The following is a 144,179-nucleotide window of genomic DNA, read 5'->3' on the forward strand; positions in this document are numbered from 1 at the left end:
GGTCATCTATTCTTTGTTCATTCATTTAGCACATGTCCACTGAGTGTCCCACACATGCCTAGAACTCACTCATCAGGGGACACAGACCCAGGCTCCCCTATACTTGTTAGTCACCATTTTACTTCCTTCAATTCAAACACCTTTTGCTTCCAGCCCTGGAGTGAGAGCTGACTGTGTAGTCCCTGCCTGAGTGTCCTAAGACCATGAGGCAGGGCACTTGAGCCTGAGACTTGAACATCAAACCCGACACTTGATGGCAAGTACAAGAAAGGCTACATTTGGGAGCATCTTCAGAGAGAACTAGTCAGTTATGTGACCCCAGGCAAGGCACTTTACCTCTCTGAATCTCTTTTCTTTGTCTACAAAATGGTGAAAACATAGTGACCTACTCAGAGGGTTACTGTGAGATTAATAATATAACTCTGTAAAATATATACTGGACACAGTAGAATCTTTACCCAACAAATGCAATCCTTTTCCTCCTTCTCTTCTTCCTCTTACAATCTCTTGGCTGCTTCATCAATCTCCCACTTGGACCTTAAGCCACACCCTGAGACCTGGAGAGGCTTCCAGAAAAAAAAATCTTTCTGCTAGGGAGAGCACCCTTCCACCTGGGAAACACAGAAAATGAAAGTAGCTGGGTCTCTACCCCAGCAGCCTTGCGAAGTCAGTATGCCTTCACAAGCTCTAGGGCAGTGCTGCTCAAACTTTAGTGTTCACTCAAACTACTTGGAGACCTTTGTCAAATATAGCTTCTGCTTCAAATTGGTCTAGGGTGAAGCCCTGGATATTGTATTTTTACCAGGTGGTGCTGATCATGCCAGCTCATGAACTACACTTTAAATGGCTCCTTCCACCTCAGAGCATCCAGCCCCAACCTTCTTCCTATCTGGCATCCCCATTCATACCTCCTATTATACCCTCTCTTGCTTATCCTCCAAGAAGGAATGTTCTGAGGGTGGTTGTTTCTCTTTCTGGGCCCAGCCACACTTGGCATTTCATTCTTTCCCTCACCAAGCTCCAGATGCTGTGGAGGGAGCACAGCCAATCACCCTGAAGAATGAAGTCCTCAGCCTAGGAGCGCTAATGTACCAGTCCCCAGCAAAATTTTCACACAGCCTCCACTAACAACCACATTCTTAGACACAAAGGAAATCACAAACACTACTGATGCTACTTACAGTCAAAGAAAGTATATGAAGATTACGCTACTGCACACAATCAGAATCAAAGGCAAAGTATCCTACTCAACCAACATCACAGATAGGTCTTCAGGAAAAAGTCCTTGCCTACAAAAGCAAATCCAAAAAACTGGAAGAAGTGATTGTTATACCAGGTATAGATAGCAGTGTAAAAACTTAAGAAACATAAAAAAGCAAGAAAATGTAACACCTCTAAAGGGACGTTCTCTATTGCTGGAGAATAGGCTCATTGGAATCTAGCAATAGAGTCCAATGAAAAAGACATTTATGAACTCCTGGATAAAAAATCCAGAATATTGACATTCAAGAAGCTCAATGAAATAAATGATAACACAGAAAGATAATACCAAAAAAATCAGAAAACAATTCAAGATATGAAAGAGAAATTTACCAAAGAGGTAGATACCATAAAAAAGAACCAAACAGAAATTCTGGAGCTGAAGAATTCACTTACTACAAAACAAAATACATTTGAAAGCTTCAATAATAGACTAAATCAAGCAGGAGAAAGACTTTTAGAACTTAAAGACAGGTGTTTGGAAATAATTCAGTCAGACAAAAATAAAAAAGAATATAAAAGAACGATCAAAGCCTATGTAATATATAGAACACAATAGAGTGACCAAATGTGTTTAAATTTTTGGTGTTCCAGAAGGCAAAGAGAAAACAAAAGAGATAGAAAACCTATTTAGTGCATAATTGCTGAAAACTTTCCAACTCTAGCAAGAGATTTATACATCTAGATACAGGAAGCTCAGAGATTTCCAAACTGATAAAATTCAAGAAGTTCCTCTCCATGGTGTATTATAGCTAAACTGTCAAAAGTCAAACACAGAGAGGGAATTCTAAAAACAAGAGAAAAGCATTTACTCACATATAAGTGAACTCCTATCAGATTTATAGCAGATTTCTCAGCAGAAACCTTACAGGCCAGGAGAGAATAGATGAATAGAATGATATATTTAAAGTGCTAAAAGGAAAAAAAACACCCTGGCAGCTAAGAATACCATACCCAGCAAAGTTCTTTCATAAATAAAGGAAAAATTACATCTTTGGCAGACAAGCAAAAGCTGAAGGAATTCATCACCACTAGACAAGTTCTATAAGAAATGTTTAAGGGAGTCCTACACCTGGAAGTGAATGAATGGTATCTACCATCATGAAAATACATGAGAGTATAAAACACACTGGTAGAGAAAACAAACAAATAAGTAGGAGAAAGAATTCAAATGTTACCACTACAGAAAACCACCAAACTCCAATGACAAACAATAAAAGAGAAAGAAAGAATATATTAAATATTTAGAAATTAGTTAATAAAGTGACAGGAAAAAACCCTCACATATCAATAATAACTTTGAATGTAAATGGTCTAAACTTTCCACTTAAAAGATATAGACTAGCTGAATGGATTAAAAAACATGATCAAACTATTCCTGCCTGTAAGAGCTCACCTCACCTATAAAGACATATAGATTGTAAACGAGTGGAAAAGGATATTCTAACGAAACAGAAACCAAAAGTGAGCAGGAGAAGCTATACTTATATCAGATAAAACAGAGTTTAAGTAAAAAAAAAGATAATGATAATTTCATTAACTATCATTATAATTGATAATTGATATAAATTGATATATCATATCAATTATATATTATATTATAGATCAATTACTGATAATAATTGATAATGATAGTTGACAATGATAATCTTTTGATTAGGAATTAATATCCAGAATATACAAGGAATTCAAACGACTCAATAGTACAATGACAAATATTCCCATAAAAAAATGGGCAAAGGACATGAATAGACATTTCTCAAAAGACATACAAATGGCCAACATGTATATGCAAAAATCTCAACATCACTGATCACCAGGAAAATGCAAAGCAAAAGCACAATGTGATATGTAAATCAGCATAGCCACTATGGAAGACAGTACAAAGATTTCTCCAAAAACTAATAATAGAACTTCTATATGATTCAGCAATCCCACTACTGGGCATTTATCCAAAAGAAATCAGTATATCAAAGGGATACCTGCACCCCCATATTTACTGCAGCACTATTTACAATAGCAAAGATAAGGAATCAACCTAAGTGTCCATCAACAAGTGAATAAAAACAGTGATATATTACACAATGGAATACTATTCAGCTATATAAAAGAAGGAAATCATGTCATTTGCAACAACATGGATGGAACTGGAGGATATTGTGTTATGTGCAATAAAACAGGCACAGAAAGACAAATGTCACATGTTCTCACTCATATGTGGGAGGTAAAAAAGTTGACCTCATGGATATAGAGAGTAGAATGATGAACACTAGAGGAAAGGATGGGTATGGGTGGGGGCAGTTGAACAGAGGTTGGTTAATGCGTACAAACATATAGTTAGATAAAAAATAAGTTCCAACGTTTGATAGCAGAGTAGGGTGACTATAGTTAACAACAGTGTATCATATATTTCAAAATAGCTAGAAGAAAAGACTCGAAATATTCCCAACACATAGAAATAATAAATACTCGAGGTAATAGATCTCTCAAATACTCCGATGTGATCATTATATAATACATTATGTGCATTAAAATATCACATGTACCCCCATAAATCTGTACAAATATATATCAATAAAAATTTTTAAAGAAAAAGGAGCTTAATTTTTTTGCAAATAGAAAAATTTTTCCTTTACAGAGTCCCACTGTTTCTCATTCACATAAAAGGAATCATCCAATCTACAGTCACAAATTGGGCATCACACTGTGCTTGGCAGTTTGAGAGATGATGATAGACAGAGCATGTGCAGGTTCTCACCAAATGCTGGGGAGCCAACAAGCTTAGTTACCTCCCTGATGCCTGATGGGAAGCCTGTGGCTTAGAGGATCACTTAGGGCCCAAAGGGGAACCCAAGAAGGGTCCTCTGGGCGAAGATCAGCCCCACTCTGGAAATTCCTTCTTGGGTTTCCAGGGAAATGCTTCCCTGTCTCTCTTTCTTATCTCTGGGAAGGCCCTGCAGAGTGCTCCCTGACCTGCTTTTCTTATTTATTTATTTATTTATTTATTTTTCAGATGGAGTCTCACGCTGTTGCCCAGGCTGGAGTGCAATGGTGTGATCTTGGCTCACAGCAACCTCCGCTTCCTGGGTTCAAATGATTCTCCTGCCTCAGTCTCCCAAGTAGCTGGGATTACAGGCACCAGCCACCACGCCCAGCTGTATTTTTATTAGAGACAAGGTTTCACCATTTTGGCCAGGCTGGTCTCGACACTTGACCTCGTGATCCACTCACCTCGGCCTCCCAAAGTGCTGGGATTACAGGTACAAGCCACCCCACCCAGTCTGACCAGCCTTTCTTAAAAGAAGCCTTACCCTAGCAAATGAACAGTGAGGAAGAACACCAATTTAGTCAGTCTACCGGGAATTATATTCGGGAGGGTAGAGGAAAGTTATAAAAAATACCTTAAAAAATTTGCGAGTCTAGCTGTATTATGTGAAATCCTTTCCCCTGGAAACCAAATCTCACAATAGCTATCTTATAGAAAGGGGCACCCAACAACATTGTTTCATATTCTGGGTTATGGTTACTAATTAGGCCAAGGGCAGTGGTTCATGCCTGTAATACCAGCACTTTGGGACGCCGAGATGGGCAGATCACGAGGTCAAGAAATCGAGACCATCCTGGCCAACATGGTGAAACCCTGTTTCTACTAAAAGTACAAAAATTAGCTGGCCTTGGTGGCATGCGCCTGTAGTCCCAGCTACTCGGGAGGCTGCAGCAGGAGAATCGCTTGAACCTAGGAGCCGGAGGTTGCAGTGAGCCAAGCTGGGGCCATTGCACTCCAGCCTGGCGATACAGCGAGACTCCATCTCAAAAAAATAAAATAAAATAAAATAATAATAATGACATAAATTAAATGAAGTTGTTACATTAAAGTGGAGTTTAGTGGATTCTACTCTTCCACACATATGGTTAATTCATCACTACAGAGATTCATCCAGATTAAAATTGTCATCAAAATAACATAGCACTGGAATTCTTTAGTTTAACTCATGCAAGAGGCTTCACAACAATAATTTCCTTGTGACACACACATCATTTCTTTCAACCTTCAAATTAATGCTTTCAGTACTGTCCTGCTTTCCCCATCCCACAGCCATAAAAGCAGATCCTGACCATCTCCCAGACCTGCCTGTTACTTCTCCTTCTCTCCCTCTTCTCTCTGGAAGCACATTAGTTTTGCTGCTGCAGTTTCCTATCTTTTCTTCACCCCTACTTACAACCTCATTCTTAGAACTTCTTTAAAAATATGGAAAAACTACAAAAAAAGTCCATTGGAAAGCACTCATGTATCTCCTTTCAAATTCTGAGTTGAACATGAAATTCTCAGTGTGTACCAGCCCCTCCCCTAAATGGAAAACTGACTACTATCTGCAGCACCAAAGACTTCAGGCAACTCAGATGAGGCACCAAGGATGAAAACTGTGGACTTTCTCCTTAAAAATGTCACCACTGTGCAGCCTGGGCTCCATACACACATTATCCTTGCCAAAATGACCAGTGAGTTGACTCATATGTAGCTTAGAGGTTGAATATCCATGTGATACCCTTATGAGAAGCCCCAAAATTACTAATCAACTCCAACCCCTGGAAGCAGGTTAAACCCACTCATGGGTGATTCTCACTGGAGCAATATGATAAGATGTAAAAAGTATGTGCTTTGAAATCATGGTAAACCTGGGTTTAAATTGAATCTTGCCACTCACCAGTTGTGCAAAGATGGATAAGTTACTTAACCTCTCTGAGTATGAGTTTCCTGAAATGTAAAATGGTGATATTATTTGCATCTATGTTTTTGTGTGGAGTATTTAGCATATTTCCCGAGACAGGGTAAGTGCTGAATAAATCTGACACTGATACTCAAGATCTGGGAGCTATTGCTGATGGCGAGTAGAATGAGAGTGGGAAGAATGCTTCTGTAAAAGGTGATTTAGAAGTAGAGAAAAGGCAAATGTTAAAGCATCTCACCTTTTCTGAAAATCTGCTTTCTCCTCCTTGTTTCTTGTCTCCTCCTCTAGTAGCTGGGACACAGCATCCTCTAAAGCCTTGAATTTCCTCCTTGGAATGCCCTTTCTGATACTGCTTAGCAGCCACCATTACATTTTTAAATAGCCATATTGATTTTTCCTTGTCTTTACCAGCAAAATCCTCCAGGCTCTGTTGACAGAGCAAAGCACTCGCTCTGCCTCTTTCAAGCTCTCTTCAAATGCAAGTGCACTGCGTTAGCTCTTTATGCCTTCGTTTGGGAAGAAATCAACTCAAGAATGCCGCAGTATCTCTGCAGAGTACCTGTCCATGCTTGGCCAATGTGTGTAAATCAGAATTGTGCAAGTTAGGGGCAGTTGGAATGGACCTGGGATTAGGCCTTGGAGAGATTTATAGACTGTCTTTTTTATGTTCAAGAAAGGAAGATAGATAAAATTCCAGGGCTCTGGTTCATTTGTCTTTGCCCTTCAGACATGCGTTGTCTTTCCCACACTTACCCTGGCTGGGAGGGAAGGTGGCTGTTTCCAGCTCTTGCTAAAACAATGCTTAGGAGGCCAGATGTGGAATTCTACCTTTAGTGCTTGTAGCCTCACCAGAGTCCAGATGCGCAGAAGGTGGCAACACAGCCCAGCAATGACATATTGTAAGGAACGACCCTGGGGGTCTGGCCTGATATTTCCCTCTGCATGTTTTCTAGAAACATATGCCCATTAAATAATGCCCCAGTGGGAGTGATGGAAAGAAAGAGGCCACCCTCTAGTGACCTCATACCCTGAGCGAGTTATTTCCCAGAGCCTCTGGTCAGTAGCCCCTGGGAAGGCCAGAATGGAAGTTCTCCAACTACCTGAGATAGAAGAGGGGAGGTAAGGAATGGTATGACACAGGGAGAAGCAAGGCATCTTGTGAAGAGACTCTCTGCTGGCCTTTCCTTGCTGACAGCCTCTTTTTTATATGGTGGCAACTGAGAAAAGCCCTGGGCCTTCCTTTCTGCCTTGCTGTCTTCCTTCCTGCACCAAGCAGGTTCTCATTGCTTCTAGGAGAAAATGTCATTTCCCCAACTTGGCAGGTGAGGAAGAACACATGCCCAGTTAATAGTAGAACAGGTGTAGAAAAGGGGGAAAGAATGGGTAATGAAGAGGGGAGGAAATGTTTAGTTATTGAAAGCTTCCAGTGTGTCTTTCTCTTTCCTCCCTCCTTCCCTCCTTCCCTCCTTCCCTCCTTCCTTCCTTCCTCTCTCTTTCTTTCTTTCTCTCTCTCCTCCTCTCTCTCTCTCCTTCTCTCTTTCTTTCTTTCTTCCTTTCTTTCGACAGTCTTGCTCTTGTCGCCTAGGCTGGAGTGCAGTGGCACGATCTTGGCTCATTTCAACCTCCGCCTCCCAGGTTTAAGCGATTCTCCTGTCTCAGCCTCCAGAGTAGCTGAGATTACAGGTGCCCGCCACCATGCCCGGCTAATTTTTTGTACTTTTAGTAAAGACGGGGTTTCACCATGTTGGTCAGTTTGGCTGGTCTCGAACTCCTGGCTTCGGGTGATCCACCCACCTTGGCCTCCCAAAGTGCTGGGATTACAGGCATGAGTCACCGTGCCCAGACTTTCCAGTGTGTCTTTATAATCACCTTTTACATATGTTATTTGGTTAATTGTTATCTAAACCCTGTAAAGTAAATAATGCACAGGGAGGACAGAGGCTCAGAAAGTTAAGTAGCATGCCCAAAATAACCAAGCTGATTTTGTAGAGTAAGAGCAGTCATGACAGAAGTCCTCAAAAAAACTGAAAATAGAATTACCACATGACCCAGCAATCCTACTTCTGGGTATATATCCAAAAGGGTTCAAAGCAGGACCTCAAAGAGATATTTGTATACCCATGTTCATCACAGTGCTACTCACAATAACCAAGAAGTGAAAGCAGTCCAAATGTCCACTGACAAATGAATGGATAAAGAAAATGTGGTATATACATGCAATAGAATATTATGCAGCCTTAAAAAGGAAGAAATCTTGTCATGTTTTACAACATGGATGAAATTTGCTGAATACGCCAGTAACAAAAGGACACATACTATATGATTCCATGTATATGAAGTATCTAAAGTAGTCCAAATCACACCAACAGAAAGTAGAAAGGCGAGTGTCAAATACTGGGGAGGGAAGAGGGGGAATAAATATTTAGTGGATATAGAGCTTCATTTTTGCAAGACAAAAAAGTTCTAGAGATCTGTTTCACAACAATGTGAATGTATTTAATTGAACCATACATTTAAAAATGGTTGAGATGGTAAATTTTATGCTATGTGTTTTCTTACCACAATAAACCAGACTTTTTCTTTAAAGTCACAGATTGTTTGCTACTCTTTGAGAATTGCCTTCTAATTCCACTGGAAGCATCCCAGTGACTTGCTTTGGTGACTTGTTTGACCAGTGAAAGGCAGAATAAGTGATATTCCGGGATTAGATCATAAGAAGACTTGCAGCTTCCAAGAGTCATTAGCTACCATTGAAGAAGTCTGACTACCCTGAATGTGCCATGCGGGAGAGGCCATGTGCAGGTGCTCTGGCTGATGGTCTTAGCTGAGCCAAGCTTTCCATCTATTCCTCTCAGGCACAGGATGTAGAATGAAGCAATCTGGGACCCTCCATACCAGCTATCCACTGGCTGATTACCACTGAGTGATCTCTGTTAACAGCATCTGGAGCAGAATTGTTTTTAATGGCCAGCATGGGGCCTCCATGCAGCCTGTCCAATTTTTGTATCTGTGCCACTTTGAAAAAGTATAAATGAATATTCTTTAGAACCTAAGTAGGGAGTTCCCTACTTAGGTTCTAAAGAATATTCATTTATACTTTTTCAAAGTGGCACATGAACAGACACTTCTCAAAAGAAGACATTTATGCAGCCAAAAAACACATGAAAAAATGCTCATCATCACTGGCCATCAGAGAAATGCAAATCAAAACCACTATGAGATATCATCTCACACCAGTTAGAATGGCAATCATTAAAAAGTCAGGAAACAACAGGTGCTGGAGAGGATGTGGAGAAATAGGAACACTTTTACACTGTTGGTGGGACTGTAAACTAGTTCAACCATTGTGGAAGTCAGTGTGGCGATTCCTCAGGGATCTAGAACTAGAAATACCATTTGACCCAGCCATCCCATTACTGGGTATATACCCAAAGGACTATAAATCATGCTGCTATAAAGACACATGCACACGTATGTTTATTGCGGCATTATTCACAATAGCAAAGACTTGGAACCAACCCAAATGTCCAACAATGATAGACTGGATTAAGAAAATGTGGCACATATACACCATGGAATACTATGCAGCCATAAAAAATGATGAGTTCATGTCCTTTGTAGGGACATGGATGAAATTGGAAACCATCATTCTCAGTAAACTATCGCAAGAACAAAAAACCAAACACCGCATATTCTCACTCATAGGTGGGAATTGAACAATGAGATCACATGGACACAGGAAGGGGAATATCACACTCTGGGGACTGTTGTGGGGTGGGGGGAGGGGGGAGGGATAGCATTGGGAGATATACCTAATGCTAGATGACGAGTTAGTGGGTGCAGCGCACCAGCATGGCACATGTATACATATGTAACTAACCTGCACAATGTGCACATGTACCCTAAAACTTAAAGTATAATAAAAAAATTAAAAAAATAAAAAAATAAAAAAAAAAAGAACCTAAGTAGGGAGTTCCAACTGTCCTTATTATTGTATGTATGTATGTATACATAGATGTACTTGTTCTCCTTTTTATATTTGGTAATAAAATTAAATCTTGTCAATGGGATAGGTTCAAAGTGATGGGACCAGTTTCCTTTTGGCCAGCAAATGCCATCTAGCCTTCTGAACAGCTCCTGTGGCCCTAGCTGGGTTGTGATTGATATGAAGGAGCATCCCAGTGACCTGAAAATTTGAGCCTTCAAGGAGGGCTGGGAGAAAAATACACTTTTGTAGGTGCAGAGCAGGTATTGATAAAGGTCATATCTAGTGGGAATGTGCAATGGGCATCCCAGCATACCTGTGAGTAAAGGCCCTGGGAAAGCCTGGCTCACCCCACCTGTCAATGAGTGGATGCCTATGATCCACCATTAGTCAACTTCTCCTTAATGTTGAAGAGTTTTTACACCTGCTATTTCCTTATCTGGAAGAAGTAATATCTCAGTGCCTCAATTCCTTAATGTGAATGAGTTAATTAGGTGACTTTCAAGGGAATGGATGTTTGAAGGCCTTTGACAATAAAGAAATAATGTGCCGGGCATGGTGGCTCACATCTGTAATCCCAGCACTTTGGGAGGCCGAGACAGGTGAATCACTTGAGGTCAGGAGTTTGAGACCAGCCTGGCCAACATGGCAAAACCCCATCTCTACTAAAAATACAAAAAGTAGCCGGGTGTGGTGGAACATGCTTGTAATCCCAGCTACTCGGGAGGCTGAGGCAGGAGAATCGCTTGAACTTGGGAGGCAGAGGTTCCAGTGAGCCAAGATCATGCCACTACACTCCAGCCTGAGCAACGGAGTGAGACTCCGTCTCAAAACAAAACAAAAGAAAGAAAGAACCAAAGGAGAATGTGGAAGCACTACTAATGACTCTCCTCTTTCCCATTTTCATGAGGCCACCATGCATGGGACAACAAAGGACCCGATAACTCCACAGCACATCAGATCTTGGTTTTCCATCTTGTCTTGCACACCCAAACAATTCTGTCTTCATTATGATGAGTTATAAAATAAATGCAAACACTCAGAAGATCAGCCATCACTATTCTGCCCAGGCAAAGCTCCCTATTCATGTTCGTCTCATTCCAGGCTTCCCAGAGAAATAGAACTGTGCATGATGCTGGTGATTTCAGGTCCTCTGGGTTAATACCAGAAGGGTCATGATATGGTGGGCTGTGTCCCCACCTAAATCTCATATTGAATTGTAGCTCCCATAATCCCTGCACGTCATAAGAGGGACCCAGTGGGAGGTAATTGAATCATGGGGACAGGTTTTCCTGTGCTGTTTTCATGATAGTGACTAAGTCTCATGAGATCTGATGGTTTTATAAAGGGCAGTTCCCCTGCACGTGCTCTTACCTGCAGCCATGTAAGATGTGCCTTTGCTCCTCCTTCACTTTCTGCCATGATTGTGAGGCCTCCCCAGCCATGTGGAACTATAACTCAACTAAACCTCTTTTTCTTTATAAATTACCCAGTCTCGGGTATTTCTTCATAGCAGTATGGAAATGGACTAATACAGGCCACTTCCCAGATCTGTAATTTCTGGTCTTTTAGAAAGGACTGGGGGAATGGGGCTGGTACTATGAATAGAAGAAGAGAAAAAGAGGCTAAGGGGCATCTTTCTCAGCAGGTGGAGTCATCCCTTGCTCCCTGCTTCCTCCACGTGGGGGACCCAGTCAGAGAAGCCCCATGTTTGGCTCCCAGATCTGCTGCACCTGTGCAAGCTGGCATTGGTTTTCTATTTGAAATAACAGTATCACAGCCTGTGGTCATTACTCTCTGGAGTAATTACCCTTCCACTACAAAGCTATAAAGTTCCACGCAGAGGAGGAGGAAGCAGGAAAGCCACACAGCCAGCCAGCTATAACCACTTAGAAACACTTTTATCCTTATGAAGTCAAGAGGCTCCAGCTGATAGAGCAAAGTGATGTCTCAATCTTTTCTCAAAGAGTACATTGGGACCAGGCTTTTATATGTCACCCTTTTGTGGCCCATGTACTTGGATTCACATATTCCTCAGTATGTTCATGCCACTCAGCTGCTTCCCCAAATGTTTTCTCAGCTCAGACCTTCCAGAGCTGAAGACAGCATCTCACATTTGAAAATCCCAAAGTCTTGCCTAAATATAACAAACTAGAATGATGGCTCAGACCATGCAGGGCAAATAAAGACAAAAAATATGTAATAGGTAGGCACTGATATTCTTGGCTGGGCGAGGTGGCTCATGCCTGTATCCCAGCATGTTGGGAGGCAGAGTGGGTGGACTGCTTGAGCTCAGGAGTTTGAGACCAGCCTGGGCAACATAGTGAAACCCATTGTCTATACAAAATACAAAAATTAGCTGGGTATGGTGGGGTGAACCTGTAAACCCAGCTACTCAGGAGGCTGAGGTGGGAGGATCACTTGATCCCCAGAGGTTGCAGTGAGTTATGATTGTACCACTGCACTCCAGCCTGGGCAACACTGCGAGACTTTGTCTCAAAAATAACATAAAATAATAAAACCCTAATTAGACCAATGTATATCTGGCTAGTCAAAGCATGTTGCCTCAAGATTACTTGCTATTAAATACTTGTAGGCAAAATCACTAATTTAACAAATATTAATTGAGGTCTAATTTCCTTCAAGGTCCTTTTCTAGGTGCTGAGGATACAGTGGGAATGAAATGAACAGTTTCTCTCCCCTAAATGGCTTTGCATTTTAGTGTGAAAGATATAAAATAAACAATGACCATCTCTGTCTGTTTGTCCCTCTCTCTTTCTGTCTAAATCTATCTATCATGTATCTATCTATCTATCTATCTATCTATCTATCTATCTATCTATCTATTTATCTATCATCTCACACAGTTAATAGGAATCATTAGTATAAAGTGGAGAAATTCTAAATTTGGGTTGTCCAGTATGGTAGCCACTGGTCATATGGGGCTATTTAAATACACATTTAAATTTATTAAAATAAAAATTTTTAAAATTCAGTTCCTTAGTCTCATTAGCTATTTCAGTTGTTTAATAGCCATATGTGGTTAGTGCTTACTATACTGGATAGTGCACTATAAAATAATTCTATCATCACAGAAAGTTCTGAACGGCACTGCCCCAGCTTAGCTGTCTGCATGGCTAATTTCATTCTCCTTTAATATTAAGCCATGCTGATTATATTAGCCAGGAATCTTCAGAGAAATAGATCCAATAGGGTGTGTGTGTGTGTGTGTGTGTGTGTGTGTGTATGTGTGTGTGTGTGTGTGTGTAAGATTTATTATAAAACTATTGGCTCAGGTAATTATACAGGCTGAAAAATCCCAAGATCCCAGGGTGAGTCCAGTCTGGAAACCCATGAGAACCAGTGTTGTAGTTCTAGTTGGATTCTGAAAGCCTGAGAACCATGAAACTCAATGGTGTGGTTCCAGTCTGAAGGCCAGAAGGGTTGAAGCCCATGAAGAGCCAATTTTTCAGTTTGAAAGCAGAAAAAAGCTGATGTCCCAGTATGACGGCTGTCAGGCAGGAAGGATTTTGTCTTACTTGGAGGATGGTCAGTCTTTTTGTTCATTTCAGGGCTTCAGCAGATTGGATGAGGCCCACCCACACTAGGGAGAGCAATCTGCTTTACTCTACTGCCCATCCCTGCCCCAAATCACACAAATACCTAGAATAAAGTCTGATCAAATCTCTGAGCACCGGATGACCCAGTCAAGTTGACACATAAAATTCACTATCACCCCAACCTTAGTTACTTAACTTAGTTAATACTTAGTTAATATTAACACTAGTGATTGTGACATTTGGAAGCAGCATAAGTACACACCCAATCAGTCTAGCTACTAAAATTTCACCTGTGATTTCATTTCCTCTCCAAAATGGTAAATTCTGAAGTCAGAGGGAAGGAGCAGCTTACACTTGAACTTGTATCAAATGAAATTTTAGAGCATTTTCTTGGGCCAATATTGAGTTTGTATTTGTGGTGATATGACATGAGTTCAAATCCCAGCCTTGACACTTGCTAGCTGTACCACATTGAGCACATGATTTAAGATCCCTGAATCTTACTTTTCTCACCTGTAAAACAGGATGACAACATCTCCCTCACTGTTGCTGTAAAATATAAATGAAAAAAATGTGAAAGAGTGTTTGAAAGATGTGAGTCATGCCAAGGCCTCTACAATGTGACTTCGAAATGAGAGATCATTTCATTGTGTGCCTCCAGAGGGCACAAGATGCACTTTCTTCATTTTGATTTCCTCCAGTGCACCTGCTACATTGACATTGAAGACACATTGAATGACGAAACATATGCATGAATTTGGGGCCCAACTAATTATGAGCTTTTAAAAAGTAGATAACATATTTTGTCTTCCTATGCTTAACATAATGCCATATTCACATATTAAGCTTCTCTGGGAAACATAATCTATACTCTCACACAACACTTCTGATATCAGATATCCAGCAATTCTCTAACTCTCCAAACACCAACTGAATATCCTACAATTTAACTCAATTCTTACACTATCTACCTGGAGTTAGGTTCAGATCCCACAAGTTAAGGGCTTAATCCTACAAGACTGCCCACTTCAGTTGCCAATCACGAGTCTGGGCCTCCAGTGCTTCTGACAGAGCAGCTATAAATCACACGTTCCCATGACCCTCTCCTTAGTTTTGATGATTTGTTAGAATGGCTCACGGAACTTGGGGAAACACATCACTTATGTTTCCTGGTTTATTATAAAGAAAACAAAAGAGCCAGATGGAAGAGGTGCATAGGGCAGGGTATTGAGGGGGGTGGAGTGGAGCTTCCACGCCTTATCTGAGTGTGCCACCCTCCCAGAACCTCCACCTATTCAGAAACCCAGAAGCTCATCAAATCTTGTTGTTCAAGAGTTTTGTTTTTTTTTTATAGAGTTTAATCTCCAGGCCTCCTTACCCCTTCCCAGAGGTAGGTGGGTGGGGCTGAAAGTTCCAACCCTTTAACTCTTAGTCTTTCTGGTATCCAGCCCCCATCTTGAGGCTATCTAGAGACCCCAACCTAAGTACCTCCATTAACATAAATTCGAGTGTGTGATCAAAAGGGGCTCCTTATGGATAACAAGACACTCTTATCACTCAGGAAATTCCAGGGGTTTTAGGATCTCTGTGACAGGAGCCTGGGATAAAGATGAACTATATTTTATATTATACTACAGTTTCCAAAAATGTTTTATAATATATTATCAAAGTTTGAAATTCAAAAAAAGCGTTTGTTCATAAGCAGCTTAACTCTAGGAGATTGACTACTTTATACAAATATAAAACCATTAGATGCTCAATTTTATGTCATTCCTCTTAGTGTGTCAGAGATTAAAATTACATTTAATAGCTTTTTGTTATTTTCACACCATCCAGCCACATTTTCAGTTCAATAATTCACCCACTACTGCAGTCATTACATCTCACTTGGGAGGAGAGAATAATCCTGTTTCACTCAAAAAGGGCACATTGGTCTATTTTATCTCCTCCAATATCACCTATAAAATAGTTTCTGATTTTCTATTTTTCAGCTTAATGTGACCTTTCTCTGTAATGAATAAAAATATATTCATCAACTGATCTCGGTGAATTTTCTTTCTGATAACAAATGCCATGACTCTATGAAGAGACTTCCTCATTATCTTAATAAAAGGAAAAGGGCTGAGTCACAGTGGTGTATGATTCATTGACTTAGCAGGCCAGTGAGTCAGTTGGGCCCTGACTAGAGATTGTAAGTATGACAAAGGGGGCAGGCAGATTTCTGCTTCATGAGTTGCCACTATGGAACAGGGGAGCAGGTCAATGAATAGGAACAGGGAATGGAAGCTCTGTTGGTTACAGAGATACTTGGACCTCTTCAGAGCAGCCAATGAAATCAAGAGGGCTTTCACCAGGATAGCCAAAAGGCTAAGAAGCAGGCGAGGGAAGTTTTGCAGAAACAGCAGAAGCATGAATCTGTCTGATGTGGGCTTGTTTGTGAAATCTGGAAATAAAAGCAGCACAATTTCTATTTTATTGGTACAATAGAATACTTATTAACAGTTTTTCAACAAAGTGTTTATAAAAATGAAAACACCTGTTTTTAAGAGATGGTAAGGCAAGAAATACAATTGGGTTCAAGAAAACTAGAGGGATGGAAAATATTAGTAAGCACTTACTATGTGGTGTACTGCATATATCATTCTATTTAATCTTCAACACTCATGAGAATTATGATGAAGCTTATGTGTTGGGCAGGAAGTGATAAAACGACATTGCCCTTCTTAATGATAGTGCTCAGGAAAGTGTCCTATAACTGTAGAAACATGGGACCCATTGCCAAGCAGAAAAGAGTTGTTATCTTACTTACACAGTTAGCCAGAGTGCAAATGAGCACAGCTTTCTTGGAGCACAATTCAATAATGTTCAAATTTGCCTTTGGTGTCTGCAAAATGTGGATGAGCACAAAAATATCACAACAAGGATATCCTTTATGACGCTGTTAATAACAGGAAAAATAGAAATGACTTGATTCTATAATAAGAGGAAATTAAATAAAGTAAAAGCAGCACAATAAATATAATAAAATGCTATTAAATCATTTAAAATGGTTATGTAGAAAAATAATGACATGGTGAAATAATGTTCACAATATATTGTTGGAAAAAAGTAACAAAATATGTGTGTAACATAACACAGCATAATAGGTAGAATCTCCTGATCATCTACGTAATTCTAAAGCCCATGGCTTTTAAAAATACTTCAAATAGAATGTTTTCAGAGTCTCACTCTGTCGCCTAGGTTGAATTGCAGTGGCATGATCTCAGCTCACTGCAACCTCCATCTCCCAAGTTCAAGTGATTCTCGTGCCTCAGCCTCCCAAGTAGCTGAGACTATAGGGTGCATGCCACCACACCCAGCTACTTTTTGAATTTTTAGCAGAGACAGGGTTTCCCCATGTTGGCCAGGCTGATCTCAAACTCCCGACCTCAAGTGATCCTCCCACCTCAGCCCCTCAAATTGCTGGGATTGATTACAGGTGTGAGCCACAGCACCTGGCATCAAATAGAATTTCCATTACAATTTCTTGTCTCATCTCCATTATCACCTTCTTCATGTAGATTTTGTAGACTCCTTTTGCTGCTTGAGATTTCTCTCTCCCTGCTCTGTCCCCCAGAGCACTTTGGTTAAGGAGTTTGGATATTTTACGAGCTTGCTTAGTTCAAGACCACATTCTTTGTTGACATGCTGAAGTACAGTTTCTTTAATGGTGGCTGCTTGGGGGAGGGGAAAAATAATTAGCTTCCTAATTTTATGAACTTTTTCTTTCTCTAAGACCCTTACATTCAAACTTGTGCCTCTGTCTTTTCATTTACCATGAAGATTCCAAAAGACATCTTACCTGTTGGTTGCTTCCTTATTCCCCAGAAGCAGTGCACTCTCAGATCATTTCCTTTCAATTTCCTTGTAACCACCCCAACCCCATCCATAGCCTGTGTTGTGGTTCACCAGGTTTTAGATGCTCTCATTTTGCTCCACGGAGGGTGAGGCCATTTCCCTCTGGTGTGCTTTATTTTGTTTTTCATCACAGCTAGGCTCCTGCTGTCCTCTTCTTTCCCACACAGTCTCTGCCCGATGCTCCATTTGGGTGTGAGTTCTGAAGCTGGCTCCGGCTTTGCTGTTTTGAATATTTATTCCCCTTCTTACATATGAGCTGATGATGTTAGTCATCTCTGTCTCCTAATTATGCTATAGCATGGTTGAGGGTGGTTTCCTTTGCTTTCTTTAATGGTCTGTACATTTTCTGGAGGATGTAGGAATTGATTCTAATTTAGACAGCTGCCATTATCCTCCAAAAACCTGTAAGCTCTATTCATGTAATTTTTGAGGGCATCAACATCTTTCAGAGAAGCCCAAGTGTTAATCAGATATAAAAGAGAACTACTGTAGCATAAAGTTGGGAGCATAGTATGTTAGGGGCCTCAAAACCTTGCCTGCTCAGTTTTTTCCCCTATTCTTGGGATGGCCCTTGAAGGGGATCAATAGAAAGTCTCCAGGGAGCATTATACAGATCCCTGGACTTGACATTCTCTATGATCCTTCCAAGTCCTGATATTCTATAATTAAATAAATCATGGGCATTCCATTAATGCTTAAATAACAAGAAGATTCAGTCAACTGGAACAGTATTATGTGCAATCTTGTCCATTGATAATTCTTGGATTTTCCTCATTTTCTTTGTACTCTAGATTTTTTGTAAGCAATCTTTTGAGACACAAGAAATGGGGTGTAGAGAGGAATTCATTACTGTGTATTGTGTACCCCTATTAGTGGGCTAAACTAAAATCCCTAATTGGCATGAGCAATTTTCATTCTGCTACATAAAATTCTTTTCCTGAAACAGCTTTATAATGCTTCCTGTTCATAATCTTTGCTTACTGAAGGTTCTGTGTCTAGATCTGCTAAAAATGACTCTACAGCACTCCCTCTTGCTTCTTACTACAGTAATTGGCTTCCATAAGCTTCTGTCTACATTAGCAAATTTTAAATGCCCTTCTGAATATCTGGTCTAGTGCTCTTTACACAAAAATAAGAAAACTTTTCTAATCATGATGCTTCTTAGCATAAATATAATGCTTTCACCTTTTTCCATAAACCCTTTCAAATCCATTTTCTTATCAGACCCATTTTTATTGAGCTAAGCTGGGTAGACATTCTTAAAAAAGTATTTTAGTTTTCACAGTATAAAACTAAGGCCAACAGCAGTGAAGTCACTTGTTGAAGATCTATCTGAGAAAACTAGACTTATAATTTGTTTCTTCATTCTCAGACAAATGCACATTGTCCATTAGATTTCTCAAAATCTGTAATTAAAGCAGATTAAGTTAATCTTCAATTCATTTTAACTCAATGATAATAGCACTGTGCTCATAAATATTAGGAATTATAGTTGCTTAATTATGGGAGGGGGCCTTTGCATCAAGCTCACGTCTGTCTTAGTGGTTACTGACACTTTCGAGTCACTGACCACAAGTTGTACAGTCTGTCATTCCTGACACATTTGGTGGGCTCATGAGGTAATTCATAAAACCATAGGATATAGGGAACAAGAAGGGAGAGGAATTAATTTAAAGATCTGGGGAACCGCATGTTTCCTCCAAGGCATTTAGAAAACAAACCTGACCCTCTGGTCTCCTGTAAAGGACAAAGGAAAATGACAGTACTCAAGTGACGAGTGGGTGATCATGTTATTGTGACTCTGCTGGGGACAAAACCTGATTATAAGTCTAAGAACTATATTTTTGTCTATATGCCAGAACATGGTATCAGGAAAGGGCAACCTGCTCCTCTACATACCCTAGAAACCATGGAAAGGCCAATCAAAGTCTTTCACCCAGAGAAGCTGTGGCAGAACACACTATTGACAATAAAGGTCGATCTACACTCATGGGAACACACTGGACTGAGCAAGTGGTGGTGTGCTGAAGAAGGGGAGCCAAGTGGGAACTGACAACCCATCATCTTCTTTGAGCCTCACACACCTTTTATATGGGTGTAATTATACCAGCCTTGTTGATAAGGAAACTGAGACTAAAAGAGGATAATAAATTATGCACCCTAAGAAGTCAAGTAGGTGTTGGAGCCCAGAAGGAACCTAAGTTTGTCTGAAACCACAGCCATGACTTAGCCAACATGTTAAACTGCCCTGGGATCCACCATTGGATTCAAAAGGCAGATGCTTCACTATTTGAACAGATGCTTTACCTGTTTCAACCTCACATGCTTCACCTGAAAGCAGAGATAATAGTATCTACTTTACGCAATGGCATGAAGATGGAGACTCTGGGACTAAGATGGCAGCAGAGGCCCGGCATGGCTGGGGAGCTGCGGCTGTTGCCGTGGGGCTGCGCAGGTGATTCTATCATTTGTTGAAGAATCTATACACCATTAAGAAACAGCCTCTGGGCTGGGCATGGTGGCTCACGCCTGTAATCCCAGCACTTTGGGAGGCCGAGGTGGGTGGATCACGAGGTCAGGAGTTCAAGACCAGCTTGGCCAAGATGGTGAAACCCCATCTCTACTAAAAATACGAAAATTAGCCAGGCGTGGTGGCAGTTGCCTGTAATCCCCGCTACTCGGGAGGCTGAGGCAGAGAATTGCTTGAACCCGGGAGGCAGAGGTTGCAGTGAGCCGAGATCGTGCCACTGCACTCCAGCCTAGGCAACAGAGTGAGACTCCGTCTCAAAAAAAAGAGAAACAGCCTCTGCATCAATTTGTAGAAAGATTACTCTTCCCACTACCTGCAGCCTTTTGTAACCCAGTGAGATACATGTTTATTCAAACACAAGATATCTCAAATCCTAACAGTTTAAAGTTTATACCATGAAAACCAGTTTTTGAGACAAGGCCCATGGATTTTCCCACCCCAGCTGCAGCATTTCGCTCCCCTTTGGCTAGGCAGTTATTTAGGATTGAAGGAGTAAAAAGTGTTTTCTTTGGGCCAGATTTCATCACTGCCACAAAGGAAAATGAAAAATTAGACTGGAATTTACTGAAACCAGATATTTACGCAACAACCATGGACTTCTTTGCATCTGGTTTACCCCTAGTTACTGAGGAAACATCTTCAAGGAGAAGCAGGATGTGAAGATGATGAAGTTGTGGCATTGATTAAGGAAGTGTTAGATACTAGAATGTGGCCAACTGTGCAAGAAGATGGAGGAGACGTAATCTACAAAGGCTTTGAAGATGGTATCGTATGACTGAAACTCCACGGTTCTTGTACCAGCTGCCCTAGTTCAATCATTACTCTGAAAAATGGAATTCAGAACATGCTACAGTTTTATATTCCAGAGGTAGAAGGTGTAGAACAGGGTATGGATGATGAATCAGATGAAAAGGAAGCAAACTCACCTTAAAATAATCTGGATATTCTTTGGGTACAATAGTCGGACTTATCGATAATATATACCAAGCTGTTATTATTAATATGCTGAGGAACTTGAAGATTAATAAAATATGCCATTTCTTCAGAGTCCAAAAAAAAAGATCGAATGAAGAACTTATGGAAATGTCTGGCACACTATAGCCAATCATTTTCCACTGACTGATTTTATTTGACCATCTGGTTTTTATACCATTAATTCAAAAAGCATGTATTGAGTCAATAATATCAGCTGTAACTTATTTGTTGATCACTGTCCATGTTCTAGGCACAATGCTTGATACTTTCTATTTATTATTTTATGTAATCCTTACAATAACCCTACAATGTAGGCATTCTTATTATCTTCATTTTACATTGAGGGAGCAGGTTCAGAAAGATTAAAAGAGTAAGAGGGTCAAGTCTCTGAAAATTCATTTTCCAAAATAATTTCACTAAAAGAGCAACTTGCTGAATATTTAAGAATTTTATTTTTACATTCAGTTTTGCATCAGCATCATCCCCGCTCTTGCCTTGGCTTTTACATTTTCCTGTCTATACATTTTATATAAGAAAAGATGACATTTCTCTTATGCACAAAATCCAGTGTTTCATGGTATTCTGTGCTTATGACTGCCCTGGCACTTGCACAGCCCCTTGCAGGAAGATCATGCAGTAAGCTGTCTTATTCTAGTTTATTTGTCCAAAAGTTTAGAGTGAATTGTTATTTAGTTAAAATATCATTGAGTGATCAGTAGATAATTGGATGAGCTAATTAAAAGCTATTCATTTATCACAAATTGAGCTTCAGCAAACTGACCCAGGGCCGAGGTGGTGGCCAGCTTTCTGCCATTGTTATTGTTGCTAGTGATCCTTTACCATGTGGCAGGTGACTGACATCAAGTACCCTGAATGATGCGAGTGCTCAGTATGTTTGGAATTTAAAACAAAACTTATTCTTCCTGCTCTTGGGGCTCTGTGTAGTGGGAGCAGAATGATCTCTGTGAAAGCTATATCTGGCAACTATATATTTATACACCCAACCTCATGTTTATAAAAAGGCCAATAATGCATGTTGTTTATTTTCATGCGTGTTGTTTATTTTTAGATTTGACTAGTCTCTGGCAAAACCCACCTCTTGTAATAGAAAGAAAAGGGCTGGCTTTGTTTTCCCTATCCCATGCACTTGTCTAAGCTATAAATATCAGAATCATTAAGCTCCTCTTTTTCCTCTCACTCCCCCTATATTTATGCACATCAATTTGTGCTTCTTAAATATCTCATGACAGTCGTCTTTGATACAACCTTTCACCATTACCCAAGAGAAGACACCATCATCTGTTATCTAATCACTAAAACAATCTTCCAAAAGCTCTCCAACCTCCATCTCTTCCTTATCCAATCCATTCTCCACACAACAAGCAGAATAATCAATCTGAAATGCAAATGCCATATGGTGTCACTCTGCAGCTCAGACCAACCATAGGCTCCTTGTCACCTTAAGAATAAAGTCCAAATGAAAATATATGGCAGCCAAACACTTCACAGCTAGGACCCAGCTTCTTCTGCACCTGGACTCTCTCCTCCTGCCAGCATGAATCAGGGCAGCTCTCCAAATGAAACAACCTCTTCTCAGCTCTAGAACTTTGCATATGCTTTCCCTCTGCTTGGAATGTTTTTCTCTTTTCTCTGTCCAACTGCTTCTTATTTATCTTCTTCCAAATCACTGAGGTGCAGTTTTAATGTATTCACATAGCTCTTCTATCAGAGAACTCATCACGCTAGACAGCAATTGATGGTTCCTTTTGTGCCTTCACCATAGGACTCTTGACTCATTAGGGGCAAGCACACAGGAAGGCCAAATAAATAGACGTTTAAGGAATGAATGAAATTTAAATATGAGGTAATTTGAATTGCACTCCTGCCCCCAACTGATGACAACTAGAAAACCTGAAAAAAAGAAAAAAATCTTGAAGGCACAGAAGAACTAGCAAGATATTGAAGAATGACTAGACCAAGAGCCAGCGGGCAGTGGAGGTCTAGACATATGAGCTCAGCTCATTTTAGGAGGTCACCATAACCTTGATACCAAAGTCTGGTATGGGTACTATAAGAAAGAAAATTTACAAGTAAATTTCATTCTTTAATAAAGATGGAAATAGCCTACATATTAGCAAATTCAGCAATATTTTAAAGTGGTAATACACATTGAACAAATGGTTTTGTTCTAGAAATACAGGGTTAATTTAACATTTGAAAATCAAACAATGAAATCCTCCACATTAACAGAATAAAGCCAAAAAAAAAAAAAACCATACATTCAACATTGTTTTGGAGGTCCTAATAATGGCTGTAGAACAAAGAAAAGTTAAGAAGATTGAATATGATTAAATAAAATTAGTATTATTCACAAGTAATATAATTTATGTAAAAATGTCTAACACTCTGCCGGGCATGGTGGTGCGTGCCTGTAATCCCAGCACTTTGGGAGGCCGAGGTGGGGGAATCACGAGGTCAAGAGATTGAGACCATCCTGGCCAACATGGTGAAAACCCGTCTCTATTAAAAATACAAAAATCATGCATGTGTCCCTGTAGTCCCAGCTACTCGGGAGGCTGAAGCAGGAGAATCGCTTGAACCTGGGAGGTGGAGGTTGCAGTGAGCTGAGATCGCACCACTGCACTCCAGCCTGGTGACAGAGTGAGACTCCATCTTAAAAAAAAAAAAAAAAAAAAGTCTAACACTCTAAGAATCTAAAATTTCTGTTAGTTTCCTCTTGCTGTGTAACAGATTATCACAAATCTACATTTGTGCTTAAACGACCTACATTTATTATCTCACAATTTCCTTTGGTCAGGAGTCCAGTTACAGCTCAGCTGGGTCCCCTGCTCCAGATCTTGAAAGGCTGCAGTAAAGGTATAATCTGGGGCTGGGCGCAGTGGCTCACATCTGTTATTCCAGCATTTTGGGAGGCCAAGGTGAGTGGATCACAAGGTCAGGAGTTTGAGACCAGCCTGGCCAATATAGTGAAACCCTGTCTCTACTAAAAAATATAAAAACAAGCCGGGCGTGGTGGTGCGTGCCTGTAGTCCCAGCTACTCAGGAGCCTGAGGCAGGAGAATCGCTTGAACCTGGGAGGTGGAGGTTGCAGTGAGCGGAGATCGTGCCATTGCACTCCGGCCTGGGTGACAGAGTGAGACTCTGTCTCAAAAAAAAGAAAAAAAGGAAAAAAAAGTGTCAGGTGGGCTGTGGTCTCATCTGAGGGCTTCTTCCATGCTCATGCACCATAATTCATTTCCTTGCAATTGTATAAGTAAACAGCAGATTGCTTATTTTTTGAGGCAAACAGGAGAATCTCTCTGAACTAAGGGAAGGCCACAATCCACCTAGTGAAGGGCTCCTTTGATCCCGGCCCACTAAGGATAAGCTTCCTTTAGATTAACTTAAAGTCAGTTAATCAGAGACTTGATGCACATATGCAAAATCCTTTCACAATAACAGAAAGATTAGCATTTGATTGAGGAACTGGGGACTATAGTTCAAACTAGGAGGGTGACAAAGGAAAAAGCCATCATAGTTTGACAACTTTATTAAATAAACATTAATAAGCAAAAATCAACTGTTTATCTGTGTCACAGCAACCATTCATAATGACACAAAAATATGAAATGGCTAGTAGCAATCTAATAAACAATGGGCAAGAAGTCAATGTTGAAAACAATACATTATTATTGAGATAAATTAAAGAATAGCTAAATAAATGAAAGAATAAACCATGTTTATGGATGAGGAGATTCAGTATTATAAAATTATCAGTTTTCTTAAAACTTGTCTATAAATGCAATGCAGTTCTAATAAAACCCCCACATTTTGTGAGAAATGACAAAGCAGTTCTAAAATTTATGTGGAAGTATAAAGAAACAAAAATAGACAAGAGTTTTGAAAAAGTAAGCAAGTTAGAAAAATTTGTCCAACAAAATATCAACATTTATTATAAACTAATAAATGGGTTATTTACACAAGGCAAACCCACATACATAAAGACCCTTGCTTTATAACAAATGGATCACTGCAGAATAGTGGAGGCAATGTTAATCTTTTCAAAACATTGTGCTGGACAATATAAAATTAGCCTTCTACATCATCCTATACCTAAAAATTAACTCCAGGAGAATTGTAGATCTAATTGTGAAACATGAATCAATAAACTTTTAGAAGGTAAGAGAAGATAGCTTTATGATTTCAGAAAAGAGATTAAAAACTTCATAAATAAAATATTGAAAGAACTAATAATAGGTAGAAGATAAATTACACTACAGTCAAACTGAAAACTTCTGTTCACCAAAAGATACCATTAAATAAGCAAAAAACAACTGTTTTTCTGTAATGACATAAAAATACAAAATATACTTCATAATGACATAAACATATAAAATACATAGGAATAAATCTAACAAAAGATGGGAAAAAGGCCTAAGTACAATCCAATACATTATTATTGATACGAATTAAAGAAGAGCTTAAGATAATTTAAAAGACATAAATTGCAGAAGAAATAATTTAAAAAGAAATTATCTCTAAAAAAATCAAATAAGAAATTACAGAAGATAAATAGAATAAGAATATAAAGAAGACAAAGGTACAGAAGTCAAGTCACAGAGTGAAAGGAGATTTTTGTAATACATAGCACTCATATCCAGCTCATATCATAACCTGCTCATATCCAGCATATTACAAAAAAAAACCTCTCGCAAATGAATAAGAAAAAGATAACCCAAAGAACAATGGGCAAGAGACCTGAACAGATTCTATCTCTCTATCATCTCTATCTCTATCTCTTTCTCTATCTCTATCTTTATCTCTCTCTATCTAGCTACATCTATATCTGTATGTAAACAAGTGCCCAAGAAAAAAAGAAAAAGTGTTTACCCTCATCAGTACTTAGGAAAATATTTGTTAAAAATAATGAACATGAGCCAGAATGGCCAAAAGTAAAGAGACTGACAATAGCCAATGTTGATGAGGATATGGAGTAACAGGAATTCTCATTCACTTTGTAATGTTTAAAATTGTCTGTAAAATTTAAAGATACACGTAGCTTAAGCTCAGTGATTCCAATCCTAAGTATAAACTTCTATAAATATGCCACGTGAATCAACAGACATAACACCAACGTTGATAATGGCACTATTCTTAGTAGACAAAAGCTGGAAAAAAACCCAAATGTCCATCAACAGTAAAATAGATAAGTAATTCATGGTATATTCATTTACTTAAATACAGTAGAAAAATGGCATTGGACAAACAACAGTTATGGGTAACATGATGATTCTTGTAAACATTATATTGAACCAAAGAAGCTGGAGACAAGAAGATACTTACATTCTAAAGTTTTTCCCACACCAGGAGATAGACAAAATTAAGAGAAACAAGAATAAATTGCCTCAAAGGTCAGTGTAGTAATTGCCTTTGGGAAGGAGGTAGAACAGAGATTGGAATGGAGCACTAAGGAAGCTTCTGGTCTGTTGATAATGTTGTTTGTTGGCCTTCGTGATGATTACATAGGTATTTACTACATGATAGAACATTGTTCTATATATCTTTGCTATATATCATAATATTAAACATTAAGCACACCAGAATTCAAGTGAATTCATGAACAAAAACCCAAAGTTCTTTCTAGTCCCTAGAAGGTTTCTCTAACCTTTCCCTAATCCCACACTTCTGGGGTGGAAAGTGAGGAAAGGTATTCAGATAAGAGGTCCTATCCTTCTCTCTTCGGGGCTTTCCCTACCACATACTTACTTTGCTGTGTCCTCCCATTCCCTGCCTCCCCACCTGTCTCAGAGAGTTGAAGAGCTGCCATGCTGGTCTGCCCAGGGGCTGCTGACCACAGAGGAAAAGTCCTTTCAGGTTGTGAGGGCACTGAAGTGTGACCCTTTCTTTCCATCACTCCTAGCAGGGCATTATTCAATGGGCAGGTGTTTCTAGGAAACACGAGGAACAAAGCATCAGTCCGGACCACTGGAGTCAGTCTTCATGAAATGTCATTGCTGGGCCATGTTGCCACTGTCTACATGTCTGGGCTCTGGCAGGGCTATAAGCACTGCAGGTAGGATTCAGCATCTGGCTTCCCAGGCATTGTCTTGATAAGAGCTGGCAGCCACCACCCACCCTCCCAGCCAAGATAAGTATGGGAGAAGCAACACATGTATGAAGGGCAAAGACAAGTGAACCAGATCCATGGAATTTTATCCATTTCCCTTTCTCTAGCATAAAAAAAAGAGCCTACAACTCTCTCAAGGGCCTGACTGACTCAATTCCAGCCTGTCCCTGACTTGCACGATTCTGATTTGCAGACATTGGCCAAGAACAGACAGGTAATCTGCAGAGATCCCATAGCTTTCTTGGGTTGATTTTTCCCCAGACTGATGCATGAAAAGCTGGTGCAGTGTACTGCATTTGAAAAGAGCTTGAAAGAGGCAGAGTGAGTGTTTTGCTCTGTCAACAGAGCCTGGAGGATTTTGCTGGTAAAGACAAGGAAAAATCAATATGGCTATTTAAAAATGTAATGGTGGCTGCTAAGCAGTATCAGAAAGGGCATTCCAAGGAGGACTTTCAAGGCTTTAGGAAAGGAGAAGGAAGAAATTTAGTGGAGTTTTAAAGCTTTATATTTCTGTTCTTATTCCACTTCCAAATAGCCTACTTCCAAGACATTTCTGCTGTCTAATCTTGCCTGACAATGTTAATAGCTGCTCTTTCTTGAGTACCTAACATACGCTTGGAGCTTTGCACACACAGTCAGTGGAAATATGAACCCTACTTAAAGATTTTGCTACCAATATTACTATTACTAGATTATCTCACTTTTTTTTTTTTTTTTTTTTTTTTTTTGCCAGGCTGGTCTTGAACTCCTAGTCTTAAGTGATCTGCCCACTCCACCTCCCAAAGTGCTGGGATTATAGGTGTGATCCTGTACGCTTGGAAAAGATTTCTAGAAATGAGGTTTTTGGGTTAAATAATGCTAGGATAGCCAGAAGAGAGGAGCTAACGCAGTGGCAGAGTTGTCTTGGCATTCCCGCATGCAACCGAAGACGTCAATGGACAGAGGCCCATGGAGGTACGGGGTGGGGTCATCGTGAAGGGGCTCATTTTCACTGGTTTGGGGAGATGTGTTTAATGCCACAGCCTAACCTCAAAATAAATATTTCTTATTATAAGAGAGGGTTGTGGGGAACACAAGTAGGGACGTGGGTTTTCCATATAGGATCTTTGGGCCATAATGGGCAGAATTGTTACAAGGAGGCAATTATCTAGACCCTAAGTTGTGGCCAATATATTAGTGTCATGAGGGGTTTTATCTTGCTTTGCAAAGATAAGGAAATCCAGCATCTGTAAGAGTTTTCATCTGTAGCGTTTATTCCAAAGCTAAGACTCCTCCATTTTCCGTGAGAACTGGAGCTCTAGGAAGCCTAATCTGACTTTGTTCTCCACAAAAGCCAGAATAGAACATCTTGACACCCAAATTTTGTGTAAATGTGTGTGTGGGGGCGTGTGTGGAGGGAGGGTTTAAAGGGAGTGGAGGCAGGAGGCTAGACTAGAGGAGCAATTACCTAAAATCATAGTCCTTCTTAAAGGACTTAGAGCTGCAGGTGGCAAGAACAGAACATAGACTAGTAACACCTTGCAGGTTGAAACCTTGAAAATTTAAACCAATCTGTTCAATAGCCTGGCTTCCCACTCGGGGAGGGTTTCTCTGCCCTGCTTTGCCTACTTGCCACACCAACCCCCTGGGAAAAGCTTCTTTCTTATGACTTTAAAGTCCCCTCACCCTATGAGACTAACATTATAGAAGAAACCCATCTAGGGAGGTGAGAGGAGATCATATCTCTGAGGGTAGGTGGGGAGGTGCCTTAGAAATACCTGCATTAGGACACCTTTTTAAAATTATTATTATTTTTTAGATAGAGTCTCACTGTGTTGCTCAGGCTGGAGTGCAGTGGCGTGATCTCAGCTCACTGCAATCTCTGCCTCCTGGTTCAAGCGATTCTTGTGCCTCAGCCTCCCGAGTAGCTAGGATTACAGGTGTGTGCCACCATGCCCAGCTAATTTCTGTGTTTTTAGTAGAGAAAGGGTTTCATCAGGTTGGCCAGGCTGGTCTGGAACTCCTAGTCTTAAGTGATCTGCCCACTTCTGCCTCCCAAAGTGCTGGGATTACAGGCATGAGCCACCTCACCACATTTTAATAAAACTGCTCGATTCGCACCCTTCCCCGAGTTCCGGCCAGGAGGATTCTTGCCCCTTTCAAATTATTAGAAAGTTCAACTAGAGAATTCCTTCTCCCTGTGGAGTTTTACCCCCTGCTCCTCTGGCCACCCTCCCAATGGATCCCTGTGGTGCCGGGCAGGAATGGGCTGCCTGGGGAACCAGCAAGCTCCCAGGGCCTTTCTGCTGCTTCCTCTATGCCTGTATTTCACTCAGCTCTCTAACTTGACTCAGCTTCAGGTAAAAGTCAGAAACTTCTCCCACAAACAGATCTTCAGCTTCTCCAGTGGGGGTGTGTGTTTGGGAGAGGAGGGTCTCCCTTTCTCACTTCCGCATTTGGGCACTCACAGTATTTGGGGTGTTTCCCAGGTCCTGCAGGAGCAGTCCACTTTTTTGAGAGGTCCTGTAGGTCCTCTTGGGATTGCTGGTTTGTTTTTGCAGTAGATCTGGAGCTAAAATTCACAATGCAAGCCTCTGCATGTTGCTCTGTCCAGAACTGCAATCTAGTCCTGCCTTCTGTCTGCCATGATCCCCCAGTCTCTCGAAAACGCATTTAATACACCAAACCTAATAAACATCATAGCTTAGCCTAGCCTACCTTAAACGTGCTCAGAACCCTACAATTGGGCAAAATCACCTAACACAAAGCTTATTTTATAGCAAAGTGTTGAATTTCTAATGTAATTTATTGAATACTATACTGAAAGTAAAAAACAGAGTGGTTGTATGGTACCTGAAGTATGTTTTCTACTGAATGAATGTCACTTACACAACATTGTAAAGTTCAAAAATCATTAAGTCAAACCATTGCAAGTTGGGGACCACCTGTTGTAAGTTGTGTTGAATAGCATAGCCTCAGACCAGGCCTTTTAAATTTATTTTGGGAAATGACCCTAGGGAACAGGAGTAGGCTGATTGAAAAAATGAAACCTCTCCCTCTCCCTCTCCCTCTCCCTCCTCCCGCTTTCCACGGTCTCCCTCTGTTGCCGAGGCTGGACTGTACTGCCGCGATCTCCGCCCACTGCAACCTCCCTGCCTGATTCTCCTGCCTCAGCCTGCCGAGTGCCTGGGATTGCAGGCGCGCGCTGCCACGCCTGACTGGTTTTTGTATTTTTTGGTGGAGATGGGGTTTTGCCGTGTTGGCCAGGCTGGTCTCCAGCTCCTGACCTCGAGTGATCTGCTCGCCTCGGCCTCCCGAGGTGCCGGGATTGCAGAGGGAGTCTCGCTCACTCAGCGCTCAATGTTGCCCAGGCTGGAGTGCAGTGGCCTGAACCTCCACCTCCCAGCCGCCTGCCTTGGCCTCCCAAAGTGCTGAGATTGCAGCCTCTGCCCGGCCGCCACCCCATCTAGGAAGTGAGGAGCGTCTCTGCCTGGCCGCCCATCATCTGGGATGTGAGGAGCCCCTCTGCCCCACCTTCATCCCCTCTAGGAAGTGAGGAGCGTCTCTTCCCAGCCACCCATCGTCTGGGATGTGGGAAGCGCCTCTGCCCAGCTGCCCCGTCTGGGATGTGAGGAGCGCCTCTGCCCCGCCGCCACCCCATCTGGGAGGTGAGGAGCGCCTCTGCCTGGCCGCCACCCTGTCTGAGAGGTGAGGAGTGCCTCTGCCTGGCCGTGACCCCGTCTGGGAACTGAGGAGCACCTCTGCCTGGCCACCCCATCTGGGAGGTGAGGAGTGCCTCTGCCTGGCCGCCACCCTGTCTGAGAACTGAGAAGTTCCCAGACCCCGTCTGGGAACTGAGAAGCACCTCTGCCCGGCCACCCCGTCTGAGAAGTGAGGAGCCCCTCTGCCTGGCCGCCACCCCATCTGGGAGGTGTACCCAACAGCTCATTGAGAACAGGCCATGATGACGATGGCGGTTTTGTCAAATAGAAAAGGGGGAAATGTGGGGAAAAGAAAGAGATCAGATTGTTACTGTGTCTGTGTAGAAAGTAGACATGGGAGACTCCATTTCGTTCTGTACTAAGAAAAGTTCTTCTGCCTTGGGATGCTGTTAATCTATAACCTTACCCCCAACCCTGTGCTCTCTGAAACATGTGCTGTGTCAACTCAGGGTTAAATGGATTAAGGGCGGTGCAAGATGTGCTTTGTTAAACAGATGCTTGAAGGCAGCATGCTCCTTAAGAGTCATCACCACTCCCTAATCTCAAGTACCCAGGGACACAAACACTGCGGAAGGCCGCAGGGTCCTCTGCCTAGGAAAACCAGAGACCTTTGTTCACTTGTTTATCTGCTGACCTTCTCTCCACTATTGTCCTATGACCCTGCCAAATCCCCCTCTCTGAGAAACACCCAAGAATGATCAATAAATACTAAAAAAATTAAAAAAAAAATGAACCAAGGAAGAATGGAAAGCAAATTCAAATGTACCTTATTAAGCTAATTGATACTATGAACAACTGGGGTTCTGCTCTGCTGATGATATTCTGAGAGAAGTAGACATTACCTCAGAATAGACCCCACAAGAAATGGAAGAGGAAAATAGTTATCTGCTGGCTTCCATCCCCCACTGGTTAAAAGTTGGTCCAGGGGAATTTAACTTTCTTGTACTTCTAGGTATGTGTTGGCGTCAGAATGGATAAGTAGTCTCATCTAAAATAAAAGAATGTTTCATTTTGGAAATTGATAAGTGTATTCCAAAAAGTGTATATCAAAATTCAAAAGAACATGAATATCTCAAAGAAGAACAAAGTTAGAGGAATCCCCACCTATCAGTTTTTATTAAAACACTACACTAATAAAGTAATATGGTATTTCTACAAAGATAGGCAAATAGATCAGTGGAACAAAGTAACAAGTCCAGGAACAGGCCTACTGTTTTAGTTGGTTTGAGTTGTTATGATAGAATACCATAGCCTGGGTAGTTTATAAATAACAGAAATTTATTTCTCACAGTTCTGGAGGCTGGGAAGTCTAAAACCAAGGTGCTGACAGATTCATTGTCTTGTGAGGGACCACTTCCTCATAAATGGCCATCTTTTTGCTGTAACCTCACATAGTGGAATGGCTGAGACATCTCTCTGGAATCTCTTTGATAACTGCACTAATCTCATTTATGAGGGCCTGTTTGCCAGACCTAGATGTCTCTACTATTAGGATCACTAGAACCTGTTAGTTACCCCCATTAAAGAATGTTGCATACTAGAATATAATTGCTTATTTATTTGTCTTCCTATTAAACTGTGAGTTCCTGGAGTCTTCTATTGTATCCCTGAGTATACTGTAACCCAGGCAGTCCTGAGTATACTGCCTGGCACATAGTCAAAATTTAGTAAATATACTCTGAACTGGATTGAATGGTAAAATAATATAGAATGTGGGCCTGAGTGATTTATTCTGTTTGTTTTACTCTCTTTTTTTTCTCTAGAAAATATAAGATGAGGGAAGTACTTTATTTGCTCATTTTATACCTAAGATGAGGTGTGCCTTCATATCACCTAGTCCAAATTCCCACTACCCTCTACATGAAACAATTCTTTCCTGATAAATCTAGCCTAGCAATCCATTTATGAATATCAACATCTAGGGAGGTCAACACTCGCTCTTACCTTGAAAATATGGATGTTCAATTTTCTTAGCAAATAGAAGTAAAAGTGAAACTAACTGACATAATATTTTTTATTGATAAAATTAACAAAGATTCAGGTGGGCAAAAAATGTGTTGAATCTACTATCTACATGCAAAGAAAAACATGGACACCCTACCTCACACCGTATTTTAAAGAAACACTCAAAATGGATCAAAGACCTAAACATAAGTGCTAAAACTTTGAAACTCTTGGAAGAAACAGCACAGGCAACAGAAAAAACAACAGGTAAATTAGACATCATCAAAATTTAAAACTTGTGCTTCAAAGGACACCATCAAGAAAGTGAAAAGACAGCCTAAAGAATAAGAGAAATTTTGTAAATCACGTATCAGATGTGGGACTTATATCTAGAATGTGTAATAAACCCTTGCAAATCAATAATAAAAAGACAAATTACCCAATTAAAATTGGGCAATACACTTGAATACACAGTTCTCCAAAGAAGATATACAAATGCCTAATAAGCACATGAAAATATGCTTAACAGTTAAAATAATATAGGGAAGAGATCTTACTGTGTGGACATCTCAGTGAGTATGATGTGAATGGCATACTCACTGCTAAAGGAGACTTGTGGCTGTCAGACAACCATTTACTTAAATATCAGGCTCTATTACTTGAAGGGCCAGTGCTGCGAATGCACACTTGTGCAACTCTTAACCCAGCCACAGTTCTTCCAGACAATGAAGAACAGATAGAACATAACTGTCAACAAGTAATTGCTCAAACCTATGCTGCTCAAGGGGATCTTTTAGAGGTTCCCTTGACTGATCCCGATCTCAACTTGTATACTGATGGAAGTTCCTTTGTAGAAAAAGGACTTCGAAAAGCAGGGTATGCAGTGGTCAGTGATAATGGAATACTTGAAAGTAATTCCCTCACTCCAGGAACTAGTGCTCAGCTGGCAGAACTAATAGCCCTCACTCGGGCACTAGAATTAGGAAAAGGAAAAAAGGTAAATATATATACAGACTCTAAGTATGCTTACCTAGTCCTCCATGCCCATGCAGCAATATGGAGAGAAAGGGAATTCCTAACTTCTGAGGGAACACCTATCAAACATCAGGAAGCCATTAGGAGATTACTATTGGCTGTACAGAAACCTAAAGAGGTGGCAGTCTTACACGGCCTGGGTCACCAGAAAGAAAAGGAAAGGGAAATAAAAAGGAACCACCAAGTGGATATTGAAGCCAAAAGAGCTGCAAGGCAGGACCCTCCATTAGAAATGCTTATAGAAGGACACCTACTATGGGGTAATCTCCTCCAGGAAACCAAGCCCCAGTACTCAGAAGAAGAAATAGAATGAGGAAACTCATGAAGACATAGTTTCTTCCCCTCAGGATGGCTAGCCACCGAAGAAGGAAAAATACTTTTGCCTGCAGCTAGCCAATGGAAATTACTTAAAACCCTTCACCAAACCTTTCATTTAGGCATTGATAGCACCCATCAGATGGCCAAATTATTATTTACTGGACCAGGCCTTTTCCAAACTATCAAGCAGATAGTCAGGGCCTGTAAAGTGTGCCAAAGAAGTAATCCCCTGCACTGCAGGCCATACATTTCAATCCCTGTATCTTTAACCTCCTTATTAAGTTTGTTTCTTCCAGAATCGAAGCTGTAAAACTATAAATCGTTCTTCAAATGGAGCCCCAGATGCAGTCCATGACTAAGATCCACCACAGACCCCTGGACTGGCCTGCTAGCCCATGCTTTGATGTTAATGACATCGAAGGCACCCCTCCCGAGGAAATCTCAACTGCACAACACCTACTACATCCCAATTCAGCAGGAAGCAGTTAGAGTGGTCATCGGCCAACCTCCCCAGCAGCACTTGGGTTTTCCTGTTGAGAGGGGGGATTGAGAGACAGGACTAGCTGGATTTCCTAGGCTGACTAAGAATCCCTAAGCCTAGCTGGGAAGGTGACCACATCCACCTTTAAACATGGGGCTTGCAACTTAGCTCACACCCGACCAGAGAGCTCACTAAAATGCTAATTAGGCAAAAACAGGAGGTAAAGAAATAGCCAATCATCTATTGCCTGAGAGCACAGTGGGAGGGACAAGGATCGGGATATAAACCCAGGCATTTGAACTGGCAACGGCACCCCCCTTTAGGTCCCCTCCCTTTGTATGGGAGCTCTGTTTTCACTCTATTTCACTCTATTAAATCTTGCAACTCCAAAAAAAAAAAAAAGAAAGAAAATATGCTTAAAATTATTAGCTCAAAGGGAAATACAAATCAAAGCCACAAAGAGACATTACCTCACACCTACTCAGATAATTATAACAAAAAAGTCAGATAATAACAAGTATTGACAAGAATATGGAGAAATTGAAACATTCTTACATTGCTGGTGGGAATGCAAAATGGTGCAGCCACTTTGGAAAACAGTCCGATAGTTCCTCAAATGGTTAAACATACAGTTAAAATGTGATCCAGAAATTTTACTCTTAGTTATATATCCAAGGGAAGTAAGAATATGTCTACACAAACACTTGTACACAAATATTCATGGCTGTATTATTCATAATAACAAGCAGAAGCATCCAAATGTCCATCAACTAATGAATGGATAAATAAAATGTGATATCCATACAATGGTATATTATTCAACAATAAAAAGAAATGAAATACTGATGCAGGCTAAAATATGGATGAATGTTGAAAACATTATACTAAGTGAAAAAAGCCAGTCACAAAGAACCATGATCACATTTATGCAAAATCTCCAGAAAAGGCAAATCAATAGAGACAGAAAACAGATTAGTGGTTGCCTAAGTCTGAGGAGTGTGGAAGCGGGATGTTGACAGCTAAGAAATATGAAGTTTTTTTTTGGAGGGAGAATAATGAAAATGTCCTAAAATCGAATGTGATAATGGATCCTATTTTATCAATTAGGAGTTACTGAACTGTACACCTTAAATGAGCGAATTACATGGTATGTGAATTATCTCAAAGAGCTGTTAAGAAAATTTTTAAGATGTAATATTGAAGCCAGTGCTCTACTCTTCTTGTATATTTTCAATGAAAATAAAATTTGATACAACTAACTTAGGTTCATCAAACTGTTGTATGTCTTTTGGTCCATTTATGAAGAAAGATGTATATCACTTTACTGTTAATAGTTAATATCATAAATAAATTTTCAAAAATTTGAAAATATTAGAATTATAGCTGTACTTGCCAAACTCATAAGGCACTATATAAAAAGGCAGTCAACATCATTAGTTATTAGGGAAATGCAAATTAAAACCATAATGAATACCAGTGCGTATTTATTAGAATGATTAAAATGGGGAAAATGACACTACCAAGTACTGATGAAGAAGCAGAGCAACTGGAACTCTCATACTTTGCAGGTGGGAATGCAAAATGATACACAATCACTTTGGAAACAGATTTGCAATTTCTTATAAACATATGCTTGTGGCCGGGCATGGTGGCTCACACCTGTAATCCGAGCACTTTGGGAGGCTGAGGTGGCAGATGACCTGAGGTCAGGAGTTTGAGACCATCCAGGCCAACATGATGAAACCCCATCTCTACTAAAAATACAAAAATTAGCCAGACGTGGTGGCACACACCTGTAATCCCAGCTACTCAGCAGGCTGAGGCAAGAGAATCGCTTGAACCTGGGAAGCGGAGGTTGCATTAAGCCGAGATTGCGCCACTGCACTCTAGCCTGGGCAACAGAGCAAGACTCTGTCTCAAAAAACAAAAACATATGCTTTCCATATGATGTGGGAGATATGAAAACTTATATTCACACAGAAACCTGTACATGAATGTTTATAGTAGCTTTATTCATAAGCTCCCCAAAGGAAACAACCTAAACGTCCTTCAGCTGGGGAATGGATAAACAAACTGTGGTACAGCCACACGATGGAATACTATTCAAAAATAAAAAGAGGAGAACATGAATACATGCAGCAACAGGGGTGAATCTTAAATTCCTTCAGTTAAGTAAAGGCAGCTAGACTCAAAAAGCTATATACTGTTTGATGCCCTCAACATGCCATTCTGGAATAGGCAAAACTACAGAGATAAAATACAGACTAATGGTTTCCAGAAGTTGGCATAGGGGAAAAGTTGACTATAAAAGGGCACAAGGTAATTTTTTTGGTGATAGATTATGTATTGATTATGGTGATGGTTGCATTTGCCATGCATTTGTCATATATGTACTTGTCAAAACTCAGAATTTTGACAATAGGGTGACTTTTTCTGTATGTAAATCTTACCTTAATAAAAAGTTTTAAAAATAAGTTTTGAAAAACTGCTCAATATGCTAAATTAATATAAAGTACCCTTATTATAAAGTGTGTTTACCAAAGCTGTAAAAGCATGGAGACATATTTATAACATGTGAAAAAAACAAGTGATTATGTTATGTATTTATAACTGTAGTAGAAATACAAATACTGTGTTTAAAAATCTTCACATATTAGCTCAAAAACATAGAAAAAAGTTAGCCAAAATGTCAAGAGTAATCCTTTATGATTGGGGGTGAGGACAGGGATGATTTTTTTTGCTTTTCATTTTCTATTTTTAAATTATATTAATAAGTATACTTTGTTTTTCACAAGAAAAATGACATATTACATTTAATAAAAGGAATATATGGGAGTCAGAATAATTCTTTTCAAATATAAAAATTTTCTCAAAGTGTATTGGTCTAAGTAAGACATTCATTTCGTAAATAAGTCATTAGGTTTTGTGGCTTTAGTTTGCTTTTCTGCAAAATGAGAGAAATCTGTTTAGTATTTTTGCTACTCACCCTGAAGCAAAATAAATAAATTCTCACACTGAAAACAAAATAAATAAATAGCAGCTAATTCAGAGTAGGTGGAAAAGGTGTGTTTGTAAAAACAAGAGTGTTTATTTTCATGTGTGGACTTTAATTCATATTCTCAATCAACTATTTTCTACAGCTTCACTTTTCCCTTCTTAATGAGAACAGTATAGTTCTCCTATTACTAGACAACATTTTTATGTGAGCCACACTGTCACTCACCATATCTATGACAACATGCCCAATAAAAAATCTCCACTAGCCCAAGTCTGTTTCCATAGCACTAGCCAACAGAAAACTATGCGGCAATCAGCCCTAGAAAGTAACCTCTTATTTGTTCTCATAGAGATCTATGAAGAATAATATATTTTAACTTTTCCTTGTCTAGTATCACCATGGCCCAGATTCAGTCTCAGTGCCTGTGCGGTTAAAGGATGGTTTGAACTGAGCAAGAAACAAGGATAACCTAAACTTTTCTGAAGGATAATTTTCTTTGAGTCAATACGTGTTCTGTGATCCAATGAGAGATAGAAAGCCCAAAACTTCTGACACCAACAAACTGTCAGAAGGCAGCAGGGCAGAGGGAGAGCATTTGGAGATATACCTAATGTTAAATGATGAGTTACTGGATTCAGCACACCAACATGGGACATGTATACATATGTAACTAACCTGCACGTTGTGCACATGTACCCTAAAACTTAAAGTATAATAAAAAAAAAAAAGAAGGCAGCAGGGCTATGAAATCAGATAAATCTGAGGTTGAATCCCACTTCTATCCAGAATTGGTGCTAACAAAAAGTTTAATTTCTTTGAGTCCCAATATCTTCATATGTAGCAAGGGAAATAATAAGACCTACCTTTGAAAATTATGGGGATTAACTGGGGTAAATGCAAAGTGCCTCTTATGTAATAGGCACTTAATGAAATGTTACTCTTTTCCACGGAGTTTCAGAAGTTGTTTTGCAAAAAAACATAAGGCAGCCTAGCCAACTGTTCTAGAGAGAACAACAGGGTTGTGAGTGTGTATGTGTGTGCCTGTAAGCATGACTGTATTAGGAGTAGTAATCAGAAAGAATCATGTGGGATGCTGTGGATATGTAATTAGAGGTGAAACTGAAGTCTATAAGATCTGGAAAAGAGGTTTCTAGACTCCAAGAGTAAAAGTTGTAAAAAAGAAAAACACCAACCCATTTTTAATGGGTCACTTGAACCTAATTATCGGGTCATAGTATATTCCACTTGAAATATATTTTCAAATTAATTGTGTCAAATTTTCTCATTTTTAAAGCAAAAAACAAAACAACACTAATGTTCAGAGAAGGGAAGGGAATTTCCCAAGGTCACACAACACATGGAAAGAAGTGGGACTAGAACATTCCCAGCCTCCTGTTTCTGAGAAAGTAGGGCCCTCTTTGCCCTTGGAGATACTGCTGATTCTTCTTTATGGAATGCCTATGTAAATAGATCCTGCGCTAGGTGCCAGGCAAAGCAAGGCATTGACCCAATCCTCAGTGCATTACTAGGACAGGAAGATAGAGACGGTGCCATAGACATGGCACAACCATGATGCGTACCCATTAGGAGCATGGAATGAAGCATGCACACAAACACACACACATTTACACACGAACATTTACATTACACAGGGTTGTAGCCTGTTGTTATCTGTCATGGAGGGCTCTATGGGAAAGAGGTGTTTGGTCGGCTTAGCAAGGAGAATATGTGTTTAGAAGATCACTGAAGAGGATGAGTGGTGATGCTGGATGGAAAAAAGAAACGGATATGTGAGGAGGTGCAAGGGTCTGGAAGGTTTTTATCTGCCCATGTGTCCTCAAGAAAGTCATTTGATTGATTCTCAGAATAGGGGAGTTACAAGAGAAAAAAAAGTCACTTGACAACCCCTTCTTCACTTTCATTTTTGATTATGTTGTCTGATCCCAAATCCTCACCAGCATGGGACTATAGTTGAGGTCATGGGAATTTTAATGGATAAATGATTTAGAGCTGCCAGTTGTATATCCAAGACTCCAATCCCTTTTCTAGATTATTCCCTCTCCTAAAACACTTCTGAATCTTCTTAAGAAAGATATCTGGGTGACTCACATAGAATTTGAAACCAGTGTCTCTGCTGTACTGGATGTTAGGTGCCATAATCCTGAAAGAATGGGACTGATAGGGAGAACTTCACATTACCCTGAGATCCTGGACTTTGAGCTGTCTTCATGGTCATATGGGATTTTGGTGGCTTCTCTTGAGTTAGAGGTTGAAAGGTGTTCTCTGTGTGGGAAGAAAAATCAATTGGGATTTGATAGAGTGCCAGACTGTAGTGGTGACAACTAAATATTCACCACAATCTCTTTCCTTTTTCTCCAAAGCACACAGTGAGACAACATTTCCCAGACTCGCTTGCAATTCGGCATGGTCACATGACTAGTTCTGGCCAACCAAAGGTAAGCAGAAATTATACATGTCTTAGCTGAATGGGGAGGGGTCTGAGGATCTGCATGAGGGTAGAGCTGCATCATGGAAAGAGCATAGACCATGAATCGCTGAATTACTGAGTTACATGAACAAGAAATAATCTACTGTGTTATGCTTCTGAGATTTGGAAGTTACCTGTTACGGGATTTAGCCTACCCTATCTATCATTATTTTGTCAATCTTAAGATGTACATATTTCCATATTTTAATACTCCATTTTAGACTTGACTTAGATAAAATACTGCAATACAGAAATATTAAGAGAGACATATCAACACACTCACATTCACACAGCTAGTGTGATACTGACACTCCAAGTCTCCTCAACACTAGACCAAATTTCTAAGTTCCATGAGGTACTGATAAGACAGACAAAGTTACCTAACCACAGAAGCTCCTACATTTGACTAACTTACCTACAGCTCATTGTCCTGGTGTGAGACCATGGTATGTTATCTCAGTATTTTGGATGCTAGCTCTCTGGATTCTGTAACTTAGGAGGAGATTAAAGATTGAACTCCAGCTAGGTTTGGGGGTGATGAAGAGAAGAGCTGATAAACCTGGTATGCCACTGGCAGTCCTATTGTGTCTAAGAAAGAGGAAGATTCTGCTTTGCAGAGCAGCTCAATTTAAAGTCTTGTTAAAGTATAAAAAAAGGTTCCTCTGCTTGCAGTGTTAGTATGTGTCCCCATCAAACAGACTTTGGATATTAGATCTGCCATCTGCACCATGGTATCTGTTGCTAGGGTTACAATGCTCTCCTTGAACAGAAAATCAAATAGCTGCCTGAAACCTGCAGGTAAAGGTCACAGTTGGCACAACATGCATCCTTTTGCGTATATAAAGAGAAAAGTATGGCTGTAGGGGAAGGAGGTTCTTTAGATTCTCCCTTTGAGGCCAACCTGGTAAAGATGATCTGGGTAGAAACTTCAGATATCAGCTGTATGTAAGAGGGCATCTTGATAATGCACAGAAAATTCATAAATGGGAATTGGAAATAAATGTTTAAAAACTAAATGCAAGATATCATTTTTTGAAGGGGATGGTCTCACATGAGTCACCCCACATTGTCCACTCTCAGCTAACCCCTTACCTTCCCAACTTTTAGAATGAATAATGTCCATATGTCTAAAGAATAGGAAATCTTTCAAAAGTAATGATACAGCATTGGAAGAAATACATTTCTCAAATTATATGGACAGTTTAAATAATAGTTTGATCTTTTCGGGGCTCAGACAGGCTTGGGGGATGCAGAGTTGAGAGGAGGAAGATATCCTCTGGCCAGGTTAACTTAGTTCTGTAGCCCAAGCTTGAAGATACAGAGCACTCTTGCCAAGAGGCTAGAGAAGTAACAGAGTTTTTCAAAACTCTTAGAGAACGGGGAAGAGAGCTACTAATTGCCTTGTGAGTATTGCTTTTTATACTTATAATTTTTACAAGTGTTGATGGTTGTAATGATATTACTGCTACTACTGCTTCTAATACTACTAGTATTTGTGGCCATTAGTTCTTTTTAAATAATTTCCAATGAATTATCATAAAAGCAGTATAAACAAGAGGTAAAAGTATAACTGTACAAAAGTGTGTAAAATGAAGTTTCCTTCCTCTTACCTTGGATACCCAAGAACCACTCCCCAGAAGTAACTAATCTAAAGTGTTACTTCAGAAATATTCTATGCTTATATGAAGATATATAAATATAGTTAACAGATGCAGGATTTAATATACATACTGTTCTGAAACATGTTTTTATCACTTAACACTGTGTCTTGAACATATTTCCTTATTAGCACCTATAGTGCTATATATATGTGAGATACAAATTTGGCAACATGGTACAGTGGAAAGAGCATGGGCTAAAATTAAGACTATGTGAAAGGATTTGACTAAAAGATGATAATAACTTCACTCTTTATAATAGCAGAATTGTTTTAACAACTCAAATGTCCATTAAAAGCAAATGCCATTATGGTATGTGTCATAGAAAACTATATAGCATGGTCGCGGTGGCTCACACCTGTAATCCCAGCACTTTGGGAGGCCAAGGCGGGTGGATCTTGAGGTCAGGAAATCGAGACCATCCTGGCCAACATGGTGAAACCACATCTCTACTAAAAATACAAAAATTAGCTGGGCGTGGTGGCGGGTGCCTGAAATCCCAGCTGCTCCGTAGGCTGAGGGAAGAGAATCGCTTGAACCAGGGAGTGGAGGTTGCAGTGAACGGATATCGTGCCACTGCACTCCAACCTGGGCGACAGAGCAAGACTCCATCTCAAAAAAAAATAATAAGAAAGAAAGAAAAAGAAAAATATATAGCAAAACTGTGTTTTATTTACATTAAATTATACTTAGGTGACTATTAGGTTTCACCTTTTATATGTATTATAATTATTGTTACTACGCTGTTATATTAGAACTTATTGTTGTTATCTTAATTTATACATGTTATTGATAAGTTTTCAATATTTTATATGTATTTATATTATCCTGACAGGGAGATATGTGCTTTCTCTAGCAAAGACAGGTTATTACTTATTCACAGCTGTAACCACCTCAATTTCATTTTTTCCCAGATTCTTCCCCTCAGGGTGATGTGGTAAGAGTTGGATGTCATTCTCTACATACTGGGATCTGTATATAAGTAAAGAACCCACAAAATATAAACCTTGGGTTTATATAGGAGAGAGACAGCTTTCCCCTCTTCTCTCTGAGAAGGAATTGATCTCAAATGTAAATAAAGGAAAGCATCCTCCAAAGTTGGGAGGAAAAGAAAATGTATCCAAAGAGTTTTTACTATTTGGAAGGTAAGTAAATGTTTTCAGGGGGAAGATAAGACAAGTATCTCTGAATTACAACCCCTGTGATATCTTCATGCTCCTGAGTTTCATCGCCTTTCTGAAATATAACACATACCTCCCAGGTTGTAAATCTCCACTTAATGATCATTTAAACTCCAAGGTTTTAACCCAGGTCTTAGTAAAAATTTCCCAGAAAGCCCTGACCATGCATAAAGATAAACATAATCACTTCTTGAAAAAATTTACTACACTTTATCTCAGTGTAATTTTAAATTTCCCCTCATCTACATTGGCTAGATATTACTTTCTTCTGGGAAGTAGGTATATAATTTTTAATTATTCTTAAGGTTACTATAATTTATTAAGACCCATATTCATGGTTTTTTCTACCAGTTTTTGAGGATTATCAATACCAAATCTCCCATCTGAACCAGATGAAACCTCAGCCTTCTCACTTTCTTCTTGTCTATTCTTTGATCTGCCATGTTGACATCACCTGTAGTTTTAACTCAAAATTTTTTGTGGCTATCCATTTGACATAGTATGTTAATATATTCTTTACTCTGTCTTAGCCTGGGTTTCTGGAAAGCACAGTCTGAGGCAGACGTTTGTGTTCTCTTTCTTCAGTACACCAGGGGGCAGTAGTGAATGTAAAGCATAGTGAGGCAGGAAAAGAGAGATGATACAATAAAGCATCACCGAATTGGCCGTTGCTTGGCACTAAACATGACTAATTATTCATCCTCATGTGCCTTTATTGTGATAATCCATATAAAAGCTATTTTAGGATAGTGTATCTGGAGAATGAAGGAAAAATTATTTATGCACTGGCTCCTATCTCCCACTGGTCCAAGATTTGTCTCAGTGGCCATAAATTTTCTGCACTTTTGAATTGGCATGTGTTGGTAATAAGCATGGCCTGTGATGTTTCATGCTTTAGTGTCAACACGAAAGTTTTGGGGCAGGAAGCAGCAAGTGATAGTGTGGGCATAAGCTAGGACTTTGTGGCTTGACTTTTGCCTGCAAGAAGTTTTAAAAGTCCACCTAAAGTTGATGTCTACAGAGGCAACAGGAACTGGAACAAGTGGCTAATTCCCCTGAAGACAGATGAGGCAAAGGGATTCTGAAGTGGTACATAGGAAGTATCTGATATAGTTTATCCTTCTCAGATATTTGGTAATCCCCCATTATATCTGGCCACCCTTAAATACAAGAGGAAAAAGATGTCCACACTGCCTTCCTTTGAGGGGAAGTAGAAGTCCAAACTTCAGAGAGTCCCCTTGAGATTGAAGCAAGTCGGAATCTCTGGAAAGATTTAAGGCAAGAGGGTTAGTGAAACAAGTTATCACTTCTGTTGTGGCAAGTGGTCCAGACGTCATGATTTATATTATTCATCACTCCCCTCCTCTACCACTCAGTTTAGACTTTCCTAGCAGACAGCATTTGGAGTGATCTCAGTTGCTTGTCTGATGGGGTTATTTCAACTTTTATCTCAGAAGAGTCTCAACCCTGAGCTGTTTTTCTATTGTCAGATCATGGTTGTGACACTTAGACTGTGCTTTTTCACAACTGCCCATTTGCTACTATCACCAGATAATAATGGAAACATCAAGAGATGTCCCAGTATTCCAGTTATCTATTGTTGTGTAACATACTATCCCAAAACTTAATGGTTTAAAACACCATTACCTTTATTTTGGCACATTTATCTGTGGATCAAAAATTTTGTCAGAGTTAAGCTCAGAAATTCTTCTTTTCTGTGTGATATCAACTAAAGTCACTTGGTGGTCTTCAGCTGGTGGCTGAGCTTGTTTTGAGGGTCTAAGACAGCCTCACTCATGAATGGTGCCTTGCTGGGGACATCTGAAATGCTCAGCTCCATTGGGCCATTCTTTTTCTCCATGTTGTTTCTGGGCCTCTTTATATGATCTCTAGCAGGGTAGTAGGGCTTCTTAGATGGAGGCTTAGGCTCTAAGAACCAGTGTTCCAAGAAGCCAACTCAGAAGCTACAAGGCTTTTTATGACCTACTCTTGAAAGTCATGCAGTGTTACTTCCGTTGCACTCTATATGTTACACAGTGCTGGTCCATGTTTAACATGGGAAGAGACTACACAAGGGTGTGAATATTGCAGGAAAAGGCTCTTCAAGGGGAGAGCATATTTGGACATGAGCTACCATACCCAGTGAATGCCCTAGGTTCCAGACATTCTACTGTGTATGCTTCTATTGTGTATTAGCTCCTTATGGTAATGAGAATTGATGAACCCTGTCAGCACAGAAACTTCGTTCTTTGTCTTCGGCTTCCAGTTTGGTGAAATTCTTACTATGTCTGTCCTTGTGAGAAAGCACTCTCTCTCTCGGAGCCAGGACATTTTACCAGGAAAGTCTAAGGTTGTGGGAATGGGAAGCATACATTTCATGACTGGGTAATAGTTAGAAGGACTAATTCTACTTCCATTCATTGGTTCCCAGATCCATATTTTCGGGCTATTAGGAAGACAGTATCATATATTTATTGATTCAATGCATATAACATATCCCAGAAGACATGGCTCTAACCTCCTAAGTTGTATCTTTACAGTGGCACCTTAGTTAAACTTTTTTCTTTTTTAAATGCAATCTGCTTCTCTGGATGGTGGTAAGAGCAGTGAACTCTCTTATCACATGCTCATGGTCTCTCTTTCAGTCAAATGGATGTCTTGATCACAGGTAATGTAGTGTGAGATACTAAGCCAGATCAAGCCTTCCATAAGTCTTAGACAGATAGTGGTGCTGATGAAGACTTTGGACACAAGGTGGCAAACCCATATCGAGTGAGGATGAATCACTATTTTCCCAGAAGATGCCTTAATCACATTCAAGTTTATACGCAAATTGTTTGAGCATTTTTTGGAGAATGCTAATTTCTCCCCAGAAGGAAATTTTTAACTATATTATACAAAGTAGTCTTGTCTTAGACCAGATTTGAGACAAGTTTTAAAATTCATCCTTATTTTTTCTAATTGATTCTTTTCTGTAACAGCTTATTTGAGCTTCTTGTTTCAAAAACTCTTTCTTATCACTCTGAGGATATGTATTAAACATACTTTAAATTTTATTCCACAGGGCCTTCAATTTGGCCTCCTTTAGTATAGTTCATTCAGCGTGTTTTTCTTTAGGAGTGCTTATATTTTTTTGACATTGGGTTATTTTGCCTTATGAATTAACATGGCTGATAATATGACCCAGGAGGATGATAGTAAGCCTAAATATTAATTTGAGCAACTCTAGCTGAGTTAAGAAATGGGTCAGGAGGGAGGAGCATCTCAAGATGAAGAGGAGAAGAATAGGTGTTGCAATCTGAGTTTGACTCACCCTTACTAGCATCTTTCCCAAGTTTCTCAGGCGACCATTACTGTTGAATTACCACTGCCCAGAGCTTTCACCTTCTCCTTGTAAGAGACACAAGCACTGCACTAGGGAGGGAGACATTTTGAATTATGAAGGAGGAGAATGCGTAGAGGCTTGCCATCTGCCAGCCACCATTGTTACTGGCTCCCTCACTCAACCAGGTTCAGCACTAGGGTGATCTTTGTCATATGCAAGTGAGATCATTAGCTCTCTAACTTGAAATTATACCACAGCTTGACGTTATATTACACTAAAACCCAAAGTCATTCTCATGGCCCACAAGGTCCTCCATGACTCCTGCCCATCTCCCCTCCCTTATCTGTTCTCCCTCCAGTAATCTAATCTCCAGGAAATCCCACTGGTCAAACCCAACTAAGGTAATCCACAGACGTCAGCCTCTTGGGAAAGAGAGCAAAATGTAGAGAGTGGTTCAGAAGGGGAATGAAAGAGATCCAGCATGATAATTACACAAAGTTAAGAAAGACTTATGGGGCTAGTGATGACTTAAATTGGCAATACAGCCCTTCTTTGAGGAGCTGCTTTGCATTGCCTCAAAGAATCATAATCACCTAGTGCAAGGAGAGTACATATGTAGAGAGGCTTTCAGGGATGCTGACATTCTCCCCAGAAGAAACTCGTTCCTCTGATTCTTTATGCTATTGGAGATCAGATAATGCCTAAATAAAGGGAGGGGGAGGTTTCTCTTCCTTCCAGGACAGATACCTTGGAAAATCTTAAGTCAATTAGTCTGTTTCATTCAAAGCAAACATTTTAGTCTATAAATGAAGTTTGGTCATAACATCCCTAAAACCTTAATCAAACAAGCTCTTGATCATTAAGATCCATGGTTTTTAAATATGGCATTATAAATTGAACAGTTTGCAAGGAATCCATGCATGCTCCTTTTTTTTTTTTTAAAGAATAGAATGTGGACTTTTTCCACCTAAGATGTGTAAATGATTGTGTTATATGCAGAAGGCAGCCAGCTGTGTCTTTCCCTGTTCCTCTTCCTTTTCCCTGGAAAAGGAAGCATCTCAGTAGCACCTGAGATAACAGATGGAAAATAGTAATAGAATATCTGATATGGCCCAAATTCACTGCAAGGACATAGACCTCAATCCTAAGACTTTACTCCAAGTTCATGCAGAGACTAGAATTCTGAATCTCTGAATACTCTGTCTAGACCTCTGTTAGGCACCCCCTCTGCCTCCTATATGGTCTTTGACATGACCACAAGCATGGCATCATTAAGCAGATCTAAAGCACCTTAGATCTGGGAAACACATCACATAGAGTGGTGAGTTAGAATAGGCAAAAAGAACATGTTTGGAGAGGATGTGTGGTGTATGTCAAAAGAAAAAGGGAGATATGGGGCAAATATTAAACCCAGAATGTTTGCTGTTGACTTTTTTCTCAAATATGCCAAATGTTTATGTTTACAGATGAAAAGTCTTAATGCCACCATTTTATTAATTCATTAATTAAGACAAAAGACTTCCAAAAACTCCTAGATGTTAAGGACGCATTATTCTCTAAGCATGCAGGTCATAGATGACAGGTACTCCATCAGCTCAAAGTATTTTTGAAGCAGTGGCAGCTAGTGAAAACTGACATGGTTACTGGTCATGCAAAGTTATTTTGATGGTTGCCACTGGAAGCACCTGCTAGACAAGAAATCATTGATCTATCTGTTAAAATAATTTAATAAAGAAGTGGCTGAATGGACTTAGTTATATCTCCATCAAGACCTTATTAAAGCTGTGCTGTGAATAAGGCCAACCGGTCTTTGAGATTCAAGGAATAAACCAAGTGTGCACACAATTACCTTTTGGGACATTCTCTCCTTGTTTCTCCAGGTCTCTGAATTTCCAAGTTTGGGCTCCATGCATACTCCTTCTGATGTGTATGCATTTTAGTTTCTGAGCAAGCTCTAAATATTTTCTGACATTTATTATCAAAAGTAAGTATCAAGAGAGGACAAGAAAGCAGAGGTTGGATTCCAGACACTTGATGGGTCCCGATTCTGCCTTAGTAGTTGGGAGAGCATAGGGCATCATTAACTGAAAGGTGTTCACTAACTCTTTCAAATCTAAACCATCTGCATCTGTCAACCAGTATCTGATTATACTTACCTCTTCTTGCTTCTCTTATAAAAACTTAATTTAAATTCCTGAGTCTGTCATCTTCCCACTCAGAGCCTATTTATCCTCTGTATTTTCAGATAAATTTAACAAGCCTGGCTCTGTGACTTCCTGGCCCACTCAGAAGCACATTAGAAATAGAGGATGTGGGCCAGGCATGGTGGTTCATGCCTGTAATCTCAGCACTTTGGAAGACCAAGGCAGGAGGATCATTGAGGCCAGGAGTTTGAGACCAGTCTGGGCAACATAGAAAGACATGGTCTCTACAGAAAAAAACAAACAACAAAACTAACTGGGCATAGTGGCATGCAACTGTAGTCCTAGCTACTTGGGAGCCTGAGGTGGGAGGCTGGTTTGAGTGCAAGAGTTCAAGGTTTCATGAGCTATGATTGTGCCATTGCACTCCAGCCTGATCAACAGAGCAAGACCCTATCTCCAAAAAAAGGAAAGAAAGAAGAAAGAAAGAAGAAAGAAAAGAAAAAGAAAGAGAGAGAGAAAGAAAGAAAGGAAGGAAGGAAGCGGTGGAATGATGGTAGTAGACAAGAAAACAGGGAAGAGGGGAGGGACAGACTTTTTTTTTTTTTTTTTTTCCAGTTTGCTAAGGCCACTATAACAAAGTACCACAAACTGAGTGGCCTAAACAACAGAAATTATCATCTTACAGTTCTGGACCTTACATGTCTGCTATCGAGGTTGGCCATGCTCACCTTGAGAATAAGAGAATAAGAAAGGATCCATGCCCCACTGGCTCTTAGCTTTTGGTAGTTCCTTAGCTTGTGGCAGCATAACATCAGATTTCACATGGCATTCTCTCTGTGTGCATACCTGGGTCCACATTTTCCTGGTCATACTGAATTAGGGACCTGCCCTACTTTAATATAATCACATCTTAGCTATTTGTCATCTGCAATGACAAATAAGGTCATATTCTGAGACACTGGGAATTAGGACTTCAACATATGAATTCTGGGGGGACATAATTCAACCCATAACAGACTTCAATAATCTCTGATGATGGAGTCACATTACAGAAAAATCCATAATAAACCTCAGGCAAGAAAATGCTATGTGAGAGGAAAGATGAACTTGCTGGGCCCCAAATCCCGATTTAGGTCTGTATTCTTTAGATCTATATTCTTTCTAACCATGTAGCTTGAGGCTCATTGCTTAATGGCTCTGAGCCATTTTCTAAAAAAAAAAAAAAAAAAAAACTCTGAAAAAGGGGATAATGAAGACTTTTCTTGACTCATGATGGTTGGAATCAAAATATTTGTAAAATCTCCCTAAAATTTTTAATTTTGTTCATGTAACATATAGCATATGTTCATAGCCTACTTAGAATTGGTATTAAAATAATTTATGTGAAACATAAAAACCTTACGATATAGTTTTAGTTATTTCCCATAATTTTTACACTGTATTTGTTAACCGTATTACATTTTCATACATTATAAATTGGCAAAGTGATGTTATAATTTTCGTTTTAAAGACATATGTATTTTAAATAACTTGAGGAAAAATGGCTGTTATCTACCCAAATATTTACTATTAAAAAAATTTATGTTTATTTTAATAGCTTTTGGGGTACAGGTGGTTTTTTGGTATTATAACATGGGTAAGTTCTTCAGTGGTGATTTCTGAGATTTAATGCACCTGCCACTGGAGCAGTGTACACTGTACTCAATATGTAGTCTTTTATCCCTCACCCTCTCCTAACCTTTCCCCCACACAAGTCCCCAAAGTCCAAGTACCATTCTTAGGCCTTTGCATCATCATAGTTTAGCTCCAACTTATACGTGAGAACATACAATATTTAGTTTTCCATTCCTGAGTTACTTCACTTAGAATAATGGCCTCTAGCTCCAGCCAAGTTGCTGCAAAAGACATTATTTCATTCCTTTTCATGGCTGAGTAGTATTCCATGGTGTATACATACCACATTTTCTTTATCCACTTGTTGGTTGATGGGCACATAGATTGGTTCCATATCTTTACAATTACAAATTGTGCTGCTATAAACATGCATGTGTATGTATCTTTTTCATAAAATAATTTCTTTTCCTTTGGATGGCTACTCAGTAGTGGGATTGCTGGATTGAATGGTAGATCTGCTTTTAGTTTTTAAGGAATCTCCATACTGTTTTCCATAGCGGTCGTACTAATTTACATTCTTACCAGCAATGTAAAAGTATTCCCTTTTCACCACATTCATGCCAGCATGTATTGTTTTTTTTTACTTTTTAATTATGACCGTTCTTGCAGGAGTAAGGTGACATCTCATTGTGGTTTTAATTTGCATTGCATTGTGGTTTTAATTTATTTTTCCGATAATTAGTGATGTTGAGCATTTTTTCTTTTTTTAATTTTTTAATTTAATTTAATTTAATTTTATTTTATTATTATTATACTTTAAGTTTTAGGGTACATGTGCACAATGTGCAGGTTAGTTACATATGTATACGTGTGCCATGCTGGTGTGCTGCACCCATTAACTTGTCATTTAGCATTAGGTATATCTCCTAAAGCTATCCCTCCCCCCTCCCCCCAACCCACAACAGTCCCCAGAGTGTGATGTTCCCCTTCCTGTGTCCATGTGTTCTCATTGTTCAATTCCCACCTATGACTGAGAATATGCGGTGTTTGGTTTTTTGTTCTTGTGATAGTTTATTGAGAATGATGATTTCCAATTTCATCCATGTCCCTACAAAGGACATGAACTCATCATTTTTTATGGCTGCATAGTATTCCATGGTGTATATGTTCCACATTTTCTTAATCCAGTCTATGATTGTTGGACATTTGGGTTAGTTCCAAGTCTTTGCTATTGTGAATAGTGCCGCAATAAACATACGTGTGCATGTGTTTTTATAGCAGCATGATTTATAGTCCTTTGGGTATATACCCAGTAATGGGATGGCTGGGTCAAATGGTATTTCTAGTTCTAGATCCCTGAGGAATCACCACACTGACTTCCACAATGGTTGAACTAGTTTACAGTCCCACCAACAGTGTAAAAGTGTTCCTATTTCTCCACATCCTCTCCAGCACCTGTTGTTTCCTAACTTTTTAATGGTTGCCATTCTAACTGGTGTGAGATGGTATCTCATTGTGGTTTAGATTAGCATTTCTCTGATGGCCAGTGATGGTGAGCATTTTTTCATGTGTTTTTCGGCTGCATAAATGTCTTCTTTTGAGAAGTGTCTGTTCATATCCTTCGCCCACTTGTTGATGGGGTTGTTTGTTTTTTTCTTGTAAATTTGTTTGAGTTCATTGTAGAGTCTGGATATAAGCCCTTTGTCAGATGAGTAGGTTGCGAAAATTTTCTCCCATTTTGTAGGTTGCCTGTTCACTCTGACGGTAGTTTCTTTTGCTGTGCAGAAGCTCTTTAGTTTAATTAGATCCCATTTGTCAATTTTGGCTTTTGTTGCCATTGCTTTTGGTGTTTTAGACATGAAGTCCTTGCCCATGCCTATGTCCTGAATGGTAATGCCTAGGTTTTCTTCCAGGGTTTTTATGGTTTTAGGTCTAACGTTTAAGTCTTTAATCCATCTTGAATTAATTTTTGTATAAGGTGTAAGGAAGGGATCCAGTTTCAGCTTTCTACATATGGCTAGCCAGTTTTCCCAGCACCATTTATTAAATAGGGAATCCTTTCCCCATTGCTTGTTTTTGTCAGGTTTGTCAAAGATCAGATAGTTGTAGATATGCGGCATTATTTCTGAGGGCTCTGTTCTGTTCCATTGATCTATATCTCTGTTTTGGTACCAGTACCATGCTGTTTTGGTTACTGTAGCCTTGTAGTATAGTTTGAAGTCAGGTAGTGTGATGCCTCCAGCTTTGTTCTTTTGGCTTAGGATTGACTTGGCGATGCAGACTCTTTTTTGGTTCCATATGAACTTTAAAGTAGATTTTTCCAATTCTGTGAAGAAAGTCATTGGTAGCTTGATGGGGATGGCATTGAATCTATAAATTACCTTGGGCAGTATGGCCATTTTTATGATATCGATTCTTCCTACCCATGAGCATGGAATGTTCTTCCATTTGTTTGTATCCTCTTTTATTTCCTTGAGCAGTGGTTTGTAGTTCTCCTTGAAGAGGTCCTTCATGTCCCTTGTAAGTTGGATTCCTAGGTATTTTATTCTCTTTGAAGCAATTGTGAATGGGAGTTCACTCATGATTTGGCTCTCTGTTTGTCTGTTATTGGTGTATAAGAATGCTTGTGATTGTTGTACATTGATTTTATATCCTGACACTTTGCTGAAGTTGCTTATCAGCTTAAGGAGATTTTGGGCTGAGACAATGGGGTTTTCTAGATATACAATCATGTCGTCTGCAAACAGGGACAATTTGCCTTCCTCTTTTCCTAATTGAATACCCTTTATTTCCTTCTCCTGCCTAATTGCCCTGGCCAGAACTTCCAACACTATGTTGAATAGGAGTGGTGAGAGAGGGCATCCCTGTCTTGTGCCAGTTTTCAAAGGGAATGCTTCCAGTTTTTGCCCATTCAGTATAATATTGGCTGTGGGTCTGTCATAGATAACTCTTATTATTTTGAGATACGTCCCATCAATACCTAATTTATTGAGAGTTTTTAGCATGAAGTGTTGAGCATTTTTTCATATGTTTGTTGGCCATTTGTGTATCTTTTGAGAATTGTCTATTCATGTCCTTTGCCAACTTTTTGATGGGATTATTTCTTTGTTTCTTGCTGATTTGTTTGAGTTCCTTGTAGACACTAGATATTAGTCCTTTGTCTGATGCATAGTTTGTGAATATTTTCTCCCACTGTGGGTTGTCTGTTTACTCTGCTGATTATTTCTTTTGCTGTGCAAAAGCTTTTTAGTTTAATTAGGTCCCATTTATTTATTTTTATTTTTGTTGCACTTGCTTTTGGGGTTGTAGTAATGAATTTACAATTTTTTAATGCTCTTCCTATGTCCTGAACATCTACATTTTCTTCTGGTATCATTTTTCTTCATTCTGAAGAACTTCCTTTAGCATTACCATTTCCTTTTTTAATTTTTCTTTTCTTTCTTTCTTTCTTTTTTTTTTTTTTTTGACGGAGTCTCACTCTGTTGCCCAGGCTGGAGTGCAGTGGCATGATCTCAGCTCACTGCCTTCTGGTTCAAGCAATTCTCCTATCTCAGCTTCCTGAGTAGCTGGGACTACAGATGCACACCATGATGCCTGGCTAATTTTTGTATTTTTAGTAGAGATGGGGTTTCACCATGCTGGCCAAGCTGGCCTCGAACTCCTGACTACAGGTGATTCACCTGCCTCAGCTTCCCAAAGTCCTGGGATTACAGGCATGAGCCACCATGCTCAGTTCCTTTAGTATTTTTTTGTAGAGAACATCTGTTAGTGGCAAATTTTCTTAATTTATTTTTATTTGAAAATATCTTTGTTTTGCTAGAATTCTTGAAGTATATTTTTCTAAATATAAAATTCTGGGATAACAATTTTTATCCCCATTCAGCACTTTAAAGATGTTTTCCACTGTCTTCTGGCCTCTATGGTTTCATAAGAGATGTATGCAGTATTTCAAATCATTCTCTTATATATAATGTGTCATTTTTCCTTGATTTCTCTCAAGATTTTTCCTTTATCTCTAATTTTCAGCAGTTTGACTATGACATGCCTGTGCATGGTTTTCTTCTTATCTTATTTGGAGTTTGCTGAATTCCTGAATCTTATTTTATTTTATTTATTTTTGGCATGAGACTGGAATTTTATTATTGCTCAAAGCAGTCTCCTTGAGCATCTGTGGATCAGAGTTTTTTTTTTTAATTTTAACTTTTATTTTAAGTTTAGGGGTATATGTGCAGGGTGTGCAGGTTTTTACATAGGTAAACGTGCGCCATGGTGGTTTGCTGCACAGATCATCCCATCACCTAGGCATTAAGCCCAGCATCCATTAGCTATTCTTCTTGATGCTCTCCTTCCTCCTCCCCACCGCATCCTCTGACAGGGCCCATTGTGTGTTTTTCCCCATGATGTGTCCATGTTTTCCTATCATTCAGCTCCCACTTATAGGTGAGAACATGCTGTATTTGATTTTCTGTTCCTGTGTTCATTTGCTGAGGATAGTGGCTTCCAGCTCCATCCATGTCCCTGCAAAGGACATGATCTCTTTCCTTTTTATGTCTGCATATATGTATATGTACCACATTTTCTTTTTTTTTTTTTTTTTTTTTTTTTTGATGGTATCTCGCTCATTCGCCAGGCTGGAGTGCAGTGGCACGATCTTGGCTCACTGCAACCTCTGTCTCCTGGGTTCAAGCGATTCTCCTGCCTCAGTCTCTCGAGTAGCTGGGACTACAGATACCCACCACCACGCCCAGCTAATTTTTTTGTATTTTTAGTAGAGACGGGGTTTCACCATGTTGGCCAGGCTGGTCTGGATCTCTTGACCTTGTGATCTGCCCACCTTGGCCTCCCAAAGTGCTGGGATTACAGGCATGAGCCACTGCGCCCGGCCCCACATTTTCTTTATCCAGTCTATCACTGATGGGTATTTAGGTTGATTCCATGTCTTTGCTATTGTGAGTAGTGCTGCAGTGAACATATGTGTGCATGTATTTTATAATAGAATGATTTATATTCCTTTGGGTATATATCCAGTAGTGGGATTGCTGGGTCAAGTTGAATTTCTGCCTCTAGGTCTTTGAGGAATTGCCACACTGTCTTCCACAATGGTTGAGCTAATTTACACTCCCACCAACAGTGTAAAAGTGTTCCTTTTTCTCCACAACCTTGCCAGCATCTGTTGTTTTTTGACTTTTTAGTAACAGCCATTCTGACTGGTGTGAGATGGTATCTCATTGTGGCTTTGATTTGCATTTCCCTCATAATTAGTAATGTTGAGCATTTTTTCCTATTTTTTTTTTTGGCCATTTATATATCTTGTTTTGAAAATTGTCTATTCATATTTTTAGCCCACTGTTTTTTTTTTTTTTTTTTTTTTTTGCTTGCTGCTTTCTTTGAGTTCCTTGTAGATTCTGGATATTAATCCTTTGTCAGATGCATAGTTTGCAAATATTTTCTCCCATTCTGTGGGTTGTCTGTTTACTTTGCTAATTGTTCCTTTTGCTGTGCAGAAGCTTTTTAGTTTAATTAAGTCCCATCTATTTATCTTTGTTTTTGTTGCATTTGCTTTTGGGTTCTTGGTCATGAACTTTTTGCCTAAGCAAAACTCTAGAAGAGTTTTTCCAATGTGATCTTCTAGAATGGTTATGATTTCAGGTTTTAGATTTAAGCCTTTGATCCATCTTGAACTGATGTTTGTATAAGGTGAGAGATGAGGATCTAGTTTTGTTCTTCTACATGTGGCTTGCCAATTATCCCAGAACCATTTGTTGAATATGGTGTCCTTTCCGCCACTTTATGTTTTTGTTTGCTTTGTCAAAGATCAGTTGGCTGTAAGCATTTGGCTTTATTTCTGGGTTCTCTATTCTGTTCCATTGGTCTATGTGCCTATTTTTATATGAGTACCATGCTGTTTTGGTGACTGTAGTCTTGTAGTATAGTTTGAAGTCAGGTAATATGATGCCTCTGCATTCCTGAATCTTTAAATGTATGTCTTTCATCAAATTTGGGAAATTTACCACCATTATGGGAGAGTTAGTGTGTTAGGAGGCTACTCCATCATACCTGAAGAAGAACTACAGTTATTCCCCAGTATCAGTGGGGGATTTTTTCCAGGATCCCTTTTGGATACCAAAACTTGTGGATGCTCGAGTCTCTGATATAAAACATTTGCATATAACTCATGCACATCCTCCTGTATACTTTAAACCATCTCTAAATTACTTAAAGCATCTAATATGTAAATGCTATGTAAATAGTTGTTATACTGTACTTTTATAATTTGTGTATTTCGGTTGTATTTTTATTGCTTTTTAAAAAAATATTTTGATACATGGTTGGTTGAATCCACAGATGCAGAGCCTCTAGATATGGAGGGCCAACTGCACTTCCAAACCATTTTGGTTCAGAAGTGAAAGACTGGCAGAGCTCTCTGGAAAAGTCATCCCATATGGCATGTGGAATCTAGCATCCCTGGGAGCTGAGCACAGATGTACCACGGTGTCTCAATTCAGACTCTGTGTAACTCTGCTCTGAAGGGGTGATCACAGGTACTTTTGTCAGCAAATATTAAAGGTATACTACAGGACTAAAAGTTTGCCTTATAGAGGAGGTCCTAGATAAACTTGTGGACATTCAGAAGTGCCAAGGAATATAAAATCATGTGAGGACATTTGCCTGAGAGCTTTTGTTTATCAGTTACAGCCAGCCTGGTGTTGCCCCCTTCTCTGCTTAGGGTACATAGTAGCTATGTTAGCTTGCAGGCATGCTGGACATGTGTCAGTGGGTGGCTCTGATTGTGGGCCATCTCTTTTTTTTTTTTTTTAGAAGCCTTGACTAGCACAGGTACAGCCTCAACATTCAGTGTCTGACTCATCTCAACCATGAACTACTGAAGAGAGGCTTTGATTCACTCTTACATTCCTCTGCTGCTGCTTCTCTCTCTTCTTTCTTCTGAGTTAATAAGTTGAACCCAATTGATTCTGTGAGAAGTTAAGAAGGCGTGACTTTTGGACACAAAGGTACTCTATCTGAGTAAATTATGATGGCTTTCCAAGTCAAAAGAACACTCATGCCCAAACAGATGATGAAATAAATATTTCAAAATGAAGACACTCATGCTCCCCGTGAGTTTTCCATGCTGATTGGAAAATCCAAAAAGTCTAGCAGGTTTCTGGTATTAAACTTAACCACTTGTCATAGAGTCACAGCTTGTCCTCTGCAAATTGTGTGATCCAGACTCTTTAGTTACGATTCATCAAGCATGAGTTTTAGTTAACAGATTAAATGCTATCCTGCCTTCAGAAAATTAGGACAGACAACCACGATTTTACTTAGAGTTGTATGGATTTTAATGCTGAAAACAGAACAATATTTTTGTTCATTGTCAAAATATCTAACAGGTCTAGGAAAGACTTTTTGTTAAAAAACACTGTAGTTAGCAAAGTCAGAATCTAAGGGCATTTGTGTCTATAACTAGACATATACCATCAGATTAGAGACTCATGATACCAGGAACTCTAATCAATTTTTTTTTTGTGAGACAAAGTTTCTGCTCTCAGAATTATTGGTTCTTGTAACAGTGCTTTAGTAATTTAGACCAGCATCTCACTAAGAACAAGAAAAACAGAATGAAGCATCATTGAAAAGTTTATCTGAGGCAACAGATAACTAACAAGAAAGGGAAGAACTTTAGGTCAAGCATCTAGGAGGAGAACAGAATGCAAAGAGGTGAACCCTGCATTTGGGGCCACTTTTCTGTGGGGTTAGCACCATGGGAGGATAAACTGTATTTTTTCAACTGATCTGAGAGCAATGAGTAAAAGCTGCTCACCCAGCAGCTTTCTCACACATTCCTCTTCTGGTTCCTTTAGGGGAACTTCTTATCCATTCCATGTAAGACTAGCAGAGATTTTAAATCACTAATGTCAATGGGGTAGGCATAAGACCCAAGCTGGGGGCAATAAAATGTGCCAAACAGGAGAACAGTGTTAAATAATAAGATTGAAAACTGAAATTGGAAAAAGTCCAACCCTTACAGGTGGTTAGGAGAAGGGTACTAGGAAAGGAGTCAGCCAAAGAAAGTACGCCCAGTAAGATTAGAAGTGGATGATGTCATGGGAACCAGGAGAAGAGAGTATTTTATGAAAAACAGAGAGGCCAACTACACCAGATGCTACTGAGAGGTCAAGATGACAACTGAAATGTATCTATTATATATGGCAACGTGGAGGTTTTTTGGTGATTTTTGACAAGAGAAATTTCAGGAAAGTGGTAGAGGAGAAGCCAGATTGAAGTGAGGAGAGAAGCCAAGTGGTGAGGAAGTGGAAATGCGATATAGACCATTATTGTGTGGTTGGTCTTTTAAAGGAGTAGAAAATGTGGCCCTATCTAGCAGTCCCTGAAGAGGGAAAGGTGTGTTTGTTTCATTTTTATTAAGGTGAAACATATTTAGGCATATTTGTATGATGTTCCTGAAGCCTAATTTTGACTATAATTGAAACCAACTTTGTTCCTAGTTTTAAGTTCCTCTCTATGCTGCCCTCTACCACCAACTTCTTGAGATCAGATGTTGACATCACATAAGTTAGCAGGTCCTGCATTTGGCCACATGTTTGGCAGCTTTAGAATTGTCATGAGATGAACCTTGGGTCATTTAGTCCAATCACAGCATGCTGTGCCAAAGGTCATGCAACTAGTTAATGACAGGCTCTCCTCCTCAAAGATTAGAATGCCAGACATGGAACTTTGTTTTACTGCTTAATCCAGTGACTTGCAAGGCTCACATTTACTCCCAGAGCTGTCATAATTGTATGCAGAGAGAAACCACCAAGAAGCCCCCTTTCACTAGTCTCCTGAGTGTGTACATATGAGTCTGTTCCATCGACCATACCCATCTTTGGAATATTGATTACACTGAATTTCTGGGATGAAAATCTGAGGCAAAATGTCTGATGCACACTATGATCCTTTAAGTTGGTCAGTCGGTTGGAATCCTCAGCGAGCATTTCTTTCTTTTTTTTTATTTTGAGACGGAGTCTCTCTCTGTTGCTAGGCTGGAGTGCAGTGGCGTGAACTCGGCTCACTGCAAACTCTGCCTCCCAGGTTCAAGCGATTCTCGTGCCTCAGCCTCCCAAGTAACTGGGATTACGGGCACCCGCCACCACGCCCAGCTAATTTTTGTATTTTTAGTAGAGACGGGGTTTCACCATGTTGGCCAGGATGGTTTCAATCTCCTGACCTCGTGATCTGCCCCTCGGATAGCATTTCTGTTTGGAGGAAGGAGAAAGCTCAACATTCAGCATTCAATACTCTTATTTCTTAATTAGACATTTGGCCCAAATGAGGCTCCTTCAGCTCTAAGCACCAACTCAGAATCTAGTCGTGGGCTAAGCAACCAGTATATAATGCTTCTTTAAGCGCCCTTCTTTAGCTGGCATGTGCCAAACAAACAAACTTCCAAAGATCAAGGATAAAGAAAAGGTCCTAAAAGCAGCAAGATAAAAGAAAAGAATAATAAACAATGAAGCTCCAATACACCTGACAGCAGGCCTTTCATTGGAAACCTTACAGACCAGGAGAGAGCGGCATGACATATTTAAAGTGCTGAAAGAAAAAAAAACAAAAAACAACTTTTACTCTAGAATAGTATATCCAATGAAAATATCCTTCAAACGTGAAGGAGAAATAAAGACTTTCCCAGGCAAACAAAAGTTGAAGGATTTCATGAACACCAGACTTGTACTACAACAAATGCTAAGAAGAGCACTTCAATCAGAAAGAAAGGAACGTTAATGAGCAATAAGAAATCATCCATAACAGTGAATTTTGTACACGGAAAAACACAGAATATTGTAACACTGTAACTACTTTTATCCTAAGTAGAAAAACTAAATGATGAACCAATAAAAAATAATAACTACAACAACTTTTCAAGACATAGTACAACAAGATACAAATAGAAACAACAAACAGTTAAAAAGTTGGGGAAGAAAGTTAAGGTATAGAGTTTTTATTAGTTTTCTTTTTGCTTGTTTGTGTATTTATATAAATAATGTTAAGTTATTAGGTTTAAATAACGGATTACAAAATAGTATTGGCAAGCCTTATGGTAACCTTAAACCAAAAATCATACAAAGGGTACACAAAAAATAAAAATCAAGAAAATCATATCACCAAAGAAAATGACCATCACTAGAGGAAGGCAGGAAGAAAAGAAAGAAGAAAGAGAAGACCACAAAACAACCAAAAAGCAAATAACAAAATAGCGGGAGTAAGTCTTTACTTATCAATAATATCATTGAGTGTAATTGGACTAAACTCTCCAATAAAAAGACATTGGCCGAATGGATGAAACAAGACCAACTGATCTGTTGCCTATAAGATGAACACTTTACCTACAAAGACACACATAGACTGAAAATAAAGGGATAGAAAGAGATATTTCATGCCAATGGAAACCACAAAAGAGCAGGAGTAGCTATACTTATATCAGACAAAATAAATTTTAAGACAAAAACTATAAGAACAGACTAAGAAGGTCACTATATAATGATAAAGGGGTCAATTCAGCAAGAGGATAGAACAATTTAAAATATATATGCACACAACACTGGAGTACCGAGATATATAAAGTAAATATTATTAGAGCTAAAGAGAAAGATATGCCCAAATACAATAATATCAGGAGACTTCAACACCTCACTTTCAGCATTGGACAGATCTTCCAGATGGAAAATCAACAAAGAAATATTGGATTTAATCAGCACTATACACCAAATGGTACTAATAGATATTTACAGAACATTTCACCCAATGGCTGCAGAGTACACATTCTTTTCCTCAGCACATGGATCATTTTCAACAGGGATCATATGTTAGGTCAAAAACTAGTCTTAAAACATTCAAAAAAATGCAATATTGTCAAGCATTTTCTTTGATCAAATGGAATAGAAATAGAAATTAATAAAAAGAGGAATTTTGGAAACTATACAATTAGCTGGAAATTATACAATATGCTCCTGAATGACCAGTGGGTCAATGAAGAAATTAAGAAGGAAATTTAAAAATTTCTTGGAACATATGATAATGGAAACACAACATACCAAAACCTATGGGATACAGCAGAAGTATTACTAAGAGGGAAATTTTTAGTTGTAAGTGCCTACATCATAAAGAGGGAAAATTTCAAATAAACAAGCTAACAATTCATCTTAAAGAACTAGTAAAGCAAGAGTGAAACAAACCCAAAATTAGTAGAAGGAAAGAAATAATAAAGATCAGAGCAGAAATAAATGAAATTGAAATAAAGAAAATATAAAAAAATCAATAAAACAAAAGTTGATTTTTTGAAAAGTTAATCAGAATTGACAAACCTTTAGCCAGACTAACCAAAAAAAGAGACAGAAGATCCAAATAAATAAAACCAGAAATGGAAAAGAAGAAATTACAACTAATACTGTAGAAATTCAAAGGATCATTAGTAGCTACAATGAGCAACTATATGACATTAAATTAAAAAATCTAGAAGAAATGGACAAATTCCTAGACTAGACACATACAACTTACCAAGATTGAACCAGGAAGAAATAAAAAACCTGAACAGATGAATAACAACAAGCTCAAAGCCATAATAAAAAGTCTCCCAGTTAAGAAAAGCCTGGAACCCAATGGCTTTACTGCTGAATTCTACCAAACATTTAAAGAAGAACTAAAACCAATCCTACTCAAACTACTCTGAAAAATAGAGGAGGAAGGAATATTTCCAAACTCATTCTATAAGGCCAGTATTACCTATCAGTGTCACCCTGATACCAAAACCAGAAAAAGACACAACATAAAAAGAAAACTAGAGGCCCAAATCCCTGATGGACATTGATGCAAAAATCCTCAATAAAACACTAGCAAACTGATTCAACAATACATTAGAAAGATTATTAATCATGACCAAGTGGGGTTTATCCCTGGGATGAAAAGATGGTTCAACATGTGCAAATCAATGTGATACATCATATCAATGGAATGAAGAACAAAAACCATATGATCATTTCAAATAATGCTGAAAAAGCATTCAATAAAATTCAACATCATTTCATGATAAAAACCTTCAAAAAACTGGGGATATGAGGAACATACCTCAACATATAAAAGCCATGTACAGCAGACCCACAGCTAGTATCAAACTGAATGTGGAAAAACGAAAAGCCTTTCCTCTAAGATATGGAACATGACAAGGATGCCCACTTTCACCACTGTTATTTAACATAGTACTGGAAGTCCTACCTAGAGCAATTAGACAAGAGAAAGATATAAAGGGCATCCAAATTGAAATGGAAGAAGTTAGTTATCTTTATTTGCTGATGATATGATCTTATATTTGGAAAAAAACTAAAGACTCCATAAGAAAACTATTAGAACTTTAAAACAAATTCAGTAAAGTTGCAGTATACAAAATCAGCATACAAGAATCAGTAGCATTTCTATATGCCAACAGTGAACAATCTGAAAAAGAAAACAAAAAAGTAATCCTGTTTACAATAGCCACAAATAAAATTAAATATCTAGGAATCAACCAAAGCAGTAAAAGAGCTCTATGATGAAAACTATAAAACAATTGAAGAGCACACCAAAAAATGAAAACAAATTTCATGTTCATGGATTAGAAGAATCAACATTGTTAAAGTGTCTATGTTATCCAAATCAATCTGCAGATTCATTGCAATCCCTATTAAATACCAATGTCATTCTTCACAGAAATAGAAAAAACAAAAACAACCCTAAAATTTATATGGATTCACAGAAGACCCAGAATAGCCAAAGCTATCCTAAGCAAAAAGAACAAAACTGGAGGAATCACATTACCTGACTTCAAGTTATACTAAAGAGCTATAATAACCAAAACAGCATAATACTGGCATAAAAAAGGACAGATAGACCAGTTGAAGAGAATGGAGAACCCAGAAACAAATCTACAAACCTACAGTGAACTCATTGTTGACAAATGTGCCAAGAACATACGCTTGGGAAAAGACAGTCTCTTCAATAAATGGTGCTGGGGAAACTGGATATCCATATGCAGAGGAATGAAATTAGAATCCTATCTCTCATCATATACAAAAATCAAATTGAAATAGATCAAAGACTTAAATCTAAGACCTCAAACTATGAAACTCTTACCAAAAACATTAGGGAAAATCTCCAGGACATTGGTTCGGGCACACATTTTTTGAGCACCTCACAAGCACAGGCAACCAAAATAAAAATGGAGAAATGGGAACACACAAAATTAAAAAGCTTCTGCACAAAGGATAAAATCAACAAAGTGAAGAGACAACTCACAGAATGGGAGAAAATATTTGCAAACTATCCACCCGACAAGGGATTAATGACCAGAATATATAAGGTGCTCAAACAACTGTATAGCAAAAATTCCAATAACCTAATAAAAAATGGGCAAAAGATTTCAATAGACATTTCTCAGAAGAAGACATACAAATGGAAAACAGGCACATGAAAAGGTGCTCAACATCATTGATCATCAGAAATGCAAATCAAAACTACAATGAGATATCATTTTACCCCAGTTAAAATGGCCTACATCCAAAAGACAGATAATAATAAAGGCTGGTGAGGATTTGTAGCAAAGGGAATCGTTGTACACTGTTGGTGAGGATGCAAATTAGTGTAACCACTATGGAGAACAGACTGGAGTTTCCTCAACAAACTAAAAATAGAGCTACCATATGATCCAACAATCCCACTGCTGGTATATACTAAAAAGAAAGGAAATTCGTATATCAAAGAGATAGCGGCACTTCCATGTTTATTGCAGCACTGTTCACAATAGCTCAGATTTGGAAGTAACCTAAGTATCTATCAACCAATAAATGGATAAAGAAAATGTGGTACATATACAAAATGGAGTACTATTCAGCCATAAAAATGAATGAGATTTTGTCATTTGCAATGACTCAGATGGAACCGGAGATCATTATGTTAAGTGAAATAAGGGAGACACAGAAAGACAAACATCCCATGGTCTCACTTATTTGTGGGATCTAAAATAGAAAAAATTGAACTTATAGACATGGAGAGTAGAAGGATGATTACCAGAGGCTGGGAAGTGCAATGGGAATCTGCAGGAGGTGGGATGGTTAATGGGTACAAAAAAGAGTTAGAAACAATAAAGAAGACCTAGTACTTGATAGCACAACAGGGTGGCTATAGTCAGGAATAACTTGATTATACATTTAAAAATAACTAAAAGATTATTGTTGGATTGTATGTAACACAAAGAATAAATGGTTGAGGGATGGATACCCCATTCTTTATGATGTGATTATTTCATATTGCATGCCTATATTAAAACATCTCATGTACCCCATAAATATATACACCTACCAGGTACCCACAAATATTAAAAATTTAAAAAACATAATAAAATAACAAAATTACTATATGCTTATTTTCATGGTAAAATTATACTTCTAGTCATATAAAATGGGTATAAATGTATTATATAAAGATTTATATCTATATAAATATAGACATATGTATTGATTATACAAAATACCTCAGTATGTCTATATCTCTATACAGCTAATTAAACACATAAACCAATATTATAAAGCTTATCTAAAACTAATGTAAGACCTGCAATAAATATTAATTGATAATTCAATAATTTTATTTGACTTCTTAGCATTTAGAAGCCATTTGGGACAGATATAATTTGGATACTTATAAACTGTCTCGAGAAGTATTAGTCATAAAGGTTTGAACTGACATACTGTTTTTTGTTGAAATTTTTCCATTTAATAAGCAGAAATATTCTCTACCTTCTTTAATATTGTTGCTTCCCTCAAGGATTGCAGAGGTGTCCAGTTCCTGTTCATTGTCCTTATTGTTTTGTTGTTGTTGATAATAATGATAATGATGATGATGGCATTAAAAGTAACTTGTTTTTTTCCTGTCAAAAAATAAAATCATAAGAAAACTTTCTAAACGTGAGAAAGATATAAATATCAAGGTACAGGAACATCAGAGAATGCCTAACAGCCTTGACCTAAATAAAATGACCTCAACGCATATAATAATCAAGTTCTCAAAGGTCAAGGACAAAAAGAGGATACTAAAAGCAGGAAAAGAAAAGAAGTAAATAATACTTAGAGGGCCTCTAATTCATCTGGCAACAAACTTCTCAATGGAAACAGTGCAGGCCAGGAAGGAGTGAGATGAGATTTTCAAAGTGCTGAAAGAAAAAGAAAACTCGCTATCCAAGAATATTGTATCTGGCAACATTGTCCTTCAAATGTGAAGCAGAGATAAATTCTTTCCAAGACAAACAAAAGCTGAGAGAATTCACCTCCACCAGACCCATTTTACAAAATTTCCAAAAAGGGTTATTCAGTCTGAAAGAAAAAAGCCCAGTAATATGCAAAACAAAACCATTTGAAAGTATAAAACCCACTGGTAAAATTAAGTACATGAACAAACACAGAATATTCTAATACCATATTGTGATTTGTAACCACTTGTAACTCCAGTATGATGCCAAAAAGACAAATCTATCCAAAACAATAATAGCTACAGCAACTTAAGAGGTAGGTAGTATAAATATATGTACATTGAGACACCATAAAGCCAAAATGTGGGGGAATGGAGTTAAAGTGTGAAGGTTTCTTTCCTCGTGTGTTTCTTTATTTATTTATATTCTGTTTTTGTAATCTAAAATAAGTTGTCATCTTTTAAAAATAACTTGTACCTATAAGTTTTTTTTCTGTAAGCCTCATGATGACTACAGTGCAAAAACCTATAATAGATGCACTAAAAATAAAAAACCAACAAATTAAAACATACTATCAGAGAAAACCATTTAACCACAAAGAGAAAGAAAGGAGTTATAAAACAACCAGAAAACAAGCAACAAAATGGCAGTAGTAACTCTTTGAACTCCAGACCTCAGGTGATCACCCGCCTCAGCCTCCCAAAGTGCTGGGATTACAGGTGCTAGCCACCACACCCAGCCTAGTAAGTCCTTACTAACCAATAATGTGAAATGTAAATAGACTCAATTCTTCAATTAAAAGACAGAGGGATGAATGGATAAAGAAACAAGACCCAATTCTATGCTATCTACAAGAAACCCACTTCATCTATAAAAACACACAAAGACTGAAAGTGAAGGAATGGAAAAAGGTATTCCACACCACAGAAAACCATAAAAAAGCAGGAATACCTATACTTATATCAGATAAAACAGACTATAAATCAAAGATTGTAAAAAGAGACACAGAAGGTCACTGTATAATGATAAGGGAATCAATTCAGCAAGAGGATGTAACAATTATTTTTTATATTTGTGCACCCAATACCAGAGCTCCCAAGCATATAAAGCAAAAATTAATAGACCTAAACTGAGAGGTAGACTACAATACAATAAAAGTAGAAGACTTCAATATTCCACTCTCAGTAATAGACTGATCATTCACAATGAAACATCAGAGTTGAATTATACACTAGATCAAATGACATTTACAGAACTTTTCATCGAATTGATGCAGATTACACATTCCGTTCATCAGCACATGAAACATTTTCCAGAATAGACCACATCACAGGCCACAAAACAATTTTGAACACATTTTAAAAAATGGAAATCATATCAAGTAACTTTTCTGACCACAATGGAATAAAATAAAAATCAATAACAAAAGGAGCCTAGGAAATTACACAAACACATGGAAATTAAACAATATGCCCCTGAATAACCAATGGGCCAATAAAGAAATTAAGAAATATATTTAATAATTTCTGGAAGCAAATGAAAATGGAAATACAACATACCTAAATCTATGGGATTCAGCAAGAGCAGCAGTAAGAGGGAAGTTTATAGCAATAAATGCCTACACCAAAAAAGTAGAAAGACTTGAAATAAACAACGTAATAATTCACCTCAAGGACCTAGAAAAATAAAGACAAACCAAACCCAAAATTAGTAGAAAAAAAGAAATAATAAAGTTCACAGCAAAAATAAATGAAATGGAGACTACAAAAAATACAGAAGTTCAGTAAAACAAAAATTTGGGGTTTTTTTTGAAGATAAAATTGACAAGGTTTTATCTAGACTAACTGAAAAAAAGAGGGAAGATGCAAATAAAACCAGAAACAAAAACGAGATATAACAACTGAGAACACAGAAACACAATGAATCATTCGAGACTATTATAAGTAACTATACTTCTACAAATTGGAAATCCTAGAAGAAATAAAGTCCTGGACACATACAACTTACCAAGATTGAACCATGAAGAAATAGAAAACCTCAAAAAACCAATAGCAAGCAACAAGATCAAAGCAATAATAAAAAGTCTCTCATCAAAGCAAAGCCCGAGACCTGATGGCTTCACTGCTAAATTCTACCAAACATTTAAAGACCTAATACCAATTCTACTCAAACTGTTCAGAAAAACTTGAAGAGAAGGGAATACTTCCCAATTCATTCTGCCAGACCAGCATTACGCTGATACCAAAACCAGATAAAGACACAACAAAAAGAAAAGTGCAAGCCAACGTCCTTGATGAACATAGATGCAAAAATTCCCAACAAGTAAACCAGATTCACCAACACATTTAAAAGATCGTTCATCATGATCAAGTGGGATTCATTTTAAAGGTGCAAGGATGGTTCAACATGTGCAAATCAACAAATGTGATACATCCCATTACCAGAAGCAGGAACAAAAACCATATGATTATGTCAATAGATGCTGGAAAAAATTTGATAAAATCCAATATCTCTTTATGATAAAAAATTTCAACACAGTGGGTATACAAGGAACATGCCTCAAAATAATATAGCCCATGTATGACAAACCCATAGCAAGCATTGCCCTGAAAAGAGTGAAAGCCTTTCCTCTAAGATCTGGAGCAAGATAAGGATGACTATTTTCACCATTTTTATTCAACATAATGCTGGAAGTCCTGGCCAGAGCAATTTGGCAAAAGAAAGAAACAAAGGGCATGCAAATTACAAAGGAGGAAGTCAAATTAGCCTTGTCTGCAGAAGACATAATCTTATACTCATAAAAACCTAAAGATTCCACTAAAAAACTGTTATAACCAATAAACAAATTCAGTAAAGTTGTAGAATACAAAATCAACATATAAAAATCTGAAGCATTTAGATATACTAAGAGCAAATAATCTGGAAAAGAAATCAAGAAAGCAATCTCATTTACAATAGCTACAAATATTAGAAAATACCTTGGAATCAATTTAGTCAAACAAATGAAATATCTATATGTGGAAAACCATAAAACATCAATATAAGAAATTGAAGATGTCCTAAAAAAGTGAAAGATTTTCCATGGTCATGGATTAAAAAAAATTGTTAAAATGGCAATATAACTCAAAGCACTTTATGGATTCAATGCAATTCCTATCAAAATACCAATGACACTCTCTAGACAATTAGAAAAAAAGTACTAAAATTTATATGGAACCCTAAGACCACAAATAGCCAAAGTAGTCCTAAGCAAAAAGAACAAATCTGAAGGCATCATACTATCTGCCTTCAAAATATTAATAGATTATAAAACCAGAGTAACCAAATCAGCATGATAATTGCATAAAAACAGACATACAGACAAATGGAACAGAATAAAGAACCTAGATATAAATCCAAGCATTTACAGCCAACTCATTTATCACAAAAGTGCCAGGAACATAACAATGAGGAAAGAACAATCTCTTCAATAAGTGGTGCTGGGAAAACTGGATAACTATATGAAGAACAATGAAATTAGATCCCATTACTCAATATACATAAAATCATCTCAAAATGCTTTAAAGACTTGAATCTAATACCTCAAACTATGAAGCTACTAGAAGAAAAAATTGCAGAAAATCTCCAGGACATCAGTCTGGGCACACATTTCTTGAGCAATACTCCACAAGTACAGGTGACCAAAGCACAAACTGACAAATGGGATTACATCAAACTAAATACCTTCTATAGAGCAGAAAAAAATATTCCACCAAGTGAACAGACAACCCACAGAATGAGAAAAAATATTTGGAAACTATCCATCTGAAAGTGGAGTAATACCCAGAATGTATAAAAAACTCAAATAACTCAAGAGCAAACATAAATAACCTGACTTTAAAATGAGCAAAAAAACTGAATAGATATTTCTCAAAAGAAGTCATACAAATGACCAATAGGTAAATGAAAAAGTGCCCACTGTCACTAATCATCAAAGAAATGCAAATCAAAACCACAGGAGACATCATCTAACCCCAGTTAAAATGTCTTTTACCAAAAATGTAGGCAACAACTATGCTGGTGAGGATATAGAGAAAGGGGAGCCCTCCTACACTGCTGGTGAGAATGTAAATTAGTACAGCCACTATGGAAAATTGTGGGGGAGTTACTTAAAAAACTAAAAATATTACTACCATATGATCCAGCAATTCCACTGCTGGGTATATAAAAGAAAGGAAATCAATATATCAGTGTTCCCTTTTGCTGTTAATTTACCAGGTAATCATAATATAAAAAATGTAAGTGTATAAATGCTATAGTATCTATATAAAATTATTTGTAGATTTTTAAAATTAATCTTGTGTGTCACTTTAAATAATATGAGAACTAAGTGTTTCTCAAACATTTTTATATAGTCAAAGGTGAGGCCTGAAGCCTTTTTTTTTTTGAGATGCAGTCTCACTCTGTTGCCCAGGCTGGAGTGCAGTGTCGCAATCTCGGCTCACTGCAACCTCCATCTCCCGGGTTCAAGTGATTCTCCTGCCTCAGCCTCCCAAGTAGCTGGGATTACAGGCGAGTGACACCACGCCTGGCTAATTTTTGTATTTTTAGTAGAGACGGGGTTTTGCCATGTTGGCCAGGCTGGTCTCAAACTCCTGATCTCAGGTGATCAGCTGCCTCAGCCTCCCCAAGTGCTGGGATTACAGGCATGAGCCACCACTCCCAGCCCTGAAGCCCTTATAAGTAGCTCTTTAACAAATTTTCCCTCCACAAATTTGTCTTGGTAGAATTTTAGGAATTATAATATTATGAGCAAATTCAACACTCTTGAGAAAAATTTAATGACTAATGCTAATAGTTAGGACTGTTTATGAAAAAAGTAACAGAAACTCAACTACAACAGGCTTTAAAAATGGAATTGTATAGTTCATGGAGGAAGTGAACAACTAAAACTCAGGATGACAAGCAAAACATTTGAAACTACAGGGATGCTGTCTTCATCTCTCAAATCTGCTTGTATCTGTTCTTGTTTATCCTTTTCACTGTAGGCCAACTTCTTTCACTTCATGTTGAATATGGATGCCAACACTATAATTTTCACATCTTGAGATGTCAGGCACCAGAGAGAAACTAAAGAAACTCATTGGCTTCAAGTTTTATATTCTTAGAAAAAGGACTCAGTGATATCTAGGTTGATCCAGGTGTCTGCATGAATTAACTATGCTCATCAGAATGAATGTATTTTGATCAATCCAGTTTAAGTTATAAACTCATCCATGTACTAATCAAATATGACCAGAGAGTGTAGCACAATGAAAAATAAGAGAGTTCCCAGAAATTCATACAAATGAGGGGTTCCCAGACAAGAGTTGCCGTCACTGTCATGTATCAATTTCTTCTAGATTTTCAACTTTATTACTACAGTAATGTCCTGTCATTAACAATCTATTTGTTATTTTATGATTGGTATTGTTTCTAATGCTGTATATTTAGTTGGGCTTTCTTCATAACAGTAGATAAAACAGATCAGTTATGGTCTGGCAGTGCATCTTGGCAGCCAAGAGGACAGACACTGGGGCAAAAAGAACTGGGTTAAAACACAGCCCCACCGCTTGCTATGTGACCTTGCTTAAGTTTTGTGAGCTGGAGTGAGTAATTCAAACCTGCTCTGCTTGTTTCTTCATCTGCAAAATGGGAATAATAAAAGTACTGACATTGTAAAACTGTTGTGGAGTACTTAGAAGAGTGTCGGTTTGTGATGTTAACTATTTAATTGCATAAAAACAATGCAATTAAAACATTAAAGGTAATGGCAAAGACTGCAATTACTTTTGCACCAACCTAATATTTTTTTTCTTTCTTTATAAACTGTAATAGAATTTAGTCCAAGGCAGGACCTTTTCAAGCCTGCAAGAGCCACAATATTACTGGGTTTATGCAGTCCCCTAGTGCAGATATAGCTGCAGTAACCAAAAACTTAGATCACAACACCCAGGTTCCTTTGAATACCCACAAATCCTTCCCAAGAAAGACAGGTACAAACAAGCTCAGATTGCAAAGACGACAATAAATGCCTAACTCTTCAATACCTAGACACCGAAGAACATCTACTAGCACCAACACCATTCAGAAAAATATGCCCTCTCCAAATGAACTAAATAGGACATCAGGGACCAATCCTGGAGAGACAGGAGTATGTAGCTTTATGCACAGAGAATTCAAAATAGCTGTTTTGAGGAAACTCAAAGAAATTCAAGATGACACACAAAGAAGGAACTTAGAATTCTATTAAATAAATTAATAGAAAGTTGAAATAATTAAAAAGAATCAAGAAAGGAAACCAAGATAATTAAAAAGAATCAAGCAGAAATTCTGGAGTTGAAAAATGCAATTGATGTACTGAAGAATGCATCACTCTCTTACTAGCAAATTCATGAAGCAGAAGAATTAGTGAGCTTGAAGACAGGCTACTTGAAAACACACAATCAGAGAAGATAAAAGAAAAAAGAATAAAACAGGCCTACAAGATCCAGAAAATTGCCTCAAAGGGGGAAATCTATGAGTTATTGGCCTTAAAATGGAAAAAAAGAGAGTGATAGGAGTAGAAAGTTTATTCAAAAAGATAAGAACAGAGAACTTTCCAAACCTAGAGAAAGATATCAATATTCAAGTACAAGAAGGGTATAGAACACCAGGCTGACTTAACCCAAATAGAACTCTCTCAAGATATTTAATGATGGAACTTCCAAAGGTCAAAGATAAAAAAATGATTCTAAAAGCAGCAAGAGAAAAGAAACAAATAGCATGCAATGGAGTTCCAATACATGCAGCAGCAGACTTCTCAGTGGAAACCTTACAGGTCAAGAGAGTAGCATGACATATTTAAAGTGCTGAAGGAAAAAAAAAATACTGGACGGTGAGAGGAACACACAGGCAGAAGAAGACAAGCAGCTAGACATCAAGAGGACGTCGAGGGGAGCACGCTGGCATAAGAGCACAATGACAGACACGAGCATGCCGGCAGGCCATCAACCAGCACATGAGATGGAGTTTGGCCAGGACAGTCAGCCCAACTCCAGGGACAAACCATCTCCCTTCTGGCTCCCCCATCGGCTGAGAGCTACTTCCACTCAATAAAACTTTGCACTCATTCTCCAAACCCATGTATGATCTGATTCTTCCGGTACACCAAGGCAAGAACCCGGGATACAGAAAGCCCTCTGTCCTTGCCACAAGGTAGAGGTCTAATTGAGCTGGTTAACACAAGCCGCCTATACATGGCAAACTAAAAGAGCACCTTGTAACACACACCCCCTGGGGCTTCAGGGGTAAACATTCACCCCTAGACACTGCCATGGGGTTGGAGCCACACAGCCTGCCCATCTGTAGCCTTCCCTAGAGGTCTGAGCAAGCCACACCCCATTGCATGTCCTTCGAGGGGGACAAGGGAACATTTTCCATTTCTCAAACACATGGAAATTAAACAATAAGCTCCTGAGTGACCAGTAGGTCAATGAAGAAATTAAGAAGGAAATCGAAAAATTTCTTAAAGCAAATGATAATGGAAACACAACATACCAAACCTATGGGATATAGCAAAAGCAGTACTCAAAGGAAAGTTTATAGCTATAAGTACCCACATTAAAAAAGTAGAAAGACTTCAAATAAACAACCTAATAATGCATCTTAAAAAACTAGAAAAGCAAGAACAATACAAACTCAAAATTAGTAGAAGAAAATACATAATAAAGAACAGAGCAGAAATAAAATTGAAATGAAGCAGACAATAATATAAATAAATAAAATAAAAAATTAAGTGTTTTGAAAAGATAGACAAAATTGACAAACCTTCAGCAAGACTGAGAACAAAAGTGAGAAAATCCAAATAAATAAAGTCAGAAATGAAAAGGGAGACTTTACAACTGATACTGCAGAAATTCAAAGGGTCACTAGAGGCTTTGAACAACTATATGCCAATAAATTGGAAAGTTTAGAAGAAATAGGTAAATTCCTAGACACATACAACATACCAAGATTGAACCATGAAGAAACCCAAAACCTGAACACACCAGTAACAAGTAATGACATAAAAACTGTAATAAAAAGTCTCCTAGTAAAGAAAAGTCTAGGATCTGATGGCTTCACTGTTGAATTCTACCAAACATTTAAAGAAGAACTAATACCAATCCTACTCAAACTATTCAGAAAAATAGAGGAGGAAAGAATACTTCCAAACTCATTCTACAAGGCCAGTATTACCTTGATATCAAAATAAGACAAAGACACATCAAAAAAAGAAAACAACAGGCCAATATCCCTGATAAACATTGAAGCAAACATCCTCAACAAAATACTAGCAAACTGAATTCAAAAGATCATTCATTATGACCAAGTAGGGTTTATCCCTGGGATGCAAGGATGGTTCAACATGTGCAAATCAATCTATGTCATACATCATATCAATGGAATGAAGGACAAAAACATATGATCATTTCAATTGATGCTGAAAAAGCATCTAATAAAATTCAACATACCTTTATGATAAAAATCCTCAAAAACATGGGTATAGAAGAAACATACCTCAACCCTATAAAATCTGGAGAACAAGGATGCCCACTTTTACCACCGTTATGCAATAGGATACTGGAAGTCCTAGTTAAAGGAAACAGACAAGAGACAGAAGTAAAGGGCATCCAAGTTGGAAAAGAAATAAATCAAATTATCCTTGTTTGCAGATGATATGACTTTATATTTGAAAAAATCTGAAGACTCTACCAAAAATCTATCAGAACTTATAAACAGAGTCAGTAAAGGACACAAAATCAACATACAAAAATCAGTAGCATTTCTATATGCCAAGAGTGAACACTCTGAAAAAAATCCAGAAAACAATTCAATTTACATTAGCTAGAAATATAATTTAATAATTAGGAATTAACTAACCCAAAGAAGTGAAAGATCTCTACAATAAAAACTCTAAAATCTTGATGAAGAAAATCAAAGAGGACACACAAAAAAGGAAAGATCTTTTATGTTCATGAATTGAAAGAATCAATATTGTTAAAATGTCCATACTACTCAAAGCAATCTGCAGGTTCAATTCAATCCCTATCAAAATACCAGTGACATTCTACATAGTAACAGAAAAAACAATCCTAAAATTTATACAGAACCATAAAGGATCCAGAATAGCCAAAGCTAAGCAAAAAGAACAAAACTGGAGGAATCACATTACACCTGACTTCAGATTATACTACAAAACTATTGTAACCAAAAAAAGCATGGCACTGGCATAAAAACAGACACATAGACCAATGGAACAGAATACAGAACCCAGAAACAAATCCACACACCTACAGCGAACTCATTTTTGCCAAAGGTGCCAAGAACATACATTGAAGGAAGGCAGTCTCTTTAATAAATGGTGCTGAGAAAACTGGACGTTCGTATTCAAGAGTGAAATTAGACCCCCTGTCTCACCATATACAAAAATAAAATCAAGGTGGATTAAAGACTTAAATCTAAGGCCTCAAACTATGAAACTACTGCAAGAAAATATTGGGGAAACTCTCTAGGACAATGGACTAGGCAAATATTTCTTGAGTAATATCCCACAAGCAAAGCGAACCAAAGCAAAAATAGACAAATGAGATCACATAAAGTTAAAAAGCTTCTGCACAGCAACAGAAACAATCAACAAAGTGAAGACACAATGCATAGAATGGAAGAAAATATTTGCAAACTATCCATCTGACAAGCAATTAATAACCAGAATATATAAGGTACTTAAACAACTCAATAGGAAAAAAAAAATCTAGTAATCTGATTTTTAAAAGGACAAAATATCTGAATACATACAAATGGCAAACAGGTATATGAAAGGGTGTTCAACATCTTTATCATCAAAAAAATGCAAATAAAAACTACAATGAGATATTATCTCACTCCAGTTTTAAAAATGGCTCTTATCCAAAAGACAGGCAATGGGGAGGATGTGGAGAAATGGGGGCCCTCGAACACCGTTGGTGAGAATGTAAATTAGTACAACAGCATGGAGAACAGTTTGGAGGTTCCTCAAAAAATTAAAAATAGAACTTCCATATGATCTAGCAATCCTACTGCTAGGTATATACCTCAAAGAAAGGAAATCAGTATATTGAAGAGATCTGCATTCTCATGTTTATTACAGCACTGTTCACAATGGCCAATATTTGGAAGCAGCTGAAGTGTCCATCAGCAGATGAGTAGATAAAGAAAATATGGGCCAGGCGCAGTGGCTCACACCTGTAATCCCAGCACTTTGGGAGGCCAAGGTGGGCAGATCATGAGGTCAGGAGATCGAGACCATCCTGGCTAACATGGTGAAACCCCATCTCTACTAAAAATACAAAAAATTAGCCAGGCGTAGTGGCGGGAGCCTGTAGTCCCAGCTACTCGGGAGGCTGAGGCAGGAGAATGGTGTGAACCCGGGAGGCAGAGCTTGCAGTGAGCCGAGATCGCTCCACTGCACTGCAGCCTGGATGACAGTGCAAGACTCCGTCTCAAAAAAAAAAAAAAAAAAAGAAAAAGAAAATACGGTACATACACACAGTGGAGCACTATACAGCCATAAAAAGAATGAGATCCTGTCATTTGCAACAACATGGATCAAACTGGAGGTCATTATGTTACGTGAAATAGGCCAGGCATAGAAAAACTTTAGATGTTCTCACTTATTTGTGGGAGCTAAAAACTAAAACAATTGAACTCGTGGAGGTAGAGGGTAGAATTATGGTTACCAGAGGCTGAGATCCATAGTTGGGAGTGGAGGATAGTGGGAATGGTTAATGGGTATGAAATTATAATGAGATAAAATGAACAAAATCTAGCATTTGATAGCACAACCGGGTGAATACAGTCAATAATAATTTATTGTGCATTTAAAAATAATGAAAAGATTATAATTTGATTATTTATAACACAAAGACAGGGTATATGCTTGAGTTGATGGATACCGCATTACCCTGATGTGAGTATTATGCATCGTATGCCTATATCAAAATATCTCATGTACCTGATACATATAAACACCTACTATGTTCCAACAAAAAATAAAAATTAAAAAATTTTAAAACGCAGCTTCACAAATGAGCCAGTTAGTAGCACTTTAAAATTGTGTAAATAATATGTTGAAGAAAAGAGAATTTCACAAAAAACTGGAATGCATAAAGAAGATTCAAATATAAATTCTAGAATTAAAAATTACTGAAATTGTCCTATGACCCACGAATGCTACTCCTAAATATATAGTAAGCAGAAATATCCCAAATCTTCATTGAAATATGTATACAAATATTTATAGACACCTTAGGTCATAATATCACCCAACTTTGTCTTGTTCAAGTTTGCTTTGGTTATTCAAAGGTTTTAGTTTGTGTATTAATATAAATTTTAGGATTTTTTTCATTTTCTGTAAAGAATGCCATTGAGGGAAATAACATTACATCTGTAGATTACTTTGGTTAGCATAAATATTATAGCAATTTTAATCCTTCGTATCTACAAACACGAGATGTCTTTCCATTTATTTCTTTAATGTCCTTCATCAATGATTTGTAATTTTCTGTGTACAAGCCTTTCACTTTGTTGGTTAAGTTTACTGTTAAGTATTTTATTAATTTTGTTGCTATTATAAATGGGATTTTTTTCTTAATTTTCTTTTGAATAGTTCTTGTTAGCATATAGAAATGCCACTGATTTTTGTATATTAATTTTGTGTCCTGCACCTTACTAAATTTGTCCATTAGTTCTAATAATTTTTGTTGTTGTTGTTGAATCTTTAGGGTTTTCTATATATGTGATCATGTCATCTGCAAACAGAGATAACTTTACTTTTTCCTCTCTGATTTGAATGCCCTTTAGTTCTTTTTCTTGTCTAATTGCTCTGGCTAGAATTTGTTTGATAGAAGTAGTGAGAGTGGGCATCCTTGCCCTGTACCATATTTTAGTGGAATAGGCTCAAGTTTCCTGATTCTGATGTTAGCTGTGAACTTCTCACATATGGTCTTTATTGTGATGAGGTAAGTTTCTTCGTTCCCTGTACTGAGAGTTTTTATCATGACTAGATGTTAAATTTTGTCAAATGCTTTTTCTGCATCTATTAAGATAATCGTGTGGTGTTCTCTTTCATTCTGTTAATGTGGTTTGTCATATTTATTGATGTGTGTATATTAAATCAGCCTTGAATCTCAAAGCTAAAACCCACTTGGTCATGGTGAATAACCCTTTTGTTTTTGTTAGTTTGTTTGTTTTGAGACGGAGTCTTGCTCTATCGCCCAGGCTGGAGTGCAGTGGTGTGATCTCAGCTCACTGCAATCTCTGCCTCCCGGGTTCACACCATTCTCCTGCCTCAGCCTCCCGAGTAGCTGGGACTACAGGCGCCCGCCACAACCCCTGGCTAATTTTTTTTTTGTTTTGTTTTGTAGAGACGGGGTTTCACCGTGTTAGCCAGGATGGTCTTGATCTCCTGACCTCGTGATCCGCCCGCTTCAGCCTCCCAAAGTGCTGGGATTACAGGCGTGAGCCATCGTGCCCAGTCGTGAATAACTCTTTTAATGTGCTGTTAAATTTGGTTTGCTATTATTTTGTTGAGGGCTTTTGCATTTGTCTTCATTAGGGATATTAGCCTGTAGTTTTGTTCTCTTATGGTATCTTTGTCTAGCTTTGTTATAAGGGCAATGTGGCCTCATAAAATGAGTTTGAAGTATTCCTTTTTATTTTTTGGAAGAGTTTAAGAGGGATTAGAATTAATTTTTTTTAAAGTGTTTTGTAGAATTCACCTGTGAAACTATCTGGTCATGGGCTGCTGTTTTTTGGTTTTTGTTTGGAGCATTTTGATTACTGAGTCAATCTTATTTGTTATTGGTCAGTTCAGGCTTTCTATTTCTTCTTGATTCAGTCTTGATACGTTGTATGTTTCTAGAAATTTTTTTTTAGGTTATACAATTTGTTGGCATATGACTGTTAATAATAGTTCCTTATGATTCTTTTAATTTCTGAAGCATCCATTGTAATGTGTCCTCTTGCATTTCTGACTTATTTATTTTAGTTTTCTCTCTTTTCTTAGGCTAGCTGAGTTTGCTGATTTTGTTTATCTGTGTTTAAAACTCTTAGTTGTGTTTATTTTTTCTATTGTTTTTCTAGTCTGTATTTCAATTTATTTCTGCTCTAATCATTATTTCCTTACTTCTGTTAGCTGTGGGCTTATTCTTCTTTTTCTAATTCCTTGAGGTATAAATTTAGTTTGTTTATTTGAGGTCTTTCTCTTTTTAAATGTAGGTGTTTATTGTGATAAACCTTCCTCTAAGTGCTGTCTTTGCTTTACCATAAGTTTTGGTATACTGTGTCTTTATTTTTGTTTGCCTGGAGATATTTTTAAACTTTTTTGACTTCCTGTTTACTAAATGGTTGTTTATGAGTGTGTTGTTCAGTTTAGTTTCCACATATTTGTGAATTTTCCCATTTTCTTACTGCTATTGATTTTTAGTTTTATTTCACTGTGGTCAGAAAAAAATACTTGGTTTGACTGTGGTCTTATTAAATGTATTAATACTGGTTTTGTGACCTCACATGTGATCTATCCTGGAGAATGTTCTGTGTGCACTTGAGAATGTGCATTCTCCTGCTGTTGAGAGGAAAGTTCTGTATGTGTCTGTAAAATTGACTTGGTCTATTGCGTTGTTCAAATATACTGTTTCTTTGGTGATTTCCTGTCTGGATGTTCTATCCATTATTTCAAATGGAGTAACAAAGTCTCCTACTGTTATTTTGTGGCTGTCAGTTTCTCCCTAATTTAGCTCTGCCAATATTTGCTTTATATATTTAGGTGCCCTGATGTTGAGTGCATATATATTTACAATCTTTCTGTTGAAATGGCCCTTTTATGAATATATAATGAACTTTGTCTTTGGAGACAGGTTTTGACTTAAAGTCTATTTTGTCTGAGAGTCCAGAGTCTCCTATTCTGCCATCTTGCTGATGTCACCTGCCTCAGGAGTGGTTTCTTTCTTTCTTTTTTTTTTTTTTTTTTTTGAGATGGAATTTCGCTCTTATGGCCCAGGCTGGAGTGCAATGGTGCGATCTGGGCTCACTGCAACCTCCGCCTCCCAGGTTCAAGCGATTCTCCTGCCTCAGCCTCCTGAGTAACTGGGATTATAGGCATGTACCGCCACGCCCGGCTAATTTTGTATTTTTAGTAGAAACGGGGTTTCACTATGTTGGTCGGGCTGGTCTCGAACTCCGGACCTCAGGTGATCCACCTGCCTCGGCCTCCCAAAATGCTGAGATTACAGGTGTAAGCCACCTCGCCTGGCCAGGAGTGGTTTCTTAAAGCATCTTTTTGAGTAATTTGACATTTAAGGAGCCTTGATAGAAAGTTCCAGGATAAAGGCTAAGTGTTCTCAAGGAGAATGACACAGAGCCCATTCAGACCCCATCCCTCGGTGGGTGGGGATTTAACTGGATAGGCCACTGGCTTGGCAAGGCAGCTTTTGTCAACCAAGGGCAATCTGGAGAGCTCACATGTGTGAACCTCATATGTGTTCAATCTTTCAGAAACAGGGAATGGCTGTCCCGGATGGTAAAGAGAATTTGGGGGGAGCATTAACAAGGTCTGCTATGCCTTCCCTCTATTGAAAGCTGCTAAGAGAGTGGGACATAAATTTCTGGGAGAGACATAAGAAGCCATGTATTTCATGTTACTAAAAAGTTAATAAAACAGGCCATTCAGGACCCCTACCCTTGAGTGCTCTAAAGATAGATATGTGTTTGGAGAATTTTCCTTGAACATACCCAATCCCTCCTTCTTGGATTTCCCATGAAAAGAGTTGTTCCCCTTTTCTACAAAATTGGGGCTATCATAAATTCCTTATTCTTGCCTCCCAAAGAACTAACCCAGAGGAAGTTAAACTTCTTATATAAGCATAGTCAGAGGACTGTTCTTACTGAGGACCTCTGGAGCCCCCCAAAAAAGCTGACTATCCTCCCACACCCAGCTCACAACCTTTTTAGCCACAGTAACATAGACTATCTAGGTAGCTTGCTATAAATTGTAACTAGAGCTGAACTTCCTGATGAGTCATGTATCAACTCTCTCTCCCTCTTTCTTTTAGTTTAATTTTATTTGAATACAAGTAATGTGCTTAGACAGATTTAAAGGTCAGTATCCCCAGAGAGTAGTCTTCCACTCTCCTTTCTGAGATGCGTATGTCTGACCATCAGTATTTCAATATCAGATAGTGAATGAGGCCCACAGAGTTTCATCATCCAGAATGGAGGCCAATTTTCTCTGCACAACATCTCACCTCAGCTATGCAAGGCTTTCCAGAAAGTAATTCTCCTTTTCTCTTGCCAGGACACCACTGATTTCCTTGCAGTAGGGGAGCTGATGGATAGATTCTACCAGCTATCAAACTATCACTGTATCTTTTTTTTTTCACATTCACCCAACAGAGACCCTTCCCTTCTTTAGAAGTAATTCGTGTTTCTAATTCATGTGTCTTCTTTGGGTTCTGTGGTCACAGTTCACACATGTTTCTTGTTGCCTTTACCATCTCCAGCACCAGGTTTATGCTTTACCTGGTTAGCTAAGTCAGTTATCAGGTAACCGTTTCACTTTTGGCCTTTTGAAATTTATGGAAATTTGTAAAATCTCCAGATTTTTGTTGTTGTTGTTGTTGTTTTGTTTTCTTTTTTGAGATGGAGTCTCGCTCTGTCACTCAGGCTGGAGTGTGGTGGCGCAATCTTGGCTCACTGCAACCTCTGCTTCCCAGATTCAAGAGATCCTCCCACCTCAGCCTTCGAGTAGCTGGGATTACAGGTGCCCACCACCACGCTCAGCTAATTTTTGTATTTTTAGTGGAGATGGTGTTTCACCATGTTGGCCAGGCTGGTCTTGAACTCCTGGCCTCAAGTGATCCACTCATCTTGGCCTCCCAGAGTGCTGGAATTACAGGCAGGAGCCACCGTGCCCGGCCTGTTTTTTTGTTTTTGAATCGGAGTCTCACTCTGTCGCCCAGGCTGGAGTAGAGTGATGGGATCTCAGCTCACTGCAACCTCCGCCTCCCAGGTTCAAGCGATTCTCCTGCCTCAGTCTCCCGAGCAGCTGGGATTACAGGAGCAGGCCACCATACCCAGCTAATTTTTGTATTTTTAGTAGAGACGGGGTTTCACCATATTGGCCAGGCTGATCTCAAACTCCTGAGCTCAAGTGATCCACCCGCCTCGGCCTCCCAAAGTGCCGGGATTACAGGCATGAGCCACCACGCTGGCCTAATCTCCAGTTTTGACTAATCTCCTATTCTTCTTTTTATAAGTTGGTGGTCTTCCTATTTTTTAACTCTCACCTTTATGAGGTTTGTGAGGGGTAGATATATACATTTGGATTCAGCCTGCTGTATTTTTGGTTCAGCCTTTTCAGAAGTTTGTCTACTAATTGACCTTTCTCTGTAGACCCCTTACTCACTTCCATAATAACTATCAAGACAGCCTGAGGTGGGTTGAAGAAAAGATATGATTTTTAAAAGTTTTACTTCTAAACAAAAACCCAGGGAGAATGGGGCGGGGGGGTGGGGAGGCAAAATCTCAAACGGGAAAAGGTCAACTAATTTCCACCATACTCTTGCTCTATCCAAACAAGTTGCATTTTTTCCTGGTACACTAGAAAGATTGCTGAGGCTGACAGTGCCACTTCTCCAAATGCTAGGAACCAAACTTTAAATTGGCTCTTCCAAAATCTGTTAAATGGGGTCTTCTAGACTTTCTGATTTGCAAAGATAGGCTATAAAAGATTGCTTCTGTTAATTTGTGTTGTGAGCATTGTTGACCTCATCCTTAAGTTCACAGGGAGCTTATTCAGTCATATAGATAATCTGTCCCTTCTTGGTGGTCATCAAAAAACACACAAGTTCTGAAAAAGAGCATCTTTTTTACTGTACTTGCCCGGGTTCAGGGTCCAGATTACAATATTTTTTGAAAATATGGTCCTATGTCCAACTTGGTTTCTTATTCTGAAGTGTGATCCCATATATGGCCATTAGGGGGTGCAAGAATTGTAATACATATAAGGCCCTCCTAAAGAAGGCCACTCAGATCTTTTCTGCTTAACGGGCAAAGTGGACCTTTTTCTTTTCAGAAAAATTTCGGAAAAAATGTTCAAACAACCCTACCTTTAAAAATTTTGTACAGATCACCAAACACAAAGGATAAAAAATGGAAAAACGACTTAATGGCTAGACTACTGGTCCATGTTTCAAAATGAAACCCATTGATTCATACATTCAACAAATATTTATTAAGCACCTACGCACCAGGCACTGAGCCAGATGTCAGAGATTCAGCAACAAGCGCCCAATCATGCATGACTTCCAAGCTCCCAATCACATTCTCATATTTCCTACCTATGAGAATTCTGAATTTACTCAGATTTTCTGCAAATGACACCAGGATATTTGTACTTTAGGGGAATTGTTGGCTAAAGATTAGTAGAGAATCCTTTTATCTTAACTGGGTTAACAAGATTAACTAACAGATTTCTTTAAGAAGGTCATAAGGACAAGGTTTAGAACGTTAGAGATATCCATCAGAAGAGGTTTTAGACCAAATTCAACACCTTTCTACGCAAGATACTATTGGGTAAAACTTTAATGTTACCCTTCATTGTCTATTGGTTCTGGGCTGGTGATGTATCCATCCTTTAGTTGTTTCAAAGGGCAATCATATATGGGGGTCACCCTCCACTCCAATATTAGGAGGGAAAAATAAAAAGTTTATCCACCATGAAGCGCCATTGGTACAAACTTGTCACTGCTTCTTCCCCAAAGTAACCTACATCCCTCTTATGTCCAAGATGATGGATAATGATAACATCAAATTGCAGCTTCTCTTTCTTCACTTAAGGCTTCTTCTACTCTCTAAAGAAATATTTCAAATTAGCAGCAAAAAGTTATGTGCACGAATATCACATTCATTCATTCATTCATTCATTCACGGTCTTCCTTTGTGGTAATATAAAATAATCTCAAGGAAATTGAGCAACCTAGGTATTTCTTTACCTTCCTTTCCTTTTGACAGTTTACCATCCCGTATTTTACCAGATCAAGAATGTGTTAGCATGTGGCAAATGGTCAGGAAGTCCTTTGGGCTTAATAAGAAAAGACTATACAGGATATAAGATATATGCTCATCTTTGTATTGGCTTTGGTGTGAAATATGGTCACCAACAATTCTTGAGCAGTATTTCTTATTAATCCTACCACTGGGAAGAAGTGGATTTATTTCTCAGCCACAATGCAAAAATAACTGTAAATAAATAAATAGATGGATAGATAAATAGGTTAGAGGACTCACTTGAATTAGATGCTACTCCTGGGACGAGCAAATATGACTAGAGGGTGGAGTCATGGGAGGATATTGGATGGGAACTGCATGGCAGAGGGGGAGGAACAGTTCTCAGAAACAGGGGCACGTTTCCAAAAGAATGGCCATGCTGTGAAGACAAAGCAATAGGTGTACACTGTGGATACTGTCCTTTTTTACTTTCAAATTAATTCCAGCTTTTAAATATGGAGTTAATTTAGAAATGGTTGATAAGGAAAAGAACTTTGACTTTTTCTGATTCAGTAAAAGCAGGTAAAAACTTTCAAGAATGGATACTGTTTAAAACTATACTAAGAAATTTTTGGAATCATCCCAGATAGAGTGCAATAAAAAGTAAAATATCATCAAATATCGCAGATCCCAAGAAGCTTCAAAAATGAATCTTTCATCTAACATAAATTAAACAGCGCAATTCCTGGCGAAAGCCACTCTTTCCCTGACCCTATAAAATATCTAATTTCCAACTTTTCCACTTTGATATCTAAGGGCTAGCAGCAACAGAATAGGAGCTTATTTTTAATTGCTTCATGTATAGAGAGAAGGGTGATCTCTAGAGAAACATAGTTTGAAAGTGTCTGAATTTAGCACCTTTAAATTATCAGTGGCAAACAGCAGAATCTGCATCTGGCAGGGGAAAGATTTTCAAGTATGAAATTGAATTTAGTTCCTGCAGACTGCAAAAGCCCTAAATATAAAACTTTGGGAGAGGCATAAAAGTAATTGTGTCTAATTTGCTTAAAGGAATCGGTTTTTGCTTTGATTGTATAAGAAGATCCATCCTTTAATTTACAATGCAAGGAGGAATTTTAAAATATTTTGATTTCACATTCAAAGTTAAATTAAAATAGTTTAATTCATATTTTTAAAGATTAGAGATGGATTTTACTTGTTAAAGATTGTTGCATAATACCTACTTAGAAATTTTTTTTTACTGAGGCTTGGCATACATCTCAAGCATAGGGCTCAGTGAATTTTCACACATGTGTATATCTGTGTGACCACCACCTAGATCAAGATATAGAACATCTCCAGCATTACAGAAGGCCTTAGTATACTCCTATATGGTCAATTCCTACTCCTACTCAGGGCCCCAGAAATAACTACTTTTCCAACTTTTATGACCATTTGGATTTTATAAAAATATAATAATTTAACATATTTTTAAAATGTCTGGCTTTTTGGGGTGCTCAGTATTATTTCTCTTATATTCATCTCTGTTGTTTCATGCAGCAGTGATTTATTTGTTCTCATTGCTCTGTATTATTTCATTCAGGCCATTTCAGGGTTTGCATGGTACCACGCTGTATGAATATAAAACTTTTAATTATCCAACTACTGTCTTTTGATAGATGTATGCATTTATTTCTCTTAGATATGCCCCTAGTCATAGATTTGATGAACTATTGGATAGGCAAATGTTTTGGTTTACTACATAATGCCAACCAGTTATCCAACATGATTGTACAAATCACACTGAAGGAAGAAATAAGAGTTCTCATTGTTTCACATTCCTAACAGCTATTGGTCATAATCAAGCTCTCCAGTTTTAGTCACCATGGTGATTTTAGTGCTATTTACAGTGGTTTTACTTTTCATTTCCTTAAATACTACTGATATTATACTTCTTTTCATATGCTTGATATTGTTGGGTAGAGGGAGAAAAAGAAAATCTCTCTACTAAGACTAAAAACACGGCTCTCTCCTTTACCTGGGCTTGATGTTAACTTTTAAAAAGTAAATAATATAAGAAATCAATGTATACATTTCCAGTAATACTCATGGGGCTCTCGGAAGAAGAGAAGACAAAATAATCTGGAAGAATATGTCCTCAACCTACGCTGTATAGAATTCCCATAGGTAAAATTCTGTTAATGATTACTTCACAACCCAAAATTATAAGACATGAGGAAATTCAGTTGGTTCTTTGTATCCTCGGGTTCAACCAACTGCAGATCAAAAATATTTGAAAAAAATAAATATAAAAATAACAATACAACTCTAAAAATAATAAAAAATGTAAAAGTACACTATAACAACCATTTACATAGCATTTATATTGTATTGGGTACTATAAGTAACCTAAAGATAATTTAAAGTATGTAGAAGGATGTGCATAGGTTAAATGCAAATGCTACATCATTTTATGTAATGAATTCAAGCATCTGAAGATTTTCATACCCACAAGGAGTCATGGAGCCAATCCTTTGAATACCAAGGGACAACTGTAATCCACAGTGATGGAAGAACTACATATATGATATAATAATATGATAGAGGATATACATTAGAGATGTTTAAACTAATTTTTGAAAACTTTCTGATTCTGGTCATGATAGAATAATGGGTATTAAAATTACAATCCTTTATATATATAAAGAGACATTTAATGTTCTGAACCACAGATAGTATGGATCTGTGATCCCTGAAAGGAAACATAAAACACATGAAGTAAACTGTGCATTCATTCTGGTACCCAAGGCATCTGAGGGCACTTCCAAAATGTTAATGTAGGGAAGGGAGCCCAAGGAGAGAGCAGTTATTTCCTTGAAAAAAAAAAAAAGGAAACACACGCATAAATGAAATTCAGAGCTACTGAGGCAAATGGAATTTTTGGAGCACAGAAGCAAAGAGAGAGAATTGTACAGAGAAGGAACCCCAGAAATCTGCACTGGGGCCCTCTTAAGTCTTTGGCCAAATAATAAACTGTTCATGGCAGCATGAGACTCCACAAGGCCTCACAGAGAAGAGCTATTGAGCTATAAAATGAACAGAGATTCGATTCATCTTTGAGATGAATAGATTATGGAGGTGACACAGGAATGGGTGATTCTTAGAGTTCTGATCAGCCAGAGTGACATGATCTCATTGAGCACCTGAAAATTCAGTTGAGATTCCAAAAAGGCCATAACTTAAAAGTGCAGATTCTCTATCACCATCCAAATAAAGACTAAAACCAAGACTTGATATAATAAAGCAAAGTCACCACTAAAGTAATTGTCAGTTAAAACAATACTCAACATGTTTTAAGGGGAGTCAACATAATGTAAACTCTCAATGACATTAACAGCCACAATGTCCAGAACACAATAGAAATTTTTAAGACATGCAAAAAGGCAGGAAAATGTGAACTCTAATCAGGAGGGAGAAAAAGTCAATAGAAGCACACCCCAGGAAAATATACATGCTTCAATTAGCTGACAAAGACTTTAAAAAGTTCATATAAACAAATTTAGGGACATAAAGAAAAAGGCAGACAATGAGTAAACATATAGAACATCTCAACAAAAAGATAAAAATATTTTTTAAGAAAACAAAATGGAAATACAAGAACTGAAAACTACAATATTTGAAATTTAAAATTCACTGGATGAGCTTAACAATAGAGTGGGAACTGGGTAAAAATCAGTGAACTTGAAAACAAAAATAGATACTATGCAAATGGAAGAAGAGAAAGAAAAAAATACTGAAAAAGCAAACATATCTTCAGTAACTTGAGGGAAAACATCAAATGGTTTGATATAGGAGTACTTGCAGTCCTAGAAGGAGAGGAGAGAGATTAGGCCCACAAAATATTTGAAGAAATGACTAAAAGTTTTCTAAATTTGGTTTAAAAAATTAATCCAGAAGTCCAAGAAGCTCAACAAACCCAAGCAGAATACACACAAGGAAAATCACACCTAGAAGCATCATATTAAGCTTGATGAAAACCAAGGTAAACAGAAAGTTTTGAAAGAAGTGTTACCGAAATGCCAGGGGTTTGGTCCAGGTACTTTTGCTTGCCACATAGAAAGCTGATTACTGGAACAGTGAGTATCGCCAGAAAAGAAGGCTTTATTCAAGTGTTGCAGCCAAGGAGAATGGCAGATCAGTCTCAAATCCATCTCACGTAACTAAAATTAGGTGCTTATATAGCAAGGAAGAAATGTAACCATGTGTGGGAAAACAGAAATAAGGGAGGGGTAAGGAAAAGGAGTTGGTCAACAGAAAGCAGGTGGTTGGTTAGGCAATCATAGTGGGTGAGAGGTCTGGTGTCTCATTGTCCAGATGCAGTGATCTGGTAAGTTTCAGTACTTTGATACTATCTGGAAGAACTGATGGTTGGTTTTCTGAGAGAGGACCTCAGATAAGACAAATGTAACTTTCTCAAGTTTTAAGAATGGGAGGATCAATTTCTATGTTAATGCAAAAGAAGCCATAAACATCAGTTCTGTGGGACAATTTGGCCATTTTCAGAAGCAAAGGAAAAGAACGCATATTATACGTAGGCAGTAATGATAATGAGAGGTGACAGCGTGCTGGCAGTCCTCAGAGCCCTCGCTTGCTCTCGGCACCTCCCCTGCCTGGGCTCCCACTTTGGTGGCATTTGAGGAGCCCTTCAGTCCCCCACTGCACTGTGGGAGCCCCTTTCTGGGGGGGCCAAGGCCGGAGCCCACTCCCTCAGCTTGCAGGGAGGTGTGGAGGGAGAGACAGGAGCGGGAACCGGGGCTGCGTGCGGCACTTGCGGGCCCCTGGAGTTCTGGGTGGGCGTGGGCTTGGTGGGCCCCGCACTCGGAGCAGCCAGCCAGCCCTGCTGGCCCCGGGCAATGGGGGACTTAGCACCCCGGCCAGTGGCTGCGGAGGGTGTACTGGGTCCCCCAGCAGTGCCGGCCCACCGGCTCTGCGCTCGATTTCTGCCGGGCCTTGGCTGCCTTCCCACGGGGCAGGGCTCGGGACCTGCAGCCCGCCATGCCTGAGCCTCCCACCCCCTCCCGTGGGCTCCTGTGCGGCCCGAGCCTCCCCAACGAGCGCCACCCCCTGCTCCACGGCACCCAGTCCCATCGACCACCCAAGGGCTGAGGAATGTGAGCGCAGGGTGCAGGACTGGCAGGCAGCTCCACCTGCAGCCCCCGTGCGGGATCCACTAGGTGAAGCCAGCTGGGCTCCTGAGTCTGGTGGGGATGTGGAGAGTCTTTATATCTAGCTCAGGGATTGTAAATACACCAATCAGCACCCTGTGTTTAGCTCAAGGTTTGTGAGTGCACCAATCAACACCCCGTATCTAGCTGTTCTGGTGAGGACGTGGACAACCTTTATGTCTAGCTCAAGGATTGTAAATACAGCAATCGGCACTCTGTATCTAGCTCAAGGTTTGTAAAGACACCAATCAGCACCCTGTGTTTAGCTCAAGGTTTGTGAGTGCACCAATCGACACTCTGTATCTAGCTGCTCTGGTGGGGCCTTGGAGAACCTGTGTGTGGAAACTCTGTATCTAACTAATCTGATGGGGATGTGGAGAACTTTGGATCTAGCTCAGGGATTGTAAACGCACCAATCAGCGTCCTGACTAAACAGGCCACTCGGCTCTACCAATCAGCAGGATGTTGGTGGGGCCAGATAAGAGAATAAAAGCAGGCTGCCCGAGCCAGCATTGGCAACCCGCTCGGGTCCCCTTGCACGCTGTGGAAGCTTTGTTCTTTTGCTCTTTGCAATAAATGTTGCTACTGCTCACTCTTTGGGTCCACGCTGCTTTTATGAGCTATAACACTCACCGGGAAGATCTGCAGCTTCACTCCTGAACCCAGCAAGACCACGAGCCCACCAAGAAGAATGAACAACTCCAGACGCGCTACCTTAAGAGCTGTAACACTCACCGCGAAGGTCTGCAGCTTCACTCCTGAGCCAGCGAGACCATGAACCCACCAGAAGGAAGAAACTCCGAACACATCTGAACATCAGAAGGGACAGACTCCAAACACGCCACGTTAAGAGCTGTAACACTCACCGTGAGGGTCCGCGGCTTCATTCTTGAAGTTAGTGAGACCAAGAACCCACCAATTCCGGACACAATAAGAACAACATTTTTTCTCAAGCACAATGCTAGCCAGAAGCCAATGTAACAACACAATTAAGATGCCAAAAGAATAAAACAGTCAATCTAGAACTATACATCTAGCATATTTTTTAAATGAAGGTGAAATATAATAGGCTTCTCAGAAAAACAAAAGCTGAGGGAATTCATTGCTCACAGACCTGCCCTAAAGGAAGGTCTTTAGGGCAGTCTGTGTGCCCTTCAGCCTGAAGGGCAACAATGAAATAATACGAGATGGAAACTTAGATTTGCATGAAGGAGCAAAGACTGCCAGAAATGATAAATACGTGGTTAAACACAAAAGCTTTTCTCATTCATAACAGACCAAGAATAATAATAACAGTGTGGTGTGGGATATATAGCTTATATAAAAATAAAGTGGGTAACAAAAATAACACAAAGACCTGGAAGACGGTAAATGAAAACATTTTGTTGTAAGTCTTCTATCAGATGTAAAGAATTATAATATTAAAAAGGTGTACTATGAGTAGTTACAGATATGCAAACACAGCCATAAGAAAGGCAAAGTCTCTATAGTAGTATTGAGGTACACTTCAGGAAGAGAGGGACTTTCAGTTCATAAAAATGCATAACAATTCTAAATCATACATTATACAAAACCTTAGAGAACTAAAAAAACTAGATGAATTCATAATTATAATAGAAGATTATATTACTTCTATCTAGTTATTGTTGGAATAATTAAAATTAAAAAGAAATATATGGAAGATTTACAACACTAGAAAATAATTTAAGAAATTTAGAGAAACTTAGAGAAAACTTCACCTAATAACTGATCTCGGTCTTTTCAAGTGCACAAGAACCATTCTCCTAGATGTACCGTAAGCTTGGCCAAGAGAAAAGTCTCAATAAATGTAAAAGGATTGAACTCATATAAAATATGTTCTCTGACTGCAATGGAATTAAAAATCAATAATAAAATTATATTTGGAAAATCTCTAAGTATTTGGAAATTAAACACATTTCTCCATGACTCACTGGTCAAAGAAAAATCTAAAAGAAAACTGCAAAACAGTTGGAACTAATGACAATTAAAACCTAATTATGAGCTACAGTAGTCCTTAAATAAAAATTTATAGCCTGAAATGCTTATATTAGAGAAAAAGAGTGGCATAAAATCACTGTTATAGAGTTTCACCTTTAAGGTAGAGGATAAGAGTAATTAAACTAAAAAAACAGCAGAAAGGAAGAAATAATGCAGAAACCATTGAAATAGAAAACACTTCAACAACAGAGAAAAATCAAAGAAACAAAAAGTAGGCCATTTGGAAAGGTCAATAAAATCAATAAATCCCTACCTACATGGAACAGTAGCTAGATTGGGGTTGGAAGAGGAGGGAGAGAGAGGAAGAGAAAGAGAACACACATTACCACTGTCAAGAATACACGAGGGCATATTCCTACAGAACATACAGACATGAAAAAGTTAATAAGGAAATACTATGAATTACTTTTGGCAGCTTAGATGGAAGGGACAAATTTCTTCAAAGACACAATTACCAGTAGTGACCCTAGGCTAAAGAAATTGAATTCAAAATCAAGAAGAGGCTGGGCATGATGGCTCATGCCTGTAATCCCAGCACTTTGGGAAGCCAAGGAGGGAGGGTTGCTTGAGTTCAGGAGTTTGAGACCAACCTGGGCAACATAGGAGACCTTATCTCTACAAAAAAATTTTTTAAAGAGTTAGTTGGGTGTGGTGGTGAACACCTGTAGTCCCAGCTACTTGGGAGGCTGAGGTGGGAGGATCACTTGGGCCTGGGAGGTCAAGGCTATAGTGAGTCATGATTTTGCCACTGTACTCCAGCCTGGGCAAGAGTGAGACCCTGTCTCATAAAACAAAAAAAGAAGGAGAAGGAGAAGGAGTAGGAAGAAGAAAAAGCAAAATTGAGGAGAAATTTCTCACAAAGAAATCTCCAGGCCCAGATGTCTTCACCAGTGACTTCTTTCAAACATTTAAGGAAGAAATAATACCAATATTACATAAACTACTTCAGAAGAATGAGAGAACACTTCCCAACTCATTTTTCTGAGGCCAGCATTATCCTGAAAACAACACCAAAGATGTCTTAGGAAAAGAAAAGTAAAATTCTAGAGTGTGGAGCTGACTGAGCTAAGGGAGTGTGATGGCTTTTTGATGTGTCAACATTTTGAGGCAGTCATTCCACAGTTAGTCAAACAAACACTAATCCAAGTGCCGCAGCAAAGGAATTTTAAAGAGGTGTTAAAGTTCCTAATTGGTTGTCTTTAAATCTGTAATCTGCCACCTTGATTTAATCAGCTGGATGTCCTTAAAAGCAGGTTTAAGACTTCTGAGAGAAAGGGTCAGAGAGAGAAGATATTCTGCCTGTGGGCAACAGCTCCCGCCTCCTCATGATCTTCCCTTGCTGACTGTCACTCAACTCCTTCAGTGCAAGTCAGACTTGTTTAGCCAGCTCCCACAAAGATGTAAGACAATTATTCGAAATCTCCACCTCTCTCCATTTATTCAGTCATTCACTTTCTGCTTCTCAAGTTGAACCCTGACTGATATACAAAGGATAGCATTTAGAAGTTGTCAGAAAAGTGCACAGAACCAAATTATGCTGGGCCCTACACTCTGCATTAACAAGAAGAGATTTTTCAAGTGCAATTGGATATGAACGGTCATATTATCCGAGGGCTTATCTAAGCAGTTGCTTAAGAAATACTAACTTCTGCGCACTAAACTAAAAAAATAAAATGGCATTACAGTGTTGGTGGGTTTAAAGAGAAACTGGAACCATTGTAGCTCTGGGAAATATATCCCAGGGAAATAATTGAAATGGAGGAAAATACATATCTGCATTAATTTTCTGCCACTATGTAACAAATTACTACAAACTTAGCAGCTTCAAATATAACACACGTTTATAACACCCATTTAGTAGATCAGAAGTCTGGTATGATGTGACTGGGCTCTCTGCCCAGGAAATTACAAGGCTGAAATTAAGATGTCACCAGGTTAAATTATTGTCTGATGGATACTGGGGGGCAATCTGCCTCCAGGTTCACATGATGGTGGCAGAATTCAGTTCCTTGTGGTTGAAGGACTGAAGACTTGTTTTCTTGCTGGCTGTCAGCTGGGAGCCACTCTCAGCTCCTAGAGGCCACCCACATTCCTTACCGTGTGATCCTTTCCATCTTCAACAGAGAATCTCCCTCACACTGAATCTCTGTCATGCTTTGAATCTTTCTGATTTCTGGGACCCAGATTCAAAGGGCTCATGTGATTAAGTCAGACTCATCCATATTATCTTCTTTAAGACAATAGTGCCATGTAACATAACCTAATCATGGATGTGAAATCCATTCTGTTCACAGTACTGGGAGTTAAAAAGGGTATAAACACCAGAGACTGGGAAAGTCTTGAGGGCCATCTTAAAATTCTACCCACCATAATACTACCTATCTATCTATCTATCTATCTATCTATCTATCTATCTATCTATCTATCTATCTATTCTAATCTAATCTAGATAGTTGTATAGATGGCTAGGCACACAGAGTGTTTATTCCTGCACTATATGTATTTGAATATGTAACTACTGAACAAAAAACCAAATTCCAATCTAGGCCAGATAGCCTTTAGTATGTTAGATAATGGGATATCGTCATTATGTTAAAACATGTTTCTCTATGTTTCTGTGATGTCCTCACCCACTTGCCACCTCTAATGGCAATGTAGGTGGGAAAACGCAATATGGAATGGTGCATATGCGGTGATAATAGGAATTACAAAATCAAAAAAGTATTGGAAGTCTATAAGGATCAGAATGAGAACGGGGAAGGCAGAGAGTTTTTTTGTTGTTGTTATTGTCATAGTCATTGTAAGGTGCGGGGAGGACAAAGAATGAGCCAATGTGTTAAGATAAACAAATGGGTTTCTATTGCCTTTACCCTTTTGGGGTTTCTGCCCACACTAGACAAAATTTTCAAAATATTTGGACAGAAGTAGAATGAATTTGGCAAACATATGGTGCCAGTTGAATCCAGACTCCCTGATCATTTTAAGGCTGTGCAAAGCTGGCTTGCAGGGGCAGGGTGGCTGGGGGAGATGAATTAAATAACGAGGATGGAGGAAGGAGCTCCAGCTGCCTCTTAAGGAGTTGAGTGACTCACTTCTAAAAGGTTCCTCCTGCAAGTACTCCTCATCTGAGTCACTAATTAGGAGACAGCTGGAGTAACTATAAAGTCCTTCCTTCCTCTCTGGAGCCTGCTGTCCAAACCCCTTTCCCCTCTGGTTGCCAGGCCCAAGTCCTTGTTGCTGACTGATCTCTCCAGGCTCTGGACAACTTGCCTTCACACTTGAGGTGGCACACTTCATTTTGCTTGCTTTACCAACCAGACGTCTCCTGGCAGGCCTGGTGCGGAGAGGATGAGTGGGGATTGAGGCCTGCCGTTTGTCTTCACACTTCAGAGGACTGAGTAAATGAGTTTTTCTTCCCAACAGTAAAAGCACTGACACAAAGGGACCACGTTTATTTAAGCTTATTAATTCGCACATCCATCTTCTTGGTGGATTCATGTCCTAAATTTTGCCAGAAATCACAGAATAGACAAAACTTTTTAGGAAGCCCAAAAATTGCTTTCAAATGGTACAAGCTAGGTCGGAAACCAAGGATTCATGGTGTATAGTCCCTATAGCAACCTCTCAGTTCCTGCCCCCACCATTTCCTGAATCATCCTTTAATGTTCTTTTTTTCCATTTCATAAGAATGCTTTCAAGCTTTAAAAAAATCTCTCCCTTGGCTGGGTGCAGTGGCTCATGCTTGTAACCCCTGTACTTTGGGAGGGTGAGGCAGGTGGATCACAAGGTCAGGAGTTCGAGACCAGCTTGGCTAATAAGGTGAAACCCCGTCTCTACTAAAAATACAAAAATTAGCTGGGTGTGGTGGCACACCTCTGTAATCTCAGCTACTCTGGAGGCTGAGGCAGAATTGCTTGAACCTGGGAGGTGGAGGTTGCAGTGAGCCAAGATCATGCCACTACACTCCAGCCTGGGCGACAGAGCGAGACTCCGTCTCAAAAAAAAAAATATATATATATATAATATATAAATATAATATATTTATATAATATATATAAATATATAATATATAAATACATTATATATTTATATAATATATAAATATATAATATATTTATATATTATATAAATATATAATATATAAATATATTATATATTTATATATTATATAAATATATTATATATTTATATATTATATAAATATATAATATATTTATATAATATATATTACATATAATATAAATATATTATATATTTATATAATATATATTACATATACTATATTATATATTACATATAATATATTATATGTATATATTACATGTATATATTACATATAATATTACATATAATATTACATATAATATTATATGTATATATTACATATAATATTATATGTATATATTACATATAATATTATATTATATGTATATATTACATATATTATATGTAATTATATTATAACATGTAATATTATATATTACATATAATATATTATATGTAATATATATTATATAAATATATAATATATTATATGTAATATATATTATATAAATATATAATATATTATATGTAATATATAATATAATATATTATATGTAATATATATTATAAAATATATATTATATAATATATATTTTATAATATATATTACATATAATATATATTTAATATATATTATATATAACATATATTAAATTATATAATATATTATATAATTAAATTATATAATATATTATATAATTAAATTATATAATATATTATATATTATATATTATATTATATAATATATTACATATTGTATTATATAATATAATATATAATATATTATATAATATAATATATATTGTATTATATTATAGAATATATAATATATTATATTATATATATAATATAATTTAATATATATTAAATTATATATATAATATAATATATATTAAATTATATAATATATATATTAATTATATAATATATATTATATTATATAATATAATATATATTATATTATATAATATAATATATATTAAATTATATAATATAATATATATTAAATTATATAATATAATATATATTTATATATTATATAACCTATTTATATATAATATATAAATATATATTTATATATTATATATAATAAATATAATAAATATATATTTATATATTATATATAATAATATGTATTTATATATTATATATAAAAATATATATATTTATATATTATATATATTATATAATGTATATTATATATATTATATAATGTATATTATATATATTAAATATTATATAATATATAATATATGTTAAATATATAATATATAATATGTAAAATATAATATATTATACATAGCATATTATATTTATATATAAATATATAAATATATTATAATATATAAATATATAAATATATTATAATATATAAATATATAAATATATTATAATATATAAATATATAAATATATTATAGTATATAAATATATAAATATATTATAATATATATTTATATAAATATATAAATAAATATAAATATATATATGTAAAATCTCTCTCTTTTCTAACATGTCAGTGAGGGCTCAGAAGAGCAAAATAAATTTTCCCATTTGACTTCTAAAATCCTTGGGACAAATGTGGGTGGGGTGAGGATATCAGGATGCAGTTGAAAAGCAGAGGTTTTGTTTTATTTTGTTTTGTTTGGGTATTTTTGCCACTCCAGGGTCCTGTCACTAAATTTTAATCATTGCAGCCCTGCTCCTGTTCACAAATGCAGGTAGTAAATTTAGGTCTACCACAACTGAGTTGTTTTATTCAAAAGCTTCCTGAAATCTTCACTAATCTTCACAGTAAATGTATGAGGTAAATGTAATTTCTCCAAACCTCAGATGCCACAGGTTGGTGACTTTTTCAGATAAGAAGCAAGTCAATAGAAAGATCAGGATATAATTAGTGAAAACCATTCCATGAAATCCGAAGACCTATGACAAAGGAAGACAAATATTTGCTAGAAAAGAAGAAAGGAAAACATGCAAAGAATGTTGAAAATGCAAAATTGCAAAGGCTTCTTTCCATTTGTCCAAAATAAAAAGAAAAAAAAGAATATGTCTTTATTACAGCCAATTTGGAAAAAGTTTGGCAGTTTCTTTAAATGTGAAACATACCTTTACCATACAACCCCAACAATCCTGGATATTTACCCCAGAGAAACAAAAGCATATGTCCATACACTAGTATATGAATGTTTTCAGCAGTTTTGTTGGTTAGGGCCACAAACTGGAAACAGTCTAAATGTCCACCAATAGATGAATTGATAAGCAATGTGCAGTAAAAACATACAATTGAATGATGCTCAGCAATAAAAAAAGATGAACTATTGATACAAACAACCATTTAGACAAATTAAAAAATAATGCTGAATAAGAGAAGACAGACAAAAAGTATAAACTGTATATCATGTATATAAAATACAAACTAACCTATCCTGAAAGAAAGCAGGTCAAATGCTGCTGCAGTTTGAGGTATGGACTACCGAGGGGTATGAGGAAACTTTGGGGATGGTATTCTTGATTGTGATGATTGTTTCATGAATGTCATCAAATTGTGCATCCTAAATGTATACACTTTGCTGTCAATTATACCTCAAAAAAGCTATAAAAATACACAGCAATGATTCTTTCCTTGTATGTAGTATGAAAAACAAGAATATGCGTGTGTGCCCAAGACGTGTGAGGTAATTTAAAAGTTTGTAATAAAAATGACATAGTGCTCTTTTCATTTGAATGTTTCACACTGGTTATAAAGGCCAGGAGATAGGAAAAATAATTTCTATTGTTCATTCTCTTGAAATACATAATTACCTTATTGGATGTTATTGAACTTGAGATAAGTTTTATGGCTTTATTTGCAATGATTTCCCACTGATGATGTGTTATACAGTAGGGTGTACCTTTCTATTCCTACTACAGGTATTCCCGATTTAGTCCATGGGACAGGATCTGTCAATACCCCTACCACTCCGGAAGAGTTGGGGAAAAACTTCTGTCCTTCCCTCTTCCATGGCACAAGTAACTTATCTGATGGATGATATTAAAAGAAGTGGTTCTCTCTCTAGCTGACCTGCATGGAACAGGCCATTTTCTTCCCTTCATTCCTCCTTCTAGGTGATAAGTACACCTGAGTTGGGCCCCTTGTTCATCTGGCTTGATAGGGCTTGAGGCACTCTCAGATCTCTCATCCATGTGACTGGAGGAGTCTCATCTGTAGACAGAAATCTCCTTATTGTATGAAGCCAAGTCTATATTCGAGGTGTGTTGGAAAGAGGTCATTGAAAGCTGAGTTTGGCCTCAGGTCCGAGTCACATTCTACAACCCAGCTAACAATAAAGTAGGTACTATGATTCAACTCCAACCTGTAAATTGGTTTAGAATCCATAGAGGAGGAAGATGTAATTAAATAGATGATGAATCACTGTAAGTAGTGCTGATATAGCAGTAATATTCCACATGGAATGGAATGATAGGTGTGTTGCCATGTTCCCAACTGGAGGAAAAATCTTTCTACAAATATCATAAAAAGTAAAGAAAACACAAGGTGAAATTGCTGCCACATTACTAAGTTAAGCAGAGTTTCTTCCCCTTGTCTGGCATGTTGATATTACAGTTATGAGAAGTATTACATCTTTAAATCAATAGATTCAAGAAAAAGATTAATCACACCTTTAAGCTAAGAATGTTGATTGATGGATGCAATACAATTTTGATATGGGGAGGTAATTTTTTTTTTTTTTTTTTGAGACGGAGTCTTGCTCTGTCACCAGGCTGGAGGGCAGTGGCATGATCTCAGCTCACTGCAAGCTCCACCTCCCAGGTTCACACCATTCTCCTGCCTCAGCCTCCCGAGTAGCTGGGACTACAGGTGCCCACCACTACGCCCGGCTAATTTTTTGTGTTTTAGTAGAGACGGGGTTTCACCATGTTAGCCAGGATGGTCTCGATCTCCTGACCTCGTGATCCGCCCGCCTCGGCCTCCCAAAGTGCTGGGATTATAGGCGTAAGCCACCGTGCCCGGCCGATGTGGAGGTAATTTTTGTCTTTCAGTTGCTAAACTAAGAATGATTTAGAAGAAGAAGTAGAAGATTTAGGGAAGTATAATTACATAACATTTAAATGATTAAACCACTTTTAGATTATTTTTTTCTGAATTCTTTATGATTCCAGTCCTGAGGTCTAAAAGCAAAAGGGACATATTTAAAACCACTCAGAGATCCTTTTCACTTTACCACACATGTCTCCATCAATTTATAAACTTGTGGTTGAGGAAGGGTTGGAGAATACTTCCACATGTGGAGCTGAGAACAGAGGTGTTCTCTCTAATGTGAACACATGCACTGTATTCCCTCTGGGCTCAGATCTAAGGGCATGCCCTTGACATCTCCAACTCCCGCTCAGTGTCTCAGAACTGCGGTCCAGGGAAAATCAGAGTCCCCTGGGTACCACTCGGGAGACTTGCATTTGCTATTTTTAATGTAACCCTCTAATAGTAGTGATAGTAACAACTACTTTATGTAGTGCTTATCATGTGCCAGGCATAGCCTAAGTGCTTTACATGCATTATTTTATTTAAATCTCACATCATGTTAATGGAAAATCTGGAACAAATCTTCATTCATTAGAGATCTCCATTCCACATGATTCCACTTCTAAAGTCTTGTGATCACTTTCTATAACTTTCCAGAAAATAATTTGTATATTGATTTTCTTTTTTTCTTTTTTAAAAACATGGCTTTTAAGGATGGTCCAAACTGTGGGCTATGTGTTCAAGGCAAATGAACATGAGAGAGAGAACACACACACACACACATTGATTAAAATGATACCCAAATAGATTACCCTTGGTAGCAAATAAGAACTGTCATGATGGGCACTCAGAGTGCAGGAAAGATAGGTAGATGGCCTCATAGAGTGATATAGGCACTCTCTTACCATTATTTCTTCATGTCATCCTATACTAAGTTGAGGCACTAAGAGACTAAAGTATGCTACCCAGTGGGGCAACTTTGAGAACCATTACCACCATGTACTTTCTGGAGTGTTCTTGTCTTTGTCACTGAGCCTAGAATTTCGACAAGAGGTCCCCCCTCTCCCACTAGCCTCATTGAGTCTTCATCACTCTTTCTTTTCCTCCTCCTTCCTTCCATTCTCCTCATCTCCCTTTAACCATCTTTAGTTTTAAGCTAGTTGCTCCAATGCCTCTGTTAGTTTTAAAAAATAGGGACTTAAGGAGGGCTCTCCAGTTGCAGGGGGGAAAAGCTCCAAATTCTTGGGTTGGACAGGAGGTGGCATCAAAATGGATTAGAATGCAATAGTCTTTGCTTCATTTACTTTCAGCTCATGCTGAGCTAGCCGTCTAGTAAAGCTGTCTGCTGTACTCAGAAAAAAAGCCCTGAAAGTTGATGGGACTGTCTGAAAAACAACAGAATAACAGAAACTCCATGAATAAAACGAGGGTAAATAAAGTGACTTATCCAAGCTAGAGATAGCTGGAGCCAAAGAAGAGTTGAACCACACAGTTTTTGTTTTCATGGAAATATTTATTGCTGCAAAATGAGAGGCAGGAGAAGATCTCTGATACATCAATCATCAGCATGAGGCCACCATAGTAACTAATGAGGCTAGATTCACATGTCCAATCCCAGAGATCTGGTGGGAGGGTCAAGACCTGCTCAGGAGAGCCAAACATGGGTGCAAAAGCCAGTATTGTATTTGCTTCCAAAATGCTTTTTGAGCAGCTAAGACTTTAAGTTCAGCAAGGTCTCATGATATATATGGTAGAACAATGATAATGTGACTAAAATCAAAGAAGCCCACCATGCAGGCACATATTCTGGCATCTTTCTATCTTTATCAACACTACTTACTGTTATGCATATTTGAAGAAGGGTAGGGTACCTTTTGTGAGACTCTGCACAAAACTGTGGAGGAGACACCTCACACCCTGCTGTCTCTTCCCATGATCTCTCCTATCCTTCAGTACCTCATCTTTTATTCTCTTTAGCATGAATGAATTACAGAGGAAGCTCAGTTCTGTGACAGCTATGATTCAAGATTTGGTATTTGCAATGGAGAAGCAGTTACAATGGAGGAATATATTGGCTTCCAGTCATTCTGTTTCAAAACATTGACCATTTTCTTCTGCTAGCTACTAAGGATTCTTGAGTTGTGAAATATGAGCAAGAACTACCTCTCCTCCCTCTGACTCAGGATAAGAACCTGAAAACCTGCATTTCTCATAAATTCCTGTAGCTAACTTTTATGCAAATTAAAGTTTGATAACCACTCTGGTACAGAGGCTGTTATGGATGGAAGCTTATGTAGGAGAATCTATTGAGAAGGATGAGGGAATGCTATTGGTTTGTGTGGGCCAAGATGCTTTGGCAGGCTGGGAGGCCTTTTAAGAATTGAGAAAGTTAATGAGGCAACTCTTTGTGGCTCCTCCAGTACATTCCTGCCCCAGCACTTTCCTGCTCCTTTTCCCTTCCCCAGCCTTAGTTCTGGACTGCCATATACTGGGCTGACTGCAGTGCATGTCTGTTGCTGTCCTGATGTTACCCTCTTTCCCCCGGACACAGAGATGCTGAAGTGAGCTGGTTCATAGCCCTTTGAGAGGAGCATTGATGATACATTTGCATTAACATCTGTCCATTTGTCTCCAGATACAGTCTGGGTGGCCTCATTTAAGTAGATGCTGCACACTTGTGGCCTCCTAATTATGTTCTGCACCTGTGTGTAGTCTTTGCAGCTGCTCTGGAGACTCCGGGGTCCCCACCAGGCCCTCACAGGTTCCCAGCCCATCTGTCAGCCTCTCCATCCATTTGCTGACATGTGACTCAGCTGCAGACAGAGCACAGGGGTCAGGCCTCCAGCTGCCTTTACCTGCTCCATCATTATAGCCAGAAATGGGGAATGAGCCTTGGGGAATGTGCTTCTGCCTGGCTTTGCTGAGGCTCATAGAGGCCACCCACCTGGGAATCTGGAGACCTTTTCCTTGGGAAGAAGAGAGGGGACAGCAAAGATAGCTGGTGAGCTCCTTATAACTGAGTAATAAATGAAAGCCCTGGGGTATGGCTCCTCAGGCCAGAGACAATGAGAGCTCAGACCAGACTTGGTAGTTTTGGCGAAGGAGACATTAACATTTGTTTCAAGGCTGTTTCTTGTCTTTACTTTGTATCACCTCCTTTAAGCTAAAGTGGGGAATGGTTTTCATCTTGAGACAGTCCCTTGGAGCACATCCTGCACTGGCTGGCATCCTACTGGGAGCGTTTCTTTTCCTGGAAGTAATAAGTATGTGATAACCCTTTAGAGATCAGGGGGACATGCTCTTTGAGTATGATCATTTCCAAGACCTTAGACCCAAAGAGATGTGTCTCTGAACCCTAATAATAGGATTCATGAAAGACTGATAGATGTAGAGAGAAGGAAAGGGGGATAGTAACCCAGGGGACTTAATCTCTGGGTAAGCAGTGAAATAAAAAGTGTTAGGAAATCCTCCATTATCAATAGAGTGGAGTTGTATTATCAACCCCTCTCATCAAAGTGTGCTTATCTGTCTTGAACTGAGCTTCCTAGAACAGAGCTTGAGAAACATTCAAGGCCATGGGATTGATTTAGGGAGTGCTCTTCAGGAAGAAACCTATAAATGAGGTGGGAAACAGGAGAGGTATATTTGTCTGTTTGTATTACTATAAAGGAATACCTGAGACAGGGTAATTTATAGAGAAAAGAGGTTTAATTGGCTCACAGTTCTGTGGGTATACAGGGGGTGTGGTGCCAACATCTGCTTCTGGTGAGGCCTCAGGAAGTTTCCAATCATGGCAGAAGGTGAAGGGAGAGCAGGTGCATCACATAGCGAGAACAGTAGCAAGAGAGTGAGGACGGGAGGTCCCAGACTTTTAAACAACCAGATCTCACATGAACTGAGTGAGAACTCACTCTTCACCAAGGGAATGGTGCTAAACCATTCATAAGGGATCCACCCCCATGATCCAATCACCTCCCACCTCCAATATTGAGAATCACATTTCCACAAGAGATTTGGAAGGGACACACATCCAAACTATGTGAACAAGGAAGGGAAAAGAGCTGAGGAAGGCTAAGTGCTCAGCCTGATCCTTGGAAAGGAATACGCTTGTATTCCCCAGGCTTGACTTCACTCTCTAATGACTCCCTGACCCATGCTTCAACCCTCACCTCCCTTCAGCTTGCCAGCTGTACTGAGTGCTGAATGTGGACAGTATCCCTGTCTTCAAGAGCTCTCAGTGGTCATCTATGCATGTAGGCAAGCATCTATGCTAGGGCATATGGAGCTATCACTGGGCTACTTCTATACCTTGCACTGGGAAGTGAGTTAGTTCTTGTCAGTTAGTCTCCACTCTACAGCACACCAGTTTACTAATACATTTCAAACCTAGTTTTCTAAAGGTTCTGAAATGACATCTCCCCAAATTTTTCTTCTGGATGACAATGGTGGGTTGTTATTTTCCATAAATAGAGATGCCAACTTTGTTTTCCTTTCAAAAATCCACTTATGTTTGCAGGACAGTTTTGTTCAATTTGATCTTTCTAAAAATAATTAATGTATTGAGGTTTTGGCATTCTAACTAAAGGTTAACTTCATCTCAGTTAAGATGATAAAATCAATGTGGATATGCTATGATTGATAATATGAGAATAGAGTTTATTTTATCTTAAAATTAAAGTTGAAACCTTTAATTAATGTCATCTATTTGTTTAGTGTGTATGTTTAAGCATGCATATAAAGGTATATTATAACTAATGAACAAAGAAAGCATATGAATGATGAAAAAGATTACTGGTAGCCTAAAATCCATGTTTGGAGTATTCAGTTAGCTCTTAAAAAGGAGTCAGAAGAAGTTCTCTACATTTTGTGTAATCTGCCCAGAGCACAGAGAGGCTCCTTATCTTCCAAAAGACCTTTCACTTGAAAACCAGATAACTTTGTGTTGATTTTTGTCATGCTCTTGAATTATTTTATAAGGAAACGACAAAAGTTTCTTGCTTCTAAAAGGGTTGAAGCTCCTCAGTCACCTGCTATGTTCATTTAAACTATTTTATTGCCACTCTGGTTAATAAGGGAGCCAAGCGACAAGCATTTTTTGTTCTCAGGCTTCTATGCTTCTATCATAATCAAGGGGCCAATCTCCTCTGACAACTCTTCTTTTTTTTTTCTTTTTTCTATTAGCGGGATGGATGGAAAGGCTCTAGAGATTTGCTAAGGCTTCTCAGCTGCTATAATGTGTTCTTACTTTCAGGATAATTGACCTGATCTGTATAAAATAGTTATATATTTTCTTATTCATTAAAGGAAAATGCCATACTTCATTTTGTCTATCTTTTTTGTTACTATAATAAATTTGTCATCAACAGGTGGTTTTCTGTTCTCACCTTACTTTGTCCTATTGCCTACTATAAGGTATAAGCCAGAAATTGGGTCTTAACAAAGAAGGACAGCTTCAGAGCTTTGGCAAAAAGGACTGCACTGCATATGGTAATTATTGATACTGCAAGGAATATGCTCACAGCTGCAGGTTTCACAGAGAAGCTAACCTTGCCACTTTAAGCAGAGAGACCTGTCAGACTGTACTAGGGGGCATCAGTTAGGACTCTTGCAACCCAGTAGATGACTTAATAAAAGTAGACAGCTGATCCAAGGTCTAACAAAACAAGAATTGGTTATGTAGACAGAATGAAAGGGATGAGAGAAATATTATTGTTGGCATTAATGAGTATTTGTTGGCATTGTCTTTAATGTTCTACTTATTTTTTATTTTATTTTATTTTTTTTGAGACGGAGTGTTGCTCTGTCACCCAGGCTGGAGTGCAGTGGTGCTATCTCTGCTCACTGCAAGCTCCGCCTCCCAGGTTCATACCATTCTCCTGCCTCAGCCTCCCGAGTGGCTGGGACTATAGGCGCCCGCCACCATGCCCGGCTAATTTTTTGTATTTTTAGCAGAGACAGGGTTTCACCATGTTAGCCAGGATGGTCTTGATCTCCTGACGTCGTGATCCGCCCACCTCAGCCTCCCAAAGTGCTGGGATTACAGGCGTGAGCCACCGCACCCGGCCTAATGTTTTATTTTTGAGGCATATGAGGAAGCCCTTTTTCTATATTTTGAGAGTATCTTTAACTCTTGATTTATTTAGCTGGGTATAGTTGTGCAAACTGCAATGAAACACTTTTCCAATGGTGCCTTATTTAAATTGTACCCTCAGAATTCATGAAAGACATTCTGTGAAGAATCTTAATCTAGGTACCCAGTCAATGAATCACCATGGGAATGTAGTAGGATAATGGCAATAGTAACTCGGATGCAGGTGAATGTTTTTGCAATGGATGGATTATGCTTAGTTATAATAACTGCCCCATTTTCTTCTCACAGATTATTGCTTAATTCTCACATTACATTTGTGTAAGAATTAAAGCAATAATCTGAGAAAATTTTCATCATTTTAATTGACAAATAATTATATTTATGGAGTACAATGTGGTGCTTTGATATGTGTATACATTGTAGAATGATGAAATCAGGCTAATTAGCATATCCATCATCTCATATATTTATCATTTCTTTGTGGTGAGAATATTGGAAATTCTCTCTTTTAGCTGTTTTGAAATATATAATATATTATTATTATTTCTTTTTTTATTATACTTTAAGTTCTAGGGTACATGTGCACAGCGTGCAGTTTTCTTACATATGCATATATGTGCCATGTTGGTGTGCTGCACCCATTAACTCGTCATTTACATTAGGTATATCTCCTAATGCTATCCCTCCCCCCACCCCCACCCCACAACAGGCCCCGGTGTGTGATGTTCCCCTTCCTGTGTCCAAGTGTTCTCATTGTTCAATTCCCACCTATGAGTGAGAACATGTGGTGTTTGTTTTTTTTGTCCTTGCAATAGTTTGCTGAGAATGGTGGTTTCCAGCTTCATCCATGTCCCTACAAAGGACATAAACTCATCATTTTTTATGGCTGCATAGTATTCCATGATGTATATGTGCCACATTTTCTTAATCCAGTCTATCATTGTTGGACATTTGGGTTGGTTCCAAGTCTTTGCTATTGTGAATAGTGCCGCAATAAACATACATGTGCTCATCATCACTGGCCATCAGGGAAATGCAAATCCAAACCACAATGAGATACCATCTCACACCAGTTAGAATGGTGATCATTAAAAAGTCAGGAAACAACAGGTGCTGAAGAGGATGTGGAGAAATAGGAACACTTTTACACTGTTGGTGGGACTGTAAACTAGTTCAACCATTGTGGAAGACAGTGTGGCGATTCCTCAGGGATCTAGAACTGGAAATACCATTTGACCCAGCCATCCCATTACTGGGTATATACCCAAAAGATTATAAGTCATGCTGCTATAATATATTATTATTAACTATAGTCACCCTACTATGTAATAGATCACCTGAACTTATTCCTGCTATCTAACTAAAACTTTGTACACTTTGCCAACATCTTCCCTTTCCCCTTTCCCACAACCAGCCTCTGGTGACCACCATTCTACTCTCCACTTCATGAGTTTGACTTTTTTAGATTCCACATATGAGTGAGATGGAAGCTAACGTAGGAGGACCTATTGAGAAGGATGACGGGATGGAGTGTTCGTTTGTGTGGGCCAAGATGGTTTGGCAGGCTGGGAGGTCTGCCAAATACTGGAAGACAGTATTCGTGTCTGTGCCTGGCTTATTTCACTTAGCATAATATTCTTTAGGTTCATCTATGTTGTCACAAATGACAGAATTTCTTAAGGTTAAGTAGCATTCCATTCTGTATATATACCACATTTTCTTAATCCTTTCATCTATTGATGAATACTTAGGTTGTTTCCATATCTTAGCTATTGTGAATAATGCTGCAGTGAGCATGGGAGTGCAGATATCTCTTCAACATACCTATTTTCTTTCCTTTGGATATAAACCTAGTGGTGGGATTGCTGAATTATATGGTAATTCTATTTTTAGTTTTTAAAGGAACCTCCAAACTGTTTTCCAAAATGGCTGTACTAATTTACAATACCGCCAACAGTGTACAAATGTTCCCTTTGCCCCACATCCTCGCCAACAATTATCTTTACTTTTTTTGATAATAAATCTAACAGCTGCAAGGTAATATCTCATTGTGGCTTTCATCTGCATTCTTCTGATAATTAGAGATGTTGAGCATTTAAACATATATCTGTTGGCCAATTTTACGTGTTCTTTTGAGAGATATCTATTCAGGTATTTTGTTTATTTTAGGGTTTTTTTTTGTTGTTATTTAGTAGTATGAGTTCCTTGTATATGTTGGATATTAGCCCCTTATCTAATGCATGATTTGCAAATATTTTTTCAGAATTTGTGGGTTGTCTCTTGACAATATTGTTTCTTTCACTGAGCAGAAGCTTTTCAGTTTCATGAAATCCTACTTGTCTATTGTTTCTTTTCATTGCCTGTGCTTTGGGGGTTATATTTAATAAATCACTGTCCAGACCAATGTAATGGAGTTTTTCCCCTATGTTTTCTTCTAGTAGTTTTACAGTTTTAGGTCTTACATGTAAGTCTTTATTTTGAGTTGATTCTTGTATGAGAATGAGATAAGAGTTTATTTTCATTCTTTTCAATAGATGCAGAAAAATCATTTGACAAAATTCAACATCCTTTAAAATACTATCAACTAATTAAGTGTAGAAAGAATGTTCTTCAACACAATTAAGGCCATATATGACAAGCACACAGTTAACACCATACTCAGTAGTGAAAAGTTGAAAGCTTTTACTCTAATATCAGGAACAAGACAAGATGCCTCATGTATACATATGTAACTAACCTGCACATTGTGCACATGTACCCTAAAACTTAAAGTATAATAATAATAAAATAAAATAATTAAAAATAAATGGTTAAGATGGTAAACACTGACTACAATTTTAGCTCAATTAAAAATAAAAATATTTTTAAAAGAGAAAAAAATGAACTAGGGAAAAAAAAAAAAAGACAAGATGCCCACTCTCACCACTTCTGTTCAACACAGTACTGGAAGTCTCAGCCAGAGCAGTTAGGCAAGAGAAAGAAGTAGAAAGTATGTAAATAAGAAAAGAAAAAGTGAAATTTATAGTAAGAAGAAGAAGGAAATATATCTTCCATAAGTATGCATAACTGCTGGGCCTATCTCAGTCACTTGTTGCTTTTAGATCACAAAGCGCACAATATACACAACTGTACTTGGTAGTCCTTGTTGAAAAAGTGACATTTTGGTAAATATCTGAAGGTAGTGAAGTAGCAAGCCTTGCAGACATTTTGGAGAAGAGTACTCCAGGCAGAGGAAACAGCATGAACAAAGACTTCAAGCAGTAATATGCATGATGTGGTTGAAGATTAGCCAGAAGGCCAGAAATATGAAAGAGACATGAGTGAGTAGGAGAGTAAATGGAGATGAGATCAGGAAGTTATAGGGGGACCTGACCATTTGGCTCCATAGGCCTTGTGGGGTCCTTGGCTTTTGCAAGTGAGATGAAAGCCTTCACAGGGTTTTCAGCAGAGGTGTGACATGACATTAAAAGGCTCACTCAGGCTATTGTGTAAAGGAGTAAATATGGAAGCAGAGAAGCCATTGTAAAAACCGACGGCAATCTAGGAGTTGTAGGCAATGGGATACAACAATAAGTAAAACCAAGGTCAGAACTTCATGTTGCTTATGCTTTAGTTTGGGGAGATGGATAATAAAACAAACCATCAAACTGATATGCAGAGTGTCGGGTGGTCACAAATTGTATGAAGGTAAGTGGGTAGAGAGTGATGGCAAGATGTCTGCCTTTAGCTGAAATGTAATGTGGCAGTTATCAATATTCCTACTAAAAGCTACTAAAACTGCCAGAACCAAAGATTTTAAAAAATATTTTTGAAGGCTACTGAGTGCAATCAAAATTGGAAGCAAAGAAGGAATCACAGAGAGATATATTCTGCAGCTGCTTTTTCCTTTGCTCATTGAACGAAGTATCAAACAAGAGGTTCCATTAAAACATAAATTGGATACGTTATTCCTTTGGCAGCACCTTCTCATAAATTCATCTCCAACCTATTACAAAGCCAATGTCTTTTCGATGCCCTACAGTGCTACAATTGGGTCCCTTTGTTAAATCTCTGATCATTTCCTATTATGATTCTCCTTTGCTCATTCTGCTTCAGCCACTCTGAATTTTTTGCTGCTTCTCAAACATGACAAGCACATGTCTGACTTGGGGCCTTTGCACTTGCAGTGCTCTCCACCTGGAATGCCCTTCTTCTAGCTATTAATAGTATAATGGCTGCTTCCCTGTCTTTCTTTACTTGATGCTGTCTTTTCAATGACTCTTTCTCCGACACACTATTTAAAATTATAATACCACTCCTAGAATACCTTATCCCCCTTCTCTGCTTCATTTTTTTCCTCTACAGCATTAATCACCATAGTCTTTACTCTGTACTTATTTGTTTTGATTATTTTCTATTTAATTTCCCCAGAAGCTAAGCTATATTGGGAATTTCTTTTACATTTTACTCACACTGCCTAAAACTGAGACTGACCCCATTGCAGGCCCTTGAGAAATACTTGAGTAAATGAATGAGTGAATGACTTACATAGCTCCAACCAAACTTTGGACTTTGTCCGAACCAAACTTTGGACTCTGGTCCAAACTTCGACCAGATAGAATTGAATTTTTTTCATATTGAAGGGAATGACAGAAGATGTGATGAAACTTTTTTTTTAAGGAAGTATAGTGCTTTAGGGAATGAGTGGAGAGGAGTCTGGAAAACCCCACCAATATTTTCTTAAAGTTTAAAGTTAAAGGCTGAAAATATGGGTGAGCTATAGAAGTCAGCAAGGCCTTTGCCAGCCATAGATCAAGCGGTCAGGAGAAAAAGTATGTGGTCAGGCTATTTTTCTAACCTGATTTCCAAATAGCAGCTTGATCTTGCTTCAATATTAGGAGAAGCCTCCTACTGTGGAGTGAAATAGTCTAGTCGGAAAAAATGAACAACCTACCAGGAACCATTTGCATAGCTGTAGATAAATTTAAAAAGTAAGAAAAAATATAAAATGTTATTCAGTCTCACCTAATAGTCCATGAGCCTTTTGCATTTTTTTGTTGTTCATCCTTTTTCCCCTGTGACCTATTTATTTAAAAGTGGGCCATCTTCAATCTTCAGATTACAACCCCTTTTTGAACATGATATTTCACCAACATATACTAAGAATTTAACAAACTTTAGTTGAATAAGTAAATGAAGATAAATGCACAGTACACAGAATATATGCTTATACCCAATGGTGATATGCAAAATATTTGGCAACAGATATGTCCTAGACATAAGCCATCCAGAAAGAATGACTCCCATGAATGACCTGTGTACCCATACCGGTGTATATCTCTGCATTCTCTAACCCATGCCCTCTTCAACTTAGATTTAAACATCACTGTATGAGACACTGTACCAACCTGTGACAATGTCCTTCGCCCTTTGATTTTCAGCCTTATAAATTTCCTAATGCATTCATTCACTTAGAGAAAGATAATTGATTCACTTTGTAAGTCTTTCTTGGTTATGGCTACTTAATGTTTTGCTGACCTTTTCAGTGAAGATTTTTCATCACTAGATATTAATGTTTTAGGTTCAGACAAAATGTACCCAGGTTCTAGGCCAATAAACCAATAATAATTTGTATGCCCACTCAGTTTGAGCTTTTCATTATCTTGGCAAAAGTAATTTCTCAGAAGAAAATAATTTACTAATAAATTCTTTTTTTATTATTAAAAAGAGCTCTTATAAATACAAGTGTTTCTTCATTGATAGAAAATTTCCTCTTCTTCAAAATTAAATTTAAAACTTTAATTAGGATACTCAAGGCAATAAAGTAAAATTCTAATCCCTTTATGTAGCCAATGAAATGGAACTGAAAGAGGGAGGCATAGTGGATTTTTAAAAAATGATCTACCCAATCTTTTAGAAAATTTCATTATCTTCCAAAAAAAGTTAGCTGAAATAATATTTATTCTTCATAGGAGGCAGCATTTTCCAATAAAGTTTTTATTATTCACTCAGTCAATATTAAAATAATACAATCAGCTAAAAGAAATTTTGTATCTGTGAAATTTGCGTCTGATCTGCTAATGAACATATATCATCCCTTTGTAGACCATGACATATAATTACTTCTGTGCCATTTGATTTAATGTATATCTTTCTTTAGCATTCATTATGGAAGCAGAAAGAATTCTCTAATTTTATTGAATGGAAATATGGCAGCAATGAGCAAATTATATTTCAACCATATGGTCCTACAATTTCCAGCATTTGTTCTGCAATATTCTAACACATACCATCCATATCTACAATCTTCTTCACCACCTATATAATGTTGTATTACCCCAGTTGTTATAAAAAAATGTTAAAGTTGTTTTACCCCACTTGGTATAAAAATGTTAAAGTTATGAAAATGTTAGGAATTGTCCTCTCAACCCCCTCAGTTATATATTAAATATCTCGTGCATTGTAAATAATAAATTGAACTATTCTACACATCTCTTCTTGTGCCAAGTTGCCAGCTCTCTCCTTTTCAAAGACAAGTAAGATTTTAAAAAATTAATATGTTGCTATAAAAAGTTACAGTTAACAGGGAAACCATTATCTTGATAATTAGAAATAAGAGCAGTCTTTGAAAAATGACTTGTGATAGACAAGAAAATACAACTTGAAACACTGGCATGTTTATAAAACAAGAAGGGAAAGCTAATGTCATGAAAGGGAAACAATCATGTCATTTTTCACCTAGCATTCACTAAATAAATATATGCCAACTCGATAGCTGAAGAAGAAATTTCTGAACTAAAAGTAACACCTGGTTGTGCATATCAACACCTAAACACATCCTGGGTAAATTTTATATTTAACAATGAAAGGTAAATAGGTAGTATGTGGATATATAGGGAGATAGACAGATAGATAGATGATAGATAGTAGATAGATAGACTGACAGATGGGTAGATTGTCTGGTTGGTTCTCCTTTCTAAAATTCTATGTAATAATATCCTTTTCCTACTTGACAAAAAAAAGCCTCACCTCATCCTCATCTGGAAAATCAATACAGTACATTATTACCCTTGTGATATGGTTTGGATCTGTGTCCCTGCCCAAATCTTATGTCAGATTATGCGGGGCCTAGTTAGAGGTGATTGGATCATGGGGACAGTTTCTCATGAAGGGTTTAGCACCATCCTCTTGGTGCTATTCTCATGATAGTGAGTTCTCATGAGATCTGGTTGTTTAAAAGTGTGTGGCACCTCCTCCCCCCTCCCCCCCACCCTCTCTCTATCTCTCTCGCTCGCTCCTCCTCCAGCCATGTGACATGCTGGCTTCTCCTTCACCTTCCACCATAATTGTAGGTTTCCAGAGGCCTCCCCAGAAGCTGAACAGGTGCCAGCATCATGCTTCCTTTACAGCCTTCGGAACTGTGAGCCAATTAAACCTCTTTTCTTTATTAATTACCCAGTCTCAGGTATTTATATATAGCAATGTGAGAATGGACAAGTACAACTTGATAAAAAATCTGTAGAATAATTCAGAATGATAGTATCAGGATTAAGAAAGTGAATGACCTAAAAGCCTTAATAGAAAATACTTGTGCAGATCAGGGAGGTAGCATTTGTTGCTTTAAATAAAAATAATGATAGGCCATGGAGTATTAAAAAAGTTGTTTGATGCTGGTAAATGTGTGATTTTGGGCTTAAAATACAAAAGTCTAAATAATTGAGTGGTATTACTATAGAAAATACTCCCTTTTCCTACGTACTTACACCTTAATTTGTATTTCCTAAAATTTTATATAATTGTATTCTTTTTAGTTGGATTTCTTGCACTGACTGTAATGCCATTAAAATTCAACCATGTTATTGTATCTTTCAATAGGTCATTGCTTTTTATTAATGAATGGTATTCAATGATACGGCTATATCATAGTTTGTTGATTGATTTGTCTGTCAGTATGCATTCGGGTTGATTTTGGCTATTGCAAGTAAAGTTGCTATGAACATGTGCATGCAAGTCTTTGTATGAACATATGTTTTCTTTTCTCTTGCATAAACATCTAAGAGTGGAATGGTAGATCATATAGTAGGTACATGTTTAACATTTTAAAAACTGCCAAACTATTTTCCAAAGTTGATGCTTCCTTTACTTTCTTAACAGAACTGTGTGAGAGTTGTAATTCTGCCACATCCTCACCAATACTCTGTATGGTTGGTCATAAGTTTTAGCCATTCTAACAGGATGATGGTGGTTTTAATGAAGTTTTAATATTTAGTTCCATAATACCTAAGGGTGTTGAGCATTTTTGTATGAATTTATTTGCCATCTCTGTACTTTATTTAGTGAAGTGTTTATTCAAGTATTTTTGTCCTTGGATTGTCTATTTATTATTGAATTTTGTGAGTTATTGATACATTCTGGATATAAGTCCTTCATTAGATATATGGTATGTAGATATTTTCTCCAAGTCTGTGGCTTTTTTCCCATTCTCATAATAGAATCTTCTGAAGAACAGATATTTTTAAATTTGAAGTTCAATTTATTATTATTATTTTTTATACTTTAAGTTCGGGGATACATGTGCAGAACGTGCAAGTTTTTTACATAGGTATGCATGTGCCATTGGTGGTTTGCTGCACCCATCAACTGGTCATCTACATTAGGTATTTTTCCTAATGCTATCCTTCCCCTTGCCCCCCACCCCACAACAGGCCCCAGTGTGTGATATTCCCCTCCCTGTACCCATAGGTTCTCATTGTTCAACTCCCACTTATGAGTGAGAACATGCAGTGATTGGTTTTCTGTTCCTGTGTTAGTTTGCTGAGAACGATAGTTTCCAGCTTCATCCATGTCCCTACAAAGGACATGAACTCATCTTTTTATGGCTACGTAGTATTCCATGGTGTATATGTGCCACATTTTCTTTATCCAGTCTATCACTGATAGGCATTTGGGTTGGTTTCAAGTCTTTGCTATTGTGAATAGTGCTGCAATAAACATATGTGTGCACGTGTCTAAATGGTAGGATGATTTCTAATCCTTTGGGTATAAACCCAGTAATGGGATTGTTGGGTCAAATGGTGTTTCTAGTTCTAGATCCTTGAGGAATCACCACAATGGTTGAACTAATTTACACTCCCACCAACAGTGTAAAAGCATTCCTATTTCTCCACATCCTCTCCAGCATCTGTCGTTTCCTGACTTTTTAATGATCGCCATTCTAACTGGTGTGAGAAAGTATCTCATTGTGGTTTTGATTTGCATTTCTCTAATGATCACTGATGATGAGCTTTTCTTCATATGTTTGTTGGCCACATAAATGTCTTCTTTTGAAGTGTCTGTTCATATCCTTTGCCCACTTTTGGATGGGGTTTTTTTTTTTTCTTGTAAATTTGTTTAAGTTTCTTGTAGATTCTGGATATTAGCCCTTTGTTAGATGGATGGATTGCAAAAATTTTCTCCCATTCTGTAGGTTGCCTGTTCACTCTGATGATAGCAGAAGCTCTTTAGTTTATTTAGATCCCGTTTGTCAATTTTGGCTTTTATTGTAATTGCTTTTGGTGTTTTAGTCATGAAGTCTTTGCCCATGCCTATGTCCTGAGTGGTATTGCCTAGGTTTTCTTCTAGGGTTTTTATGGTTTTAGGTCTTCCATTTAAATCTTTAATCCATCCTGAGTTAATTTTTGGAAAATGTGTAAGGAAGGGGTCCAGTTTCAGTTTTCTACATGTGGCTAGCCAGTTTTCCCAACACCATTTATTAAACAGGGAATCTTTTCCCCATTGCTTGTTTTTGTCAGGTTTGTTGAAGGTCAGATGGCTGTAGATGTGTGGTGTTATTTCTGAGGCCTCTGTTCTGTTCCATTGGTGTATATATCTGTTTTGGTACCAGGACCATGTTGTTTTGGTTACTGTAGCCTTGTAATATAGTTTGAAGTCAGGTTGTGTGATGCCTCCAGCTTTGTTCTTTTTATTTAGGATTGTCTTGGCTATACGGGCTCTTTTTGGTTTCATGTGAAATTTAAAGTCATTTTTTCTAATTCTGTGAAGAAAGTCAATGGTAGCTTTACGGGAATAGTATTGAATCTATAAATTACTTTGGGGAGTATGACCATTTTCACAACATTGATTCTTCCTATCCATGAGCATGGAATGCTTTTCCAGTGGTTTGTGCCCTCTCTTATTTCCTTGAGCAGTGGTTTGTAGTTCTATCTGAAAAGGTCCTTCACATCCCTTGTAAGTTGTATTCCTAGGTATTTTATTCTCTTTGTAGCAATTGTGAATGGAAGTTCACTCATGATTTGGCTCTCTGTTTGTCTATTATTGGTGTATAGGAATGCTTGTGATTTTTGCACATTGATTTTGTATCCTGAGACTTTGCTGAAGTTGCTTATCAGCTTAAGGAGTTTTTGTCCTGAGACAATGGGGTTTCCTAAATACACAATCATGTCATCTGCAAACAGAGATAATTTGACTTCCTCTTTTCCTATTTGAATATGCTTTATTTCTTTCTCTTGCTTGATTGCCCTGGCCAGAACTTCCAATACTATGTTGAGTGGGAGTGGTGAGAGAGGGCATCCTTGTCTTGTGCCAGTTTTCAAAGGGAATGCTTCCAGCTTAATGCCCATTCAGTATGATATTTGCTGTGGGTTTGTCATAAATAGCTCTTATTATTTTGAGATATATTCCATCAATACATAGTTTATTGAGTGTTTTTAGCATGAAGGGGTGTTGAATTTTATCAAAGGCTCTTCTGCATCTATTGAGATAATCATGTGGTTTTTGTCACTGGTTCTGTTTATGTGATGAATTGTGTTTATTGACTGGCATATTTTGAACCAGCCTTGCATCCCAGTGATGAAGCCAACTTGATCGTGGTTGATAAGCTTTTTAATGCGCTGCCGGATTTGGTTTGCCAGTACTTTACTGAGGACTTTTGCATTAACGTTCTTCAGGGATATTGGCCTGAAATTTTCTTTTTTTGTTGTGTCTCTGCCAGATTTTGATATCAGGATGATGCTGGCCTCATAAAATGAGTTGGGGAGGAGTCCCTCTTTTTCTATTGTTTGGAATATTACAGAAGGAATGGTACCAGCTCCTCTTTGTACCTCTGGTAGAATTCAGCTGTGAATTCATCTTGTCCTGGGTTTTTTTTTTTTTTTTGGTTGGTATGCTATTAATTACTGCCTCAATTTTAGAACTTGTTATTGGTGTATTCAGGGATTTGACTTCTTCCTGGTTTAGTCTTGGGAGGGTGTATGCATCCAGGAATTTATCCATTTCTTCTAGATTTTCTAGTTTATTTGTGTAGAGGTGTTTATAGTATTCTCTGATGGTAGTTTGTACTTCTGTGGGATCAGTGGTGATCTCCCCTTTATCATTTTTTATGGTGTCTATTTGATTCTTCTCTCTTCTTTAATAGTCTGGCTAGCAGTCTATCGATTTTGTTAATCTTTTGAAAAAACCAGCTCCTGGATCAATTGATTTTTTGAAGGGTTTTTCATGTCTACATCTCCTTCGGTTCACTCTGACCTCAGTTATTTTTGTCTTCTGCTAGCTTTTGAATTTGTTTGCTCTTGCTTCTCTAGTTCTTTTCATTGTAACGTTAGGGTGTCGATTTTCATCTTTCCCGCTTTCTCCTGTCGGCATTTGGTCCTATAAATTTCCCTCTAAACACAGCTTTAGCTGTGTCCCAGAGATTCTGTACATTGTGTCTTTGTTCTCATTGGTTGTAAAGAACTTTTTATTTCTGCCTCAGTTTCGTTATTTACCCAGTAGTCATTCAGGAGCAGGTTGTGCAGTTTCCATATAGTTGTGTGGTTTTGAGTGAGTTTCTTAATCCTAAGTTCTAATTTGATTGCACTGTGGTCTGAGAGACTGTTTGCTTTGATTTCCATTCCTTTGCATTTGTTGAGGAGTGTTTTACTTCCAATTATGTGGTCAGTTTTAGAATAAGTGCGATGTGGTGCTGAGAAGAATGTATATTTTGTTGATTTGGGGTGAAGAGTTCTGTAGATGTCAATTAGGTCTGCTTGGTCCAGAGCTGAGTTAAAGTCCTGACTATCTTCGTTAATTTTCTGTCTCATTGATCTGTCTAATATTGACAGTGGGGTGGTTAAAGTCTCCCACTAATATTGTGTGAGAGTCTAAGTCTTTTTGTAGGTCTCTAAGAACTTGCTTTATGAATCTGGGTGATCCTGTATTGGGTGCACATATATTTAGGATAGTTAGCTCTTCTTATTGTATTGATCCCTTTACCATTATGTAATGCCCTTCTTTTTTCTTTTTTGATCTTTGTTGGTTTAAAGTCTGTTTTATCAGAGACTAGGATTTCAACCCCTGCCTTTTTTTTGTTGTTTTCTTTCCATTTGCTTGGAAAATCTTTCTCCATCCTTTATTTTGAGCCTATGTGTGTCTTTGCACATGAGATGGGTCTCCTGAATACAGCACACCAATTGGTCTTGACTCTGTATCTTATTTGCCAGTCTGTGTCTTTTAATTGGGGCATTTAGCCCATTTACATTTAAAGTTAATATTGTTAATGTGTGAATTTGATCCTGTCTTCATGATGCTAGCTGGTTATTTTGCCCATTAGTTGATGCAGTTTTTTCATAGTGTCGATGGTCTTTACATTTTGATATGCTTTTGCAGTGGCTAGTACTGGTTTTTCCTTTCCATATTTAGTGCTTCCTTCAGGAGCTCTTGTAAGGCAGGCCAGGTGGTGACAAAATCCCTCAGCATTTGCTTTTCTGTAAAGGATTTTATTTCTCCTTCACCTGTGAAGCTTAGTTTGGCTGGATATGAAATTTGGGTTGAAAATTCTTTTTTTAAGAATGTTGAATATTGGCCCCACTCTCTTGTGGCTTGTAGGGTTTCTGCAGAGAGATCTGCTGTTAGTCTGATGGGCTTCCCTTTGTGGGTAACCCGACCTTTCTCTCTGGCTGCCCTTAACATTTTTTTCTTCATTTCAACCTTCGTGACTTCATGTCTTGGGGTTGCTCTTCTCAAGGAGTATCTTTGTGTTGTTCTCTGTATTTACTGGATTTGAATGTTGGCCGGTCTTGCTAGGTTGGGGAAGTTCTCCTGGATAATATCCTCAAGTGTGTTTTCCAACTTGGTTCCATTCTCCCCATCACTTTCAGGTACACCAATCAAATGTAAGTTTGGTCTTTTCACATAATCCTATATTTCTTGGAGGCTTTGTTCATTCCTTTTCATTCCTTTTTTCTCTAATCTTCTTTTCATGCTTTATTTCATTAAGTTGCTCTTCGATCTCTGATATCCTTTCTTCTACTTGATCAATTCGGCTATTTATAGTTGTGTATGCTTCATGAGGTTCTCGTGCTGTGTTTTTCAGCTCCACCAGGTCATTTGTGTTCTTCTTTAAACTGATTATTCTAGTTAGCAATTTGTCTAATCTTTTTCAAGGTTCTTAGCTTCCTTGTATTGGGTTAGAACACGCTCCTTTAGCTCGGAGGAGTTTGTTATTACCCACCTTCTGAAGCCTACTTCTGTCAATTCGTCAACTCATTCTCCATCCAATTTTGTTCCCTTGCTGGCATGGAATTGTGATCCTTTACAGGAGAAGAGGCATTCTGGTTTTTGGAATTTTGAGGCTTTGCACATGTTTTTCTTCATCTTCGTGGATTTATCTATCTTTTGTCTTTGATGTTGGTGACCTTCAGATGGGGTTTTATTTACTATAAGCAGCAAAATTAAAACAGGCCACACCTTCAACACTTGGCTTGGAAATATTTTCTGCTAAATACCCAATTTATTGCTTTCCAATTTTGCTAAGTTTTCTGCCATTATTATAACAAAGATTACCTTTCCTTTTCTTATCCCAGTAATAATTAGCAGTCCAGGTCGAAGTATTTCTCAGAACAGAAAGACCCTAACATCAGGCCAATATTTAGATGGCTAAAAATGAGCTAGTGGCTACTTAAGTGTTCTAAGGAATAAGGCTAGAAAGATTGGGACAATGATCTTTTCACATCAAGCTCCATGAGCCCTCTGTCATGAATGGGGGATGGGAGAAGTAGGAAGGAGATATCCATTTCAGCAAAAACATTTACGTTGTTGTCATCAGTGCATTACAGAGATCTTCATCTTAGAAGAAATCAATGAGAGAGGGCTGGGGAGTAACCCAAGGGCCTTCAAACATCTTTTGATATTGTAATGAGATGAGTGAATCTCAGTTTGTAACAAATAAAAATCTTTCTGCTGAAAATTTGAACAATGCTCCTCAGACTTCCTTTTCTGTTATGAGACAGCAGAGGGTATTGATTAGTCCCAAACATTTTTCTTCATAAAAGTCTTTTCTTTGTTATTTTCCCCCTACAGCCTCCTGACCTCATTATCAGCCTCCCAAATTACTGGGATTACAGGCGTGAGCCACTGGGCGTGGTCCATTTGTTTTCCTTTACTTGGCTTCTTCTCCCCCACTAGATTATGAATTCCATTCAGATGTCAGCCTAAAAGGAAGAGGCTGAGGCACAAAATGTAATTTAAAGAGTTTACTTGGCTGGGCGTGGTGGCTCATGCCTGTAATCCCAGTACTTTGAGAGGCTGAGGCAGGTGCCCTGAGGTCAGGTGTTTGAGATCAGCCTGGCCATCATGGTGAAACCCTGTCTCTGCTAAAAATACAAAATTAGCCAGGTGCAGAGGCACGTGCCTGTAATCCTAGCTACTTGGGAGGCTGAGGCAGGAGAATCACTTGAACCTGGGAGGTGGAGGTTGCAGTGAGCCGAGATTGCACCATTGCACTCCAGCCTGAGCAACAAGAGCAAAACTCCATCTCAAAAAAAAAAAAAAAAAAAAAGTTTACTTGAGTCAAAGTGAGAACAGCTTCCCAGAAGACTCAGACCCAAGTAACCTTGGATATGAGCTCCCTTTGGCTTTTGTTACAAGCAGGCTTTTAATGGCAAAAAAAAAAGGGGGTGGGTCAAGGAGAGGGCTAAAATAAAGCGATTTGTCAGGAATTCTCAGTGGTTTAGATAAATAACACTGATTAGTGATTGGCTATACATCGTTTTACAGGGTGTAGGCTATGTGTCAGGTACAGCATTATTAGGTTAATTTCTAGGCATTTGTGGCAATAGCAAGCAGATTCAATAGATGAATGCATAGCTCAAAGGGAGGAGTAGGACATGATTGCTGCCTCATTTGAATGCCTAAGTCTGATAATTTTAAAGGCTTTCCATTCCTCAGATAAAAGTATTTTTCTTTCTTCACAGGCAAGTATAAAGCAATGTCTGCTTTATACACCATTGAGTCTCCAGTGCATAAACAATAACTACTACATTGAGAGTACTTAATAAATATTTACTGAGTAAATATTGAATTGACTACCACTGTCTTTTATTATTCTAAGATGTGATCCAAAATGAATGCCTCAGTTTTAAGCCTCCTCAAAATGTTACTCTATTTATCTTTTAACAGCATAGCATACCTATTAAAATGCTTACTAGAATGCTAATAAAGTTATTGCAGCCTAAAAGGATAAGGCCTAGGTTTTGAATGCCAAGACGGATTGGAGTGTTAGAGACTCCAGCAGCTATACCACCTGTCCCATCCAGCATTACCACCATGGGTCGTGACCACATACGATCAGATAGCGAAGGGTAAAAATAGCTTTCCAACAACTTCCAATAAATTCTTTTACCTTTTTGTACTTTCCCCACATATTTTCTCATAAAATGCTTGTGTAGTGAGAAGCAGTTAATAATTTTATTTTATTTTTTTTTTAGTGTTCTCTTACTGTATGCTTGGCTTAGTTGTAACAATTAGCTTAAGAAATCCAAGAAATGTGTGATACTTTCTACTCAGCTATGAAATATAGGATTATATATTTGTGTCTATTAGTTATCTTCTAATTGTTTGTCATTTGAAATAGCATCTCAAAGTTGGGGTAGTAGAGTTGAAATTTCCAGTCTGCCATTGCACTGGTGGCTCAGCCTTACATCGGCAGCTTCCATTTTTTAGTTGCTAGATAACTACTATGTCTAGCTACACTGTGACAATGACAAGAAAATTAATAATATTGACCATTTTGCTCTTAGCCTAATGGTTTGTTGAATTAATTGGTTGCCAGGAGCAGTAAATACTACTTTGATGTCCCAAGATATCTACATATGTCTATTTGACAGCAATATCTAATAGACTCAGAATCCAATAATTAAATGGGATCTATTTAAGATCAGCCCAAACTACAGTGACAGCATTATAACTTTAATGTGAAGACACATGATTTAATAAATAATTTGTGTGTTGGGGAATGGTTCAGAATTTGAAATTAGAATGACTCCAGGAAATCTCAGAATCAGACTACTCCAGCTAAAATGTATGGAAGACTTTTTTTCTCTTCTACTAAGAAACCTGTGGCATGATGAATATTTCTGGATTCCAAGGCATCCCCCTGACCAATAAAGGGCAAAGGCAGAGAAATAGATTAAGTCACTCTCCAGCCTTCTTGGGAAATGAGAAGAGGTTGTTGGCATTGGACCACAAGTGGAAGAAAACCAATATGAAGTTTGCGTGACATCAGGAACCATATTTGGGAAAATCAGCAACCATGGCTAAGAGTGAAATAGACATAAGGAGAAAAGATACTAGCAAAAAGACATCTTTCACAGGGAGGATCAAAATGAATGGTATAGTGGAATTCCATGCCCACGAGCAGGTCAGGGACTGAATGAGGTCTCACATGGGTGAAGCGAGTGTGTTTTACAAGCTTATGCCACCTAGAAGTTTCCAGTGGCTATTTTCAAACCCCATGCCTAATGTTCAATATATGTATAATGTAATATTTCTGTTAGCAAACTGAACTGGGGTCCACTTGCCTGACACAGTAAGGCAAACATCCATACTGAGGTTTGCAGCAGGAAAAGGATGGATGTTTATTTGCAAGGTATCAAGTAAGGAGAATCAGGCGGCTCAGCTTTAAGACCCAACTTCTCCAATGGCTTACAGATAAGGGTTTTTAAAGGCAGGGAGGCAGGGATTACAGGCAAAGTCAGAAATCAATACATGGAGATTATACATTGGTTTGACCTAAAATGGCAGGACATCTTGAAGCAGGGCACATAGGTCATGGGAGGATTCAAAGATTTTCTGCTTCGTAATTGGTTACGGAGGTGAAGCTTTGTCTAAAAATTAGGGGTCAGTAGAAAGGAATGTTAGCTCTGGCCCATGGGTATGACTTCCTCCATGAAGAAATTTAGAACAAAAAATGGTCAGAGTTCAGTCCTCAGTTGCCCTTGATCTGAGGTCTGTGTGCCAGTGGATCCATTTGGTGGGGATCTGGGTTTCTGAAAACAACTCAGCAGTATATGTTGAAATGTTTTCTTTTGTTTCTATAGGGAATCTACCATCTTGTGAATCTAAACTCCTCAGCTATTGTTTTAAACTATTATTACCTTTTTCTTATTAAGTTGCTCATTTATTTCTCAGGGATCGCTGGGTGCCTGGAATTTTCCTTGAAGGAACTAAAGATCTTCCTTTTTTCTATGATTGGAGGGCCCAGAGGTCCCTGCGGCGGGGAGGTCCCTGCTCCATCTCATTTTCTGTTATTTAAATTGTGCTTGTCAAATGTTTTAAATAATTTTTGAAATATTGGAAAAGGAGATTGTGGTACCTGGCAATGTTTAATAAAAATCAGCGGTGTTTTCTTTATCCTCTTATTTCCTAGAGTAACATTCAGTCTATCCACTTTTTAATGTAGCACAATTCTGCCCATACCCAAGTCCCTGGGTCATCCCTGTTTCCATGGAGAAGATCCTGTTCCCTAACCATTGAGTTATATTTCTTCCAACAAGTGACATTTAGGAATATCGAGAGTTGTTTTTTATGTTCATTCTTGGGATAAAGAACACCATATATTAGGCTAGTAATATAAATGTTTGGGTTGCCTATTCTAGATACCCTTTATGGAGCCATTGGGTTCATTCCAATGCGATGTGAGTATTGGCTGCTAATGGCTCCCAGATGTTCCCGTCCACTGAGAAGAATTTCTTTTGGCCAAGGCAACTTCACTCTGGAAATGGCTGGAAGTTACGTCTTCTCCTCAGAAGTAGCTCATGGCCAATGACTAATATATGATCGAACTACTGAGTTGTTAAAAGAGGAGAAGGCTGAGAAAGAGGATACAGAAAATAGCAAAATGGCTGTTTCTTCCCCAGGGGCCATCCTTTATAGCTTAGCCAAATGGCCCACCTTTGATCATTCTTCTCCCCAGAGGAATGAAGTATAACATCTACATCAACGTCCACCTCCACAATGGGTAGAAGGCAAGGCAATGGGCTGAGCAGGAGACATAGAATCTAAAAGCTGAAAAACCCTGGAAAGGGTAAGAAAAGTAATTTCTTGGGGGGAGGGGGGACAACTGGCAGCAAGAATTGTGGAGACTGCATTGGAGCACACAATGCTCCTTGGGAAGTCCAAGGTTAGAGATTCAGTACTTAAAAATGCATCTGGAACCATTGCAGAAGCAGAACTAAAATTAGCTGCAATTGGTAATAAGAATTCTTACATAAAAATAACAATAGTAAAAATTAACAATAGCTACTGTTGATTGAGCACCTGCCAAATGTGAGGTTCAGTGCCAGATTATTTACATTTATTCATCATTATCCCTGCAACAAATATGGAAGGCTGGACTGAGCCAATGCCCATCTCTTTTCACAAGGCCAGCTTGCCTCCTATTCCATGACAAACACCTGCAGGAAAGAATAGAGTGGAATGGGCAGAACAAAAGAGAAATGGAACCTAGAGTATCATTTCCTCCTCCTTAGTGCACATGCCTGGCATGTGCAGCCAATAATTAGTCACTCAATAAATATTTGAAAAGGAAATGAACAACTAGAAGTTTAGATAACAAACTTTAATAATGGTTAATTTTGGATGGTGGGGCCGGGAGCTACATTTTCCTTGGTGTTTTCCCCAAGCTTTCTGCATTAAATTTATACTTACGTAAATTGTAAAACTTTGAGCATATATAACTATATGCCAACATTGAAATATTTTGAAAATTAAGATCACTTTAATTCCTAAATGAAGAGGTTTTGTTTGTTTGTTTCTTGTATACATAAGGCTTTCCTGTATATCACTTAGGCCTTAACTTTTTTGTACACACAGATTCTGGGTTGCATAAATGCCTCCTAAAACATCTACTTTTGGCACCAACTACAGCAGGGTGCCATTGTGAAAACCACTCTGAATCCCAAATTGAGGGCTGCTGCAGCCTTCTCCAGGGGAAGAGGACTGCTGTTTAGGGCACCTCGTCTCCTGATCTCCTGATCTTTTGTAAAGGGGCTTCTATTTTTGTTTATGGACATGCAGATGTCTTTAAAAGAGAAAGAGTCCTAAACATCTCTTTTAAATCACTGACCCATGTTTCTTAATAGCCAGCAATGAACAAGGGAATTCCCAGCAAATGCGATGGTAGTCACATCCAAAAATTAGAAAGCTAAGGCATCTACTTAGATTAAAATATGCCTGGGTGTTGGCCCTGTTTTCTGTGGTAGTAATATATTTTCTGTCCTCATGACTCAGCCTGTAATAGCCAGTAATGAAGTAAATAATTCCCAGCAAATGTGATGGCAGTCAGATTGAAAAATTAGTAAACTAAGACATCTACTTTGTTTATAATATGCCTGAGTGTCATGGCTCAGTTTCCTGGAATCACCCCCAGAAATTCTACCCTTACGTTGGATAAATGAAAATGCTCTGGAATGTCACTTTTTGTTCCCCAGCAAACCACTCTCTGACAAGCAATTGGTCCTCTGTCAGGTGACCTTGACCCAAAAGCTGAACCATGCTTCCACTGTTCATAGATGAAGAAACTGAGGCTCAGAGAACTTCTGCCAGGGAGCACAGCTCATTGAGAGCAAGTCTGAAATAAGTGACCAGGTTTCCTGATTGTCTTCTCCTATTTCTGTGGTAGCCATGGAAGATGAGTTGGTCCTGGCTCTTCTGGAAACTTCTGAGTCCAGAAGTCACTCTACACTCTTCTCTCATTGGACCCTCTTCATCCACACACCAACACCTGCCTCCTTGAAGCATTCAACCTGTGGCCCACCTTTCCTGGTAGCTGCCCTCCCTCCCCAGTCCTCAGCTGACGTCTCTCCTGCCTGCTCGTAGGAGTTGGAGGTACTCCCTCCTATACCTCCCTTGGTACCCCACAGAGCTCCAGGACCAGCCCAGCCCTTTGGAGACCACTTTTCTCTGATCCTCCATCCGGCAGGTAGTGTCTTTGTTTCAGCCTCCTCCTTTCAAGGTGAATGCTTTTTTCAGCTGTAGTTTAATGAATCTCAAACCAGGCTCTGGATGAGTTGCTTCAGTCAGGAGCTTAGAAACAACACATCTCCTAACACTTGCTGCTTGCCATGTTCTCAGCCATTCCCTTTTGACAAGATAACATTTTAGTTTACATTTTTTTGCCATCATTATAGTTGTGGGATCCTGCCCCCTTAGGCATCTCTTTTTTGCGGGGGGATAGAGTCTGGCTCTGTTGCCCAGGCTGGAGTGCAATGGCGTGATCTCAGCTCACTACAACCTCTGCCTCCTGGGTTCAAGGGATTCTTCTGCCTCAGCCTCCCAAGTAGTTGGGAATACAGAAGCCAGCCACCACACCTGGCTAATTTTTGTATTTCTAGTAGAGACAGTGTTTCACCACGTTGGTCGGGCTGGTCTCGATCTCCTGACCTCAGGTGATCCGCCTGCCTCGGCCTCCCTAAGTGCTGGGATTACAGGCATGAGCCACTGTCTTGGCCCCCTTAGGCCTCTTTTGATATCCTATCTCTATGATATGCCAGCCCCCTTTTCCTCTAAGCTTGGGGCCCTCACTTGCTGGGCCTCCTGGAGAAGGGATTCCTGCCTCTGACCTGACCCTGCCACTTTCTGGTCTGTATTAGATTGAACCACATTATTCATATTTCTTTTTACCTATAGTAACATCAATTTCATTTGGTTTTACCTAATATAGGGAAGTCCTACATGAATACCAAGACATCAGGCATTGTAGAATTGTAATGATGAAATTTGAAAGAAAGGTTGATATATTCCAGATAGTATACTTTCATTTTTAGAGGCCTTGACTTTTCTAGCCACATACATACCATATATAGTCATACATCCTCATGTACATATGAGTGTGTGTGTGTAAACATGTTTGTCTTTATACTTGTTTTATTTTATTTTCACTGACTACCCTTTAAAATGGAAACAACTGTAAAGATGAAGCCAAGGCCCTAGGTCCTGTACTCTCAGCAGACACAGAGGGCTCTCATTCACAACTGTGCCCTCCATGGGTAGATTCCAGCAAGGACCACAGTCTTCTGTGTCCTGAAGTGGGCCCAGCAACGTCATTCTGCAATAGGCCTGGTTTCCTGCCAAGGTCGTAGTCAAGCTCCAGAATACAGGAGCCACCACTTCTGTCTGCTTAGGAGGAAGGTGTGGTTCAGTCACCACAGGACGTCTCAACAGTGGGGCTGGAGCAATTTGCAATTAGACATTCTCATTTGCATTTTTCTTACTAACAGCTATTTACAGAAGGACTTTAGATTTGCGGGTTGATGATTCTGGGAACAGGGACTGCTTCTATCTCCAGACCTGCAGGCAGAAGAGATTTCAGCAGAGCTATCATTTTAATACTTAAGAGAAAACACTCAAAAAGCAGACATTTCATCTCTGTTTTTTTGTGATAGTAATGTATTTCCTGTCCTCATGATTCTTTACTGCAGCAGATATTGGATTTCTCTACATGTTATCAGGGTGATTTTAGATGAAGCATTCAACCTCTCTAAGTCTCAGTTTTCTCATCTATAAAATTAAATATGTTCCTCATAAGATGGTTGTGCAGACTATGTGAGATAATGTTTACATTCTAGTGGATTGGGCAGGCAGCACACAAATGATTATACTAGTAAGTGTTTTGTTGTCATTGTGACAAATGATGTAAAGAAAAAATTCAGGGTACTATGAGAGTGACTAATGGGGACCTGATTTGTTCTGGGGTACTAGAGGAAGCTCTACATCTTAGAAGAGATGCATTAAAGCATGATCCCGTGACTAGCTTGGGCAACATTGTAAGACTCTGTCTCTATAAAAAATGAAAACAATTTTTTAAAAAAAGGAAAAAAAAGGAAGGATGTCATTATATCCTGTTCAGAAAAAAACAAGGGCCTTGAAATCATTGCAAAAGTTTAGAATCTTCCTTTTCCTTTTGGTAAAGGAAGTAGATAAAAACCTATGGTTATTAATAGATGCTTCTTATTCTCTGTTAGTGTTTCTAAATGCACTTGATTAAACAAAATAAAAGAATTGAGTAAATTAGTGGAAGGCTTCTACTTCTAGTGCAGGATTCTTAACAATGGTGCTATTGACATTTTGGGCCAGATTATTTCTTTGTTCTGAGGGACTTTCCTATGCAATGTAGAATGTTTAGCAGCATCCCTGGCCTCTACCCTCTCCCAATCATGACAATAAAAAATATCTCCAGACATTGCCGAATATCCCCTTATGGGCAAAATCCCCCCAATTGAGAATCACTGCTTTAGTAAATTCATCATTGACGCACATAGCTCCTGGGGTACAGAAATCAGTAATAAGTACCCCTCTGTGTTTGAAGACAGGAGAGAATGTTTAAAAACAAACAAGCAAAAACTAAAACAAAGTCAGCTGAATTTTGGTCAAAGTCTGGGGTAGGTCATTTGGCATGATAAATTCTACCTGATATCTGACTGTGCTGAGTCATTCTATTGTCAACTTCACTGAGCTGGAACTAGGTTGCCCAGAATCCCTGTCCCTGAGTGGCTCCAGATAGGGCTGATCAAAAGAGAAATCGGAACAAAATTTTGGAGACAGAAATAAAGCAACAGCCATTATTCCCCAAGGGGCTTTGGGATCTGATAGAGAGATGGGCAGATGCAGAGGTATGCAGCCAGCTCCGACTTGTCCTCATTCTCCTTCTCTCCTTGTCCAGTTATTCCCAACAGCTGGTCCTGCTGACCAGCTGCAAGCCCAGCTCACCAACTTGACTGTGGAAGCACAGAGGTGGTAGACTCACAGAGGCAACAACTTTCTCTCCATGACAGTTCTACTTTAGTAACTGGACATGCTTATCAAGTTTCCCCGCAAGCTCTGACTTGTCTACTGAATAGTGCCTTAGGAGGTCTGGTTAGGACTTATTCTCTGACCCCATGGCGCTTGTTCTTTACTTCTTTCAGAATTTTATTTTCCCAGCAACCCCTATAATTGGGTAATATGCAATTTTTATAATAAATTCCACCTTTATTCTAATACATTCATTGTCACAGAGTGACTGAACTTTGGTAACATCACTCTGTGTCTTCTTAGCTTCCCCAGAACCAGAATTTCAGAAGCCACTGCTATCTAAGACAATTTTTTTTTTCATAGCCATCCCAAGGGAAGACACTTGGGACATGAATCATCACTCAGAACTGAGGCTGAGAGGCAGGGCAAACAGTCAACTTCCTTCCTAATTCAATAGGTGCTAATCCATTTATCTCTACTATAAGGGCATGCCTGCTTCAAGAGCTCAATTTGTTTTGCCTGCACTAGAGGACTGTGGACAAGAAGAAAATGAACACTTTCTAAGGCTGAAAAAGTAAAGCTTTCCCATGAGTAGCCCCAGGCTTAGGACTTAAGCTACGGTGGTAAGTTCAGCAGAGCAGGACCCACCAAGCCCCAAGTGAAGGTGGGTAATCACATGGCAACCTTGGGTTTCCCTGTGTCTTAGATCAAATTCTCCAGAAACAAACCCAGAGAACTTGAATAGAAGCAAGTTGTCCACTTAAGAGATGTTGGAAGACACACTGAGATAGAAGTGGGGAAGTGAGGCAGGACAGGGCAGGCAGGCAATGAAGGGTTTGTTATTAAGTGACTGCTGTGGGTAACTGGAGCTCAATCCCACTGGGGCACTCTCAGACTACTGTAGAAGGCACTGCATTATCCCACCTGGGGTCAATCCTTCCTTGGGAAGGAAGGATGCTATATGAATTCTTGCCATACGCTTCTAACCTGCTCCACACACAGGCAGAAGACCTCAGCTTCCAGAGATGCAGATGCTGGCAGCTGAAGATTGACTAGCCTGCATTAAAATGGTGAGGCCGTAGGGAATATTTAGAGAGGCACTAACAGCATCTGGTACTCTCTGCAACTCCAGGTTTTGTGCATATGGCTCAATGCTCAAACAGAAACCAGATCTTAGAAAAAGAAAAGCCTGGAAAAAATTTAAAAAATCTGTGCCCTGTGTTTTGTCCCTAGTCTCTCAGAAAGTGGTTGATGAGTCTTTGAATCTTAAATCCTGCAGACTAGAATATTTCCCACTCATATTCTTCTGGGTAATTTAGAGCAATGTGAGGTATATTGTATTTATTTGCTCAGTTTGTTTATTTCCTATTCTTCCTGGCTTTGCATCGCCTTCATGCTTGATGGTCATTCCTAATTCCCCTTCTCTTGATCAAACATGTACCATTGGACCAGAGAGGGAAGAGGTTGGAGGTTGTTACCGGAGACTTCACAAGGTGAAATTTGATTGGCTGTGCCCTTTGGGTATGAATTTTAGCCTATTAGGCAAACTGATACCACAAGTACAAATTTGTATTTGGACATAGGTGAACATCTTAGAAAAATGGCCCTCCAGTTGCAGGTGCATTCTGTTCTTCATCTTTTTCCTGGATCCCTAAAAATGTCCCTCCAGTTGCAGGTGCATTCTGTTCATGTTTTTCCTGGATCCCTAAAAATGTCCCTATGCCAGGGAGCAAGGCTGGGCACCAAAGAAAGTTCAAGACCCTAGGTCCTCCTTCATGAAAGTCTTCCCCAGAGCCAGGCTTCAGGACTCAGAGTTGGAGTACCAAGTCCCCTGAGCCCTGCCCTGGCCCATCTCATCTCCCTAACATGAAAGGCCCTACACAGCAAAAGGCACTGACTGCCAGAGAGGAATGTGGAATGATATTCTTATCATCTCTCCATTCCTTCTACCAAATAGCCAAGTCACATTATGGGGAAGGGAATTAGAGGGTCATTTGTCATAGATACCAAGGAAGACAAGGGTTGGAGGTAGGGGAAAAGAAAAAGAGGAGAAAAAGTGAGAAAAAAATGGAGGGATGGGTTTGAGTGCTTTTGGCTGCCCAGGCCTGTGAATCAGTTTTATCTTAATTTAGAGAAGACATCCCTGAAGCCTAGAGAGGTTAGGTGACTTCCCTAAGAGGTTAATATTTCCTAAGGTGACTTATCTTGTCAGTGGCAAAGCTCAAATTCAAATTCAGGTCTTACTTATTCCGAAACCAATACTTTTGTTCTACTTTGCAACTCAAATTTAATACTCAGCAGGCATCTGGGTGGGGTGCAGCTTCCTACAGAGGTGAGGAGAACCCAATAAATGCAGCTAAACAAGGGACACTGATCAGCTATTCATCAACATAATTAATGATAACTAAATAATAAATTACACTTGGGAAATTACTATATACACACTATGCATGCCACTTAATCTTCAGAATAACAGTTCTCAATCCTGGTAGCACATTAGAATTACTTAAGGAGCTTTTAAACATAAGCTTGGCCTCTTATGTTTAACAGTTCTCCAGCTTGCCCCACCCTGGATCAATTATATTAGAGCAGAGTTGGAATACAACAATATCAAGATATTTTAAAATCTCCCCAGGTGATTGTAATGAACAGCCAGGATTAAGAACAATTGCTTAGAACAATTTAGCTTGCATAGAATGCCCTGGAGTGTTTCTGGGCTTGGATTTCTGGGCTTCACTTTCAGAATTTATGATTCTGTAGATCCGGAGTGGGGACCACAATTTTGCATTTCTAACAAGTCCTCAAGGGTATTAGTCCATTTTCACACTGTTACAAAGAACTACCTGAGACTGGGTAATTTATAAACAAAAAAGGTTTAATTGACTCACAGTTATGTATGGCTAGGGAAGCCCCAGGAAACTTGCAATCATGACAGAAGGCAAAGGAGAAGCAAGCACCTTCTTCACAAGGTGGCAGGAGAGAGAGAGAGAGAAAGAGAACTGCCAGTTTTAAGCCATCAGATCTAGTGAGAACTTCCTCACTATCATGAGAACAACATGAGGGAAACAGCTTGCATGGTCCAATCCCCTCCCACCAGGTCTCTCCCTTGATCCATGGGGATTACAATTCGAGATGAGATTTATGTGGGGACACAGAGCCAAAGCATATCACCAAGTAACACTGATGCTGCTTGTCTCAGGGACCTCAGTTTGTGAACCATTGATTTAAAACAACTTTAAGGATGGAGTCATATAGTGATTACCATTTTATATATAAGGCTTTGTGATGACCAAGCCAGAACTTGCACTCAGGTCTATGATCCATGCTTTTTAAGCCTTGCTCTATTTGCTTCATCTTGTACACAAGTTGATCAGGCCTGACTTTGCCAAATGCTCCACTGAAAAGCAACTACAGCAGGTTTCCAGCACTGTGTGAAAGTCTGCCTGGTGGGCTACATTAAGTCAGTTCCAAATTCTTGCCTAGTGGCAAGATGAAAGGTGCACTAGAGATTACAAAGCTAATTTAGCTTCATTAATCAAGATAACATTAATTGCTCCAATCTTCTTAAAGAAGGTCTGCTGATGCATACTAAAATATTTCATCCAAGACAACTCACAGAACCTTCCTCCAGGGCCTGTGCTCTGAGTGGAAAAGCTCTTCTGGAATGGACTCAGCTGTTTGTATTGCCTGCCTATGTAACTAGGATGGTCCTTAGAAAGCACAATTCTTCTCATGTCTTTCACCCACTTTTTGATGGGGTTGTTTGTTTTTTTTCTTGTAAATTTTTTTTGAGTTCATTGTAGATTCTGGATATTAGCCCTTTGTCAGATGAGTAGGTTGCGAAAATTTTCTCCCATTTTGTAGGTTGCCTGATCACTCTGATGGTAGTTTCTTTTGCTGTGCAGAAGCTCTTTAGTTGAATTAGATCCCATTTGTCAATTTTCTCTTTTGTTGCCATTGCTTTTGGTGTTTTCGACGTGAAGTCTTTGCCCATGCCTATGTCCTGAATGGTAATGCCTAGGTTTTCTTCTAGGGTTTTTATGGTTTTAGGTCTAACGTTTAACTCTTTAATCAAAAGAAGACATTTATGCAGCCAAAAAACACATGAAAAAATGCTCATCATCACTGGCCATCAGAGAAATGCAAATCAAAACCACAATGAGATACCATCTCACACCAGTTAGAATGGCAACCATTAAAAAGTCAGGAAACAACAGGTGCTGGAGAGGATGTGGAGAAATAGGAACACTTTTACACTGTTGGTGGGACTGTAAACTAGTTCAACCATTGTGGAAGTCAATGTGGCGATTCCTCAGGGATCTAGAACTGGAAATACCATTTGACCCAGCCATCCCATTACTGGGTATATACCCAAAGGACTATAAATCATGCTGCTATAAAGACACATGCACACGTATGTTTATTGCGGCATTATTCACAATAGCAAAGACTTGGAACCAACCCAAATGTCCAAGAATGATAGACTGGATTAAGAAAATGTGGCACATATACACCATGGAATACTATGCAGCCATAAAAAATGATGAGTTCATGTCCTTTGTAGGGACATGGATGAAATTGGAAATCATCATTCTCAGTAAACTATCGCAAGAACAAAAAACCAAACACCGCATATTCTCACTCATAGGTGGGAATTGAACAATGAGATCACATGGACACAGGAAGGGGAATATCACACTCTGGGGACTGTTGTGGGGTTGGGGGAGTGGGGAGGGATAGCATTGGGAGATATACCTAATGCTAGATGACGAGTTAGTGGGTGCAGCGCACCAGCATGGCACATGTATACATATGTAACTAACCTGCACAATGTGCACATGTACCCTAAAACTTAAAGTATAATAGAAAAAAAAAAGAAAAAAAAAAAAAAGAAAGCACAATTCTTGTTCCAGAAGATCCCTGGGGGAGACCTCAAGTGCTGCAATGAAGGGGGCTTTGGCCTATGTGGAATTCAGGGATGGCCTTTCACGTTGATTTAAGTCTTGTGTAAAAGTCAGAAGTTAAAGCCAAAGGGCATTGTAAATATATATAACTTTTGTCAATTAAAAAATAAATTAAATTTTTTGAAAAAGAATGAAAGCCAAAGGATACCATAAGCAAATCAATTACAAATTGTTTTCTACAGCATTTTTTTATTGCCATGGAGATGAATTTTGAGAGCTCAAGCACCCAAGTGATTGTACTTTCAACTTTAATCAAATTTTCATTTGACTTCCTCCAAGATTCTTGGAGGAGGCTGACCTGTTTATGCACTCCTCCTCCCATATCCTCTCTTCATGTGGCTCTCTCCTTATAATAGTGGTTGTATTAGTTCATTTTCATGCTGCTGATAAAGATATACCTGAGACTGGGAAGAAAAAGAGGTTTAATTGGACTTGCAGCTCTATGTGGCTGGGGAGGTCTCAGAATCATGGCGAGAGGTGAAAGGCACTTCTTACATGGTGGCGGCAAGAGAAAAATGAGAGAGAAGCAAAAGCAGAACCCCCCTGATAAACCCATCAGATCTTGTGAGACTTATTCACTATCACTTGAATAGCACAAAAAAGACCAGCCCCCATGATTCAATTACCTCCCCCTGGGTCCCTCCCGCAACATGGGGGAGTTCCGGGAGATACAATTCAAGTTGCGATTTGGGTGAGGACACAGCCAAACCATATCAGTGGTCATTTCATTTAGAAGAGGGTTATGGAGCTGGGATATCCTAGGTTAAGATTATTTCCCTATTCTGCTTTCTCCCTTTCATCTTCTCTGGCTCTATGATCTTTTCTTCAGGCCCAAACACACCAACAAGCTAAGAGTAAACATAGGAGACTGGATTATGTAGATTCCCAAAAAGCAGAGCCCAGGTGGGTTGTCATGCAAGTGATTAAGGGAGAGATTAATTTCTGTGAGAGTGAGGAAAGCAGGCAGGACAAGGAAAGAAGCTGGGCAGACATGTGAGTTCAGCTGAAGTCTAACCTCACCTTAATCCCATGGTGGGGAATCTGAAGCATGAAGTACATTGCAGAGTTGTTCCTTCCTAAGGCAAGGGGGCCAGCCTTTTTACCCTGTATCAGTTACTGATTGGCTGTAGGCCATTGACAGGAAGGGCATAATATCCCAAGCATTTCCAGAAGTGGTGTCCTATAGGTCATTGACAGGAAGTGTGTAATATCCCAGGCATTTTCAGAAGTGGTGTCCAGTAGGCCAAGGTGGCAAGTCTCTGGATAAAGGGGCAACTGTCCAACACTCCCAGTAGCTGGGTGATGCCTGCCAGATAAAGGGGACCAACAGCATCTACTACAGGAACTTTGCAGAAGCAAGGAGACTCTTCCCCCATGTAAGTGTAACAAGGGCAACTGGGAGGTAGCTGATGTTTTCCTTCTGTGGCCTTTCTTCAGGGCTGCTCAGGGCCCTTGGTTGGCTTTTCCTCTTCTCTGTACTCATGTCTCTTCTGAAGCCTTTAGGTATGTGAACAACATTTTTTATTTTAAGTGTCTGCCTCCACATCAAGACCAAAACTCCTTAAGAACTGGGACCCTGGGCCAGGCATGGTGGCTCACGCTTGTAATCCCAGCACTTCGGGAGGCCGAGGTGGGCAGATCACCTGAGGTCGGGAGTTCGAGATCAGCCTGACCAACATGGAGAAACCCTGTCTCTACTAAAAATACAAAATTAGCTGGACGTGGTGGCACATGCCTGTAATTCCAGCTACTCGGGAGGCTGAGGCAGGAGAATCGCTTGAACTGGGGAGGCAGAGGTTGTGGTAAGCCAAGATCACGCCATTGCATTCCAGCCTGGGCAACAAGAGTGAAACTCTGTCTCAAAAAAAAAAAAGAGCTGACCCACTCATCTCTGCATCCCAAGACCTAGGGCAGCACCGGGCACATGTAGGAGCCCTCTAGTTTGTTATTTGTAAGACCCAAAGCTTTCCTATGCCCTCCTTTTCCTTAACATTTTGCAGTCTAGTCCCATCTAGGCCACTTTCAATAAAAAAGACAACAATCAAGACCTTTACATTATGATTTCTGATGCTTGGTAAGTGTCTTAATGTAATTGCAACTGTGCAGAAATGAAATAAAGACATATAGTTCTCTCCAAATAGATGAAAACACACAGGAAGCTTAGTCATTCTTGAACTCTTTTTGGTCCAAAGAAAGACCCACTTAATGGCTCTTTAAAGCAAGAGGCAAAAACGTGCACTGAAATAAGAGAGGGACTTGGACCATTATTCAAGGTACCGACTGGCACATTCAGAAATAGCATTTTGCATAGTGGAGTTAACAAGCTCTGTAAGGAATAAACTAAATAAATACATAAACTAAATAAATAAGCTAACAAGGAATAAAAAACAGAATAGCTTTGGGATAGAAGTTCATTTCACAAAGCTGGTAATCTGTAAGTAGATATCACTATAGCATTATTATGATGTGCAGAAATTAAAGTATATTCCAAAGTATCTTCCAAAACAGCATCATCCAGTTAAACTAAAACTCTTTCCTTCCTATTTGTAACCATGTAAAGTTATCATCACAACACAGTACAAGCAAGAAAATAGCTTGCACGAAAATGAAGCAAATGTTTCAAAGGAAGCATGAATTAGATCAAGATGGGAGATTAAATACATGGTTTTGCCTAAAATTTTTAAAAAATTACACAAAGTAGCAAAATAAATTTGTTTGAGTGAAAATAGCTCCATCTATACAGTGTTTAAAAAAGGACTATGTGAGTATTGGAGGGGAATTCTCCCAGCTGCTTAGCCACTGTGACCATCTCTTCTAACATACATGACTGGTAGAAGTTGGGTGATTTGCCTAATTCTAGCACCATTTTCATTGTCTAGTGGGCCTTCCTCCAAAGACAAAAATTCCTCTTTGTTCCTGCCCTGAACAGGTACCATGGCATCCTCAATAGCTAGTGCACTGGACTACAAAGAAAACTCTCCCTAGGTGGTGAGTAGAGGAAGAGAGCTGCAGCTGGGGGAAATTTATAAACGGAATTTCTAAGGGATATAATTGGGGTAGGGAGCACTCAACAAGCCATGGAAAGATAATTCCTTTTTTAAAAAAGTTATTATTATTAGAGCTCCTGAGGCTTTGACCCAAGGATTGGCCCTTGAAAGAAAGCATGTGTTTCCTTTTCTTCCTTCAACATGACCACTCTTCTCCATCCAGTCCCTGATGTGGGCAGCATAACTAAGTCATCATTCTAAATTCTGACCCACAGCTTTAAATCTAGTGAAAAAGCTCCTTGATCCTGGTAATCTGTCTAGTTTGGGGCATGGATTGGAAGGTGGTACATTACTGGGAATATGTGAAAGGTTGAATCAGAGACTACATACTAGATGTCATTGGACACTTGGAACAGAACCCCGCCTAACTTTTTAATGAAATGTGGTCCACCTGACTGCTTCTGCCTCCAGCTTTTTATGACTGAGTCATTTGAATGCTTTCCTACCTGATGTCTTCCAAGAGAGGTCTTCCTTCCATACACTTAAGAGTACATGAACTGTGTTCATCTACGTGTTTTTGGAAAAATCTAAACCATCTGGTAAACACATCTAGGTTTTTTTAGTTAATTTTTTTGATGGAGTTTTGCTCTGTCACCCAGGCTGGAGAGCAGTGGCATGATTTTGGCTCACTGCAACCTGTGTCTCCTAGGTTCAAGCGATTCTCCTGCCTCAGCCTCCCTAGTAGCTGGGATTAAAGGTGCCCACCACCACGCCCAGCTGACTTTTGTATTTGCAGTAGAGACGGAGTTTCACCATGTTGGCCAGGCTGGTCTCAAACTCCTGACCTCAGGTAATCTGCCTGCCTCGGCCTCCCAAAGTGTTCGGATTACAGGTGTGAGCCACCGCACTTGGCCCCTAGTTAATTTTTAATTATTTTCTCAACTTTTGGTTTTTAAAGAATTAAATGATAATTTATATATAATAAAATGCACAAATACAAGTGTACAGTTTGATTAGTTTTCACGTGTTTACATCCCCATTGACCCAGCAAGTTCCCTTATGCCCCCCGACCCCCCATTAGAGGCAACTACTGTTCTGATTTCTGTTACCATAGACAAGTTTGATCTCTTCTTGAACATTATATAAATGGCTACTCTTTTGTGTCTGGCTTTTAAAAATTCAGCATAATTTCTCTGAGATTTGCCCTTGTTTCTGCATGTATCAGCACATTCCTTTTTATTGCTGAGTGGTATTCCATTGCATGAACATTCTTGTCCTTTTGAGCACAATTGGTTCGATTTTTCTTCAGTAAATATCTAGGTTTGGAACTGTTGGATAATGGAGAACATGTAGTAAAATCACTTCTTGTTCTGCAGGAAAGATGAGTGTCAATTATAGTAATTTAATAGGTACAGATATTGAAAATCATATGTTACAGAAACCTTAACCCCTTCTCAGAATCAAATTTAACTGTGATCTGTTCAACAGGAATATTAGCTATGTAAAGAGGCCAAACAACCACTTTGGGACAGCCAAGCAGAAGTGTCTAAAAAACTGATGACATATTGGTATCCATTTCAGTAGCAGAGCAGGTGTGACAGATGTGTGACCTGTGCAGTCACACTGGGCCTATGCTCGGAAGGCCCCCCATGCTTGGCTTAACATTCCACTGTCACCACTTTGAAATTTGTAATAACTTTTGAACAAGGAACCACACATTTTTATTTTGCACTGAATACCAACATATTCTGCATCTGGTCCTGCCCAGTAAACTGACCAGTGCCGGGGATGTAAATCTATGAGTAACCAGTATATATGTGGTTTTAGGAGCCAATGGAGTCAGTGAGTTTACATACAAAGAGGGTGTGGAGTGAGAAGAGAAGAATCTAGGGGCATTCTTGGAGGAAAGAAACCACCATTTAAAGGATGAGTCAAAGGACCACATAAAGGAGACGGGTAGGAATACACAGAGATATCAATGGAGAAAGAAGCCATGTACACAGCATCAAGGCAGGTACAGGCACATGCAGAAAGGAGAACAAGCTGCAGACACCAGAGAAAGTTACCAGCAGCACATTACTCTTTCTGAATTCTCTGGACCCGTCTATGTTGTCAAAAGACAAAATTACAACAAATTTGGAGATCTTAATCGGCTTTTGTTTGTGATTCTAGAATCAGGCAACATCTCATTCTATAAAATAGAATGAATGTTAGAGGAGCTGAACAGAGAAGGTTGGTTTTGCAGACAGAAAAGGGCTAAGGAAGGCAGAAGCAGAAAACAAAAAGCAGGCTGGTCACGACTTTCCTTGTAACAGGTAAAGCAGAGCGGGCTTCCCTATCATGCCAGATAAAACTGGCCTGTTTGGGGATTTGGCTTTCTCTCTTTCTCTTCCTCAGAATGTCAGATAAACAACTTAGTTTTGGCTTGGTGGCATTGAACTTTAGCAGCAGTAATTCTATTTTGATTTAGTCTGTTGGGCCTGGGGCAGGAGCTCAGTCCAAACTAATGGGCGCCTAGAAATTGTGTTTAACAATGTGGAGACTTCTATCAAAAACATATAAGGCACTTCTCTCTGATTTTCCTCCCTCTCCTCCCCTTTCTCAGGACCCATATGCCCCTTCTACCCTCCTGTCTTTCCTTTAGAGAGCTCAACTGTGAAGTAGTCACACAAAATTCTGGCATTTGTGGTTATTCCTCTAAACTCCATTTTGAATAGTGGCAGCACGTCTTGATGGTCCAACCCAGAGGGGATGCAGGGGTGGGGAGGGCTGAGAGGTGACAGCTTTAGGTTCTTTAGATTCTTGAGAGTGATATCTACAAGGTGAACAAATCTTTCTCTGTTTATCTTGTCCTCTTCTGATGTCACACTTTAAGCATTATTATGGTAACAATATTTCCTTTTTTTAGTGTAAAGTTTTATTTTTCCTAAATTTTATTAGAAATGCTATGTTTCCCAGGCTGGTCTCAAACTCCTGGCCTCAGCCATCCTCTCATCTCAGCCTCCCAAGTAGCTATTATGGTAATCATGTTTCTATCTCCTTAAGATACACCTTTTCTCCAGACCAGCAAGATAGTGGGAGGAGAGAAAGGATAAAGGAAAAGGAAATCCCAATTTATCATATAAATCAAAGGAAGAGTGAGCATTAAAAGAAGGTGCTGGCAACCTCTGAGTCAATAGTAATATAAGGTCTAGAAAAGTATCCATCAGACTCTTCAATGTCACTGTCAAGATTGACTGCTTTCCAGTTATCATGGAATAGATTGAATAAGACCAAGACTGGCCAGATTGTTTTTGTAAATTTACTGAAAGGCACAATGCAGATGCTGAGGCTAGCAGGACTTCAGGGCAGGATTCCAAAGAAGAGAAACCCTGGAGAGGTGGGCCAGCATTCTGCAGTTGCTCTTGCCTTGGGTCATTTGCCATTTCTAGGTCAGGAACATGATCCTGGGACTCTGAGTAGCTACCTTGGCAGACAGCTACTGTTATCAGCAGAGAAGCCGACACATTTTGGGGAAGTCTTGCAGAGCTAAAGAGACAAAAATTAGAGACATAGAGGGTTCAGTTTGTCATAGAATAAGAGGCTGTGGAAGGAGATAAGATAAAAACAGTGAATATTCAGTACGTTTTCAAGAAACTTGGCTCTCAAGGAGAGAGCAGAGACTGGTAGTAGCTTGAAGGGCATTCAGGAAAAAAATAAATACGTAAAAGTGAGAGCCCTAGGGACTCAGACTAACTGATTTCAAGACTCACTATAAAGCCATGGTACTCAAGACAGTGTAGTATTGGTGAGAGAACATTAGAATAGACAAGAGTCCAGAAATAGACACGTGAACATATTCTACTGATTTTTGCAAAGATTCAAAAATAACTCAATGGAGAAAGGGCAATCATTTCAACAAATAATGCTGGAGCAATTGAACATCCATATGCAAAAAAGTAAACCTGATCCATATCTTGCACAATATAGAAAACTTAACTTGAAAGGCCTGGATATAAAACCTAAAACAAACTTAACAAAATCCAGAATGTTTTGTCATTTTGTGTGAGGCAAAGATTTCTTAGGATATAAAAATCACAAACCTTATGATTTTACAAAAAAATTAATAAGTTGGACTTAATCAAAATTTTAAAAGATTTGAAGACACTTCACCCAGAGGATAAACAATGACAAATTAGCTCATGAAAATGGGTTCAAAATTATTAATCATTATGAAATAAAAAAAATGAAACTACAAAGAGATACCACTACATCTCCTTTAGAGGAGACTAAAATAAAAAATGCCGACATACTAAAAACTACTGAATCCTATACTTTAAAAGAGTACCTTTTATGGTATGTGAATTACATCTTAATAAAACTGTTACTTTAAAAACCAATAGCATCAAGTGTTGGCATGGATACAGAGCAACAAGAATCCTCATACATTGCTGGTGCAAGTACTAAATGTCACAACTACTTCAGAAAACAGTTTGGCAGTTTCTTAAAAAAGTAAACATAGACTTAGCATATAACCCAGTAATCCCACTCCTAGGTATTAATCCAAGATAAATACAAGCACATGTTCCCACATAAAAACTGCATGCTAATGTTTATGGTGGCTTGTTGTGATAGGCACACAACAAATAGCTCTCCAAAGATGTTCATGCCCTAATCCCCAGAATCTGTGAATACAATACATTATATTGCAAAAGGGACTTTGCAGATGTGATGAAAGTTACAGACCTTGAGATAAGTGATTATCCTGAATTATTCCTCTGGGCCCAATCTAATCACATGAGTTCTTCAAAGTGGAGAACTTTATCTGGCTAGGATAGAGTGATGAGACTAAAGAAGATGGAGGAAGCATGAGAGGGAATTGACCAGCTATTGCTGGTTTTGAAGATCAAGAAAGAAGACCATGAGCTGGGAATAGCCTTCACCAATCAGCTAGCAAAGATATAAGGATCTCAGAGCCACAGCCACAGGGAATTCTGCCAACCTAATGAGCAGAAAGGGATTCTCCCCTGGAGCCTGCAGAAAGGGACACTGCCTTCTGATACCCTGATTTTAGTGCAGCAAGACTACCAGAACTCCGAATCACAGAACTGTAAAATAATATGTTTGTATTGTTTTAAGCCGCTAAGTTTGTTCTTTAACTAAGTTGTAGAAACTGATACATAGTTTTATTCATAAATACTCCAAAGTAAAAATTGGTCAAAAATTCATCAATATTCATTTCCACACTCATATAGTGGAATACTACTCATATAATAAAAAGGGACAAATTGTTGATACGTAAAACAACATGGATGAACCTTAAATGCATGCTGCTAGTGAAAGAAGCCAGACTCAAAAGGCTGCATACTATATGACTCCATTTCAGTGACATTCTAGAAAAGGTGTACTATGGGAATAGAGATCAGATCAGTGGTTACCAGGGCTGCAGGTCATGGGTTGACTGCAAAGGGGCATGAGGGAACTTTTTGGTGTGAAGGAACTGTTCTATATCATGAGTTTGGTGGTGGTTTCATGATGGCATGCATTGTTAGAACTCCTCAAGGTGTACACTTAAAAGGGTGGTGATTTTTGTTGAATAAATTATATTTAAATAAATCTGGATTTTTTGAAAAAGTGAGGGACTTAAATGATTTTTATGTCAAAAGGGAAGATGCAGGAGACATGGGAAGATTGATGATCCAGGTAAGGTTCTTTGACACTAAGGACCTTAAAGAGACAAACAAAGGGATAAACACATCTCCCTTTTCCCTTTCTGAAATTCTATCCTTTTTTTTTTCTTAAACAAACATTTTCTGGAAAATTGCTATTACCAAGTCATGATGGTGGGTATTGGAGATTCAGAGAGGAAAAAGAAATGAAACTAAATAAATGACAATATAACATATTCTCCCTGAAATGGAGGAGGAACCCTCTTAGGGGCCTCCCAGACTCCCTCAGGTATGGAAATAAATGAAAATATTGAGTTTCTTTGACAGAAATTCCAGGCACCCAGGTAGCCCTGAGAAGTAAATGAGCAACCTGATAAATAAGAAGGTAATAGTAGCTTAAAACACTAGCTAAGGAAGTTAGAGCCATAAGATGTTTGGTTCCCTATAGAAGCCAAAGATAACATTTTACCATATGTTTCTGAGTTGTTTTTCAGAAACCCAGACACCCTCCATATGGATCCACTGTTCTGAAGACCTCAGATAAGGGGGAACTGAAGACTGAATTCTGACCACTTTGTCCTTTGTTCTAAAGTTCTTCCTGAGGGTCCTGGAAAAAGACATGCCTATGGGCTAGACCTTAACATTCCTTTCTGCCAACCCTAAGTTTTTAGACAAAGCTTCACCTCCTTAACCAACTGCAAATCATAGAGTCTTTGAACCAGATTCTGCTCCTCCCAAATCTCATGTCTTTCTCACATTTCAAAACACAATTATGCCTTCCCAACAGTCCACCAAAGTCTTAATTCATTCCAGCATTAACTTAAAAGTCCAAGTCCAAAGTCTCATCTGAGATGAGGCAAATCTCTCCTGCCTCTGAGTCTGTAAAATAAAAAAAAAATGAGTTAGTTACTTCCAAGATCTAATGGGGGTACAGGCATTAGGTAAATGTTCCCATTCCAAAAGGGAGAAATTGGCCAAAACAAAGGAGCTAAAGGCCCCCATGCAAGTCTGAAACCTGGCAAGGCAATCATTAAATTTGAAAGCTCCAAAATAATCTCCTTTGACTTCATGTCTCATATCCAGGACACTGATGCAAGGGGTAGGCTTCCAAGGCCTTGGGCAGCTCCACCCTTGTGGCTCTTCAGGGCTCAGCTCCCATGGCTGCTCTCAAGGGCTGGTGTTGAGTGTCTGTGGATTTTCCAGGTACACACAAGCTGTCAGTGGATCTACTATTCTGGGGTCTGGAGGATGGTGGCCCTCTTCTTACAGCTCCACTACGCAGTGCCCCAGTGGGGACTCTGTGTAGGGGCTCCAACCCCACATTTCCCCTCTGCACTGTCCTAGTAGAAGTTTTCCATGAGGACTCTGCCCCTGAAGCTGAATTCTGTCTGGACATCCAGGCATTTTCGTACATCCTCTGAAATCTAGGCAGAGGCTCCCGAGCCTCAACTCTTGCCCTCTGCACACACACAGGCTTAACACCACATGGAAGCCTTGGTATTCCAGCTTGCATCCTCTGGAGCAGTGGCCTGAGGTGTACCTGGGGCCCTGTTAGCCATGGCTGGAGCTGGAGTGGCTGGGATGCAGTGTTCCATGTTCTGAGACTGCACAGAGCAGCAGGGCCCCGGGCCTGGCCCATGAAACCATTTTTTGCTCCTAGGCCTCCAGGCCAGTGATGGGAGGGGTTGCCACGAAGGTCTCTGAAATGCCTTGGAGGCGTTTTCCCCACTGTCTTGGCTATTAACATTCAGCTCCCTTTTATGTATGCACATTTATGCAGCTGGCTTGAATTCCTCCCCAGAAAATGGGTTTTTCTTTTCTACCACATGGGCAGGCTGCAAATTTGTCAAGCTTTTATGCTCTGCTTCCCTTTTTAAAATATAAGTTCCAGTTTCAGGTATTCTTTTTGTTCATGCATATGAGCATACACTGTTATAAGCAGCCAGGCCACATCTTGAATGCTTTGTTGCTTAGAAATGTCTTTCACCTCCAGCCTGGGTGACAGAGCAAGACTCCATCTCCAAAAAAAAGAAAAAAGCAAAAAGAAAAAAGAAATGTCTTCCACTAGATAGCCTAAATCATCTTTCTCAAGTTCAAAGTTCCACAGATTTCTAGAGCAGGAGCCAAGTGCTGCCAGTCTCTTTGCTAAAGCATAGCAAGAGTGACCCTTACTCCAGTTCTCAATAAATTCCTCATCTCCACTTGACACCACCTCAGGCTAGACTTCATTGTTCATATCACTATCAGCATTTTGGTCATGACAGTTTAACAAATCTCTAGGAAGTTCCAAACTTTCCCACATCTTCCTGTCTTCTTTTGAGCTCTCCAAACTGTTCCAACCTCTGCCCATTACTTAGTTCTAAAGTCACTTCCACATTTTCAGGTATCTTTACAGCAATGCCCCACCTCTCTGGTACCAGTTTTCTATATTAGTTCATCCTCACACTACTATAAAGACATACCTGAGACTGGGCTGGGCACAGTGGCTCACGCCTGTAATCCCAACACTTTGGGAGGGTAAGACGGGCGGATCACAAGGTCAGGAGATTGAGACCATCCTGGCTAACATGGTGAAACCCTGTCTCTACTAAAAATACAAAAAATTAGCCGGGCGTGGTGGTGGATACCTGTAGTCCCAGCTACTCAGGAGGCTGGGGCAGGAGAATGGAGTGAACCTGGGAGGCAGAGTTTGCAGTGAGCTGAGATCGTGCCACTGTACTCAAGCCTGGGCGATGGAGCGAGACTCTGTCTCAAAAAAAAAAAAAAAAAAAAAAGACATACCTGAGACTGTATAATTTATAAAGAAGAGAGGTTTAATTGACTCACAGATCTGCATGACTGGTGAGGTCTCAGGACAATCATGGT

At 38.6% G+C, this 144,179-nt stretch overlaps 1 pseudogene; it reads left to right on the forward strand.

Moving 5' to 3' along the window:
* Positions 1 to 19,828: 19,828 nt before the first annotated feature.
* LOC101131643 (NFU1 iron-sulfur cluster scaffold homolog, mitochondrial-like) lies at positions 19,829 to 20,894 on the forward strand (annotated as a pseudogene).
* Positions 20,895 to 144,179: the final 123,285 nt, after the last annotated feature.

This window comes from Gorilla gorilla, chromosome 2 (assembly GCF_029281585.2).
Source record: "Gorilla gorilla gorilla isolate KB3781 chromosome 2, NHGRI_mGorGor1-v2.1_pri, whole genome shotgun sequence".
Classification (NCBI taxonomy): Eukaryota; Metazoa; Chordata; class Mammalia; order Primates; family Hominidae; genus Gorilla; species Gorilla gorilla.